This window comes from Haliotis rubra, unplaced genomic scaffold (genome assembly GCF_003918875.1).
Source record: "Haliotis rubra isolate DU_JTF1 unplaced genomic scaffold, ASM391887v1 Scf698, whole genome shotgun sequence".
In the NCBI taxonomy this organism is placed as follows: domain Eukaryota; kingdom Metazoa; phylum Mollusca; class Gastropoda; order Lepetellida; family Haliotidae; genus Haliotis; species Haliotis rubra.
Window position 1 is genome coordinate 104,057 of NW_025767410.1, and position 144,179 is coordinate 248,235.

General features: G+C 40.7%; 4 protein-coding genes across 4 annotated transcripts; 1 reads left to right on the forward strand and 3 right to left on the reverse strand.

Moving 5' to 3' along the window:
• Positions 1 to 16,092: 16,092 nt before the first annotated feature.
• Positions 16,093 to 23,368, reverse strand: LOC124258548. The gene is made up of 4 exons (XM_046692616.1): positions 23,237 to 23,368; positions 21,642 to 21,756; positions 18,805 to 18,959; positions 16,093 to 17,682 (listed from the first exon to the last, which is right to left on the reverse strand). Exons 1-4 carry the CDS (start codon positions 23,283 to 23,285, stop codon positions 17,618 to 17,620), a joined length of 384 nt encoding a protein of 127 aa, XP_046548572.1. The 5' UTR covers positions 23,286 to 23,368; the 3' UTR covers positions 16,093 to 17,617.
• A 3,018-nt stretch (positions 23,369 to 26,386) lies between these two features.
• On the forward strand, positions 26,387 to 37,256 carry LOC124258546. The gene is made up of 4 exons (XM_046692613.1): positions 26,387 to 26,473; positions 33,589 to 33,715; positions 34,290 to 34,438; positions 35,160 to 37,256. Exons 1-4 carry the CDS (start codon positions 26,422 to 26,424, stop codon positions 35,312 to 35,314), a joined length of 483 nt encoding a protein of 160 aa, XP_046548569.1. The 5' UTR covers positions 26,387 to 26,421; the 3' UTR covers positions 35,315 to 37,256.
• A 5,915-nt stretch (positions 37,257 to 43,171) lies between these two features.
• On the reverse strand, positions 43,172 to 61,786 carry LOC124258552. The gene is made up of 6 exons (XM_046692618.1): positions 61,741 to 61,786; positions 60,559 to 61,140; positions 59,935 to 60,055; positions 59,464 to 59,558; positions 51,286 to 51,345; positions 43,172 to 43,945 (listed from the first exon to the last, which is right to left on the reverse strand). The coding sequence occupies exons 1-6, from the start codon at positions 61,784 to 61,786 to the stop codon at positions 43,923 to 43,925; spliced, it is 927 nt and encodes a 308-aa protein (XP_046548574.1). The 3' UTR covers positions 43,172 to 43,922.
• Positions 61,787 to 73,230: 11,444 nt separating this feature from the next.
• LOC124258553 (protocadherin Fat 1-like) lies at positions 73,231 to 127,083 on the reverse strand. Its single transcript, XM_046692619.1, has 9 exons — positions 126,941 to 127,083; positions 115,965 to 116,074; positions 95,240 to 95,674; positions 89,954 to 90,188; positions 86,386 to 86,585; positions 85,626 to 85,868; positions 80,540 to 80,790; positions 77,834 to 78,020; positions 73,231 to 73,769 (listed from the first exon to the last, which is right to left on the reverse strand). The coding sequence occupies exons 2-9, from the start codon at positions 116,023 to 116,025 to the stop codon at positions 73,231 to 73,233; spliced, it is 2,151 nt and encodes a 716-aa protein (XP_046548575.1). The 5' UTR covers positions 116,026 to 116,074; positions 126,941 to 127,083.
• Between the last annotated feature and the right edge of the window lie 17,096 nt (positions 127,084 to 144,179).

Here is a 144,179-nt window from a genome sequence, read left to right on the forward strand (position 1 = left end):
GTATTTCTCGTAAGTTATTATCATTAAGTTTTGTATCCAAATTTCTTAGATGCCTAGCGGTTAGAACAATCGAAAAAAAAATACATTATCAGACAATAAAGGTATAGTTTTTTGATGACGTAACAATTGAATGACGTTATCCCGTCACTGCGCCATTCTAGTGTGCCCCCTCGTAATCGAACCATTTTACATTACGTCACAATGTAAGCGACGTCACGATGCATGTCAGTTGTCATCGCCTCGTACGGCCTCCTACAGTAAACTACACCATTGCATCCCGTTTCTTGGTTTGCTGTTGCTTCACGCAGCTGACATCACTGGTGGAAACATTACGTTTATGTTTTACGACGGTTAAAATGTGTCATTTCGACTAACAAGTTTTCAGCGACACGGTAACGTTCGCAATGTTTACATTCCCGCAATGCAATCGTGGAATGTCGCTTGACTACTCAACTTCCTCTGGATGTACTGATCTAAACTTACGTTGGTAGTAGAAATGCAACGTTCATATTGCCCCATATGGTTTACGTTAATGGCAGATGTAATTAAAATAATTCAGAGAAGATATTTAATCCGAACGTAAACCGTCATCAAACTGTTATCATTTGTTTTTTTCTGGTAACGTTCGTCTTAACGTAGGGGGGCAGACACATCAATAGAACAGCGCGCCAGTTAGCCCTGTGCGAGGATTCTTAATGTAGGTCACAGACACCGTCGTTTGTTTTCTGCCTTAAATTAATCGTAATTATCCTTAGAAAGTATTAAATTTGGCATCTTAGAAAAGAAATACAGTTCGCTCTACCACCATGTATAGTGTAATAAAACACACTTTCGCCCTGAACTATTATAACGTTAAAGCACTCGGACGCAAGCGTCCTCGTGCTTTAACTATAATAGTTCAGGGCAAAAGTGTGTTTTATTACACTATACATGGTGGTAGAGCGAAGTGTATTTCTTAAATATTACCGCACAGAAAGGTGCACTGTTTTTGTTCTCTGTCGTCATTGCAGCAAATTACATCATAAATGCATTTGACTGATTTAACCATAGGAGAAATCGAACCAGGTCCTCGGTATGAGGAGCAACTCGTCACCCACAAGGCTAACTCACCTTCCTAGCTTACAATAGAATATGGCGTACCAAGAACACATTATCCACACTGATATAACATAATAGTGGGCGTTATGAACACGCTTGTAACAATATGTCTGACATACTAATCACGCATATACCGAACATAGGGATATAACGAACTGAAATCCTTACCAAAATTTCGTTGGCTGCAAACGAGAGGATCTTGCAAATCGTTACACTTCCTCATTTCGGATTCAGCGTTTTCAGTTTTGTATTCTCACGTATTTTTTCCATGTCGTTCCAAAATGTTTCTGCATTGGGATCTTTTGATACGGGTTTCTTCTTCTTTATAGCTAGCTCCGCAATTACAAAACCATCATTTTCTATGGTTTCCGTTTTCTTAGCTTTGAAGATTTTCCTGCGAACTATTGCTGTATGTGACGAATTGATCGGCACGCCTATGTTAAGAGTGAGGTCAGTTTTAGCGTTACACCGCTTTTAGCAATATTCCAGCAATATCACAACGGGTGATACCAGAAATAGGCTTAACAGATGTTGGGAATCGAACCCGGGTCTTCGACGTGACGAGCGAACGTTACCCAGCCTCTGAGCTACCCAACAGTCCATATGTGAGACATAAAGTACTTAAAAAGCATACAGGGGTGGAACTAGAGACCAATAGATGTACCGACTTAATAACGCTTTCTTCTTTGGTGGACAACAAACTAACTTTCCACTAAGTGTTATTAATGCATTGTGTGTACATATGTGAATGTACGTTCCCCCGTAGGTGACGTCTCTAATCAGCTGCAGTGATCCTAAGGGCGACACACTGACATACACCATCACCTCGGGCAACCCTCCTGGCGTCTTCCTCATCAACTCGGCCACTGGCGTATTGTCTGTCACCAAAGGTACCAAACTTTCCAGACATACCTACCGAAAACACTGAACAACGTCTACATATAAAATATGTTGTAATCTGTAGAATGTGCGCACGAAAACAATATCCTTTTGCTGTGTCCGTTATGAGAAATAATCCAGAAGCATTCCTTTGTAAAAAAAGTAATGCGAAATAATATTATGGGTTTGGTCCTTTGGTGTCAGTCACAACCCATATTGCAAGAAACATGTCATATTCGCCACTTACAACGTTAAATCCACGTAGCCAGCAAATGCAACAACATTGCAATTTACACATATACTCACCGTCACAGTTGGCCCATATACTCGTTTTCACAGCGCCATAAGCAACCACTTTGTGATTGGATATAGGGCGCTATACAAATGGACTTATTATTATTATTATTATTATTCACAGACGGTTACACATATGCTCTTCGTCACAGACGTTGACGCGTCTATTCACCGTCATAGACGTTTACGCGTCTACATACAGAGTCGTGCAAAAAGTATTCGGACACTTGACGTAATTGCCATAGACTTACATGTTAATTTAGTGTAGCATAAATAATTTTCATGAATTTAATTTTCGTAAGAACCAAGTCAAATTTTGCACATGTGTGAGGAATCATCTTACCTACAATCACATCGTTTCTGTTTAATTTTCATTTGCTTATTTACCGAATGGCCACAACTTAATCAACATGTGTACAGTGCCTTTAACACGGCGGCCTATGAGATTGTGCATTGTGGAACCATAGGTATGTTGACAAATGTGATGTCATTAGTTAAATAGTGATCGGAAAATTGAACTGAAATTATGTGCGCAGAGCAGAGATGATTTCAAATTTGCCAGCCAAATTTTACAAAGATCCATCCTAAACTCACTTCATGAAACTTACTTATGCTACACCGACATGATATGTAAGTCTATGGAAATTACGTCAAATGTCCGAATACTTTTTGCACGGGTCTGTACCTCACTGACGATTACAATATAGCACCCTGAAGCAGAACAAAACTACTATCCCTTTATATCAACATTCCAGTGTTTGACTACGAGACGACGACCGGGTACGTCCTGACGGTGACCGTGACCGACAACGGAACCCCCCAACTGTCAGTAAACGTCACTGTGAGAATCCTGGTCACTCCTGTCAACGAAGCCCCGCCCATCTTCAGCGAGGCTACCTACACAGTGGCCACAAAAGAGAGTTCGCCAATCGGGTACACGGTCGTGCAAGTGACGGCGAAAGACGCCGACGTTGGGGCGTTAGATGGCACATTACGATTCACCATTACTGCCGGGAACAGTCAAGGAAAGTTCACAATACACGAATCAACAGGAAGAATCACTCTAGCCAAGCAGCTGGACAGAGAGACTTTGGATACCTATAACCTCACTGTCATAGCGGTAGATGATGCGCCGGGGTCAGTGACGGAACGCACCGCCACTGCTTTTGTGTTTGTAACTGTTACCGATGCTAATGACAACTACCCAGTGTTTACCCCATCATTCTACGATGGACTTGTGTCGGAAGACGCTAATCCTCTTGCCGTTATCCTCACTGTAACAGCCAATGATGATGATCTTGCGGGGATGTCAACTCAAGAATAGAATACAGTGTGATTTCTGGAGACGCTGGAAATTTATTCGAATTTTCAAATGCCAATTTACGCTTAGCATTAGGCAAGAGTCTCAGTTACGCAAGTTCACCTTCCTATGACCTTGTGATTCAAGCCGCTGACAAAGGAACCCCCGTTCTGACCACAACAGCATTGGTCACTGTCAACGTCCAGCCAGCGAACCAGAACATCCCAATATTCACAGATCCGAATCAAAGCATCTCTGTAGATGAATCCGTAGCCGTTGGTACAAAGGTCCTAACCGCTACCGCTACAGATGCAGATTCGGCGATTTTCGGGAAAGTGACCTACGCGATCATCAGCGGTAATGTGCCGGCGAATAGTTTTGTCATTGATGATGTGACAGGAGATATTCTGGTCTGGTCGAAGCTTGATGCTGATGTCGCTCCCGGATTCTATAACCTCACACTTGAGGCTACAGACGGAGGAAACAAGTCTTCCACAACATGGCTGCACATCGTCCTCAACGACGTAAACGACAACTACCCACAGTTTACCAGAAACATATACAACATCCCCGTCGACGAGAATCTGCCAAATGGCTCTTCCGTAGCAGACATTGTCGCCTCTGACGCCGACTCGGGAACAAATGGACAAATCACATATTCAATCACTTCCGGTGATGGGCAGACGACATTTGATATTGACACGACCACGGGTGAAATAACAACGATATCTGCACTAAATTATGAGAACAAAAGGATCTTTAGTCTGGTTGTCATGGCGACGGACAGTGGCACCCCGACAGCCAAAAGTGCCACAACAATGGTTGTGATTTCTCTCAACGACCTGAACGACAACAGTCCAGTCTTCACACCATCAACCCTCACGGTGCAGTTAACGGAAAATGTTGGCATTGGAACACCTGTAGTTACCATGGCTGCGTCGGACGCTGATTCGGATGCCAACAGCAACAACAAGTTTGTCTACATCTTGATAAACTCTTTGTTTTCTATCGACCCAAGCACGGGAACCATAACTACACAAGGTCTCATCGACAGAGAGAAAACAGAACAGTAAGTAAGCTTTGTATAATCTTTCAATTGCATCAGATATAAATATGACAGATTGGTCCTTCCAGGCACCACCATAGCATGTGGACAGTTACCTCTGCTTGCACGCTACCCATGGAGATCTGGATTACAATTGCACTTCAGAAACCCATGCTTGTCGTAGAGACGACTAACGGGGTTTGGGTGTCAGGCTCGCTGACTTGGTGAACACATATCAGTATATCCCTTTTTCGTAGATCGATGCTCGTAATGTTGATTGTCTGGTCCAGACTCGATTATTTACAGACCGCCGCCATACAGCTTGAATACTGCTGAGTGCGGGCTTAAACAAAAAACAAACAAAACTGTATGACCAAACATACCTTGTGGAATCCGAGAGTCAGGAAGACTCATGGTAGACATGCCTGGGCACAGACTGACTTCCCCCTAACATGGAAAGAACAGCTGACATTCCTACTTGAGTGTCAAAAAGGTTGTTCCTGTTCATTTGTAAGTGAACGCACTGAAGGCCCAGTTACTTCACCCGCAAACGCGTTTTCTTTAGACACCTAAAATCGTGGGTTCGAATCCCTGTTTCTAGGTTACCATTGTATACTTGTCGGCTTCAGCGAAGTGGCGACCTGCCAAGACATGCACCATTTCCGCCAACATGAAACTCGAACTTCGTGATATAACCTTAAATACTCCCCATCCCGAACTATAATTGAAAGAAATCCGTTACCTGTTCAAGGAGACAACATTAGAGGCAACACCTTATTTCCTTGTGCTGTTCTTTCAGTTTCACAGTTTCAAAGGAGCGGTGGAGTAGCCTAGTGGTTAATCGTACGCTCGTCACGCCGACAACCCTGGTTCGATTCCCTCCAGGGGGCAATGTGTGAAACTCATTACTAGTGCCGTGATATTGATTAAAATAACACTTTATAGATACAAGTGATGATAATCCACCATACGTTTACTCTTCAGGCACGTCCTGACTGTGACAGCTCGGGACCAGAATGGGGTGGGGCGGATAGGTACTGCAACGTTAACTGTCAACATCGTCGACGAGAACGACAATTTCCCCATTGTCACCGGCACCTACTCAAAGACTGTTCCTGAAGACACCAAAGTGGGCACAATCATCGACACTGTAACAGCAACCGACGCCGACAGCGGCCGTAACGGTGAAATGACTTTTACCATTACCGACGGTGATCCTAATAGCGACTTTTCTATCGGTTTAACGTCCGGTATTTTGCAACTTAGCAAAGCCTTGAACAGAGAGGTAACTCCAAGCTACACTCTGAAAATCACCGTAACTGACAACGGAGACATACCCAAAGACGACGTCGTCATTGTTTCCATCACAGTCGGAGACGTCAACGATAATCAACCAGTTTTCCAGAACCTGCCATATAATTTCAGTATTGCAGAAAACGTCCCCCTCGGCTCCACCGTGGACTACGTGACAGCGTTGGATGCTGACGCCGGCGTTAACGGGGACGTACAATATGAATTTCTAATATATTGGCAGGGCAAAACATCAGATTTCGCCGTAGACAGTGTAACAGGGCAGATAACCACTGCCGGTGGTCTAGACCGGGAGACGATGGACACGTACCAAATATGGCTGAGAGCGTCAGACAAGGGAACTCCAAGCCTGTACAAAAACACCAACGTCACCATCATCGTCACTGACCTCAACGACAACGACCCTCAGTTTGACGCCCTTTCGTACACAGCCACAATCAGAGATGACCTTGCAGTTGGTACAGCCATTCTTCCAGTAACAGTCACAGACAACGACATCGGCGTCAACAGAGCAACAACGCTTTCCATCGATACATCGACGTTATCGACAACACTGAAGTGGCATCGATCACATGTGACCGACAGATACAGACGGTGAATCGATACAAAGTTTTACATTGTCGTATATCCCAATCATCATCATACTTTAATAAATGGGCCATTTAGATACATCGATGTTTTACTTTGAATATTGCCGCCGAAATCGAATCGATATCTGTCAAGAAAGACTTCGACTTTTTGCCAAATCGCGATTCTGATGATTAAAATATATGCATACTTATTTTCCCTTCATAAGTTTCTCGGAAATTCTTGCTTCAGGAACTGTGTCAAACATAGCGCTTGCATTTTATTAACATTCACAAAGTCCGTGTATAAACTTAATAATCTCATTTCCGAATGAACATTGAAAAACGCTGGCGGAATTTGACGAAATACTTTAAAATGGTTTTGTTTTGATCTTTAGGTGTTTTATAGTTGGTGTTAGAATTAAAGATTTTAGTATCGTGATACGTATCGTATCGCCACCCTTGTATCAGGATTCGTATCGTATCGCAGCTTCAGTGCACAATACTTTGGCAATATATCGTCGTGACTAATATTTTAGTATCGTGGTGTATCGTATCGCAGGTTGTATGCCAATACCAGCACTATAACCCCTACCACCTTCATTACATGTAATATTACTGACCCGAACCTATATTCAATCATATATTTTGTCACCTAAATATATTGTTTTGTTCTTGGGACGTTGAAATTAGCTTCGTTGCATTTGACAGGAGTAGCCTCCCTTGCATCTCAAGCTTCCTACAACTTCCGTTACGTCATAGAAGCTTTGGCACAAGACTCCAGGCAATCCCGTCCGCAACGCGACGATCCCCGCCACGATCCGCATCGACACATTTGATCCCAACGTCGTCGCGGTTACTTTCACGCTTTACATAGACAGTTCAACATTCCAAGCCGAGAAGGCCACCTTCATCTCTGAAGTCCAGAACTTGATCCGGGTCATTTACCCGTTCGCCATGTTCCGGGTGTGGTGTGTGGAGTCCACGGGTACCACACAAGTAACAGGAAGGAGGAAGTTGCTCCAGACGTTGAGGTAAAAGTATAGAGGGAGACACTATTTCTAGTATTATTTACGGTTCCATATAATTTTGGAAAGCAGAAGAGGCATGTTGCCCTTCGTCATTTAAAATGTCACATATTCATGCTGGTATCTTATCAGAGTAAAAGATCTTAGTTTTGAGTTTATCTTGAGTCTGTTGGAATTTGGCGCTGACTTGTCAATATATATACATATGTATGTGAGTGAGTATGTTTTTACCCCGCTTTTAGCAATATTCCAGCAATATCACGGTGGGGGGCGCCTGAAATGGGCATATTGACCTCCACCTTGGTCCAGGTGCTCAGTAGAATGCCAGGTCTAATCAATCAATCAATCTTTATTTCATACTGAAAGGCCACAGGCCTGTAGTACATGCCAGGTCATGTTGAGTGACAAGTTGTATTAAAATTTACAACCAGAATAGAGCTGTATCGTGGTAGCTTGTAAAATATCGAGCCTGGAAAGATGAACGAGTGGTTGACAACAGGAGCAGGACCATGACGACAGTCCATCAGAAACGTTAACGACATGCATGGACTTCGTGGAAAAAGAGCCTTACGATCTTTGTTGTTACTACAAGTCGTATGCTACAAGTTGTTACTACAAGTCGCACCGTGAGAACGCACCTTTAGGGACACACATGCCTGTGGATATTTAACGTCTACTGGCATCACCCCACCACGACGTCCTAGGTTAAACCAAGTCTGTTATCTTCCTCTCCCCAGCCCTCTGACCGTGCATGGGTACACAGTAGCGGACAGCTCTACCGACTCCGTCAGTAACATCACGCTGGACAAGACGTTGTTGACGTCGTCAGAGACACTGAAGTTCCTCTCCACCGACCCCCGAGGGACGCCGACTTCAGCCCTTAATGGTGAGGTGATCAGGTTTCCATGATATTCAGTTAGTGAGCTTGGTTAACTATTATTTGGATCCATAATGGTCCCATGTCGTATGCATATTATATACCTATGGGACAACCCGATCATGGTGCATCAGTGCATAATCGAGCTGCTTAGGGGATTCGAACCCAAGACCAATATATCCTAGCACGGAAAGGGACGCAACTCTTCGTTCGGTATCTCTAGTACACTGTGAAAGGCCTTACCAGGGCTTCTGTTGACAATGGAATTGATCCTACGCAATACATATCTGTGTTCGTGCGTGTTGTTTGAATAATTACATCAAATGTAACCCTTTCAATCAATATAATTGTAGTGAACATACGGATTTTGTCCTTACAGAAATCATTAAAGCACACAGTTTACATACATTCACCCATCTCTTATGCCCAGTCCATGTGTGTTTTTTTAACAAGGTGACCAGGACGAAACCCAGTGCAAATGCAACACATACTAAATGTGTGGACGTCACAGCAAAGAAATCGAAACGTTTACGTTAGTTTTCGAACATGTGTGTACTTTCTTTTTGTACGTCAGTATATCTAGTCAATACCAGCCCTGGTTACAGGACCGCCTCCGTGGTGTAGTGGTTAGAGCGTCCGCCCGGAGAGCGGAAGGTCGCGGGTTCGGTCCCCGGCCGCGTCATACCATAAGACGTTAAAATATGGTACTTGTTGAGCCCTGCCTGGCGTTCGGCATTAATGGGTACAACAAGGACTGGTCGGCTCGGAGTCAGTATAATGTGTCTGAGTGAGGTATTCATGCTTCACTGCGGCACGGTATCTCAGTGGGCTAGCACTATAAACCAGCATAAGTCTGGGCTAGTACAAGCAGCCGCACATACACATACACACGCATGCACGTCGTCATATGAGCGAAATATTCTCAAGCACGACGTTAAACCCAATTTCACCTCACCTCACCTGGTTACAGCTTCCCTGTCTTGTTCAACAGAGGGCGCCCTAGCGGGGTTGAGCATCCAGTCAGTGAGGCGCTACTATGACCCTGTAACCCCCTGGGCAGAGACGTGGGAGGGTATCCTCATCCTCACCGTCATCGCCCTGGTCACCCTAATCCTCATCTGCACTGTCATCGTCTCCAGCATCTACGGTTGCAGGAAAAAGAAAAGGTAAAGCTCGGTTTACACAGGTGCATATTTTCAGTCTGTTGTGAGTGTATATATTTCATTTGTTTACGAACGTCGTAATGTCATTTTAATTTGAGTGAGTGAGTGAGTCGGGCCTGACGTCGCTTTTAGCAATATTCCAGCAATATCACGGCGGACAGAGGCAGAAATGGGGTTTACACATTGTAGTCGTTACGGTAATCGAACCCGGGAATTCAGTAAGCGTTCTGCCCTCTTGAGTACACTCAAGGCTTCCTTTTGAACAATGCGTTTAAACAAATCTCATAATAATAATAATAATAATTATTATTAAATCTCATAATATTTTTACTTCACAACTCTATATTAAAGCGCGATAGATATCTTGCATGTTGATTAATCAACTTCTACGATACCGTCTTCCACAGAAAACGTCTTGATATTTTAATATTGGTGTTCACAAGCGCGGGCACAAACAAACACACACGCACGCACGCACTCTCAATAGACTTGTTTTAAATTGTCAACATAGGCTTGTTATTTTTCTTTTCTGTAGACCCGTCAGCCCCCAGCCAAGGAGAGTCGGTACGCCGCAGTCAATAACAGTAGTCACACCACAAAGTAGGTCACCCAGTTATCGCCTCCCTGTATCATCTGTCGTTGTAGTTGTGTCATCGTAGCGTCGTCGTTGACGACGTTATCAATGACTACTTCGTCTGAACAAGACTCATTTATTTACTATCCGTGAATATCCGGGTTAGAATTGGTCTTCAGCAACCATGATTGTCGTAAGAGACGGGATCGGGTGGTCAGACCCGATTTCGTTGACACATGTTATCGTATCAATATTACGTATTGCTCATGCATGGGTAATGTTCCTCTAACGCTGATAATAATCAGGGTTGCCGTTATACGGATGCATCTTAGCGCTAACATGATCATAACCCCCATGCATCAGCCTAGGTTTTCACTCCCTAACGTTGTTTTTTACAGCAGTGCCCCAACTTATAGCTTGGTACATGTATTTGTTACAGGTAATGTACCGGATATACTGTATATGGACCCCCCTCCGGTGAGTTGACTTAATGTTAATCTTTCATCAGGATACAGTAAATTTAAAAATGTAATTTTTCAAGTAAAATTGATATTTTTATACTTATCCTGACTCATGACGAGAATCCCTCCCAACCTCCCCGCTGGAGACACTTTGGATTTCACAGCAGATCCAAGTGCATGGGTAGAAAATCAGGAGAGAGTGACAAGTAAGGCTGGTCACATGACTGTTTGCGCGGGAAAAGGGCAAAAGGGAGGTAACTCGTGGGTGAGTGTATTGTTACGTCCGCTTCGGGAACTTCAAGGGATTCAAGTGTTCCACTACCATTCGAAAAGGAAAGAGAGATAAGCAAAAGATCATGAGTCAGGATAAGAAAAAATAATACATTTACAGTTATCTATCATTAACACCATGTTTGAATAGTATATTCAGTAGATTGTTAAAACATACCTTCGAAATGCGAGTCGACAGCTACCAGTTTCCCAGTACTGTGTTCCCAACAGTTGGCTAATGAGGGCCTGGTGGTTGTGTGATCGTAGTGACGGTGGGTCACCGTGATCTAGCAGCGTGGATATTGTTTGTTAATGCAGTTGATCATCTGGTTTGTCAATTAAAGACTTCGTGAAATAGATTGTGTAATTCTTTTTGTAATAGAGCTGGAACATTGCTGAATACCAGGAAACATTTACATACTGACTCATGCTATCATAATTAATCATTTACATGTGAAAGATATCTACCACTTCGCCTGTTCACACTTGATTGCTTTTAGCGCCTCGTGACTATGGCTACAAATAGTGCAGTAGTGCTGGCTTTGCTGTCAATATGTATGTAAATGGTATTTGAGTAAGGCTGTTCCCTGGGTCAAGAGCAAGAAAAATTACAAAGACAAACTTGTGAATAGATGCGTGATTTGAGTAAAACTGTCTCTAATCTGCTGCCCCCCTGACAGGTATACACTGAAGACCCTACACCTGGCAAGCCTTCCCGCAATCTGTTCCAGAACAGAAAGTTCCGTTCTCTCGACATTTTGAACAGAGAGTTTGAAGGAAGAGCGGTTGACCCAGGTAAGAGACCAGTATGTCCTCTGCCGAGGTTGTCCTTGATGGAACATGATGACGTATTGTTATTGATAGATTTCATAATAGTTTTTGTAAATATGTTAAAGGTGTAGGTAAACATGTATCTACTAACGCAGCTTTAGCTGAATGTGGTAGACATGGAATTTATGTAGATTATTACTTGAAATGTGTGAAATATTGGTGTAAATTGTTAAGAATGCCTGACACTCGCTACCCCAAACAATGTTATCTTTACATTAAGAATTTAGATTCTATTGGAAGGAACACGTGGGCTTCTTGTGTTAAGTTATTGTTGAATATGTATGGTTTTGGATATGCGTGGGTTAGTCAAGATATTGGAGATATCTCATATTTTTGTCGTTATTTCAGCAGAGATTAGAAGATTGTGGACAACAATTTTTTTTAGCAATATTAATGTTTCATCGAGACTTGTACATTATAAGTTTATTAAATTATTGTATACAGTTGAATATTATGTATCAAATATTAATAGTAGGGAAGTAAGAAATACTTATGTTTGTTAAGATTAAATGAGCTTCCTTTACGTTGTAATGTTAGACAAAAAGAACCTTTTACTATAAATAGAATATGTAGAATGTGTAATAATAATAGTATTGAAAATGAGTTTCACTTCATGTTTGAATGTGATGCATGTTTCTTTAAGAGAGCAGCATATACCAAATTGGGATTCTTTACCAAATATTTGTAAATTCCATAAATTATTGACCTCACATGATGTGAGTATTCTGATTAAATGTGCAAAGTTTATTACGGAAGCTCTGAAATGTAAATCTGCTCTAGTGGAATAGTAATACACGTATACCTGCCAATTGCCATACATATGTATATATGAATTGTATATACTTTTGTACATGGGCCGATGGTCTACAAACGGAAATAAACTCACCATTTGGGTCTTGTACTAAGATGACGTATTGTATGTGGGACGAACTTGTGGATGCATCGATCTCACCTATGATGACCTATGACGGGGTTTGATTCCGCACACGACAACAATGTGTGATGTGCTCACCTTAATGCAATGTGCAGAACTCCATTTCCAATTCAAATTGCACTATGTTAACTATCAAAGACAAATCTTGATTAATGACAAAGAAGTATTTGAGAATAGGAACTTCAAGAATAACGCATTAGAACGACCTTTTGTCAATGTATACCTATAGACACTTGCATAAAGGCGGGTACGGTTTTTACGCCGCGTTTAGCAGTATTCCAGAGTGAGTGAGTGAGTATGGTTTTACGCCGCTTTTAGCAATATTCCAGCAATATCACGGCGGGGGACACCACAAATGGACTTCACACATTGTGCCCATGTGGAGAATCGAACCCGGGTTTTCAGCGTGACGAGCGAACGCTTTAACCATTAGGCTACCCCACCGCCCCCCAGTATTCCAGAAATATCACGACAGGGATACCAGAAATTGGTTTCACACATTGTACCAAGTGTGAGGAACGAACGCTTTAACCACTAGGCTTCCCCTTAACTGTCAATCGTCGGACTCAGTTATTTACTCGGTAACTAAGAACGTGAGTCATCAGTGTAGTACTGTTCATATGTTATCCTGCACTATTCCGCTGGAAAGCTGGTCCCATTATATCGTTACTTTAAATGGTGCGGCGTTAAACAACATTCATTTTCAATCCTCTCTACCCTTCAGCTTCCGGGAGGGTGTACGCCTACAATACCAGAACCAACGAGAGGACGTGGCTGACCACAGGCGAGGGCGGCAGTGTCAAGGTCACTCACCACTGACCTACTGGGATCACCGTCACAGCACTGCTGCAGAGGACAGGCGTCATCTGTAGTGATTATTGTCATCTGATGCTCCCACATGGTGTACTGACATATCGATCAAAGTTGACTAGAACTTGATTCACCGACACAAATCGGAACATGGACATGATAAACTATCTGACAGTGATGCATCACACATATGTATGTTATGATGGCTGTTCTGCTGCTTAATTTGATTATTTAGGATTGGTAAATAAACGAGGGGGAGCATCCTCCCCGACGAGAGTAAAGTTTAGTTCTTCTTCCTCGCGAACTCCCGAACATCCTTCTGAAACTGCCTACCTATCACGTTTAATGTATTCAACCTCAAGACACGACTTTTTTTCATTAACGAAAATACCGACTTCATTGCTCAGTTATCTTTTAAAAAGTCATAAGGAAAAAAAACATGTTTAAATAGCCCAAGCAGGCTAGCCTTGTTTTTAAAACATTCTATCCCACACACGACCCGTTAAGGTCCGGGTTAGAATATTGATCTTCAGTAACCCATGCTTGTCGTAAGAGGCGACTAACGGGATCGGGTGGTAAGGCTCGCTGACTTGGTTGACACATGTCATCAGTCCCCCATTGCGCAGATCGATGCTCATGCTGTTGATCACTGGATTGTCTGGTTCAGACTCGATTATTTACAGACCGCCGCCATATAGCTGGAATATTGCTGAGTGCAGCGTAAAACTAAATTCACCCACAATCCCACACACATGGCGTTAGACCTTACTCGCACACTCCCTGATTGGAATAGCCAAGGACCTAGAAGCAGTTTCCCGTTCTGCGCAATGGTGAAGCGCGTTCATGGATCTAAATCAGTAATCGAGCATGTATCAATTATGAGAGCTGTCGACATTTCAATCACTGTTAAATCTCGTAAATTGTCGAAGGAGTGTAAGGGATTAATGCTGTTTGAAACAACATTTAAGTTACACAACGAGGACTACCGTGGATCCCCATGAAGAGTTCGAGAAAGCCAGTGTAAGAATGTACTGTGACACTATAAGATAAATACATTATAGACGGCATGCTACTATCACCCTGACGGTTCGTTTATTGAAGAGATGGGGCGGCCTCATGAACTGATGATGGTTTTAGACTGAAGCCTCGTTTTGGTTTGTTCGTTTGTAGTTTAAAAAGTACTCGCCATTATTTCAGGCATATGACAGCGGTCTATAGATCATTGATTCTGGGCCAGACAATACAATGATTGACATTATGACCATCGATATACGCAACTGGGATACGATGACATGCGTTAACCAAGCCAAGTCTGACCACCCCATCCCGTTAGTCGCCTGTCACAAGTATGGGTTGAAGACCAATCCTAACCCAGGTCTTTAAGGGTCCTAAAGCAAAAAAGCAGTGAGTGAGTGAGTGAGTTAATATTTATCGTCACATCGGCAATATCTCAGTCATATCGTGACGAAACCAATTTATACAATTAAGAATGAAAACATTTTGAAGAGTAAAACCTGTCGACGATGGACAGTAGAAATACTAGAATATCACATATATGAACATAAAACTAGCATGTCAAACTAAAAGATGTTAATTAAAGAAGACAATACAATATAAAACACGGGCTGTAGATCGCCAACAACTGAGGTAGATCACCATACTAGGAACCATGGGGACTTTTGCTACCTGCATGGACCCTAGCTGGATTTACACTAGGAACCATGGGGACTTTTGCTACCTGCATGTACCCTAGCTGGATTTACACCATCCCTTCAGCCGCTGGCTAGAGCAACGAAGCAGCGACCATGGGTACGGATCACTATCACTGAGTGAGTGAGTTTTGTTTCACATCGCATTAGCAATATTCTAGCAATCTCACGGCGAGGGACACCAGAAATGGGCTTCACACATTGTACCCATGTGGGGAATCGAACGGATCACTATCAGGCGGAGAGGGGAGGTGGTGAAGCATCCCACACTAATTATAGATATGTAGTGCTGGCCTTGAGATACCATGCCGCTGATTTTAACATGAAACACCTCATTAACACAGTGCAGAGAATCTGGGAAAACCGGTCAGTGTTTCACACCCACAATGCACATCAACAGGAATTGCAACCAGTATCCCCTAACTGGTGTTTCGGAGCCGGGCATCGACATCGACGACCTTCCGCTCTCCAGGCAGGCCCGTCTGCTGGGCCATGGGAGTCGTTCGGACGCAAATCGACAACGACGTGCAACGTCCTTGATGTTTTGTTTGTTTGTTAGTTTGTTTGTTTGTTGAACGCCTCACTCAGCAATAATCCTGCTATATGGCGGCGGTTTGTAAATAATCAAGTCTGGACCAGACAATCAAGTGATCAACAGCATGAGCACTGATCTACACAATTGGGATACGATGACATGTATCAACCAAGTCAGCGAGAATGACTATCCTCCTCGTTAGTCGCCCCTTGCGACAAACATGGGTTGCTGAAGACCAATTCTAACCCGGATCTTCACGTATAGAACACTTAATGCAAAAGTTTTCCCGGTGTATCTGTTAAACACGCCTTCCGCGGCAACGCAATTAACTGTTTACATTTTTACACTTCTGGAACATCATGCCAAGTTTCCAGACTGTGCAAATAGTACCAAGAACACTATACATATTTACGAAAAGGTACAAATGTTTTATTACAATCTATATACAATGACAAGGACATTGATCGCAAAACAGGTGTATAATTGTCAAAATATTTCCCACATCCGAATTATCTGTATAATTATCAGTCAACACTGATTAAAACCTGCACTGTTCAGTCTCTGGGAATCATTTAAAGCCTGTATACACGTATTTACAAAGACAATAGGCGACTCGTCTCGCCAGCATATAGTGACTCAACTAACTAAGCCTCTAATTGGTCATGACAATTAACTAGTGTAAATTACAGGTTGCTATGGAAATGGATAATATGATCATACAGAACTGAAATGACATTTTATGGAAGCGAGAAATCCTATTCCTCAACTCCCTGATAAAATTATGAGCGTATTTTAGCTTAAAGGATATGTGCATGGTTTACTGTTGATGACAAGTTCAACAGCTGATGGTCATGACAGATTTGCAATCAACATAAACTGATCAAACATCACAATGGTGGGTATGCGACGTTATCAACTGCACCGATGAGTGAGCGAGTGGATTGGTCTTATCACCGCTCTGAACAGTATTCCAGTTACATCACGGTGTCACCTTCATATCGGAGGAACGCACGAAGTGATGCAAGAAAGAGAAATGGTGCTGACAAACCTGGAAACAAACTCGTTTTGGGATTCGAACATAGGTTTCTTATGAGCCAACGAGAAGCAGCTCTGCACTGCGAATTGCGGTATCTAATACCACTGGGCCTGCCGTGGCCACATCTGAACCAAAGATGTCGCACTGGAAACGTTCTGGGTATGTGGTAATAGTAAAAGTAGTAACTTAAGCATCCACTAACTCACTCTGTGGATAAGCTGTAACAGTATGGGGCGACGTCAGCTGTGTTTATTTTATCTCAAAATAACAATGGAAGTACGGAACTTGTATGGACTGAGTTTAAAAGAATAATAAATACGATAAAACTGGAACAAAATGATATTTCCAATAAAAAGAAATTACCATGATAAGGCCACGTAAATGCTGTTTTGTTTAACATTTCCACCAGACCCAGAATTCCATACAATATAGACTGGCTACACATTGATTATTTCCATCCAATCTTTTTGCATTGATACAGGGATAACAAATTGGAAGTTTTATCAGAAAGGTTGGTTCTTTTAGGCCATTCTTTCGGGACTAAAGTACGCCCGAATGTTCCAATATATTTAACAGTTAATGAAAATGAAGTGTATGATTGGTTGTCTTCATAAAAAAATTGATTTTTAAAAAATTATAAAACAATTGTCACTACATTTCGGAGACTACGATATGAATTGTATGAAGCAGTGTTGGTACCATGCGTAGTCATTTCATTACATATCCATTTGTATTGAATAAAACATCATCAGATTGGTGCCACTGTTTTCAGCACCTCCGTACACAGGGAAGAACCAGCTCTCACTGCTTTAGAAGTCCGCCGAGATGCCAAATAATTGTCCTCATGGTCATATCCTTTACCGAATTTCCATGTGTCATTCTCAGATAGCTTTATTTTATATCAAGTCTTTTTGTAAGGAAGATTTCCTAATATTTCCTGTCACGACCTGGGGTTGATAGCCTGAAACAGAACAGAGGTCATTCAGAATTGGAAACATCATTGTCTTACTCTATTACAAGAAGCAGTAACTGTTTCAGACGTTCCATTGATTTTTTGTCGTGGAACTGTATCTTTGAAACGCGTTTAGAAGTCAAACGTTAATTAAGGTGAACTAATTAATAGGAATTCTTTTGAAAATCATAGTAGTGAATCTGTAGATACACATGGTGAATAGCGTTCCAATCACAGCTTAGATCTTTGCATAGGAGGATCCAGGCGGGGGTACAAGGTTGCGCAACTCCCCTCCCCCTTTTTTGTCCTGAGAGTTTATTAAATGACCATTGAAACTCTCGTGTGCACCCTCCCTTTCTCAAAAGAGTGCACCCCTCCTTTCTCAAAAAGCTGTATCCGCCCCTGCTTTGGTGGAACTCCAAACTCTTTGGTTTTCACGGATTATATTTACCCCACCCATGCGTTGGTGTTGAAACTGTTATGCACGTAAATATCTGTAATTTTCATTTCGCTATGAAACTACATAAATGCACAGTTTTCTGTGGTACAAAACAAAGCTCTTGTGCTCAGAGTAATCTGTATCCACACAGTTGGTCATTCGAAACCATTGTTCTCAACTTATGTTGTTGTAAGTGAGTGAGTGAGTAAATTTGAGTGAGTGAGTAATTAGAAACAGTCCAACATTAAACAATTATGATGGCCTCGTGGTACTGCCGTCTACAGGATATTGATCCAGGGAAACACAACTCGTTCTGAACAGATATTTAATCAAGTAACACTTACACAATTATGTCATAATGCAAATTTCTATTGAAATTATATCTGAACCAATAGATGGTCTATTACATGGTCTCTGGTCTAAGTGAGTCGAATCTGTTGACTCAGTCAGTAAGTTGGGCCTTTATAGTAGATTCTATTTAGGCAATCGACAGAGTTTGAGGGACACTATAGATTTCACAAAATGAAACCATCAAGGAAATCAAACTGGGGTTTTGTCGAGCCTGGCCCACGCATTGTCGACTAGACTACCTCTAATATATAAGCCACTGTTAAGCGAGAGTGTAAGAATGCGAAATTTTAAACTTTTCAAAGCGATCAGTGATCCTACTAAAGGGAGATAATCCGACTGACCTGGCTGTGTGATGTTCATCCCAGCTGCTGGATACCTGGCTCTCATGTAGTTTGCTTCACGTATCCTCCTCTTCTTCATCAAACAGCAGGCGATGATGACGGAAACGATGATGATGAACACTGCTGCGAGACAGCAGCCGATGATCAAACCAGCCCTGCAGACACAAATTAAGATCAGTTCAATCCGACCTGCCTTGCTGTCACATGTGGGCTATCCACAGCATGGGGTGAGGTGAAATGGGGTTTAACGTCGTGCTTGAGAATATTTCGCTTATATGACGACGTGCATGCGTGTGTATGTGTATGTGCGGCTGCTTGTACTAGCCCAGACTGAAGCTGGTTTTATAGTGCTAGCCCACTGAGATACCATGCAGCAGTGAAGCATGAATACCCCACTCAGACACAGTATACTGACTCCGAGCCGACCAGTCCTTGATGTACCCATTGATGCCGAGCGCCAGGCAGGGACCAAAAGTACCATATTTTAACGTATTTTGGTATGACGCGCTCGCGGATCAAACCCGCGACCTTCCGCTCTCCGGGCGGACGCTCTAACCACTACACCACGGGGTGACCTCCCAAATGTTAGACGTCCCAAAAGTTAGACTCGTTAAAACAACAAAGGTTATGGTTGGTCGCACTGAGGTTCACTACACTGTTACCTTCGTTAATTAATGGACTACTCCAAACATACTAATCCAAACACAAAGAGATGAGATTATGGATAATGACAATGACTTTATCTGACATACAAAACAATTTGATTGTATTTTTGTTAATATGTTGCTTAACAACCAACCTATGTTTAAAAACATAATTATTAAGTGAATAATGATGAACATAATAAAAGGTTAGAAATGAGTTGAAGTTAAAAGAACATATATACATATTTATAAAAAAATTAAAATGGTAAAAAGTGGAATTATTGTATTATTGTTTTTGTTTCTAGATTGTTTGATATAATTGTATATGAATAAGATGTCTAGTGATTGTTTTAATTACTTTGGGGTTTGTTAGAATGTTGAGATCAGAAGAGTTGAGGTACTGTTTTAAACCATTGGTAAAACATATTTGGAAAGCCCAGTCAACATTCGTATTCTGATCAAAGTATTTCTGTATAAACGTGAAAACCATCTCGTTAGTGAATGCGGCAGGTTCATTATATGAGTGGGTAAGACTAGGTTGTAATCACAGTCACGCCTGATTGATTTGTCTGACTTTTGGGACGTCTAACTTTTGGGAGTAAACCCACCACGGAGGCGGTCCTACTACAGCATGGGTACCTGGGACAGACACTCAGGTGGTCTTGTGTTTTCTGTTTTTGTTTGGTATTAGTTTAAGGTCGTTGTCATCACTATTCTCGCAAAACTCCAGCAGCCTGGACAAGGCGAGTCTGGACCAGACCATCCTGTGACCTGAATCTCGAGATGACCATTTTAGGGGGTGTTCTGTTTTGCCTGCAGATATTGTTAAGTTATTAAAATCAGTGGACCGTACTAATCCTTAAAACAGTAGGGATTAAGGCAATAGTCTGTATTAGAAATGCAAGTATGCTAGCAAATAGGGAGAAACGGCAGAGTTGATGACATTTTGTTGATTACATATACATGTAACACCCGCAAATACATTAAATACACGAATATGAGTCAGGGTGGGTTGGTTGGTTGGCTTGATGTTTTAAGCCGCACTCAGCAATATTCCATCTACATGGCGGCGGTCTGTAAATAATCGAGTCTGGACCAAACAATCCACTGATCAACAGCATGTGCATCGATCTACACAATCTATGAAGCAGGGAGAGTATTGTTTCAGCATCAGGGCAGAGGGTGGAGGTGTATATAATTGCAAGATCCATTTTGGCCCAAACTTACTATCATAGCGTAGGAAAAATGAAATAAAACTTCAAATGGTAAATTAATTTTTAAAATTACTACTTTGATATGTTTTGAAGTTTTTAAGATTATGAAACTTAAAATTATTTATTGATTCATTATATGATTTTTTTTATGAAACAATTATGCTGATCCTTTTCGCGATCACCTATTGTTCTAACTTATTTTCAGTGATACATGCATACAATTTTCACGGCTATTTGCCCCTTTACACAAAACAGAATTTGTTTCTGATGATAGTTAAGACTGGGTAATCTTTAGCACTGACGCTCTATGTATAAAACAATTTCTGTACTTCTGGTCGGCAAAGAAAACATGAAAGCTGATTTTTAACTTGGGGGAGTTAAGGAGCTGGGGCAGGGAAGAAAGTTAAAATTGTTTTTCAAATGTATCAAAGAAAATATCATGGATAGGTCGTATATTAAACGATAATGTAAAGTTGACTTTATGCCTGTGTTACTGGCCCGTGTCTTGACAATGAGACACATAGCTAGTTAAACAATGGTCGGGATCAGTGAAGGTAAGACTTGTGTGTATTGGGACTTGAAAAGTGAAATACGGTGTTCCTTTGAAATGGGGATCAGAATTATGAGAATGCAGAATGCATGATAATAATTCCACGATCTCTCTAGGACGGGTGTGTGAATGGATGCTTTTATCGCCAGTCTATATAACGGAGTGAGTGGGTGAGTGAGTGAGTTTAGTTTTAAGCCGCACTCAGCAATATTCCAGCTATAGGGCGGCGGTCTGTAAATAATCGAGTCTGGACCAGAGAATCCAGTGATCAACAGCATGAGCATCGATCTGCGCAATTGGGAACCGATGACATGTGTCAACCAAGTCAGCGAGCCTAACCACCCGATCCCGTTAGTCGCCTCTTACGACAAGCATAGTCGCCTTTTGTGGCAAGCATGGGTTGCTGAAGACATATTGTCTGTGACTTACTCGCTACAGCAGTGTCGGTTCCAGGAGTCTCCACAGCATCCCACCAGACAGTCCAGGTACTCCGGCTGCTGGTCAAACAGGTTCCGGTAGTAGGCACAACGCCAGCACAACGACTCTAAAACACGCAATAATATAAACGTCATCATCGACATATTGGGAATAATATTACTATTAATATTATCCAGGATTGGTGGGGTGAGGTGAAATTGGGTTTAACGTCGTACTTACGAACATTTCGCTCATATGACGACGTGCATGCGTGTGTATGTGTATGTGCGGCTGCTTGTACTAGCCCAGACTTAAGCTGGTTTTATAGTGCTAGCTCACTGACCAGTCCGCAGTTAAGCGTGAATACCCCACTCAGACATTATATGACTCGAGCGACCAGTCCTTGCCCATTAATGCCGAACCCAACAAGTGCCATATTTCAACGTCTTTTGGTAGATCCGGGATAAAATTGCTCTTCAGCAACCCATGCTTGTTGGAAGAGCCGGGATCGGGTGGTCAGGCTCGCTGACTTGGTTGACACATGTCATTGTATCCCAAATGCATAGATTGATGATCATGCTGTTGATCACTGGATTATCTGGTCTGAACACGATTTTATTACAGACCGCAGCGATATAGCTGGAATATTGAGGTGTTGAATAAATAAAAATATATCATCCCCAACTGTGTCATAATCTTTATCATCTTTCACACCACCAAACACATAATCCACATCATCATCATCATCATCATCATCATCATCATCATCATCATCATCGTCATCATCATCAAACTGATAACAGATGTCTTAGTTTAATCAACCCATCATATCGTAACACAGAAATTATCATCAAATAGTAATTATTGGAATAATCGTTGTCATCGTCTACATTTCTCATACTTTACAGTGAAATTCGTTCGTTATTCCTGAAGTTGTAGACAGTCATATGCTATACAGTGAGAATTAACTCATTGTTTTGTACACGGTCACGTGTCACTCACTGCACTGATCATCAACACTGTCTACACCTGGCATTCCTCCGTGCTATAAATAGATAGCTGACGTCACTACAAATAATTCAAAAATATCCAAGGAATCCACCTCTCTATTCGACATTATATCTACCGTTGTATCTATATGTGTACATAAACATCGATTTTTACACTAGCCAGCTCATGTACAGAGCTGTATTTCAGAGCGCTGGGTTTTAATATCAGCATTCCTCCATTTGTATCACAATCAAATCGGGGACGAATTTGGGTCACATCGTTCTCAGGTGTGTCGTTTTGTGAAGCCAGTATCACGGGTTGCCTGCTTATAAACCCTAGGTTACCGTCGCTTCATATATTGCCTACACGTATTATGAGCAATTAATTAAATAATGAGATCAATTACAACAGATTAATAGTTCTGAGAAATCATACCCCCACATCCTGCAGAGCAAAACAGCACGGAATACCTGTCTCGTTTGCACTTCCGCCTGTTCACAGTTTCCGACTTTGAAACTCAAACTAATAAGTTTTCTTTTTCCTAGATATGACATTTTAGACTTCGGTAACAATAATTCGTCTCGTGTAACGTCGTAAAGGTGTGTAAAGAGACTTACCTGCAATCACCGACAGGAAGATCAACAGCGAGAGAGTAAACGACGCCATTTTCTTCGGTCACACTAGGGTTGATACGAGACACAGGTGTGGCGTTATATAGAGGTACAGGTAACGAGTGTCTCCTCGTTATACAGCTTCGCCGTGTCGCGCTGTCAGTTTTGAATAATGTTATCACATGTGACCTTCAGAGGTTCGCTTAGTTTATTTATGATGGATTTCAGTGTCTTGACATTTCATAAGACTCTGGATGAAAGTCACCATTTCAACGAAATGAACAGGAAATGTGACTCACCCGCTTCGTACATTCTATTGTTGCATTACTCACAAAGTGATCACGTAACTTCTCGATACGGGTACAGTTATTGTCCTTCGTCAATATGTGATTAGTCAATATTTTTCATCCAGTCCCACTATATTTTTATTTTTCTTCACTTATACAGCACAATATTCGTTTATTCTCTATTTTATGGTTCACAGATGCGATAGCGTGGAGTAAAAAATTCAATTAAACTCATGTTAAATTTAGTTGAAGTTATTTAACCGACTTAGTCGTATATGCTAGATCAGTAAAAGGACACAGCTAAAACATTCACCCAAAGATAAAGCAACTTACTTATTCATTTATCGGATGATCATTGAAGTATCGTACCTGGTCTCTGTGCAGCCTGTTATAAAGTGGACAGCTCATTAACGGAGTGAGTATGAGTGAATGTGCTTTTACTCCGCTTATGGTTATATTCCAGCAATATCACGGGAAGGGGGGAGTGGACACCAGAAATGGTCTCACATTCACACATTGTACCCATGTGTGAATCGAACCCCGGTGTCTACGGCGTGACGAGCGAACACTTTAACCACTAAGCTAAACCCTAAGCGGAGGCGGAATTCGTGTTTAACAGTGGCACGTCGCGGTTTTATAGAACATTCAAAGTCATTGTCTTTTAGAAATCCTTTACTTATTGCTTTAACGCCACAGCCCAATTTGTAGCGGTTGTCCTTTCAGTAACGTAGCTTCAAGTGACAAGCCAGAGCATGTGGAATCCCGAGGTTACCAGTCGTACATCTTATGACCCCATGACACCATCACATAGCGACATCCACTACCTCATGTGTCACCGCATTACCAACCTTCAACTAAATATAGAAGACTAGCTGCAGGAAACACACCAGCTGTCAGCTGATATGAAATATACATAACTAATTACAATGATATCCATGTGTGTAAGCCTTAAACCGACCTGGGAGTGTCAACTCTTAGATTATTGCCCGCCGCTCATAGTTCAGCGGAGTTACTGATAAAACATATCTTTCCATTGGCCAAACAAGATAACATTACAGAAACACATTTTTGATGAAGTCTCTTGAACAATTTCATTGCATTGAATATATACATTTTGACAACTTCACATTACTAGATTTATGATTAGAAGACACCAAGCGAACAAATGTTTTCCCCAATGTCTTAAATCGCTTTTATTTCTTAAATCAAAAAAGGCAAAACATACAGGCATAACAGGATATCCATTTTCAGCTCGACCGATCTTGTACCGAAGACTTTATCTGCAGAAGTGACACTCTGGATCAATATCTATGTCTCATCTCGACCATCAACCGATGCAGTCACATCTAAATCTTGAGTGCACTTCGGACTGTTAAACGGGTTTGTAAGATGAATGCGCCGTTAACTGTCTTTGATGATAATGGCTGCCATCTTTGGCTGTTTTACTGTTATCTATTTCAAACTGATTCCTTCAATACTGATGCAGTTTCACATAAGAAAAAACGACTTCCCTGTACATAGAGTTTCGTCACACTATCCTTTACTATACGATAATTATATCAATATCGACTTTTTAATTCTTTTTCGAAACACTCCTCTTTTCTTGCAATCTGGTGAAGCCCATTTCTGGTGTTCCCCGCCGTGATATTGCTGGAATATTGCTACAAGCGGCGTAAAACTGAACTCACTCACTCACTCACTCATGCAATCTGTGTGAGTGTCGAATGCTGCTTTTAGCTAGGACAAACACATCCTTTTTGCGATACCTGGTGCGCTTGCTGATTTTTAGTGTTACGTTCATCTATTTCTCCCGTCTGTTATGCTAGATGTAGAAAATAAAGACTAGTACTTTAATTAATCTCTGGCTTTGGTGAGTTATATCTAGTATAGTTTTCATTATGGTTGAATGACTAAATATCTCATAGTTAATATATCTGACAAAGTTAATGTCTCCGAATCATGATCAACCAGTACTGGAAATGTTTCAGCAATTAATCTTTATTTTTATGTTACTGTTCAGAGAACAATAAGAAAGTACAATCAAATATAACTACCTTTTTGCATAAAGCATTTCATGGAAATAGGGTTTGTTTTTGGAGTTTATTTGTTTAACGCCTACTCAGCAATATTTCAGCGACATGTATATGGATGTGGCCTGTAAATAATGGAGTCTGAACTAGACAATCCAGTGATCAACAGCATGAGCATCGATCTACGCAATTGGGATACAATGATATGTGTCAACCAAGTCAGTGAACCTGACCACCCGATCCCGTTAGTCGCGTCTTACGACAAGCATGGGTTACTGAAGATCAATATTCTAACCCGGATCTTCACGGGTTCATGGAAAAATATGGACCAAAAACGTTTGTTTTGTTTTTTAATAAGTGTTTTACCATTGTGAATAAAAGGGACGATTTTGTCATTATCATATTATTCAGCATAGACCATTATGTTCTTTACAAGGGGACCTTACAATGTGTGGGCCGTGATATTGCCTGAATAAGTGCTAAAAGCGGCGTAAAAAATACTCACTCATTTTCTACAAGGGGACTATAGGCATTTTGAATGTGTCATTCTTGAAGTTCGATTCTCAAAACAAACTTTCTTTTTTACAGTTTAAGATTTGTTTTTGATATATATTAAAAACAAACCAAAATTGCTATCGACTGACGGAAATTCTTGCGACCCGAATCACCACACTCCTAAACCAGTTTGGAAATCACTGCTATGATTGGCGGTAAATGTGTTCTCTTCTCCGCGGCTAATCGTAACCGGTTGTTTACGAACCGGTTTGAAAACTGTTGACCCCGCGCTCTGGCCTCAGGTCCTGTGAAGTGCATGTACATAAACGTCACGGTTGGGACTCGCTGGGACAGACAGTTTCAACTGAGGAGCAACAACATGGATTACCTACCTCTATTACTGCTAACTATAAGTAGTCTCCTGGAGTTTGGTAAGTTCCTAGCACAATTCACTTTTAATTAACCCAAGTAAAAGTCCAATAATATTTTATTGAACAAGGATATGAAATATGTTTTCTTAAATAGGTATGAAAAGTTTCCCATGATCTCTGAAGTTCAGTAAGTACGGCATATAATTCATCATAAGTGTTGGAACGTAAGTGTTGGGTATATTTTCATTTTTACGAAGATGGAATATGAATTTATTTATGTATATGGTATCTGGAAGTTTCATGTGAAGTTTACTCCTTAATCTGAGATGATGTACACACCTGTAGAATTGTGACATGGTACAGAACATTATGTGTTTACGAATTTGACAGTGAGACCGACGCATTACGGTACAAGAATAAACTGCATGTAAAAAATCACCCAGACAGGTAACTTTAAACTGTTGAGAAAGTGTCCTTTTAGCGTCTATCAAGCGCTACAGTTACGTAATTTATATACGTAAAAGTTTAAACAACAACGAAATAGCATGATACGTAGGAACCTTGCTTTCTCATGTCTGTTTCAGCTAAAACTGTTCGTTTCTCTGACTTGCATAAGACCCCACAATGTATGTATACGAGATAAGATGGTCGATGCTATCGTTATCGGGTTAATGGATGCCTAAGCATGATACAAGGTAGATATAAATAGGTTGGTTGTCACACTAGGATCGGGCCAGGTAGGGCGAACAGCCTCGGGCCGGAGTTTATGCGAGCTGATTTACAACCCTCTCGCCGCCATGCCTCCCCAGACTGTTGTTGAGGCGTCTGTACATGGTGTTGTGATTATCTGTACATGGGTACCAATCAGTCTCAGTTTGTGGTGTACACGTCTTGCCCAGTGGTTAAGGAGTTAACGTTCAGTTTTATCTTCTGTCTATCAAACAGTCCATAGAGTGATATATTTATTGATTCCTGTTAATTTACTCACTCATCCGCTCACTCACTCACTCACCCTCCCAGACCACCCACCCACTCTCTCACTCACCCACCCAGACCACCCACCCACTCACTCACTCACTTATTTATTTATTCCTTTACTCATAGTTATTCAATATGATTGTCCACTCGTACAAAATCATCAAACGAACGGTCCACATGTCACAATTATGATTTCCTCAGTAACAACAAGGCCAGTGGGTCACCCAAAGCGATTACTTAATTCGACCACTGTCCAGTAGAACCACCTGGGTCATTAGACGTCATTATGTCGGAGACTGTAGGGCTTCAGTGACCAGCTCAATGTGGTCACATTATGTCAGCCTAGAACACGCTCTGCCCTTTGGTGGTCACTCAGGCTTGTACGTGTAACAATACTTCATCTCCGATCACTGACCAGCGGAATGTGTGTTAGGTCATCGTGTACAAACGACCTTCTGAACCGTTATTAACTTCTAGGGCCCGCTAAACTACAGTGCCAGTATAACAGTAACGGCTACTAATAATATGGTGACCGGCCTAAGAGTGAGTGAGTGAATTTAGTTTTACGCCGCTTTAAGCCATATTACAACAATATCACGGTGGGGACACCAGAAACGGGATTCACACATTGTACCCATGTGGGGAATCGAACACGGGTCTTCGGAGTGACGGGCGAACGCTTTAATCACTAGGCTACCCCACCGCCCCCGACCAAACAGGGTAACTTTGGGGAGAGATTTGTTCATAAGAGCTGACGAAGACAATTATATAAAGAATAACTACATCTGTTAAAGAATAATAACAGAAAAAAGAGTTGGTTAGACTAATGGTAAAAGTGTCAGCTCGTCACGCTAAACCCTAGTTCGATTCCCCACATCTAGTACAATGGCCCATTTCTGGTGTCCCCCGACGTGATACTGCTGGAATATTGCTAAAAGCTGCGTAAATCCATACTCACTTACTAATCAGAGAAGGGTACTATTCATAAGGACTTTTGAATGGCTCAAGATAGAAAAAAGTATCATTAATCAGATATACAGGAAAAATGCAATATTATAGCACCTTATTTCGCCAACTGACTGACTGACTGACTGAGTTTGGTTTTACGCCGCTTTTAGCAATATTCCAGCAACATCACGGCCGGGGACACCAGAAATGGGCTTCACACAATGTACCCATGTGGGGATTCGAACCCGGGTCTTCGGCGTGACGAGCCAACGCTTTAACCACTAGGCTACCCCACCGCCCATTCGCCCACTGAGATGTGCTGAATAGGCTAGAGTGTCGTTTATACGACCTATCCAGCAAACACAAGTACGATCTCAGAGAATGTGGGGATTAAGAACAACAGGTATACAAATAGTCGAAACGGTGACTTGAACGTAGACAGCTATTTCTGGTGAGTTGGCCCGTGGGTCGCCTTTGATAGTGACATTTAGATTGAAGTCAGGGAGTACCAGCCAAGTCTGGTGTGCACGGGGCACAAACAACAGGAATACCTCACATAATGGAACCCACCTTTCTGGCTCATTCATTCACGGTAATGGCGAACATAGTTGAAATGACGAAAAGTTTTAAAAAGTCAAATCAAAACGGAAAAAGGTAAACAGGTGTTTTTCAGAGAGAGAGAGAGAGAGAGAGAGAGAGAGAGAGAGAGAGAGAGAGAGAGAGAGAGAGGAGAGAGAGAGAGAGGAGAGAGAGAGAGAGAGAGAGAGAGAGGATGGGGGAGGGCTGATTGAGATGACAGGAGGGAGCGAGAGTCAGCAATCCGTCAGTATTCCTGAGACAAAGTACAACTCAACGACAACAGAGAATTTATTATTTACACGTCCACAGGATTTTTCGAAATTTGATTTTACACCGGGGATGAATAACAAAGTTGCATGATGAATGCAAGGTTAAAAATGTTCAATGGGATCCGCGTGTGTCATGACGTATTAAGGAAATTTCTGTTTTTTCTTATTTTTAAATCCTGGAAGACATTTGTCAGAAATGAAAACCCCAGATAATTAAACGCACAGGTAGACACAGGTGATATTCGGTGATGCATAACGGATTGTCTCCCGGCAATACGATGTAGTAACGTGACATATGTGTGACGCACCCCTTCTGTACTTCCTCCATGTGATGTCACGTGACGTGTCTGCTCATACACACACATACTGAAACCTGCCCGAATATTATTCATAAATATGCTGCATAATAATTGGAACACTACGTTGTCTGTTAACATTAGACTAACCCAGGCTATGAAATTATGAACAGTTACAGTGTCTAAACATATAAGTTACGGGAGTTGGTCGTAGGATGTTTTAACCAAAATGTCAGGTATATCACATCGTGTTATCCCAGCACACTGGGAGCAAAACCCGAAGTTACCTAGACAGTAGAATTTGACCACTTTGAAAAATTGAAATAAACTCGCGGACACGGACAGTGTGCTGGTCATCACAAGAGATTATTATTAGAGCAAACACGTATTCAAACCTGTGCTAGGCGGATCCTGCTTAAGGAAATGGCTGAAATTCTTCACGTACACAGACACACGCACATTTTATACTGACATAAACACATGCACACACAGGCACGGGCATAATGTTGCGACCATGACCACCTTAAATGAAAATGGACTGTTCCGTGTTTCTGAGTACTTTAAATTTACGCGGATGTATCGTTCATGTGAATAATTTTGTGATCAAACACAAACCATGTTTGATCCCTGGTCAGATGCATATACGATCTCTGTGGTCTAGGGGGGACTCCACCCCTCTAGCCCCGTCCCTCTAGCTCCCCTGTTGTTACAGGCCACAAATTAGTACCTCTAGCCTCTCGCCTGGCTGTTCTGTTAGCTGTACTCACTCCCCTGTAGCTGGATTAACTGCTACTATTAATTAACTCGTAAGCTCGTTAGGTTAACTTCTTGTAGAGATTATGGTTTTGATTGCCAGTTACCTCGTTAGGTAAGGTGTTGGTAGTGAGTAGGTGACTACTCGACTGACTGACTGAGTTTGGTTTTACGCCGCTTTTAGCAATATTCCAGCAACATCACGGCGGGGAACACCAGAAATGGGCTTCACACATTGTGCCCATGTAGGGATTCGAACCCGGGTCTTCACAGCGTGACGAGCCAACGCTTTAACCATTAGGCTACCCCACCGCTCTGAGTAGGTGACTACCGATACTTAGGGAGATAATAGAGAATCACGGCTCAGTGATCATTATTGATCAGTAGATGGTCACTGTAGCTAATAATTGACAAAACAAATATGAAGATTCTATATTTATTTACATTCACAAATGTATTAATTCAGATCTTGACTCATGGTCTGACGGTAGAGTCAGATCGGTTGTTTTTATGCGACGTACATATTGTCCATCATGTCCAATGGCAAACAGGTATGAGTCAAGATTTCTCAAGGCATATAATCTTGTGGTCTCTATCTACATATTGCTTCCTACTTTTGGGAGCAGACTGTCCACACTTGAGTTGCAAAAGCTGTACTTGGCTGGATGCTTCCTCGTGGATAAATAACCTCAAATATGTTGGGATGCGCCTTACTGGCCTTCTTCTTCAGACGTGTGTGGTACCCTTCCACATGGTTGTTGGTTCTGGGACCGTCATATTTAAAAAAGTTTCACATGTCCAGTGGGTATTTTCCGTTCATCCAGGTTGACTCGAAGTACTTGTGGAACTCCTCAACACAGATGGAGCCTTTTCCAGAAGGTTCATGGCCGGGAAGGCTAAAATCGCGACGCTTCTCGGTTCAATGAGCGTAGCCTTCGCGGTACTTGCAATGCAATGTTATGGCTGAATGAACACGGTCCTCCTCACTCGGAGGCTCTGACAAATTACAAAGAAAACAGGATTACCGTGGACGCTCTTTCATTTGGGCACACATACAAATATAAATACAGTTATTTACTCATTTTCATGCCTATTCTTCATTATGCATTGTCTTTAATTCGACATTAAATAATCAGTTTCCATGGAAAAACACATTTCTATCAATCTACTTAACTGCAACTTAAATATACCATTACAACAATGTTATGCAGCAACTCATCCGGGCTCAAATGATACCATGTCATCAGCATACATCAGTACAAAAATCTGAACAAATCCAAATATGTCATCACTTTCTACATCATCACAGGCATATCGCTAGATATGATTCAACGCCAGTAATAAACAGTGAAAAAAGGAGAGGTGATAAATTTTCTCCCTGGCGTACGCCTTTACAACAGTCAAAATAGGTAGAGTCATGTTGAAACACTTGGCGTTATCATACATATTATAAATAACCTTTTAAACTTACCAAGTGATTCCGTGTTTAATTTTTTTTGGCCAAAGTCTCACACGCCAGACATTATCAAAGGCTTTTTGAAAGTCTATAAAAACACTATATAACTTTTTCTTCTTAGATTTAAGTATATCAATTAAAAACAAAAATATTATATAAAGTAGAGTACCCCTTTCGGAAACCCGAACCGTAAACAAGCGAAGTATTATAACAATGATTTGAAAAGAAATCTATCTACTCATGGATTATGCCTAGTGACTATTATTCTAATGTTTTTTTATAATTAAATACATCTTAAATACAATCGCCACTTATATAAAGTTCTAACGTTTCAGAAATATATCGCGATATTGGCTTAGCCAGAAGCCAACGTTAAACCCCCCAAATCTACTCCCGACATGGATTATGCTTCCCAGCACCGTATCTTTAGCTTTGGTGGTACTCCCCTACTCTCTTGGAAATGAGCTCTCCCGGGAAATCCGAAACATACATTTTAGCCTTCCCGGGACATTTGAAAAATAAATTTTAGCCTTCCCGGCACCGTACCTTCGAGAATGTGTGACAACGCGTGTCTGACCTGGGAAACTGGGGTAAAGGAAGAGCTAACATCATCATGAACCACTGCCTGACTGTAGAATTTGCTTCATAGTCTGTAGTTAAGTTTCCATTTTGTAACTTTCTATACAAGCACTGTGAATAATGAAAATAACACCCCTTAATCACAACATCTGTCCCTACACCCCTATATACAGAAACACACGCTTTCATCAAACTAAGTTCAAAGTCCTGAATCACACGGGATGGACTCAGATGGTAGCTTAGAGTTGAAGCCTTGTCCAACAGCATGTTATAGAATCTTGTGTAGGTTTCAGCAGTTTTGTTCGGGAGGAAACCAAATACAATCACTCCAAGAACAAACGCGTGAATGGTGACGAGCTAGTAGAACAGAGCAGGTGATGTCTCGAATGTTCCATCTACTTGCCAAGTGTCAGAGTTCTGCAGCTCCTCAACATTAGAGGCGAATACGATGATCTTATCCTCCCCAGCTCCATCCTCTCCAAGAAGGAACCGGTCACCCTGTTCAGTAGACGTCCACTCGTCCTCTAGGCTGATGCCGGCTCTTGTTGATGGCATCCTGGGTGAACCGCTCCCTCCGCTCACGGTATAGTACTGACCTCACATTGATGGACTGCGGCAGATTAGTAGCAGTCTCTTGTGAGGTGGCATCAGAATGGTTAGTCAAAAGACGAACCTTCTCCTCCTCGTAGATGGCCTGCATAGGAACTGCTTCCTCTCTCGCCATCTTCCTCATGTTGCCCTTCAATTTCCTCGCTGCTACTTCTCCCATGTTGGGTGGGTGAGTGTGATCGTGCTTGCTATCAACAACTTGTCGATCCTTGGAAATAACAAGGGATGCCTTGCACTGAGCATATGCTTCCTCATACTGCACGTCCACTTGAGGCCACTAATTAGTGGCTTGTAACAACAGGGGGCTGGGGTGACGGGAGCTAGGGGGACGGGGGCTAGGGGAATGATACCGTCTAGTGGACACAGCGTTTGCCCGGGGAACGGAAGTTAAATCCCAGACTGCGTTACACCAGACACATTAAAATATAGTACATGTTGTTACTCTTTCAAAGCATATAAGTAACATCAGTACCTGCTTGTCCTACTGTGGTAGTACTGCAACGTTTCGGGGTGTACTCACTCGTGTACTCTGATGTCAATGGTCAGAGTATATGGTGGGGTAGCCTAGTGGTTAAAGCATTCGTTCCCCACATGAGTACAATGTGTGCAGCCCATTTCTGGTGTCCCTCCGACTCCCCAGCCGTGATATTGCTGGAATATTGCTAAAGAGCGTCGTAAAACCATACCCACTCACTAATATCGTTCCAGCAGTTTCTGCCGATCTGTGTCCATTCCACTCCTTTGACGACATATTCGGGAGCAACATCAAGTTCAAGTATTGTCGTCACGGATGCTGCGGGGATGTCATCAAGAACGTTTGTTGTCCCTCTCTCCCGTGAGTATTTCAAATCTCGGAAAAACATAGACATAATTCTATTGTAACCAGAATGAAAATGCCATCAAAATAGTTAAGAGTAATCTTCTTAGAAAATCTCATTTAAACAAATAAAGCGAAGTTCAGCAACTATATGTGTAACAACTATATTCTAAAAAGTCTTAACTGTGGCATGAGCCTGGCTAAACGCAACTGACCGACATGTACTTTAACTATAATAGTTCATAGAAAAAGTAATACTTTTTACTTAAACATTGGGATTAAAAGAGCAAATTTGTTAAATAATCAGTGTCTAAATGTTAAATGTACACATAGACAGCCTTAGTGGCCGAGCTAATCATCTAATCCTTGTATTGTGCTGTCATAGTAACGGATGATGTCATAATGCTTTACCAGGCATACTTTGCCAGTGTCGTTTGATCCCACCCAAACGCATTTTCTGAGAAGACCAATTTTGATATTTCTCGTCAGCAATATCGGGTTTCAGACTAATGGGGGCCTTACTAAAGGGAATTTACTATTTAACATGCATTTCTTGTGAACATCTGATGTATATGCAGTTACATGTGTTTAGACTGGAGCTGGTGATTGGTTGCGTTGCTGGGGCCGTCGTCATCATTGTTGTCATCGTGGTGTTGACGTGCTGCTTCTGCGCCAGATCGCAGGCCAGGTCCCGACACATCATTCGCACCGCAGTCTTAACGCCGACAGTATTTCATACTGGTAAGATTCTACAACCCTGTGTAATATACTTACATCAAAACCACGTCTATCCAACATATTTGGAATCTAACCTTCTCATTTAAGTACCAAAAAAGTACTAGAATATGTACTGTACAGAGATAGTATAATCCCAAATGAAATATGGGCTACATTTGATCACTTTCTAAATGGCGTTGTGTCTTCACCGCGTTAATCCAGACTGACAGTCCCAAGGTAAATCGTCCGAGTTAATGAATCCTGCCAAGTAATTGGAGACTACCAAGTTATGAGAAATTACGAATGATCATTACCGAATGATAGTTATCCTGACACTATGGCAAGGTACTTCAGTCACGTGTGACATAAAATCCAAAAGTCTGACTTTCGGTCATTGAAAATTATTCAGTATTACTCACTGATATTTTAGGAGTTTAGGAGAGTAAATGGAGAAAGAAAGTTTGCCATTCATTCATTCATTCTTTCATTCATTCATTCATTCATTCATTCATTTATTTATTTATGGCAATGTTTTATATCTGTTTTGGCAGTATTTTGTAATTATGATATTATCATTATCATCATTATTGATATTACATATTACATAATATATGATTTTATCTATTAGGACTTAACAAATATATATTCACCTGCAACAAATTACCTTTACACTTCGTTACTAAAAAATAGAAGTCTTTACCCCAACGAAATTCACAAACAGTGACAACATATTTCTCTCTTCCAGATACCGCAAATCCTGGCCTTTCTGCGGACATGCCCGATGTTTGCCGACCTCCTCCATATGACGTAGTCACGTCGGAGCTTGACAAACCGCCATCGTACGAGGAAATCATGCGCAGTTCCCCCGAATATGAGGAAAACTCCGCGCACGGGAAGTAGAACCGGAAGTTGTACCAATATATCTGTCTATCTTATGACCGGCCTATACAATCAGAACATTCTCATCCCTCAAGTGGCAGGGACGTACACAAGACGCTGATTGCCGGGAATAATCTATATACACACAAGACAAACCTTATGTACATACAACATGTGCAATACCTATGACTGGGTTACTACAAGAAGATGGTGTCAGTAAGTTTTATTTACCACGTTTTGTCATCGTCAACGTCCGTGCTAGTCATTCTCCAACACTACTGGAATATTATTAAGATATATTGATGGTTGGACAGAATAACATCGACACCAGACTATCAATCTTTGATTGCTGTTTTCAGATCTAGAGAGAAACGCGTTGTTCCCTAATCTATGCATCTCGCTCAATATCTTATATCCTTGGCTCTATATCTTATAACGAAGATAATGTTTGGTTTGTAGATTATTTCCCCTGTGGACTTCAGAGGCCTTTGCATTTATTAGTGACGATCTTCCGCAAACACTCGAAATTCGCCCGGGGATTGATCTAATCTTCGATCTGATTGATCTAAACCTGTCCAGACACATTTCCTTCACCAAAAGACCTGTAAATGTTAACATTATTTGTCCGTTGCATAGAGATATTGGTAGTTGTGCTGTACATTAACGGACCTTTGGAACTACCATATAGCAGAGAAGTGATCTCAGGTTCCAGGATACCATAACAGTAGCCTCAAAACTGAGATTACTAAATGCAACTAGACGAGTTAGAAATTGATATGCGATAAAGGAAACGATTCATGGTCCAAGGTCGTACCATCATTGTTGAGCACCTTCTGTTGAAGCTCAAATCGGATCCATAAAACCACTGCCCCTTGCTCGTGTAGATGCCGGAGACGTTGTTGCTGTGGCGTACCTAGTGTTGTCACGCACGTCATAAGATTGTTTCCGCAGTGTTCATCTCAACGAACAGAGACACGCTGAACAGGAGATGGAGTGCTATTGAAGTCATGCCATAGCAAGTCACATGTGGTTTTGGGCCTCTAAGTCTCGCGAGACGCTACTCCCGGTTCTAAGCTGGTTCCCGGCTCCCACTGCGCGCGCCAACTGGCGATATGCGAGACGGGGCCCAGCTTACTTCCGGTACCATATTTCCGGTGACAAGCGTAATTCAAAACCAGTTCTGGTTCCAGATTGCGCGACCGCCAAATATGATTTGTGTACGTTGTTTGTCACCGGGAGTACTAAGGTCGCAAACGTCAAAGACCAACATCACTTTGGGTCGTGCTCCTATATTAAACTAACCGTGCTATAACTGGAATTTAATCCAAACTCGCTCACTTAACGAAGGGATTGCTATACGGCTGAGGATTAACACTGCAATCGTGTTGATCCGTTTAGTAACCGCGAATCGGGTTGCCAAAATCAGTTTAGTACACACATTTCGTTGATAAAAAAATGTTTCAGAATTGGCAGTTTTAAAGATATTGGTCTTGGGGTGATATCAGCTGTTTTGCAGCAACGTCAGCAACGCACCAAACCCGACGCCACGGCTTTTATTGTATCAAAGTTTCTGATCTGTATCATGGGTCCTTATCCACTCGCATTCCGTCTATACGTTCCATGTCATCTTCCAAAATATAGAACTATGGGAGTATATTTTAAGGAAGAATACAAGAGCACTTCAAAATATATTTCGCTGTTTCAAACACACTTTTTGTGATCAGGTCCGAACGAGCGATAATCACTGGGAACATTGGATCAATGCCTATAGATTCTATTTGTGTTTTCAATGTTTTGTTTTCCGACGGAAAATGTCTGTTACAGCAATACTGCCTTCAGACAAATGTGAACTGTAATCTGTCTCAGATGTAGTGTGATCCTTGTTAAGAAAATGTACATTACTATGTATTATATCTGCATATTCGATGATATTGTTATGTACATAAAAGTATATATTTTATCACTCTGGGATTGTCCTTAATTTCATTGTATTCAATGTCTACAATCGCTGAAAGACAAGGGAGTTCCATATGGAGTTTCAGTTCTGTAGAGTTACATCCTATAGCTGCGCCAGGATCCGCTGCTTATTGATTCCAATCTTGGGCTTGACACAAGGGAGTTACCTTTAGCTGATAGATCAGCTGTTGTCATCGCGCCCCATGCGTCGTATGATAGTGAGTGAGTGAGTTAACATTTAACGCATCACATCGGCAATATTTCAGCCATATCGTGACGACAAAATGTTATGTACTAAGAATAAATATATTTATACTTATTAGAAACATGTGAGCGAAGGACAGTATAACGACTAGATTATTACAAATTGATTAAAACTAGTTTGAGATCAGAGTAAAATCTTAAATCATTTCAAAACAATACACTGTAAAATCGGGCCATAGATCGCCAGCAACTTATGTCGTATGGTAGGAACTGTTCCTTTGTATTTCTTTGTAATCAGATATGCCCAGAAATGTCCATCCCGTAGATCTGTGACGTAATGTATGCACCGGAGATGTTCAACATACAGATCTGTGACGTAATATATGCAAGAGAGGTGTTCAACATACAGATCTGTGACGTAATATATGCAATCAAAATGTTCAACCTACAGTTCTGTGACGTAAATGGGCACTTATGAGCATTTACCAATGAGCAATATATGCACCAGAGATCTTCAACTCATATTTGCAGGAGCTACATGCATGGATGCACATGTAGCCAACTGAGCCTGCGGACTCTTGACATGAGGAAGCGTCCGTCACGATGTGGCAATGTCTCCAGGTTACAACTTGTCAGCGATTACAGACACGTGTAGTTATGCAAATGATTTTTCTAAAAACGTATCCATTCCTGAAGAAATGATCCTGTCTACACCATAAGTTAAATCCTGAAAGACCGATGTCTAATATATGCAAGTTGATCAACTGTACAGCTGCAAATCTCAAGTTGACCACGATCTTGATATAACCATCAGGCGATAATGTAGTGTACCATCGGATGTTCATAACAGCTCCACATTTTAAATAACGGCACCTCAATAGTTTTTGGGTGTTTTTTTAAGAAATAGAATGATTAACCATCGAAGTATTTAAGGTACATGTGTATTTGGAATACAATCTTTTTAAGTACAATCATTGGCTGCAAACCGTCGATCTTATGGTGACTCTTTTATTGCTATGCAAATCAAATAAGAGCTGAGAAAAATGAAGGTAAAGAATATTACATTGGCAATTCACAGGTCTCTCAATGTTATTATTAGATTAGAAAGGATAGTGATCATATAAACTGCCACTCTATTCACATGTTAAGTACCATCACCAATTTGAATCATGAATTTGTTTGAAAAATTTGAAATAATTATATAATATCGCTAACAATTCTTAACAAACAGTCCCTTGCATTTGCTATGACGTTGTGTGAGTGCCTGTAAGCTGCCGGATGGGAAGACACGTTTACCCTTCCCGTGAACACCCGGTGTCATGACCGATCCTTCTGTCAACATCGAGGTGTCAACTTTCATTATGTTCTTGTGTCCAGTCATAATGTAGTCACCCGTGAAGGTCCGGGTTAGAATGAAACTTCAGTAAACCATGCTTGTCGTAAGAGGCGACTAACGGGATTGGGTGGTCAGGCTCGCTGGCTGGGTTGACACATGTCATTGGTTCCCAATTGCGCAGATCGATGCTCATAATGTTGATCACTGGATTGTCTAGTCCAGACTCGATTATTTACATACCGCCGCCATATAGCCGGAATATTTCTGAGTGCGGCGTAAAACTAAACTCATTCACTCACTCACTCTTGACTTGACCATACCTGCAGGTCTGATCTCTGTTTACAGACACATGGTATTCCAGTGGAGGCAAATGCATCACATTGCAGAATGCAGAACGCATTACGAAAAACCAATTTCTGACGTCGTCCGCCGTGATGTTGCTGGAATACTGCAGTGTAAAATTTCTCGCGCCCTCACCCCCGAACACAAAGACCAGAAAGATCTTTATCGTGTTGGACTGAATTTATATTTAAAATACAATAAACGACAACAATGTCTTTGTATAAAACAAGATGATACCTACATTTACACCATAAACACAACTTCTCATACCGTCATGTAGATACAAAACTCCATCATTGTACCACAATAATCTGCATTAATGGTCCGCGAATGAGTGAAAGTCTGTGAGTTAAAAGTGATTTCTTGTTTTAGAAGTTCGGACTATATTATATACTGCGGCTCGCCCTGTTTAAGGCACGCCTCCACCCCGCTAATATTGACTACTTTCTAATAAATAATCAAATTTATTGAATTTATTATTTAAATAGAACGGTGTCATTTTATCACTCCTCCCGTAATTTAAACGCACACAGCGATGGTTCCAGCGATGAAGAAAAGTGACAGCCGGTGCAAGCACACACAATTACAGAAGTGTTTGACAAGACTGCCATTGTCTGATAGCCATCTTCTTTAAATTGCATTATATTTACACCAACAGTCACAGTTACACTTCCTGATCCATATCACAACACATACATACTATCAATTCCAACTTAATCACATTCATTAAAGTGTTTTTATTCATGATAGAGTTCATAAAAAATGGAACGAATATCTTCTAACAATGACGTTGCCCAGTGGCTTCTAACCAGAGTAGCACGCCCAACGTGTGGGCATTTGAGACCAACTAAAGTAAGGCATAAAATCAGTTCACATGTCAACAATGGTTGACCTGAGTTGTCCGGGAATTTCAAATGGAATGCAACAGCAATGTCCATACACTGCCGTGGAAGAAATTATGCCAGAACACAGCTAACCATGTCCAAATGTTTAACACTGTCAAGGTCAAACATATCCAATTATCCACATTCACAAATTCATAATTACAACCTAATACATGTAACATCTACATGTTTACAGTTACATGTTACACATGTCCAAATGTCTACAGTTACCGATCAGTCATCTCCATGCAGGTCCGCAGCTCCAGTTCAAACATATTCAAACATTCACAGTTGCATATCAAACATGTCCACAAATTCAGATACACAGGTCAGTCATCTCGAACTATTCAGTTAAAGACAAGAAAAAGAAAAATGGAAAATTACATATAGTTGCTGTTTATAGACATTTTTATTACATTTGTATATCGATGTGTACTAAATTCCTTTGGGCATCAGCGACTTGTAACTGTGCTTCAATGAGCATCTCTTCACACTGAATGTCACCAGTTATTTACGTCCACATATGCACAGTTACAGATTGTACAAAGTGAAAGATCACACTTGTTATTGGTTTCGGAGGAATAGGCACACTAGGTTCATATTTCACAGGTGAATTTCACGACGGTGTTTTCACAATTACTGATCATCAGCATTCTTAGATACAGGGTTGAGGAAACACATAAAAAGATTCAGTGTTAAGGGAAGATGCTCACAGATTCAGTGTTAGGGAATATGTCCACAGATTCAATGTTAAGGGAAGATGCTTAGAGATTCAATGTTAAGGGAAGATCCTCACAGATTCAGTGTTAGGGAATATGTCCACAGATTCAATGTTAAGGGAAGATGCTTAGAGATTCAATGTTAAGGGAAGATGCTTAGAGATCCAATGTTAAGGGAAGATGCTTAGAGATCCAATGTTAAGGCAAGATGTCCATAGATTCAGTGTTAGGAATGATGTCCACAGATTCAGTGTTAGGGAATATGTCCACAGATTCAGTGTTAGGAAAGATGTCCACAGATAGAGTGTTGAGGGAAGATGCTCAGAGATTCAATGTTAAGGCAAGATGTCCACAGACTGAGTGTTGAGGGAAGATGCTCAGAGATTCAATGTTAAAGCAAGATGGCCATAGATTCAGTGTTAGGAAGATGTCCACAGATTGAGTGTTGAGGGAAGATGCTAAGAGATTCAATGTTAAGGCAAGATGTCCACAGATTGAGTGTTAAGGGTAGATGCTCAGAGATTCAATGTTAAGGGAAGATGTCCACAGATTGAGTGTTAAGGGAAGATGCTCAGAGATTCAATGTTAAAGCAAGATGGCCATATATTGAGTGATAAGGGAAGATGTCCATAGATTGAGTGTTAAGGGAAGATGCTCAGAGATTCAATTTTAAGGGAAGATGGCCATAGATTGAGTGATAAGGGAAGATGTCCATAGATTCAGTGTTAGGGAAGATGTCCATAGATTCAGTGTTAAGGGAAGATGTCCATGGATTCAGTGTTAGGGAAGACGTCTATAGATTCAGTGTTAAGGGAAGATGTCCATGGATTCAGTGTTAAGGAAGATGTCCATAGATTCAGTGTTAAGGGAAGATGTCCATAGATTCAGTGTTAAGGAAGATGTCCATGGATTCAGTGTTAGGGAAGACGTCTATAGATTCAGTGTTAAGGGAAGATGTCCATAGATTCAGTGTTAGGGAAGATGACCATAGATTCAGAGTTAAGGGAAGATGTCCATGGATTCAGTGTTAGGGAAGACGTCTATAGATTCAGTATTAAGGGAATATGTCCATAGATTCAGTGTTAGGGAAGATGACCATAGATTCAGAGTTAAGGGAAGATGTCAATGGATTCAGTGTTAGGGAAGACGTCTCTAGATTCAGGGCTGAGGGAAGATGTCCATAGATTCAGAGTTAAGGGAAGATGTCCATAGAAGATGCTCAGAGATTCAGCTGTTACAAGTGACCCATGCTCCAAGTAATCTCGTATCACAATCAGTATCTATATAGAAATTATTACACGAGCAAGTGTGTCATACGACTTATACGAAACGAGTGTGAAATTTTGTATTGTACGAGCGAGAGCGAGGGTAATACACAATTTTACACGAGTTTCGTATAAGTCGTGTGGGCACACTTGCGATTGTAATAATTTCTTTATCATCCATTTTATTCATGTACATTTGTGCAGTAAAACATGGTAAGCAAGTGTGACTTTCCTGTTCATTGACGTCACGTTAAATTGTTTAATGACGTCACAGAAACAATGGTTGCTAGGCAAAAGTGATATGTGCACATATGATATATATGGCACTGGGTATGTTTCACCATATAGATAAACAATCAGTTTATTTTATTTTCTAATTTGTTTTCAGTCTTTCTGTTTGGTATATATTTTCTGTACTTACATCATTGTCCTATGACGTCTCTCGCAGTGACATCAACAAATGTAGCGAAATAAGACTGCTGTTTATCGACCAACCGTCTGCAGCAAATGTGAAGTCTGTACATTCGTATTTCTCCTTAAAGCAGCTCGACAGGGCAATACGACAATGAACGACATAAATAAACAAATAGCTATGGTTTCACTTTAATAAAATATCATGATCGTGAAATTTGATCATCATCTGGACGTTCTTTAAACAACATAACTAATATGATATAACATTATAAAAACAGTATTCTTTATTTAAAAACAACGAATATAGCCAAACGAATACCAACTTCAACTATGCTGTGATAACAATGAATACTTGTACGGTGAATACACAGATGTCTGTACACAAGTTCATATATGAGTACACGTGTGTTCCTATGTCATTAGCCGTATGTCATATGTGTGTACACGTGTGTTCGTATGCCATTAGTCGTATGTAATATACCAGTGTGCGTGCGTTCATACATATCAATGCACGCGTGTTCAAGTTTGTTCTCGTATGTTCATATATCCTCGCACGTGGATTTACATATCAATACACCCGTGAAGATCCGGGTTAGATCTGGTCTTCAGTAACCCGTGCTTGTCGTAAGAGGCGACTAACGGGATCGGGTGGTCAGGCTCGCTGGCTTGGTTGACACATGTCATCCTATCCCAACTAAATAGATCGATGCTCATGCTGTCGATCACTATATTGTCTGGTCGAGACTCGATTATTTACAGACCACCGCCATATAGCTGGAATATTGCTGAGTGCGGCGTTAAACAACAAACCAACCAACCAATATATCAATACACGTGTCTGTTCTCATTGATATTATTGAACATTGGTTTGTATTAGTATGCGATTGCATTTAAATATCCACATCTGTTCGTTAACACAAAATATTGATATAAACTCACTCCCTGCGTTAAGCGGACACGACATTAATTTAGCCTGAAAGAAACACCTGCGTAAGAAAATATACATATTTCAATGCTCATTTGTTGTGCTATAACCAGAAATGTTTTAAGACAGCTGCTCATGTACTTGTAGAAGTAGATGCAGCAGTAACAGTAGAATCAGTAGTAGCTGTAGTAGTAGCCGACAGCTGCAATCCTGTATTCACAGCAGAGAAATTCAGAATACTTGGGAATATCCAAGGGAAACAACTCTGTTAGTCTCCCGTGCTTGCGTCCCTAACAGATGTCTCGGATCCTGCTCTTGCAGATGCGGATCCGGCTTTTGAAAAACGATGGATGGACACAATTACCATATCGGGGAGAGACTTGGCAGGGTGAGAGGGTGCAGTTGACAAAGGTGTCTGCAAAAGGAGGTCCACACCACTGCACTCCCAGAGATCCGACAGTGGGGTTCACAGTTAATGCCCCACCCGACACATCTCACACTCTTGAGTTCATTGAACACCACCTGAACTTCAAACATATTCTGCTTCTACAACGTCCGGCGTCTCTAGCATCAGCCGCGGCACTTCACTCATTCATGTAGGATATATCTGCAACACACCAAGCACATCTATATACTATATTGTCAGCGTCTAATCTCATACTACTGCTTGACATTCACTAGTTCATAACTCAATCGTACCTTGTCAAACTACCTATACGTTCTATACAACTTTTTGAGAAAAGTCAATTGAGAGAAAATTGTGTCACCGAGCTCCCCAAGGCTCGCTAAATACAATGTTTATTCCTAATGCAGGATATTAACCATGCCAAAACACACTCGCGTGATAAGCTATGTATGTATGTATGTATGTATGTATGTATGTATGTATGTATGTATGTATGTATGTATGTGTGTGTATGTATGTATGTATGTATGTATGTGTGTATGTATGTATGTATGTATGTATGTATGTATGTATGTATGTATGTATGTATGTATGTATGTATGTATGTATGTATGTATGTATGTATGTATGTATGTATGTATGTATGTATGTATGTATGTATACATGTATGTATGTATGTATGTATGTATGTATGTATGTATGTATGTATGTATGTATGTATGTATACGTGTATGGATGGATGTATGTATGTATGTATGTATGTATGTATGTATGTATGTATGTATGTATGTATGTATGTATGTATGTATGTATGTATACATGTATGTATGTATGGATGGATGTATGTATGGATGTATGGATGTATGTATGTATGTATGTATGTATACATGTATGGATGTATGGATGGATGGATGTATGGATGTATGGATGTATGGATGTATGGATGGATGGATGGATGTATGTATGGATGTATGTATGTATGTATGTATGTATGTATGTATGTATGTATGTATGTATGTATGTATGTATGTATGTATACATGTGTGTGAGCGTGCGTGTTCGTGCATGTGTGTGCGGGTGCTTATGCCCCTGTATGTGTTTGCGTGCATGTGTGCTTGTGTTCGTGCGTGCGTGTGGATGCGTGTGTACACGAGCGTGCGTGCGTGTGTGTATGATCCTTTTCGACCCTACCACTCAATGGCCGAAGCCACGAAATGTTATCTATCAATAATAACCCTTTATCCTTAGTATTTCTTGTCTTGGAAGGTGTAAAGGACACGACATTTTCTCGGCATCAGCTATAACCGGTCATTACTGTGCGATTCAGTGCAATCCAAAATGTCAGGAAAACATTCAAGCGCAAAGAAGAAACTGTGTATATATATTGTATTTAGGTTATATGATAATCGTCATGTTTCAACATGTTTGTTTTTGTCTTCAAATATTAAGAACTCGATTAGAAATTACGACAGATTTTTCAGAGAAAATATAATAACGTTACATTCAAACAATAACAAACACAAACTGTTTCAAACGTTGCGTATTTCCAAATCCACCATATATGGACGATTGAAATGGAGATATATACCACACACTTAACTTGAAAACACTTGATTCTTCATATTACTATACTTAATGTGTAACAGTATGACATATCTTTACGACGTAAATATCTTATAAAACCCATCTATATGGTCCATTTCTTCAATTTGGTTTAATGTACAATATATATTGGGGCGGTCGAGTAGCCTAATAGTAAGCGTCCGTTCGTCACGCTGAAGACTCGGGTTCGATTCCCCACATGGGTACAATGTGTGAAGCTCATTTCTGGTGTGCCCCTCCGTGATATTGCTGGAATATGGCTACCGGCGTTAATCCATACTCACTCACTATAATATATACAAATGGAATCAAATAGCTGTGTATTATTTGATGTTATGTAATTTTAATTGCAAAAGATAATAACATGATTTGTGGTGTTTTCCTTAATCACTGTTTAACTGTTGACTAGATAATATCGAAATATGTATGATTTGACACTAGGCATCGTGACACGCCCTTGAAGGTGTCAACAAATCATAGGTTACCAATAGAAACAGGGCGCTGGCTAAATATTTTGAGAGAAAACCGACTTTGTAATGTTTGTAATCAAGCTACATGTGACGAATTCCATTGTTTACTCATATGTCCATCGCTTGTTGAACAACGAAACACCTTTTTACCAAAATATTTCTGTGTGAATCCCTCAATCTGTAAATTTATTTTTCTCATGAAATGTGACTATCAACCACTCATCCTCAAATTATCCAAATATATAAAACACTGTTTGTGCCTCTTCAAATGATATCATGTGAATATTATATTTATATGTATATATACCTGTATGTACCCTATATCATTTTTGTGATTTTTGAGAATAACATTCTGTTCTGTTCTGTTCTGTCAAAAGTCAGTTCACAAATTCAGTATCGCGTGTGTTTACCATTGGCGTTGACGCAGGCTTGACAACGACGCATAGACGACACTAAGCGATTTGAGAAAGCTTGGGGAATGTTGTGAAGCGTGAAGTTTCGTTTCTGTCCTTGAATGAACGGCTGCACATGAGGCCCAGTGATCTCAACCCTGTACCGCAGACCTGTCAGATTGCCATTGACAATAACAAGTTGTGTTCCACCATGAGATGTGATGTCTTCCCATACCATAACGCACCAGCCACCAAACTGTCGACGTTGAACAACGCACGCATCTGCATACGGTTCACCTTACCGTATGTACACCCTTGCCTTCCCATTATAATTTTTTAATAACTTATGCAATCTTATGTCATGCACAGTTACTTTTTTTCCGTTAGTATAAAACTGGGGGACTTACGATGAATATATTGAAGTTTCATCCATTGTTTTTCGTTAGTATATATTTTTTTTATAATGGGATTGATCAACAACAGGCCTAACACCCTGTTTCAAGACACATCAAGCCAGCTAAATACATCAATACAGCCATCCAGGAGATAAGGAACATTTATAACATAAATAGATAAGGAGGGTTGCAACATAATGCATTACAATGATTGTAACAAAATATATAAACCTGCCAGGAATGTTAAGGGAAGTATAGTTATGTACAAATTCAATAATGTCTTTTGGGATATCAAATTCATCTTGTGGACTAGTATTTCCAGACAAATTCAAATTCAATGTTTATTCAGTATAAAGGCCATAGGCCCAAGTACAAAACTCAACAAAATAATAATGACTGAGAATATGGTTAGGTACACCTTTCAAACACTTTGAACTCTGAACTATTTCCAGAAATGACGGCTTTGATAATTATTAATGCCCTCGAAATAAAACTGACATACTGATCTTATATCAAACGCCTCAAACATTAGTTCAGGTAATGAAGACTGTAATTTGACTGTAATATGATGGCCACAACTCCAAGTAGGATCAAACCGCCTCCGTGGTGTAGTGGTTAGAGCGTCCGCCCAGAGTGAGGAAGGTCGCGGGTTCGATCCCCGACTGCATCATACCAAAAGATGTTAAAATATGATACTTGTTGGTCCCTGCCTGTCGCTCGGCATTAATGGGTACATCAAGGACTGGTCGGCTCGGAGTCAGTATAATGTGTCTGAGTGGGGTATTCATGCTTCACTGCGGCATGGTATCTCAGTGGGCTAGCACTATAAAACCAGCTTACGTCTGGGCTGTATGTATTTATTAAGCCGCAACTATACATACACAAGCATGCACGTCGTCATATGAGCGAAATATTCTCAAGCACGACGTTAAACCCAATTCCACCACCACCACCACCAAGTAGGTTCATCATGACTACATCCATTACAATTATGTTGTCTAAACCACAATAGCTTTGTCTAAATTCACAGTGAATAATTTGATTTAAATATACCACCAGCCTTTCATATAACCTATATACACAACATTAAGCAGCATATTGTGATGTTCTACAGTCCGTGCAAGAGTTCGTGCAAAGATATTGATTACACAACATATCCAAGTTCAAAACAGCAGAAGGAGAAAATGACTTGTATAATTCAATGCGACAAAGACAAGTCCTTATCATGTTGAACGATTAATTATAATGTATATTCAGTTTCTGCATATCATATGCAATGGCTGACGCTTCTAACATATTCGTATAGGGACCGAAGTTGATCTAGGTAAATGTTCAACAGCAACAGAAGTCCCTTAGCCAAGTTCAGAGGCGGAATAGCCCCAATACATACAGAGACTGGACGATACACTAATACACATATTAAGGAGAGAATGTGTATTTAGTGAAAGGATGAAGTTGAGGATGAAGCCCATGTCTTACAACACTGTCCCCTTTATAATGATATCCGTGTTACTCTGTTAAGCGAGTGTTCGGATTATTGTTATACTTATAATGATTCTATAGATATACAGAAGGTTAGTTTCATCTTAGCCAATCCGGATATTGTATTTTGTTCTGCCAAATCCTGCAAGCTTTTATTGCAGAAGCGGAAACAAGTTCTATATGGTAATAGGTAATGGTACTTTTTATCTTGTGTATGCATATGCATATTTAATGATATTTTAATAGTATATTTTAATCTTCTTAGGTGTTTAGTAATATTCTTCATATATCTTGTATTTAGTTAATAGTTTTTAGCATATTGTATATATTTTAGTTAAAAGTCTCTCATAACCTTTAATGGGTGGCTCACGTTTAATTGTATTTGTATATTGCATTGTTATTATGTACTTGTGAGGTGAAACTTAAATAAATTATTTGTCTGTATAAAGGGTAGATGGATGGATATAATCACAACAAGAGAACTGCGTGAACACTACCTCCCGTCACATTAGAAATATACTGAGAAAAACAAATAAGGGAACATGGGAAAATTCAAGCGTTTCTTAAATATTTTCCACTTTTCATCACCAGCTTTGAATAGCGCTGTGGGAGGAAATCTGAGAATAAATAGAGGAACACTGCAATGAAGTGGTGTTCCCTTATTTGTTTTCCGCAGTAATAAATAACATGGGAGCTATTAAAGAGCCATATAGAGCCTTAACGGAGAGTACGAGTGAATTGCACTAATTTGCTAGGTGAAAGATTAAGTCATCAGAAACATATTCCCAAATTTTCAATTAAAAATTATGTATAAATATGTTTTAATCTTTTACTGCTTCAGAATCCACGGACACTGTTAAGTTGTGAGGTAAAATCAAAGAGGAAGCCATCAGCAGCAGGCACAAATGCCGTCATGTCACGTGATACCCCCTCTGCCCATTAACTGTCGGGTGTTTCCGTAATAGGCGGAAATATTTTACAAACTTTTTGTTCAATTTTAATCACGGAATGTGACTTTTTGAATATCCTTTACAATATATCAAAAGTTTTGTTTTCGTTCGTATTCTCCTTCAAGGAGTAAGAGGCAACATGGTCGCTTTAGGTCCAGAGAAACATGATAAAATGGAAGAATGCACACAGAGGAACCTTTCTTTGACAAACATTAACTGCACAAATTGCCACACCTTGAGTACTTTACGTAACACTACAGGGTGTTCAGCTTGACCTGAGCTACTCTACATATGCATGACCCGGGAGGTCAAATGGCACAAACGGCAGGTCTAGTTAACTTCATAAAATGGGGAGCAGAGAATGTTAATAATGCCTAAAATCCCGAATCGGAAACATTAAAACATCTGTAGCTTCTTTTTTAAAGAAAGTTAGGACATTGCAGACGATTTCTCGACACTGAGATGTCAAGCGGCGACCTTGTCTCGGCTGTTTGGGCATGTTGACAATCAACTGACAAAGGTGCACCCCTTCACAATAATAGACCCAACCAGGTGTAACACGGTCACGCAATACATTAGTATTCACTTGATCAGGTCAAGCTGAACACGCTGTAGCAGTGGAGAAAACGTTTAGTCATTCGAACACTGTGTACCGGGTACAATACCATAACTCCAGGGACATTACTGTATATGCTCAGGATAAAGATATTTTAAGATAGTATAGTTTATGTCACCGAACTCAGTATCGCTACATTTGCCGAACTTGCTTGCATCCTAGTGGTTTCCAAGAAAGATATTCTTCATTGCAAGCATTACGCACAACATTACGTTGAGACACATGTTTTCGTACTATTTTGAAATCGTTATTAGTTAATTAAATGTTACACATTTAATTAAATTAGTTTATAAAAGAATTTGCTCCTCATTCACACTGACACCACTAATCTCAAAAACAACATGGATCTAGGGTCATATTATCTCAGTCGAAAATCCATTTAAAATACCAATTTTTCGAACTCATTTTAGGTCGCCACGACTAGTTAATCCAGTGAGTAAAATTTCAGTTATTAAATTGCAGTCATTGATTGCAGTAAACTGATTTCTGTTGCTAAAGTAGGGCGGTGGGGTAGCCTAATGGATAATGCGATCCCTCATCACGCTGAGGACCCGGGTTCGATTCCTTCCATGGGTACAATGTTTGAAGCCCATTTCTGGTGTCCCCCGCCGTGGTATTGCTTGAATATTACTAAAAGCGGCGTAAAACCATACTCACTCACTCACTCATTACTTAAGGAGCTTCCCAACCATGATCAAACGGTGTTGGTTATTTTCACATACATTTGAAAAAGTTTACTGATATTACAGACGATGTTTGCCATTTTCAACTTCTATTGCTCTAAAAAATATACAGTAAGTTCATATGTGGTTGTATCACATTATTTTCCACACACCAATGGCTGAATTTGATACGGATACATCACATGAATAACAAAACGGTTCCGTTAGCTAATCTGCTAATAATTTAAAAATACTAATGTTTCATATTATCTTTTTAAAATGTTTTAGAATATCGGGTTACAAAAAGATATCTCATATTTCATATTTTGCAAGCTGATGCAATAGTTATTGATCATAAATTTTTAAAAAGTCACATACATATTTATCAGTATGATATGAAACTGGTGCCATTACAACCAATAAGTCATTTAATATGCAAGCTGTATATCAATAATATATTAACTGTACTCCTTTGCCTTCAGTCACTGATATAAGCGTTCATATTACCATGTTAACTGATATGCTGATTGGTTGGCTGGTTTGTTCTTTAAAGCCGCGACCGTCTCCGTGGTGTAGTGGTTAGAGCGTCCGCCCGGAGAGCGGAAGGTCGCGAGTTCGAGCCCCGACCGCGTCATTCCAAAGACGTTAAAATATGGTATTTGTTGGTCCCTGCCTGGCGCTCGGCATTAATGGGTAAACAAGGACTGGTCGGCTCGGAGTCAGTATAATGTGTCTGAGTGGGGTATTCATGCTTCACTGCGCCATGGTATCTCAGTGGGCTAGCACTATAAAACCAGCTTCAGTCTGGGCTAGTACAAGCAGCCGCACATACACATACACACGCATGCACGTCGTCATATGAGCGAAATATTCTCAAGCACGACGTAAAACCTCACCTCACCTCACCTCTTTAAAGCCGCTCTCAGCAATATTCTAACTATATGGCGGCGGTCTGTAAACAATGGAGCTTACCTGGAGCTTGCTTTGAACGTGGCTTTTCATCAGGCTTCGGGCCCACAAATATGACATTTGCTGTGAACATAAATAGATACATGATACACGGTGACAAAATACTTGTATGTGATATAATAATATGAATATAGATAGGCCTAAATTGACCAAATCTGTGAGACGATCGGAATGCTGTTTACACTGAGTGAGTGAAACGGATTGGTTGAACGCTGCTTTGGACTTCCTGTCGCGTCAAGTCGTCTCAGGGAGACAGAGAGAAAACAGACACACAAACACACACACAGACAGACAATTCATGCTATCACGAGTTCATGACCTATGGGGAGAATTGAGGTCAAGATCAATACCTTCTCAAAATACATGTTACGTAGTTGTCCATTTATATATATTGGGTGTTTATAGCAACATACAGTCTGTTTAAAGTGATCACGTGCATCGTCTTCGCCTTGGAGTAAGAACCATCTCCGAGCTTGGTCCAACAGGACAGCATGCCCGGCACCAGGTGACACTGTAGCAGTGTGTGGTGACTGCACTGGTCAATCAGTGATGACGTTCTGTCCGGCATGGTGATCCTGCTCCAGTACCGAACCACGACCTGCCTTGGAGTCTCTCATTAGCAAAGTTGTTATGTCAAAAGCAAGTAGGTCGAAGGTGCATCTCGACTTCTACGAAGCCATCATGGCCTGACACGCTACGTGGAGTCGTTTCGAAAGGTGTTCCCAGAAAATCCATTCGCTGTGTATGGGTGGCTGGTGATTTATTTCAATCAATCTTTATCAATCTTATTTCAGTACTGAGGAGGCCACAGGCCTATTGTACATTTCATATATACAAATTTCTTATCGACATGGCTTGATAAATGAAAACTGCAACATTTTTAATTACACTTTCATTTGAAAAATTCATAGGGACGAAGAATTATCAATTGATGGATGGACAAAATAGAGTTCTTTAATATATTTTTTACGTATAGTATTATATGCTGGGCATTGTAGAAGAAAATGATATTCGTCTTCTATAAGATTATTATTACAGCATCTACATATTTTATCCTCTCTTTTGATATTCATAAACCTACCTCTTTCAATTAATAAATCATGAGACAAACAATGGAAACGAGCTAAAGCTATTCTATATTTCTTAACATTAACACATAATAAATAACGTTCAGTATAAATGTGTAGTTTAAAGATTGAATAATAGTTCCATTTTGAAGCTAATGAAATTGTTTCCAACCATTTCTGCTGGTAAATATCGTTTAATCTTTGCGTGAATGCTTTTAGAATTAATGACGAACATTCAACGTTTTGTTCAAATCTCTTTATTCCATTACTGAAGAGGCCACAGGCCTATAGTACAAAATATAAAAACAATAATGGCATACAATCAGAATGTTTGCAAACGTTATTTTCTTTGTTCAAAAGCATGGTGGATATACATACCAAGTTTACGAATATAAGTTGTATTATTAGAGTTCATTATCAAATTAAATTTAAACATGATAGGATGTGAATAGTAATATTGTGGTAGATATTTTGTCCTTAAATCAGCATAGTAAGGACATACCAGCAAAAAGTGGAATTCATCTTCAATAAAATTTAGTGCACAAAATTTGCACAATCTGTTATCTCTTGGAATATTATAATATCTGCCCTTCTCGATCATAAGGTCAAGTGAAGAGCATCTAAATCTGGATAATGAAACGTGGAATTTTCTAAGATTGATATCGTGTAGGTATTGCTCTGTATGGAAAAAAGATTTAAAAGTACTGTAAAAAGTGGATTTGGGCGACTGTATTAAAGATGAGTTCCAGGTCTGAATGTACATATCTTTTAATCTTTGCGATAAAGCATTATAAAATGACTTTGGGCAGGTAATCTTTTGTGACAAAAATACATCACTAAAACCACAATGATTTAGTAAATTTCTAACATTCGTTACCCAATTTGATTTTCCGTTGGTGTCAAACAAATACATCATGTTATAACATTTCTTAGGAAATCTTGATGCAGGCATATTCAAGAGCTTTACCCAGTATTTGATAACTTTTATCTGTGCTTCTAGATAAAGTGGGAAGCGACCGCATTCACCATAGATCATCACATTTGGGGTATTTAATTTAACTCCTAAGACTTTTTACACGCGTACAAGTGAACCTTTGCCAATGCTTCCAACCGAGAAAACCCCAAACCTCTGCCCCATATAGCAAAATTGGTTTAATTTTTTGTATCAAATATTTTGAAATATGTTTTGAAATTTACATTGCCCAATTTCTTTAAATTACTGTAAATGCCCATAAAACCTTCCGTCCCTGTAAAGCAGCACTATTACCATGATGATACCATGATAACGTATTGGCAAAATGGACCCCTAGATATTTATATCCTTTAACAACTTCTAAGTAGTCTCCGTTATAAAGCCATTTTTCTGATTTGGACAATTTAACGTCTTTCTTAAAGACAACAACCTTTGTTTTATTTGCATTTACATTAAGCTTAAATTCAAGGTAATGGCTTTCCAGCAAGGTAATTTGTTCATACCATAAATGATTAAATCCTGTAGAAAATAGTAGGTGTTTAACATGTGTTGTCCAATTCTTTTTACCTTCTTTGTCATATAGTAACATCATATTGTAGCATTTTTTCGGTAAACGGTAGGATGGCATACTTAATAACCTTATCCAATATTTAATCGATATGATGAACGGGTATCTGCCACATTCCCCATATACCGTAACATTTGATGTAATCATCTTTACCCCGAGAAACTTCTTGCAAGCAAATAAATGTACCTTTTCTATGGAATCAAAGTATTTAAATCCCCATATTTCCGCACCATACAGTAGAATTGGTTTGATTTTAACATCAAATATTCTAAAAAAGGATGTTAAATTTAAATCCCCAAGTATTTTTATATTTCTCAATATACCTATCAATACCTTTCGTGCTTAAATAGATGCATATTTTGCATGTACCAGCCATGAAAGATGATTAGTGAAATGTACACCAAGGTACTTATATGAAGTGGTAGTCTCTATAGTACTGCTTTTATAAAACCATTTTTCCCTTCTTGATAATTCCCCCCCTTGTTTAAAAACAACTGCTTTCGTTTTATCCATATTTACATTTAGGCATGATTTCTTACAGTAGTTTTATAGTTCGTTATTTGCTTCTGTAGGCCAATGATAGTACTTGAGATGAGAACAATATCATCTGCAAATAATAAAAGGAAAAGATGAAACATATCGGGATGCAACTGTATACCATGTCAGCAATTATTTTCAATCTGTACTGCTAGTTCATTTCTGAAGAAGGAAAACAAAAATTCTGGAATTAAATCATCTATTCCGGGGGATTTGTTGAGTTTAAAGTTGTTTATGCTATCTAAGATCTCTTCTCTGGATATTGGAGAGTCAAGAATTTCTTTTGCAAGGTCACTGTTTGGGTCATCATTTAACAAAAAATCATGGTCATCGCTTTCAGTATTTCTCTCAATATCTACATTTGCACCAGTAAAACAATTTGTTAAAGTGGTGAAACCACTCTTGTGTTTGGATATTGCTTTTTGGAACTCTCTTTCTATTTAAATATTTCAATTTGTACCAAAATCTTTTGGAGTCATTAATGTTATTTTCTATTTATTTGTCAAATGTTTGTCATCGTGAGTCGGATGCAAAACCTGACCAACCTAGGCGATAATTGGTTTGAAGATGAGTTTAACGTCATACTTAATTATCTACTGAATCCAGACCAAACTTTCAGATCTGATTGTTGAATAAGATATTTTATTGATGAATACTGTATCTTATCCGTGGGACCTCTGTTTGCTCTGTTAAACAGGGACAGAACTATTAATGCTAAAACATTTTACTAGCTATTAAAGATTGGACACCGGGTCTGTTACCACTAGAATATATACTAAAAACCATTAAAAACGCAATTTGAGATTCATACTTTCTTTACTCACACAAATGTCAACATATATAAATGCAACTGGCAGATATATTTTAAGCGAACATCTGCTGATAATTTCATCTGAAAATATCCAATCAACAACAACATCAGTGACGCAACGACATCAAACAAAGGAGGGGTCATTTGCAGTCAATATCGTGTGTGTCCACCGTGTGCTGCAAGACAAGCTCCGGGGCATTGAAAGACACAAATTTCTCAGGAACAGCTGTGGGGTGGTCTGCCAGTGATGTTGAAGGGCCTGTGTTAATTCAGCAACTCTCCGTGGTGATTTCGAACTCGCCATCCATGTTCATCCCACAGATGCTCGATTGGGTTCATGTCTGGGGACAATGAAGGGCAGTCCATCACATGAACATTCTCATTATTCAAAAAGCCCCTTGTTGTCCTGGCTGCATGGGGACGTGCATTATCATGCTGAAACACAAAATGGTGACGACCGCCAGGTTGATCCATCATTGTGAGTACAGCCGGACGAAGGGTATTATCCATATAACGTTGAGTATTCAGATAGCCGTTAGCCACTACCATCTGGGATGGGAAGTTGACATTGATAGCACACCAGATCATGACACCACCTCCTCCAAAACGATCATGTTCAAGGACACAGTATGGCGCAATTCTGTCTCGACGTCGATAAATCCGTTGACATTTATCTGCAAAGGATACGTTAAACCTGGATTAAACTGAAAAATTGACATCTCGGCATTTCTTGTTGCCAAGATTGGCCCCATTAACTACCCATCGCTGCCTGGCAAGTCTTTGGCGATGCAATAATGTTGGGCCAATGTACGGACGACGACACCGGATGTTGAAGTCAGCAAGGCGTCTTTGCACGGTTTTGGCGCTGATATGACGTTGTCTTGTCCCAATTGTTATCCTTGCCGTATTAGCAGCTCTTTGGAACCGATTTCGCAAGTGTGAAACTCGGATATTGCCGTCCTGTTGAGTTGTCATCACAGCTGGTGCACCAGGCCGCGGACGCTCAGCAACACTTCCGGTTGCCCGAAAACATTTTCCGAGTTGACCAACAGGGGATGGATGCACATTAAATCGCCTGGCAATCATCACATCTGAAGCACCTTGACTGACCATAACCTGATTCCTTTCGTCTTGTATCAAGCATGGCATTTTTTCAAAATGATTCAGTTCAGTTTTAAGCATGGAAGTTCAGTTTTAAGCATGGAAGTTCATGTGAGAGGATTGTTCGGGGACTCGAACTCGAAATGGGCCAGAATAACAGCTTTTATCCTTACATCCTCTGTAGCCCAGGAGAGACAATCGTCAATAGAACTTTTGTAAGTTCCAGCACAACAAATACCAATTGCAGTTTTAATGGCTTTCAGTTTGGTTTCAGCACGAACATCGTCAAGAAAAAATAACGATCAGCTGCTTGCAAGCTTGCAAATAATACCTACTGAAACATCAAATTGTAAGATTGAAAAAACTCTGAAATTGATAAGTCAATCCGGTCATTGATACTACAGCTGCAAATGTCACGACGTGAGGCAACTGACTCCAGGCGCGGGTTTTTGAAACCTGGGGAAATCTTCTCTCATTATGAACTGTACTGTCTTTCTCGTGTGATAGGATGAAACGTAATATTCCAAAGATATAGATAAAAAATGGCAAAGCTCGTGTCATTGATCAGATGGTTAGAAGTAAGTGGTTCTGTGATCTGATTGTTCGACATTCCAACAAGATATGTTGCTAATTGAAGATCATGGAATATATTGTAGGTTACACCTGAACCAGGAAAACATGTCACAGAGCAATGGCATCATAACTCAGGAAAGTATGGTAATGTTGGTCGTGTTCAAAGTATGCCCTTTCTACAATGGCTCGTATATATTATCACGTAGCTTTACAATGATGCCACGCTACGAGCATCTCCCTTCTCGCATCTTGCAATGATATTTAACTTTGTAGTTCAAGTGTGGCAATGTTTTATCTATCTATCTATCATCCATCCAACCGTCCTTCCTTACGTACGTCCGTCCATCCATCCATCTATCCACCTATCTATCATCCAATCCGTCCGTCCGTCCGTCCATCCATCCATCCATCCATCCATCCATCTATCCACCTATCTATCATCCAACCGTCCGTCCATCCATCCATCCATCCATCCATCCATCCATCCATCCATCCATCTATTTACTCACCCACCATCCACCTGTGAGGAGCAAGAATTACCTCTGAAACGTCGGATAATTATTTTTTCAAAGTTGTTATCCATAAAACGTGACATGTACTGATGTTCGTCAACTTCTAAATGCCTTTCAATAATGTCACGTATCAATTCCCTATATTTCTACTACCACATGTAGAGTTCTCGTCGTTGTTCACCCGTCGATTACAGCGCAATACATCCGGTTAGAATTGGTCTTCAGCAAAGGTCACTAACGGGATCAAGTGGTCTGCCTCGCTGACTTACAAGTCATCGTATCTCAATTGCGAAGATCGATGATCATTATGTTGATCACTGGATTGTCTGATCCAGACTCGATTATTGACAAACTGCCGCCATATAGCTGGAATATTGCTGAGTACGTTAACAAATACACAAACAATGCTCGATGCGGCGAAAACAACTCTCTTTCGTTTCCTGTCGGGCGTTTCAAAGGAATTTTTTATCAATATATAGACATCACCATTTTGTTACAAAAACATTTCAGAGTGGGCGAAATGAGTACTCTTGTCCAGATGTGGATGACTCGCGGATCCCACGTGCACGCTGTGACGAATCGCTTTCGTCCATGGAGACCAGATCTTCTGGTCGTGTCAAGAATCGCAATGCCGTATTAGCTGATCCGTTTCATCATCTTATCAATAGTAAGCTGATACAACGTGATGTAGAGAAACGTAGCTTTAACTAAATACCCAGTCAATGATGTGGGTGGGATCTTTTTACGGGTTAGTGATAAGATAAAGGGTATGACTGGGAAAATCGTGAAGAGCTTAATTCTTAGAAATACCATCAGACTTATCTCGACAGGCAAATGATTTCAAGCAATTAACTCCAACACATGTGCGTTAATCAAGATCAGACTGAATCCAAGACATTTAGGGCAATGTTAGTCCAAGCAAATAGTCCAAACAGGCGATTATACCCTAGCATACTTGAATGCACATGTAAAGCACGTGCTTTACAGAATATCATACAATATAGGGGTCGAGTGTTCATGTGCTGCGACGGCGCCAAGTACAATGGATATATATTTCGTAGTTGCAGTATTTGCAGTACAGTTTTCTGATTTAAAAAACGACTGTACAAAAAATGAACTTTTCAGGACGAAGACTTTCAGAAAATACGCTATGGCAAATTTTGGCATGCACGAAGCAGGAATGTCTTGTTGCAACAACGGTGCTGACATTAACCACATTTGTTATTTGTCGACTTGTGAGGAAGCACGTGGCCATCTTCCAAGACCTGAAAAACTGAGGAAGACTAATGGCCTTGATGACGGAACCCTACTCCGCCTGGCAGAGGGTCATGCCCATGCCGAAGAACTCCACCGGCAATGGAGAGTCTGACTCTCCACCAGTACCATCAGAAGGAGGCTGTGGGCAGCTGGTCTGAGGGGAATGTCGACCGATGAGACGTCCATTCCTTACAGATATGCACAAGCAGGAACACCTGGCGTGGTGCAGGCTTCGAGAAAACCTCAGCTTGCAGACATGGCGTAGGGTTCATTGGTCTGATGGAAATCGCCATATTCGTCACGTTACCGATGGCCGTTGTCTTGTATGGAGACGTCGTAACAGGGCACATCACCAGGAGATGATCCATGCAGCTGATCCCTTAGGTGGTGGCTCGGTGATGGTGAGGTTGCGTTTCGTATGGCTGCAAGTCGAATCACATTACGGTACGTGGGACACCCAATTGTCAAAGTTATCAACAGGAAGTACTGACAACCCCCTTGTCAGTCGTCAGATTTTCATGGGTGACAACGCTGGACCTCCTCGAGTTGCCATCCCTTATTTGTAGCACAACGCCATCGAAACATTACTCACTCGTGATTCATACAATCACATCATTATTTGGGAACTGTGTGATAATCAGATTGGCAGTCATGGTGACCATACCTTTCCGCGTTAAAGAGGGTCCTGCTTGATTGTTCATGTGTATATTACTGCTCAATTGGTCGGACATTTTGGGTTGGCTTTGTAAACCTGGATTTGATATTGTTGAGTGTATACTTACGTTGATCATCAATATCGTGCTCTTTCTTCTCTTTAACTTCTTCTTCTGGCTCATCCTGGACTTCCTCCAAAGGATTCACCGAGGGTGATGATTTACTGGAAGATGAATATGAATTGCATGTGCTATTTCAACGTGTCATCTACACCAAACAATAGGACAGAGGAACTTTATAAATCAGTACTAACATTCTTGACAATGTGGATAACATTTCTGAATAACATAGCTGTGTTACAGGAATGTATATTTCCGTCATGAAGAGTTGAAATATAATATTTCTGAACTTTAAATACAACGGCTAAACGTGAGTAGATTGTTACTGGAAGACATTTGAAAAACATTCCACTTCCATATAAAATTCTTTACGCTCCAGCTTTAACATTATTTGACCTTTAGACATTTACAAAACTTGCAAATTAAATAGATATAATTTCAGATTTGTTACGTAAGCTTAGGAAAGGGTAAGGAACGTACAAAACAGTTTTCTTCGAGAGGTAGAACGCTGCAATGCAAACGAGAATGAGGCCAAGGATTCCACTCGTGGCTTTAAAGATGTAGTCCTCGACTGTTTGGTCCTTGACATACTCGTTGACCTCTGGAAGCAGATTAGGTATAACGGTGTCATATAATCAGCATTACTTAATGGATCTACAGGGGCGGTGGGTTAGCCTAGTGGTTAAAGCGTTCGCTCGTCACGCCGACGACCCAGGTTCGATTACCCACATGGGTACAATGTGTGAAGCACATTTCTGGGTTCTATTCTCCGTGAGATTATTGGAATATTGCAAAGAGCGGCGTAAAGCTAAACCCACTCACTGGTGGTGGTTGGTTTGTTGTTTAACGCCTTAGTTAGGGAAACAGGCATCATTCCGGGCTTTCGTCCCATATTAAGCAGAGCTACCGTAGTATAACCTTATTACAGTCGGAAGTGCTCATTGCTCTGGCAATCTCTGTCTACCTTTAGGGGCGGTGGGGTATCTTTGTGGTTAAAGCGTTGTGATATATTGTTAAAAGCGATGTAAAACGTCACTCACTCACCCACCCTATACGCACTCACTCACTCACTCACGCACTCACTCACTCACGCCCTCTACCTACCACAAACTGGTGGCGGTTTCGGAATCCTCATCCTGCCCTTCTTCCTCATCCCCCGCCGTTGTGAACTTGTGGAACAGTCGTTGTAGTAGACCATGACGTAAGCTGACGTGTTAAGATTTGGATTTCTGACGTCATAGGCTGTCACCTTCATCACCTCAAAGGTCACCTGGAGGTCAGTTGTGCCGTTCGGCAAACGTTTGAACACCAACGCCCTCCTCGCTTTGTCTAGTCTGGTATAATTGCTGTTATCAGGTGTCATTGTAAACGTCAAAACAGACGTGACGTCATAATCAGTGACGTTAAAAGTTAATAGCACCTGTTCCTCGTCCTTCGTGGGACAACCAGTATTGATTCTGTAGAATCCCTCGGAAAACACCGGGGCATTGTCATCTGCGTCAGTGAGGAACAGTTTTAGTGTGCGCACAGAATACTTGTTCGGGGCGTGTCTATTCGTGGCCTTGACATTGATTATATAGAAATTTACACCTCCAGTTTGTTTGTCACAGTCAAGGACGGTGAGCGCCTTTAAGTACCCTTGCCTCTCATCTATTGTGAACTTGCCGTATGCAACCTTTCTCATATCTGCAAATAACACGGATTAATGTTCATGTTTATTTCACTGAAAAGATAAAAATGTTCTTTCATTTTCTATGCGTTATCATTATCCTCTGAAGACAACTAACGATAGTACATTTTATGAATTATTAACTGTTGATATTTCAGAAGCAAATATCATGAATTAGCAATGATGATTTGAGAGAAGGGTGCTCTGTGTTCACCGTTGCCATGATGAAGACGATCCTGTACATAGTCATAGTTCGCTGGGCGCACCTCCCATCACTAGTTAGCGCTAATACTTCGTCTATAGTGAACGCATAGGGCTGTCAATCGGTGTAATTGTGCCACAAGTCTACCATACGATGACATATGTCAACCAAATCTAACAACCCGATCCCGTTAATCGCCTCTTACAACACGTATGGTTTGCTGAAGACCCAATTTTAACCCGGATCTTCACGGATCCAGAGTGAGTGAGTGATTACGAAACTGAGTGAGGGAATACGTTTTAAGGCTGCTTTAGCAATATTCCAACAATATCATAGAGAAACAAAAGGAACGAGGTACAAAATCTGGAATCGAACCCTGGCCCTCTGTGCTACCAGTGAACCTTAACCAGGTTACCATCCCGGGCCTGGAAGTGAATGAACTCAGAGAACTTGGAACCCATTGCCGGGTATTGCACGAATACTCACGTTAGGTGGCTACAAGAGAAATATTACCGTTCATACAATGCAATCCAAGCATTCACTCAGGACTGGCAGATTTTTGAAAAAAGAATTCCATGATTTTCCAAGACAAATATTGCTTTTTCCACACACAACAATATATGTCCTATGGTATTTTGATACCTTTACACATATATTACTGTGTCTGAAATAAAACAATATCTTAAATAAGACCTCCCATCGCCCCTTACAACTGTCCATCAAACACTGAATACATCTTAATTTTAGTACCACATGCATTTAAGCAATTATTCACATACAGTCAAATCCAAATGAGTCGAATCTCTGGGGACCAAGTAATAAATTCGACTTATCGATGTATTCGAGACATAGGTATGTCTATGAGGGTAGAAAAAAGATGATCCAGTCCTAATTCCTCCGCCTAAGCATTTGTTTATCTAATGTATATGCAAACTGATCTAGATACACATGTTGATTTCTGCCATAGCCCTTGTAGTATTGAAATCGTGTGGTTACTGGTCTTAATACACGACTTCGTCTAGTTGATAATTTTGTGAGGCCTCCTCCTTGTTGAGAAGTAGAGACCTCACTTTAAGATGGGGAATTGTGTTGTTGGGGAACCTTGAAGAGAGAAGGAAACCGTGAGCACAGAATTGTGACGTGATCCGTTTATTTCTGGAGTGCAAGTGATGTTACAGAACAATCCACAAGATTGTATAATAACATAATATTTATAAGAATTCATATACCGTGCAATATATAAAATAAATGAAACGGAAGTTTGATAATTCGAAGATATTCATAAACAGTAAGTAATATTAAACATTCCATATTTTAGAATTATTGCGGTAATGGCTTAACAACCTTTTTACAGTAAGTATGGTGTCACATGTTTTCTTATTCACAATAAACTCATACAATGAAACACATGTGACCTAAAGACAATTATACATGAGTACAGGTTAATGATACACAATGTAGACAAAAGGGGCTCCTGGTGGATAGAGAGTACGAGTGTGGCCGGAGGCTACTAAAGCAATGATCCACGAAATATCTCAATTAACTCCAGGTTCACATATGTAAAAGGTAGTTTGCGTGATACGCTGCACCTAGCCTATAGTTTAACATTGTCCATTAATGACTTGATAATTAAATCAAACAACACATTACACAATATACATTACAATATGAACTCTACAAATCTGACACATTACATTTATCGTGAAGGGTGGTAATCATTTAGATGCGTCGCTTGTAATGAAGGGAGACAACGTCATGTCTTAACATACAAGTCGCAAAGGGCGATACAATGATTACTTTTATGAAATACTATTTGTCATAGAAATTCTATATTGCAGTTTGCAATATAGTTTAACGTAATTGACCTAAGCATTGCATACAAGTCTGGGAATACACCTTGTACACATAGGTCAAAGTAACGCTTATGTAACATTATAATAAAATCACTAATTACAATAATACACCAGTATTGCATATAACAAAACAACATGTATACATCAATAAGAATTACTGAGCTGCTTACCTTGAAGAGAGAAGGAAACCGTGAGCACAGAATTGTGACGTGATCCGTTTATTTCTGGAGTGCAAGTGATGGTTAGGACCTACACCTGCCCTCCATATATACCCCTTAACCCGGGAACACAGTGATTTGTCATCTCGTGCCACGCACACAGTTTCCATTCAAGATGACCAGCTCGCATGTCAAACATAAACCATCTTTGTTTTAACTGCCTATGTCCATCGTATTGACAGCTATGACCGGAGGGAAGAGTTACCTGTGCACAATAGTCCCATTGACTTTTTACATTTTATTGCACCGCAGTGCAGGCATAGATTTTCTGTGCAGTGACATGTTTATAATTAGTTAGTGATCACTGCTTATAATAAACCAAATGTATTGAGAGAGCATATGTTTGTACCCAAAAGAATTTAATATTATATCTATACGATCGCAAACCAAATATTTACAATAAAGCTAAATTAATCAATTATATTTTATATATATTTGTCTTTGAAGTCTGGACAGGTTCGTTGACGCTGGTTGATTCCTTCAGAGCCTGAGATGTGATCTTCTGGGGCCAGTGCCGATATCAGTGGATCTTTTTCCGAATACCCAAATGTGACACACAGAAGTTCCTTGTCCCCCTCCGCATGGTTAGAGACTTGTAGTTCAGCTACACTTACCTCTTGGGTTATTGGTGCTGGTATCTCATCCGAGTCTGGGAGGACGTCAGGTTGAGGATATGGTCTACGAGACAAGGCATCAGCGTTTTGATTTGACTTACCTGTCTTGTACTTGATATCATAATCATACTCTTGGAGACGTAGTGCCCATCTAGCAAGTCTTCCAGTTCCAGATTCTTTTACAGATTTTAGCCATGTGAGTGCTTTATGGTCTGTGTAAATGGTAAATTTTCTATTTGCCAAATACACACGATAGGCTTGAATACCATCAAGAATTGCTAATCCTTCTTTTTCAGAAACAGACCATTTTCTTTCATAAGGATGTAACGACCTACCACCATAAGCAATTACATGTTCGTTACCTTCATCATTGATCTGTGAGAGTATGTAACCTATTGCTTCCCCTGATGCATCTGTGGTTAGGATAAAATCTTTCTCTAAGTCAGGATAAGCAAGTACCGGAGCGGATGTTAGAGCTAGCTTGAGGTTATCAAAGGCATTTTGGCAAGCATCATTCCAATCAAATTTAACTTCTTTTTGAAGCAATTGGTTCAATGGTAAGGTTATTTTTGAGTAACCTTTTACAAATTTGCGGTAGTAGTTGGCAAGACCTAAAAACTGTCGAACATTTTGTTGAGATTTAGGTTGAGGAAATGAACTTACAGCTTCAGTTTTCTCTGTATCAACTTTTATTCCATCTTTACTGAAAATGTGGCCTAAATACTTCACTTGTTTAGCTGCAAATTGACATTTGGATGGTTTAAGTGTTAAACCTGCTTCCTTCAACTTGGAAAATACACATTTTAAATGCTTTAAGTGTTCTTGAAATGTTCTTGAGTGGATGATTACATCATCAACATAAATTAGGACATACCGCCAATTCATTTCTCTCAATGCTTTTGACATAGTTGCCTGAAATGCCATTGGTGCATTTTTAAGACCAAAAGGTAATCTATTGAATTCAAATATCCCTTCTTGGGTTATGAAAGCACTTTTATGTTTTGTTTCCGGGATCCAATTGCACTTGCCAAAAGCCATTAGCACAGTCCAAAACGGAAAAATATTTTGCTTGAGTTTGCCCAACTGAATCAATAACATCATCTAGCCTTGGCATTGGAAAAATATAGGTCTGGTAAGATCATTCAATTTTCTATAATCTACTGCAAATCTAAGACTACCGTCCCTCTTTTTCACCATGACTACTGGTGAGCGCCATTCTGATTCACTGGGTTCAATAATGCCTGCTGCTAACATTTCATCAATTTGCCTTGCACATTCTGCTCTTACTTTTGAAGATTGCCGATAGAAAGGCATATGTACTGGTGCTGCTGAACCTGTTTCTATTTTGTGCAAATGAAGATCTGTTTTGCCCAATTCCTGAAGACTTGATGCAAATACTGACCTTTGTGAAGCAAGGAAGCACTCTAGTTGCGTCTTCTCATCCGGAGTTAAGTCAGAGTTACTGAGATCAAATTTTAAAGGTTCTGTACTTACCTCTGATAATGTAGCACTGATATTTGGCCCTGATGAAACTTCGTTGTCTTCTAGCAGACATGTAAAATCCGGGTCCACGTAAGATGCTGTTGCCAAGATTGTATTTGCCTTCAGATGGACAGTTGAACTTGTGGGATTCATGATGCGAATCCTTGACTTTCTGGAGTTTGGCTGTACCAAACATCGAGCAGCTACTAGGTTTGTATAGAAGAGTGATGAAGCTGGCTCTAGAAGAAGTGTTTGTGATGTATCTGTGTTTATAAGTTTAACTGGAAGATCACACTGGGTGTGTGGAGGAATAGTGCATTGTTTTTGAGCCCTAACTGTGCCTGTGTTTTTGTGAACTAGTGGTACACTGAACAAATTTTCACAGAAGTGCACTGTTGAATGGAAGAGATCTATTTGAACTCTATGTTTACGGAGAAAATCTATTCCTAATATTAGTGTGTTGTGCAGTTTAGAGAAAACATGAAATTGGTGTTCAAATTGAAGATGGTTAATAGAAATGGAAAGTGTTATGCTACCTAGCACTGGATGGGTCTCACCACCTACACCTGTTATCCTATTGTAACAAGAGGGTAGCAAATCTTTTTCTGAGTAACCTGCTTTTGTGAGATAGCTGAGTGTAACACAAGAAATGGCTGCACCTGTGTCTACTAAGGCATTGGTTTTGACATTGTTTAAGGAGACCCTAATGGTATTGATATCCAAAGGCTCAATTAGTGAAATAGAAGGTTCAGGGGTTTCTTTGGGAACTTTGATCATCTTGGGAACTTTGATAAAATTTCTTTCTGAAGTTTGAGTTAACAAACATCTACTTGAGGATTTTGGAACGTTATCTGAAGGTTTCGTCCTTGGGTGCCTGGTTCCCTGTTTGGAGCCAGGCGCCTTATCCTAGTGTTTATTCCTGCAAACTACTTCAGTATGGCCTGGTATTCTACAGATAGTGCATGTAAGTTTTTTATATTTACAGACATGAATACTTGGACACCACCCACCACAACGTGTACAGTTTGGTTTGGGAACCAAATTCTGTTGCTGCTGCTGTTGCTGCCTCCATCCATCATACTGCCGTCGTCTATGTGTCTTTTGAGGTGGCTGTTGGGGATTAGCTGTGTCCTGGGAACTGTGTCGGGTTGTCTGCAGACAGATTAATTGCTTGATTGCTTCAGAGAGCTTGGCAATCTCATTATCCTCAGGCCTCAGGGCATGGACTGCTGTGCTCTGGTTTGCCTTTTCTGCAATATCTGCTGCATGCCTTACTTCTTCCAGTGTCTTGGGTTCTTTGTTCTCAACCCAAACACGTATGGCAGAGTTAAGTCCCTTTATAGCAACAGCCACAAGGATGTTTTCAGGTAGATCTTTGCATCCGGCCATTTCTATTCTGGATACAAAGTCCCTTGCTGATTCATGTGGATTTTGTGCCATTGTCAGCACCCTCATATCATTCTTGCTGGGCATAAATCTCTTAGTAATGGCTGCTAACGTGGTGTTAATGTCCCTTGTTGTCTCCTCTGAAAGATTGTCATACCATCTACTGGCGTCCTTTTCCAGATAAAAAGGCAGAACAAGTTTTTGTCCTTCACTGTCAAGTTTTTTCAACTGGACAAAGTTCCTGAACTTCTTTACCCATGAAGTGACATTATGGTCTGGAGAGCCTGAGAACTTTTCCAGGGGAACGTCAGTCATTATTGCAGACTCCTGTTGGACAGGTCTTGATGCTGATTGGTTCACCTGCGCAGATGTTCCCTGTGCCACTTGGTGAGTCTGAATCTCCTCTTGTCGGACGTCAGGTGTGCCTGTAGAGCTTGTACCTTGTCTGGCTGGTGTAGTCTCCACAGTACGGTTTCTCAATTCGTAGTTGATGGGGATACTCATTGGTGAGAGGCCGGTGATCTTGATAATTTCTCCTCCAATTGAAATTTAGAGGATCTAAACCAAACAGACACCAAGTCATCACTCAGTTGGCAGTCCCAAAGGAAGACAGACAAGCACTACTGGAAGCATATCATGACGCTAAAGCAGGAGGATGCCATTTTGGTCGGGATGCCACACGTCAGTGTTTAATGAGGAAATACTTCTGGCCAGGTATGTACCAAGATGTTGAAAATTATGTCAAGTCCTGTGTACATTGTCAACTGTCTAAGAGGAATTGCAACACCAAGAAAGCACCAATGGTTCCGATGCCAACAGAAGATAACTTCTCTAGACTGCATGTTGATATCCTTGGACCATTACCAGAAACTAGCAATAAGAACAAGTACGTCCTACTTGCCGTCGATTCCTATTCAAGATGGACAGAAGCTTTTCCCATGAAGACACAAGAAGCAACTGAAGTGGCACATCTCTTATACAATGAAGTCTTTACAAGGTATGGTGCACCTAAAACTTTACTTACAGACCGTGGTAGACAATTCACATCAAAGTTGGTAAATGCTCTCTGTGAATTGCTTGATATCAAGCACCACAAAACTTCTGCATACCATCCACAAACCAATGGAGTCTGTGAACGTCGAAATAGTACCATTGAGCAAGTCATGAGAACATACGCCAACCAGCAGCAAAACAACTGGGACACCCTAATTCCAAGCATCATGATGGCACTAAGAAGCACACCATGTGAGTCAACAGGCTTCAGTCCGCATTACATGCTGTTTGGAAGAGAAATGACAATGCCAATTGATACCTCGTTAATCCCAAAGGACAATCTAGGAGTTGATGCCAAGATCCACATCAAGACACTCCTAGAGAAGCTGAAGGTAGCGAAGGACATTGCCAAAGAGAACATTGGAATTTCACAGGAACTCGCCAAGGAAAGACATGACAGGGGATCAAAGAAACCTTCCTTTGCCGTGCAGGACGAAGTGCTCCTGTACAACCCAAGTGTTAAGAAAGGCAAGTCTTCGAAGTTAACGAAGAAATGGCATGGCCCTTACTACATCACAGAGGTATGCGATAATTTCACTTACCAACTCAGAAGTTGTGAAACGCATGAACAACTCAAATCCAGAGTGCATGCAAATCGCTTAAAACCTTTCAAGTCAAGAAGACAGCAACAAAGAGTCTGTGATCAACCAAGGCAAGCAGCTGAAGATCAGGAAACAGTCACTCAACAGGTTCAAGAAGAAGACCTAGTACCAGACCAATCCACACCTGGAAATCTGTCTGAAGGTGATTCTAAAGAACCAAATTCTGATAGACCCTCAACGCCAATAACAGACGATGATACTTTCTACTCTGTTGAGCGAATTCTGAAGGTCAAACAGGCGAATGGCAAAAGGTACTACCTAATCAAGTGGGCAGCGGATGTTCCAAACTCATGGCAACCAAAAGAAAATATAGCCCCACAACTACTGCAGGAGTACCATGTCACTCACACTACTAAAGGAAGAAGGCGAAGAAGACGACCCAGATACTTTCAGCCCAATAGCAATTAAGCAGGTTTAGGCCTCTCGGCCTATGAGGAAAACTCTTCTGTCTACACGTGCAAACACAACATACTACACAAAACATACAACATTAACACTTTAGATTTGGTTTAGTCTCTTTTCTATAGGTTTAATTACCTATATATTAGTGCTAGAAGTTGTGGCCACAACTCACCGAAGACTAAACTATATCTGAAATTACCAAAACTAACAAGACAATGCTTTCCTTCATTCACAAACATTGCAATCATTCTCATACTTTACTCTTCCTCAGGTACATTTCTACCCCTGCGCCTACTCTTGCAAATCTGGCTACTGCTGCTATGCAGTTCTGAAGTATCTGGAAAGTCTCAACCTCTCCAAAGACTCAACTATGGTATCATCTTCAAACCTGAGTCACAAATTACTTTCGGGTCAGAAGAATGGATCCACACGTACCAAATACCATTACCACAGAACATGGAAATAATCCAGTCAGCAAGGTGTTCAAGAGAAAAAACCAACATGCGACAGGATCTCCAAGGTACAGGACCATCTCAATGCCCTTAAAATGCAGTGCCAAGCACAGCTAAATGAGACACTGCAACAAATACAAACTTTAATACCTATCACAAACCCACTCAAAACAGGTAGAAGCAAAAGAGCTCTGTTTGGATTTATAGGTAGTTTTTCCAAAACACTTTTTTGGAACAGCAACAGTTGACGATGTGAACACATTGGCAAAGCATATAAATGCACTGACCAAAGCTCATACTAAGCTAGCCAATGTTGTGACTAAAGAATCACAACATCTATCTTCATACATGTCAGCTGTTGATAACAGGTTTAACAATGCTATAAAAGCCATTGAAAATAACCATAACATTATAGAAGACACATTGTCTAAAATTACTAACAACTTTAATTTAGTTGAAGGTAAACTATTGACCATGTCTCAATTAATTGCAGAGCAGGTAGCCATGGCAACAACTATTGAACACAAATTGGAAGAATTTAAGTTAGGTGTTCAAGAATTAGTGAAAGGAAAGCTGTCACCATTGCTTATATCACCAACGGTTCTTAAGCAATCAATTCAGCATATTCAAAGACTGGTAAAACAGCAATCTAAACAATTTAATTTGCTTCATAGGTCACCAGCATTCTATTACAATCATGGTACATTTATCTATGCTTTAACGGAAACTAACAAGCTGTATGTATCTGTAAAGTTCCCTCTGTCAGCATTATCTGCACCTTTGAACCTCTTCAAACTAATCTCTTTTCCAGTTCCTCTGAATGATACTTCATTGCATGCAACAAAGCTAATGGATTATTCACCATTCATAGCATTCACACAAGATAAGACTCACTTTACTCATGTTCATCATGATCAAATGTCAAAGTGTAATGGGGTGAAAACACTACACTGCCCATTTAATCTGGCACTTGTTTCAGCTACAGCACTAACATGTGAAGCTGCACTATTCATGAATAGCAAAAGTGATGTAAAAACTTTGTGTGACTTTCGTATGCTCTTTAATCACCATCATCAACAATTAATCCACATTGCTTCAACTACTATTATTGTTAATCAGATTCCATTACTTACACTCAAATGTCCATATGGTCAAAAGATGATCAAAGGATGTTCCTTCTGCATTATGTCTATTCCATGCCTTTGTAGCCTTTCCACTGAAACACTTTTCTATCAAGCACAGCTTGGTTCCTGTCACAACGATACTAACACGGTCTCAAAGTTGCACCCAATCAATCTGGCACTTCTCCAGCACTTCTTTGAGGAAAGTAGTTACGCAACCATTTCTGGAGATTCGGTTTTCCCATCACCAATCAATGTAACTATTCCGAAAATGCAAGTGTATTCCCATACATATTCAAAATTCTTAGCGCAAGATAGAAAAGATCATCTAAGTCTCAAAAGGGTAGCAAATAGTGTTAAAAATCAACAAAAGATCTTTCAGTCATTGACTGAACCCCTTTTGGATGGCCAAATTGCCATAAATTCATCATGGTTTAGCAATAGCAATACCATTGCCATTATTTCTTGTATATTAACATTGGTCTCAATCATGTTTTCTCTTTGGATATTCATCAAATTTAGAGCACTCTCGGCAGCTGTTTTACTTGTAACAAAGGCATCGCCAGCAACAGCTGCAGCTCTTCCTTCTTTTGAATATCATTTTAGTTCAACAGTCCCAACTATTGATATCCAATCATCTGTAGTTGATTTTTATGAAAATATACCTATAGGCATAGCTGCTATGCTAATAATTCTGTTAGTAATAGCACTATACATGCTATGTAAAGGGAAGTCTCAGCCTACCGTTTTAGCTCTAGAGATAACCACAGGTTCTCTTTGTACCATTGTTCCAATATTATCCTTATCATTATGTCCATCTCACTGGAACATTAGGGCCCCAACTTTAATAAGCAATGTCAGAGTCAAAGGTGTACTAAGACCAAAACTTTACCTCCAGTGGAAAGATTTCAAGGTCTCAAATAATAGAAACACTTGTACTCTTAGAATTCCAGAGGAATTATCATTATCCTTATCTAAGGCCCACTTAATTAGAAAAATCCTGAGACAACCTTATGAGGCACACATTTTGTGTATTCACCATGGCTTTTACCAGGTTATAGAATAACTCTGGACCTGTTGTGGTCACCTTGTATCCCAAGTATATGTTTGAACCACACCTTTGTTTTATAGAACCATTATGTGTCATTATGTATATGTCAGGTCTATTTTTCATTTTGTGTTATTTGTCATCATCATGTAATTAAATTTCTTTTGGGGACAAAAGTTTTTAAGGTCCCGGGGGAATTGTTATCGTGCTAAAATTAAGCAAATATATATAAAATATAATTGATTAATTTAGCTTTATTGTAAATATTTGGTTTGCGATCGTATAGATATAATATTAAATTCTTTTGGGTACAAACATATGCTCTCTCAATACATTTGGTTTATTATAAGCAGTGATCGCTTTAGGCAAACATGTCACTGCACAGAAAATCTATGCCTGCACTGCGGTGCAATAAAATGTAAAAAGTCAATGGGACTATTGTGCACAGGTAACTCTTCCCTCCGGTCATAGCTGTCAATACGATGGACATAGGCAGTTAAAACAAAGATGGTTTATGTTTGACATGCGAGCTGGTCATCTTGAATGGAAACTGTGTGCGTGGCACGAGATGACAAATCACTGTGTTCCGGGTTAAGGGGTATATATGGAGGGCAGGTGTAGGTCCTAACCATCACTTGCACTCCAGAAATAAACGGATCACGTCACAATTCTGTGCTCACGGTTTCCTTCTCTCTTCAAGGTAAGCAGCTCAGTAATTCTTATTGATGTATACATGTTGTTTTGTTATATGCAATACTGGTGTATTATTGTAATTAGTGATTTTATTATAATGTTACATAAGCGTTACTTTGACCTATGTGTACAAGGTGTATTCCCAGACTTGTATGCAATGCTTAGGTCAATTACGTTGTTAAACTATATTGCAAACTGCAATATAGAATTTCTATGACAAATAGTATTTCATAAAAGTAATCATTGTATCGCCCTTTGCGACTTGTATGTTAAGACATGACGTTGTCTCCCTTCATTACAAGCGACGCATCTAAATGATTACCACCCTTCACGATAAATGTAATGTGTCAGATTTGTAGAGTTCATATTGTAATGTATATTGTGTAATGTGTTGTTTGATTTAATTATCAAGTCATTAATGGACCATGTTAAACTATAGGCTAGGTGCAGCGTATCACGCAAACTACCTTTTACATATGTGAACCTGGAGTTAATTGAGATATTTCGTGGATCATTGCTTTAGTAGCCTCCGGCCACACTCGTACTCTCTATCCACCAGGAGCCCCTTTTTGTCTACATTGTGTATCATTAACCTGTACTCATGTATAATTGTCTTTAGGTCACATGTGTTTCATTGTATGAGTTTATTGTGAATAAGAAAACATGTGACACCATACTTACTGTAAAAAAAGGTTGTTAAGCCATTACCGCAATAATTCTAAAATATGGAATGTTTAATATTACTTACTGTTTATGAATATCTTCGAATTATCAAACTTCCGTTTCATTTATTTTATATATTGCACGGTATATGAATTCTTATAAATATTATGTTATTATACAATCTTGTGGATTGTTCTGTAACATCACTTGCACTCCAGAAATAAACGGATCACGTCACAATTCTGTGCTCACGGTTTCCTTCTCTCTTCAAGGTTCCCCAACAACACAATTCCCCATCTTAAGTGAGGTCTCTACTTCTCAACAAGGAGGAACTTGTGAACTTGTGGAACAGTCGTTGTAGTAGACCATGACGTAAGCTGACGTGTTAAGATTTGGATTTCTGACGTCATAGGCTGTCACCTTCATCACCTCAAAGGTCACCTGGAGGTCAGTTGTGCCGTTCGGCAAACGTTTGAACACCAACGCCCTCCTCGCTTTGTCTAGTCTGGTATAATTGCTGTTATCAGGTGTCATTGTAAACGTCAAAACAGACGTGACGTCATAATCAGTGACGTTAAAAGTTAATAGCACCTGTTCCTCGTCCTTCGTGGGACAACCAGTATTGATTCTGTAGAATCCCTCGGAAAACACCGGGGCATTGTCATCTGCGTCAGTGAGGAACAGTTTTAGTGTGCGCACAGAATACTTGTTCGGGGCGTGTCTATTCGTGGCCTTGACATTGATTATATAGAAATTTACACCTCCAGTTTGTTTGTCACAGTCAAGGACGGTGAGCGCCTTTAAGTACCCTTGCCTCTCATCTATTGTGAACTTGCCGTATGCAACCTTTCTCATATCTGCAAATAACACGGATTAATGTTCATGTTTATTTCACTGAAAAGATAAAATGTTCTTTTCATTTTCTATGCGTTATCATTATCCTCTGAAGACAACTAACGATAGTACATTTTATGAATTATTAACTGTTGATATTTCAGAAGCAAATATCATGAATTAGCAATGATGATTTGAGAGAAGGGTGCTCTGTGTTCACCGTTGCCATGATGAAGACGATCCTGTACATAGTCATAGTTCGCTGGGCGCACCTCCATCACTAGTTAGCGCTAATACTTCGTCTATAGTGAACGCATAGGGCTGTCAATCGGTGTAATTGTGCCACAAGTCTACCATACGATGACATATGTCAACCAAATCTAACAACCCGATCCCGTTAATCGCCTCTTACAACACGTATGGTTTGCTGAAGACCCAATTTTAACCCGGATCTTCACGGATCCAGAGTGAGTGAGTGATTACGAAACTGAGTGAGGGAATACGTTTTAAGGCTGCTTTAGCAATATTCCAACAATATCATAGAGAAACAAAAGGAACGAGGTACAAAATCTGGAATCGAACCCTGGCCCTCTGTGCTACCAGTGAACCTTAACCAGGTTACCATCCCGGGCCTGGAAGTGAATGAACTCAGAGAACTTGGAACCCATTGCCGGGTATTGCACGAATACTCACGTTAGGTGGCTACAAGAGAAATATTACCGTTCATACAATGCAATCCAAGCATTCACTCAGGACTGGCAGATTTTTGTGAAAAAGAATTCCATGATTTTCCAAGACAAATATTGCTTTTTCCACACACAACAATATATGTCCTATGGTATTTTGATACCTTTACACATATATTACTGTGTCTGAAATAAAACAATATCTTAAATAAGACCTCCCATCGCCCCTTACAACTGTCCATCAAACACTGAATACATCTTAATTTTAGTACCACATGCATTTAAGCAATTATTCACATACAGTCAAATCCAAATGAGTCGAATCTCTGGGGACCAAGTAATAAATTCGACTTATCGATGTATTCGAGACATAAGGTATGTCTATGAGGGTAGAAAAAAGATGATCCAGTCCTAATTCCTCCGCCTAAGCATTTGTTTATCTAATGTATATGCAAACTGATCTAGATACACATGTTGATTTCTGCCATAGCCCTTGTAGTATTGAAATCGTGTGGTTACTGGTCTTAATACACGACTTCGTCTAGTTGATAATTTTGTGAGGCCTCCTCCTTGTTGAGAAGTAGAGACCTCACTTTAAGATGGGGAATTGTGTTGTTGGGGAACCTTGAAGAGAGAAGGAAACCGTGAGCACAGAATTGTGACGTGATCCGTTTATTTCTGGAGTGCAAGTGATGTTACAGAACAATCCACAAGATTGTATAATAACATAATATTTATAAGAATTCATATACCGTGCAATATATAAAATAAATGAAACGGAAGTTTGATAATTCGAAGATATTCATAAACAGTAAGTAATATTAAACATTCCATATTTAGAATTATTGCGGTAATGGCTTAACAACCTTTTTACAGTAAGTATGGTGTCACATGTTTTCTTATTCACAATAAACTCATACAATGAAACACATGTGACCTAAAGACAATTATACATGAGTACAGGTTAATGATACACAATGTAGACAAAAGGGGCTCCTGGTGGATAGAGAGTACGAGTGTGGCCGGAGGCTACTAAAGCAATGATCCACGAAATATCTCAATTAACTCCAGGTTCACATATGTAAAAGGTAGTTTGCGTGATACGCTGCACCTAGCCTATAGTTTAACATTGTCCATTAATGACTTGATAATTAAATCAAACAACACATTACACAATATACATTACAATATGAACTCTACAAATCTGACACATTACATTTATCGTGAAGGGTGGTAATCATTTAGATGCGTCGCTTGTAATGAAGGGAGACAACGTCATGTCTTAACATACAAGTCGCAAAGGGCGATACAATGATTACTTTTATGAAATACTATTTGTCATAGAAATTCTATATTGCAGTTTGCAATATAGTTTAACGTAATTGACCTAAGCATTGCATACAAGTCTGGGAATACACCTTGTACACATAGGTCAAAGTAACGCTTATGTAACATTATAATAAAATCACTAATTACAATAATACACCAGTATTGCATATAACAAAACAACATGTATACATCAATAAGAATTACTGAGCTGCTTACCTTGAAGAGAGAAGGAAACCGTGAGCACAGAATTGTGACGTGATCCGTTTATTTCTGGAGTGCAAGTGATGGTTAGGACCTACACCTGCCCTCCATATATACCCCTTAACCCGGAACACAGTGATTTGTCATCTCGTGCCACGCACACAGTTTCCATTCAAGATGACCAGCTCGCATGTCAAACATAAACCATCTTTGTTTTAACTGCCTATGTCCATCGTATTGACAGCTATGACCGGAGGGAAGAGTTACCTGTGCACAATAGTCCCATTGACTTTTTACATTTTATTGCACCGCAGTGCAGGCATAGATTTTCTGTGCAGTGACATGTTTATAATTAGTTAGTGATCACTGCTTATAATAAACCAAATGTATTGAGAGAGCATATGTTTGTACCCAAAAGAATTTAATATTATATCTATACGATCGCAAACCAAATATTTACAATAAAGCTAAATTAATCAATTATATTTTATATATATTTGCTTAATTTTAGCACGATAACAGTATTGTCAAGACACACATTTTTGTTAGCTAAAATACCCAAGATTATTCCATGATGTTTCCATGGTTTCATCCGTTTTTTTGCAAATTCCACGATTTTTCAAAGACTGGAAAATGGGGTCTGAAATGTCCAGGTTTTCCAGGTCTTGTGGGAACCCTGTCACTGGCCGAAGGTTTTACTGATTTTTTTAAAAGCGACATCACTGTAAAGTGGCTGTATGTATTTATTTAGGATGCATTTATTAAGGTTATTAAGGCAATGTTAAATTCAAACGTTGGACGGATTCCGGTTCTGGACAATAATACATCAGTTAAAACCAATATTTCAGGGGATTTACGATGTAAATCAACACGTAACAGGTCTATGGCTGTTCGCCATACGTAACCACAATTTTCAAACAACCGAAAGCAAGAACAGCAAAATTGAAGTCCTCCAAAGCTCTGGTTCACCATGTAGTTCATAAATCTGATTGGTGATGGTCAGCATTACCAACGCCACATTTTCTGTGAATTTTGACACGATTGACAAGGTTCAGGAAATCTTTATGAATATGCGGACCTCACTTGCGTTGGTTGGTTGATTTGTTGCTTAACGCCACACTCAGCAATATTCCACAATATTCCACAATATTCCACATGGGTACAATACGTGAAGCCCATTTTCGGATTTTGCTGGAACTTTGCTAAAAGCGGGGTAAAACTAAACCCACTCACCCGCTCATCATGTTTTAAAACCGGTCATTGATTCAGCGTGCATTCGAATTTTCAAGTTCAGTTCCCTATATATCTAAAGCTGACACCTTTGTTGGGTCGATACGGTGAAGATTCATTTATCTGACTAGTTCATCCTTAGTGAGTGATTATCAGTAGCTGTCATGTCTTACTGAATGACACCACATACACATTTAATGTAAGAAAGATTCACAAACCTTCTCCAAGGAGAATGTGTCGTCTCGATGTATTCATCTGATACTTCACCCGACTCACCTGCCTGTTTCATCACTAACCTACCCGTGAAGAGTGAGTGAGTGAGTGAGTTAAAATTTAACGTCACATCGGCAATATTTCAGCCATATCGTGACGACTACCCGTGAAGATCCGGGTTAGAATTTTGATCTTCAGTAACCCATGCATGTCGCCAGAGGCAACTAACGGGATCGGGTGATCAGGCTCGCTGACTTGGTTGACACATGTCATTGGTTCCCAGTTGCGAAGATCGATGTTCGTGTTGTTGATCACTGGATTGTCTGGTCCAGACTCGATTATTTGCAGACGGCCGCCATATAGCTGGAATATTGCTGAGTGCGGCGTAAAATTAAACTCACTCACTCACTCACTCACTCGTCACTAACCTGACATGACCGACGCTATGCTGTACACGATGTCGCCAGGGCTGCTGCCGGCGCCCAAGGTAGCGTTGAACGTCGTGATCGTCGTGAGAGGGGGGTAACTTTCAGGGATCTTGAGCTGGGGGATTCCTGGGACGTTTCCTCCCGCTGGCCACACCCACTGTGGCGTGTTGTCGTTCGCTCCGGACACCTGGGAGGGGGAGAAACTGGTCATAACCCTTGCAGTCCGATCGGGGATTTCGAATTGTTATGTTCAACATAAAAACATAAAATACGCAAGAAATGGGTTTCACACATTGTACCCATGTGGGGAATCGATCCCGGGTCTTTGGTGTGACGAGCTAACGCCTTAACCACTAGGCTACCCCACCACTCTGAGGTTGGTTGGTTGTTGTTTAACGCCGCACTCAGTAATATTCCAGCTATATGGCCGTGGTTTGCAAGTCATCGAGTCTAGCCCCTAGGAGCTTCCAAAAGACCACTGGAACAACATGCTATAGTATTTCTATCGATATAGTTTAACAATGAGGTCATTTCGTAACATTTCACATATCTGTATAAACTTAACTCTTAACACTCTAGGGGCGATGGGGTAGTCCAGTGGTTAAAGCGTTCGCTCGTCACGCCAAAGAACTGAGTTCGATTCCCTATGGCACAGTGTGAAGTACATTTCTGGTGTCTGCCGTCGTGATATTGCTGGAATACTGCTAAAAGCGGCGTAAAAACATGCTCATTCACAACACTCTAAACGCAGTACCATCTTCAATGTATTATACTTACTTCTCATGCATATCAGATTTGTACGTTGAGTTTGCTTACTTCTAACAGGTTTGTAGAAACAGGGGGGGGGGAGGCTTGGGCTTAGCACACACACACACACACACACACACTATTTTCAAGTCGAAAGCATATCTACCTTACCATAACTACAATTTCATTTTGATTTTCAATACTTTTCATAAATTAAATGACCGAATGTCTCGATAAAGCGAAAAGCCTGGTGATCCGTTAAGTTTTGCTTATCTGGATTATTTGTCATAATGGTAGTATCTTTTTTAAAGATACTGGAATCTCACCACTATCTTATTCAAATAAATAAATAAATAAAAAACCGTAACTTAATAACGTGGAGTCGTTATACATTTGCATCGGGAAATGGTTATTCGACATTATTGACAATTTACACCAGAAGTTAACACATTTTACAACAATAATTTACATAAAAAACGATGCCCACCGCATTCTGTTAAAATTACAGTAACTGATACCCATCATCCGACACCGAAAACATATTTGCGAAACTTGGTGTGAAATTTGTCTGAATTTCAACATCAAGTCTGGGGTGGTGGGGTAGCCTAGTGGTTAAAGAGTTTGTTAGTCACGCCGAAGATCCGGGTTCGATTCCCACATGGGTACAATGTGTGAAGCCCATTTCTGGTGTCCCCCGCCGCGATATTGCTGGAATATTGCAAAACTGGCGAAAAACCAAACTCACTCACTCACTCAACATCCAGTCTCAGCTCCACGCGTTATAATTCGCTAAACCTTACCGTCAAACAATTTAAGTACATTTGTTGGCATAAAATTGTTGTATTTCGTTTAATTACCAAAATGACCTGTCTTGTATCTTACAAAGAACAAAACTACATTTACTCAATGACACAATGTTTGAAAAAATAAATGTTGCACTATGTAGATGGTTTAATTGGATGAACAACCATATATCATTTTTCATAGAATCAAAGAATACCGTCATTTAGAAATACCAATATATTCGTCTTATGTACATTAAATACCAACGAGGAGAGTTCTATGTACATACAACTACTTCACTATTAGTATGAGCGGTGTAGCTGCTAACACTGTTATCAAGCAAGTGATGTACAATACTAAAGGCAAGGTTATATATACAAAGTAAAGTTTGAACAGTAAGTGATTGGTGTTTGCACAATTAATGATGTTAATGTACAAGGTTGGAGGATGTTTAGAGGATGTTTACACAAGAAGGCAATTGTTACAAACAGACTAAGCTACGAGGTGGATTATTGGGAGGAAGCCAGTGATAGATAGATATGTATTTCCTCCACAATTGAAGATTACAAGGGTACAGTTTAAATGGTTACGACAGGTTTATTACGTCACTTATATCATGGTGTATACACGTTACGACGATGTATATCCACAGACCTCTCCCCGTTGTTCACCACACCAACTTCTAAATGCCACTCAAAGAAGTAATGCTAAATACGTCTTGCAATATCAAAGATTTGCGAAACAAATCTAATTGACAAATAATTAACAATCAAACAATAAACAGTTATTTGCAATAACATAACAGTATAAGCATAATCCATGGCATGACACTAAATGACATTACACGATACTAAGTAACACCATACGATATGTTTTGTTTGCTTGCTGGCTGTTAAACGCCTCACTCAGCCACATTCCAGCTATATGACGGCGGTCTGTGATTAGTCGAGTCTGGGCCAGACAATTCAGTGATCAACAACATGAGAATTGATCTACGCAATTGTGATACATTGGCATGTGTCAACCAAGTCAGCGAGCCTGACCATCCGATCCCGTTAGTCACCTGTTACGACAAGCATGGGTTGCCGAAGACCAAATCTAACCCGGAACTTTACGGGTGACACTAAATATCTTACATGAAAGTGGTTAGCGACACTACACACTTTGAGAAGGTACCTCTATCTCCACTAACGCTGTCGCTGTGTTTGACAGGGACGTGTCGGACTCTGTCGCCTCCAGCATCACAGTAAACCCCTCCCCAAGCTGGTCGATGCCCTTCTCCTTGTCCTTAATGTCCAGCTCAAACACCGCGTCAGTCCTTCTGATGACCAACTTGTCGGAGAACTCTGTTGGTTTCATAATCACCGTCAGGTTGACGTTGTCCTCCAGGTCCCGGTCCTCGCATCGGATCCTGGCTAATGGTTTCCCTGGAGACGATACATAGCAATCTCATCCGACTGTCTTTTCATGTCAAATACACATCAACACCCGCCAAGTCTCTCCTGTCAACTAATTTCACAACGTTATGATGCTTTCCCCTATTTGCACTGTCCACACTTTGCCTGTCACTATAACACTATGTATACGTGCCTTATGTACAATAAACCATCTTGATCTTGATCTTGAAGTCGATGTTCCCAGTGTTGATATATTTCATATCAAAAGGCGCAATGGTGGTATTCTATTTGTCACCCAAAACCTTTCTCACAACTTGGGATGGGGAAGCCTAGTGGTTAAAGCGTTCGCTAGTCACGCCGAAGACCGGCGTTCGATTTCCCACATGGGTACAACGTGTGAAGCCACTCTTTGGTGTCCTCCGCCGTAATATGGCTGGAATATTGCTTAAAGCAGCGTAAAAGGACCTCACTCACTCAGAATGCAGGATTGAATGCACACATATCTATTGACCGGACAATAACATCAGGAATTCAGACCATAGAATCGTAATTATTGAGTACACAGTTAAATTAAAATTAATGTTTTTACTGATGCACTATCAGTTTCCATATTAGTTACTGTCAGTGAACCGTCTTACAGATCACTTCATTTTAATGTTACCAACTGATGAAATGTTGATCATGTTACTTGCTGATTAAACTTTTAACGGTACTTACTGATGAAATTGAATGTTTGAAAACCGACCTCGAAACAATCCAAAGCTGTGCCGATCTACTTTAAGACAGCCTAATTGGCTTTTATATGTCGTATTGATACAAATATAACTCTGGACTTTGCTGTTAAATAACATGCTATAACTGGGTATTTGGTTTCCTTGTGTTATTCCATGATTCTAACTCTGGGATCTTTATATATATGATGTTGTTATATTTGTCTACGAGTTCTTTGACCTTTTCCATATAGAACTAAAGACAAATATGCTCATCGTCTTAAAATGGCAAAAGACGGGGATACGGTAATATCAGTTTTATGGGGTAAGAAATGCTTTACAGAAAAGGCTTTAAGGACCGTTCATAATTTATCCCCCCGGGGTGGGGGATGGGGGTGTTGTTGATGATTTTAAGGGGGGGTCACCCATTTTGTTCTGGGGAGGTAGGGGGGTCATCAATTTTGTACACATGTTTGTAGGGGGAGTCAGCAAAAATATTTATAAAATATGCTTTAGAGATCACATATACTCTAGGGGGGTACAGTACATAAATCACTAATTGGCATCGTTATAAATGAAACCCTAGGCCTGTCATTAAAACTACTCATTTCGATCTTTAATTAACTTAAATCGACCTTTTTGACAACAGTGCACAATTCTCACCCGCGAACGAAATTTCATCCAATCAGAGCGGCGCGTCTCCGTGACGTCATATGAGGAATAGCTATGAGGCCCGATGCAGAATTCATGTACATTTCAGGGGGTAAATTATCTTGTTTACAAGTTTGTATAAACCTGAAATCGTGACAATCTCACAATCTACTATCATTTAATTTTGTATCCTGCTTTGCCTAGTTTCCGAGTTACAACTTGTTTTCATAGACGATTCTGTCAAAATCGCTTGGTGTCGCTAAGCCATATTTTGTTCGAGCCAGACGCTAGTGATAGTGAAAACGATGATCAGCCTCGCTCATCACGGTTACAGTTAATTTCTTCAACCTAAACAGTACGACATTAAGACGGGTGGATGCCCATCAGATGCAGTTATTTGAAAATATCCCCGGTAGTTCTTGTCTGATTGTAATACAGTATCAATGCAGTGGGCTTTTTCAGGTTTTCTAATGCCTGGATGGTATAATGACTGATCCAAATTGATCCCATTTCTGTGTTCTTGTTACCTCGATATTTAATCATGTCATGTAAAAATATGACGTCTATTACGTGTGATATTAAAAATTGACATTTGATTTATTTGAATCCGTAAACTAAACAACCCTACTTTGCCAGTGCTAGAAGAATCTGAAAATTTACTTAGGTAAATAGGTACATACAGTTTTAGCACACTGCAAATGCTTATATGTATTTCTTATGCAACAATGAAGTTATGTTCGTATTCTCAAAACAGTGTCGGCCCATAAGTTTCACATGCAATTAAAATTGCATGCAATACAGCAATTAATACTCCCTTGTTGTAACCCGTGTTAGGTGGTATAAACCTACACATGTTATTTCTCATCATTCACTTGATGGTCAGTTAATGAAATTATAACAGGTATAATTAGTGGTAAGAATGGCGGACATTATGCAATTAGTTGCCAGGTGTGCTATCTTGGGTGACCAATGAGACTATACACCAATGTGCAATACCTGAAACGATATATCACTTTTTCGTATATTAGACTGTTAAAAGACACATCACTTGGAACAGCTGCAGATGAATGTCATATCACTCGTTTTTGTGGATATTGACGGATACATTCCTCGAACAAGGTAATAGCCTGACATTGTTCCTAAAACTTTAATCTGTTTTAATTTTAATATTTGCATTTTGTTTTTATTCATTTGTCGTAGCATTCAACAGAATCATTGTTTTCGCCGTGAAGTGTAATGATACAGACAACATACACTAGGGCGTGTGTGCGAATTATGATTCACATTGGCAAACTATAAAATGTCTAGATATTAGAGTCCTGTTATAAATTCACTATACGTATCAGCATATCGTCTGCTTTTTATTTAGTTTCAAAATGCATACAAGTATGATAATAAACTAATTAGGATTATCAGACCAAATATAAAGACGTACATTGACTAGTATCTACATACTGGTGAGTGGACGTTAACCACGTGAATGTAGCAAGAAAGTTATCGCGCAGTATTGTCACTTCGACCTCCACCTCGCTTCCGTGGAAGAAATCGTTATGTTACAAGTTGTGTCATGGAAAATCCTTTTGGCCATGATTCAAATACATATGTAACTACGAGTAGAAAGTAGTTTTGATTTTCTAATTTGATGAAAACAAACCATAATCTCATTAATTCTAACAGACTTTAGCCCGTGACTTGACGATTTTGAAAAATGGCGGCGCCCTGTCGCGAACATCCGCCAGTCTGAAGATAAATGCTATTTAGGTTTGTTTTCACCGAGTTACAAAATCAAAACTACTTTCTACTGGTAGTAAAATATGTATTTGATTGATGGCCAATAGGATTTTGCATGACATATCTTAAAACATAACAATTTCTCTCGTGGAAACGAGGTGGGTGTACTTACAATATTATTGTTACTTCGACCACAACCTCGCTTCCGAGGAAGAAATCGTTATGTTACAAGTTCTGTCATGGAAAATCTTTATGGTCATCAATCGTATACATATTTTACTACAACTAGTAAGTAGTTTTGATTCTTTAACTTCCGTGAAGCGATCTGAACACAAGTAAGATATCGTTTCAGGCTTCCACAACGCTCGCTTCGCACTCACAAACATAACCCATTTAGCACGAACTGCGGGGTCTTGTGGAAATCTGTGCATGGTGACACCATCGCCCGACCCCTAGGAACAATTGACGACAACGCAACGATTCGGCATGTCTTCGTTGATGTCGAGAAATCATCAAAATGACGAGCTTGCTACACACTTTATATACAACTAACTTAAATTCCTTCCTCATATTACGTCACTGGAGTGCTCTGGCGACAGAGTTACGTAACCTCTTTGTGGTTTCGTTGGCGAGCGAGAGTGAAGCAGACGACTTTTTGGCAACTTTTAATCGCTCGGTATTAATTAACCACAAGTTTTTTAAGAATGAATTTGGAATTCCGCATAAGACTAACCACCAATCTCTCATATGTAATGGTTAAAAGAGTACCAAAAAACAAAGTTTATTTGTTCTTTAAAAATATGGAAAAGGGAGGGGGGTCATTGACTTTGTACATGACATGCAGGGGGGTCACGTACTTGTACATAAATTTTAGGGGGGTGGTCATTCACATTGTACATGCTACTCCATAAATATCATCATCACCCCCCTAGCCATAAATTATGAACGGTCCCTAAAGATACTACTACTACTACAAATCTTTAGGGTGCCTTTGTACCAGTGTTTTAGTCACCCAATCACTCATTCACGCTTATTAACTGTGCCATACTCAAACATATTTCGCTCCTTTCCAGAACAATGTCTATTCACTCTCATTACCAGTACAATGCTCATTCACACACTCACTCACTTTCAATGCCAGTACAATGCTCGTCCACTCACTCATTCATTCTCATTAACAATTCCACGCTCATCCGCTCACTCGCTCATGTCATTACCACTCTTTCATTCAATCTCTTATTCAAAGTACTATGCTCATTCACTCCCATTAACAATGCCATGCCCATTCACTCACTCATTCACTCTCATTCAAGGTACTATGCTCCTTTACTGAATCATTCACTCTCATTCAAAGTACTATGCTCTTTCACTAACTCATTCACTCTCATTTAAAGTACTATGCTCATTCACTCAGTCATTCACTCTCAAACGCAATGCCATGCTCAGTTACTCATTCATTCACTCTCATTTAAAGTAGTATGCTTAGTTACTCACTCATTCATTCTCATTAATAATACCAAGCTCATTCACTCACTCATTCACTCACTTTCAATGCCAATATAATGCTCATCCACTCACTCACTCACTCACTCATTTTATTACCACTCACTCATTCACTCTCATTTAAAGTACTAAGTTCAGTTACTCACTCATTCCCTCTCAGTACTAATGGCCAGCTCACCCACTCATTCATTCACTCACATTACTAACACCATGCTCAGCGCTCTCACCTACTCTCATGAAGTGCCATGGTCCCCCTCACTCTCTCCTCACCTGTATCATGCGGCTCCTGGAGTTTCACCTTGTATACGACCTCATCGAAACGAGGAGCATTGTCGTCGAGGTTAACCAGTCTCAAGGACAGATTTGCACGTGCTTTACGACCCGCTTCGTCCTCGACCTGAAGTGTTAAACTGTCAAGTACACGAGGTGAAGTGGAGTTTTCATAGTCCAACCTGTTCACCATCGTGAGTTCTCCAGACAAATCGTTGATGGCAAAATACTTGGAGTGCTCTCCTGAAACAAAATAGCTCTACAGTTGGTGCTGGAACAGATAATTAAGAAATACATTTCCCCCAAAACAAAGGGTATTTACTTCTAAAAGCCATTCCTTGAACATGCGGATGTGCTGTAAAATATGAACAAAGGAAAAATTACTGGTTCCCTATTAGCATATGTCTTGAATCTTCTTGTATGCTTCTTGTCAGTGTCTCTTGAGTGAATCTTAAAATTACACTCGGGATCTACAGTGACAAGGAAAGGATCGATGGGAGATGAAGGTCCATTTGGACAGGACTAATTTCCGCTAAGTAATTTGCAATGAGGGACGATCAACGTACCTCTCACATTTCAACAAAGACTATATTGAAGTAGCGCTAATATTGTTTGATGAAGCGGACCCAGAGACAAACAATCTTTCCACAGGAAAGACCGGAGCGTTTTCTTACAGTACTCCTCCACAGCAAGAGTTCTAAGATCCACATTATTCTAAGGTTTTGGGGGTTTAAACTACCTGTCGTGTAACCTCACTCACCTTCTAGATTGTACTTAAGACCTTTGCCTTTGTCCATGTCTCTCTGTGTGACGGTATACAGCCCTGGGATCGCTTCCCCTAAGGGGAGTTCTTCTGGGATGGTTTGTGTTGCAGACAGCTGAATCAAAGGGGGTTCATCCTGAACGTTCGTGACGCTGACCAGGATGGAGGCGTTGGTGTCCAGTTTGCCCCCTGTTGCTCTGTTAAAAAGAAACACGGTTGTTCAAATACCGTAATAGTTGCGCAGGACATGACCTGAAATAGATCCCGTCATCGTTGTTTTAGTAGCACGACGAAACGAAATTGGGTGGTTTTGAGGGATGGCACGTCATGGTGTGCATAGGTTTTCATGTTCGTCTGTCACATACTCAATTATTTAGAGTAAATATGAACATTGACATTGGAGCTCGACTATTTCTGTGTGAAATACGCATCAGGACCCACTTTGGCAAGTTATCTTAGCGCCAAGATGACCGTATTTCAATAACCCTAAAATACATGTACATGATACCACAGACGGTCGTAGCGTTGAGGCCGCTTTGTGGGTCCTGAATTATATATTATACAGATACTAGTCCAGCTCCAATGCCCAGAGGGGCGGTGGGGTAGCCTAGTGGTTAAAGCGTTGGCTCGTCACGCCGAAGACCCGGGTTCGAATCCCCATGGGTACAATGTATGAAGACCATTTCTGGTGTCCCCCGCCGTGATATTCCTAGAATATTGCTAAATGCGGCGTAAAACCAAACTCACGTACACACTCGACCATTCTCCTTCCGAAGAATATTTTCTGTTTCATTGTCCCTGAGACCCTATCAGATGCTGGGAACATTGTGTCGGGAATGTTCCCTGACTTTTGTCGCCTTTGAATTTGACGAAGTACGAGTAATGTATTCGTTTTGTGAGATTGTAATAATTTTCATGTGGTCTCACCATAGGCAACTGAGTTTGTTCAAAAACTGCCTCTGTACACCCAGCTGTGAATGGGTACCCGGTGGTAACCTTCTAGCGTCTCACAGGCAGCAGGGGTTATCCGGTATCAATGTGATAGCGTCTTGAGCATGCACAAGTGCGTGGAAACAGGTGTTTTGTAAATATCCGTTATTATTATATTCTTCTTGGGTTACGATCGACCTAGATAGTAACATGATATCCACATCAACAAAAAGCGTTCCGACAGATGTGGATAAAAATTGCAAACAATAACCAGCTAAATTGAGGAGGAAAAGCAACTTTACCTCTCAGTTGAACATATCATATAGCTCCCACAGCTGGGTTTGATCTCACAATAGATTATCTTTGGAATAAACATATTGAACAAATTATAAAGAAAGTGTACTCTATGGTATATTGCTTCCAAATTTAAATACCGTCTATCTCGGAAATCTCTAGAGGCTATGTACAAATAATTTATCTTACCGGTCTTTGATTATTGCAGTCATATAAGGGATAAGTGTAAGGTAGATCAGGGCCTGTTATTAGAAAAACGTCCCTTCGATGTTTTAAGAACAATTTGTGGGATTTCCCGAGGCGCTAGTCGTGGAAAAAATATGTATAAAGAATCTAAATTTCAATCTCTCGGTCAAATTCGAAATAACTCCAAAATGTTGCTCTATTACAAAATGGTTAATAGATAACTGATAGTTTCTGAGATAAATATCTTTCTGATCTCGTTCATTCGCGTGTTTCCACTTTAAGTAATTACTCGTTAAGGAATAGTTCCAACTTAAAAGGTATTTAATGCAAAACAGAAAACTATGCAAAATCAATATTCCATCTGCCACGAGCTTATGGAACACCTTACCATCAGACCTGACCATAGCGGGTTCCATGGGATCTGAAAACGACTTATCAGTAAGAACTATGACTATATACTACATCTTGATCTGGACTATCGATCGAGAATGTGTCAAATCTTTCACTCCCAACTCAGACTAGGATGTAGTGACTTGAACGCCCATAAGTGTGATAGACACACTCTGAAAATGCTTCTTGTTCCTGCGGTTCTATACGCGAGCATACCGCTCATTACTTTTTCATATGTCCAGATTATAGCACCCTGAGATCAAATACTTTTATACCATGGACTTTAACCTCATTTCTGTACAATATGGAAATCCTTAGAAACCGTAGACGTTAATAAGAACATTTGTGTGGGCATTAAGCAGACAAATATCTTTAATTAATATTAATATCACTAGAATGAATATGAATAGGTAGTTTATTCCTCATAACCGACATACCTCCATTACATTCGCTGGCATTATCTACTAAGTATCTATTATCTACTATCTATTTCTACCTTGATATATAGTATTGTTTTCATTTGTGCTTTGTGTATTACTGGAGCCGGATTAATGTTTACCGATCCGGTCCGAATACAAGTTTCGGAAATACATAATTGTGATTAAACCAATATACCATATGACAATCTATGGACAATATCTCCCGCGATCAAAATATAGACTGTACGGGGTCCGATCCACAAAGCGTTCGTAATGTTGCGACTTATCGTAACTGTATAGTTTGTGATTGGCTTACAAATGACGTAGAGCTACAAATGCTTTGTGTATCGGGTCCCTGGAGTTTAGACAGCTCTCAAACATTACGTCTACATGTTTTTTTACTTTTAAAATATGTTTTGCTCTAAAACTTTTAAAACTTAAAGTGAAAATTATACATAATACAGAAATGTGAAAGGTTATATTGGACTTCTTGCATGGGAAAATCAATATATGTTCCTTATCAAGACCCTTATCGTCTTGTGGCGGCAAATTTATTTCATTATACTCGAATCTCTAGTCAGCATATCTATTTGAAAACACAATTACCAAGCTGCAAATTGTTTTCTTTAATGCAAAAATTAACGTGGTTTTAAACACATATTAAGCAAAAGTTAATTCCATTTTTATTTGCACAAAAAACTAGGTATACTAAGTACGTTGTTTATTATGCTCATATTGCCGACGGGAATGCCGAAAGAATCTGAATTAAGACCTACTGATGGATCTAAGATTCGTACCACCGGGATGGGTAGGACATGGGTATTCTGGATCATACACGCACAAACGCACAAACGCACGCACGCACAAACGCACAAACGCATTAAACGTGTGGTATGTCTATCTGGTGGTGCACCTTCCCTTGTAGCAATTATAACTTAATCTGTATCTTAGTATTCGAATATTAGTAATAAGACAATTCCAATGCCAAATGTTGCTGTCTCAACCGTTTACTTTTAGGACACCGTGTAGAGTTTTGACATTTTTTTTCTGTAACGGTATCTTTAATTTAGATCAAATGACTGAACCAGTTTTAAGTACTAACACACACTTTTTATTTGAATTTGATAAAACTAAAGCTAAACCAGAAGAACCTCCAGGGATTTGTTTTCGCCGTTCCACTTTCATCAAAAGATATCAATCTATATAAATATACATAAAATAAAACCATTTTTTTGCAGGCACGTCGCGGATATTGGTTTAAGCATGTTTTCACATACTTTCTATAAACCTAGCAAGCTAAATCCGTAACGGTTACAACATCGAGGACGTTAAACTCGATAGCTCACCTTATCAACACTCCATGAAGTCTTTGGGTCTCGTAATCCAGCTCTTTAAGTAAAGACAGGTCTGACCCGTTCATGCTGAATATATCTTTACTGTCACCGACGACGTCATACGTGACGTTGTCATCCGGGTCTTTAGCTTCAACCGAGAAGATGACCTTGCCAAGCGCGGCGTCTTCTGGGACATCAATCTGGGTGACGACACCAGGCCAGGGGGTGAGGAACACTGGAGGTTCATCTGCGGAAAACGAATCACTATGTTATATACATCCATCCATCCGACCTTCCGTACATCTACATATCTATCCTCATCTATCCATCCACCCATCCAGATATCTGTCTGCATTTTATATATCTGTTCATCATCCATCCAGACAGATGTGTATTTTTTTTTATTTATCTATAAATCAATCCATCCATCATCTGTCTAACCCAGTCAAAAAAACTCTTTGTCTGTCCTTTTTACATCATCCATCCATCCATCTATCCATCTATCCAACCATCCATCCAACCATCCATCCATCCATCATGCCATCTATGCTGCCATCCATCCTACCAGCCGGCCAACAATCCGTCCAACCGTCCATTCATCCAAAGATCCAACCATCCATCCATCCATCCATCCATCCAAAGATCCAGCTAGACTAGGCCCGATTCTGGGAAAAGGCTCAAATAAAAGATGTTGAGGCATTTTTAGTAGGATTTGGTATTCAGGCTATTTTACCTATTTAAAGGGTGCTGATCACGAAAAAATAGGATACCAAGCTGAAAAAAGTGTTTTTGACCCTCAAAATTGAAAAACAAAATGGCCGCCCAAATCGTCTAAAATAGGTGGGCACTGTATTTTCGCCTATGACTGTATCTCTATTTTTTAGATTTTGGAAACTTGACTTTTTAAGACATTTAAAGAGTGCTGATGACGAATAAATAGGATTCCAAGCTGAAAAATGTTTTTGGACCCTCAAAATTGAAAAACAAAATGGCCACCATAGTCACCTCAAGAAGTGGTAGGTGTGCATGGCATATTATCACCTGTGACTGTATATCTATTTTCAATTTTTTTTTAAACATGACTCTTTTTGACATTTAAAGGGTGTTGATCACGAAAAACTAGGATACCAACTGAAAAATAATTTTATGACCCTCAAAATTGAAAAACAAAATGGCCGCCAAATCACCTTTTTGGTGGAAAAATACTGAATGCTTACATTGGTATATTATGAAATATAAATGACCACTGTACTAAAATGTTAATATTGTTGTCACACAAAGTATTGAACTGCCTTTCATTAAAAAGAATAAATAAATTGGATTTTGGTTAAAAAAAATTTATTTCACCCAAAAATTAGTTTTTAAATGTATTTTATCAAAATTGTCTTAGATTATTAGGAATAACAAAACGTTTTAGTTGTTACATAGTTCAGATGGTTAGCAACACATTCTGAAACATTACTGGGCACAGTTGTAAATGTTTTGAAGGTTTTTTTAAAAAAAGGTGCTAATTTGACAATTAATAAAAATGAACGATCCCTATACTTGTGATGGCTGCCTTGCTAAGACATGTCAAGTTGCTGGTGCAATTAGTGTAAGTATTCATCCTTTTCCATTGATATGTTTTGTAAATTCTTAATGGAAAAATGAATCTACTTTCAAAAAGGGCAAATATAACAATATAATGAATAATATACTGCATTTTCAGTTACAAAAAGTAAGTGAAACCCTCATGTTCAAACCCTATTCACTGGAAGAAATGTATGTTTTGTCAAGAAGTTAATTTGAAACAACATCTCTATTCCATGATGACATTAAACACCAGCTCTGATATTCTTGAAGCTTCTTGATTTGATCAGGAGTTAAACTTGCCTGTGTATGTGACCTAATTGCTGCCGAGGATAAATAGCATTTACCTCGTCTCAGTTCCTGTAAAAGAACTACCTAAAATAAATATTTTTAAAAGAATGCTCATGACAGTAACACAGGCCCGCCAATGGCATGGATGACCTCTGAGTTGCGTTATGCAGCAGGTAAGGGTCATGTTCTCGGGTTCAGCGGTGTCTGGAAACGGTACGAACAACCAGCAGTGAAATCTCAACACTTCCACTGCTAAGTCGTTAGTTAGTCGCCAGGCAACATTCAGGGAGAAGTTTCAAGTTTACGTTTCAGACTTTAGTACATTTGTGTAGACATATGGATCCCTTACTGATTGCGAAACCTTACTTTTACCTCCTAGGTACAATGGAGTCGCCATCTCTCAAATAGCAGAGGCTGATGAAAATCTGACAATGCCAACTTACAACCGTCATGAAGACATCTTCCTTGAATTAGTTCATGTTCCTTTGAAACTTCGGGGTGACTTGATAGATACAACATGTTATACTGGTGTTGGGGTTGATGAACAAAGTGTTATCAATTGCATACCGGACAGTGTCTACATGTTCCTTAAACATGTGTATGTACACTTCATCCGAGATCCAAAGGTCTTGTTCAGTTGTTTCATAAAGCAGGACATACTTTAAGTTACAGGCAGGTCATGCAACTTGTCACATCCTTCGCAGAATCAACGTTGAAAACAATGAATCACTCCACTGGCTCTGTGATACCACCAAACATCATACCAAACAGATTTGTTTTCTTCACAGCAGACAACATTGATATCCTGGATTATACCTTGGTTGGAAAAAACACATTTCTTGGTCCCGATGTGATGTTTGACACAACTATATATCTTCAAACCAGCTTCCAATTAGGCCAGGTTCTGTACAGGAGGATCCCTTTGTTGCACAAGACGACCAACCATGTCCCAGATGTGCTCCAAAGGGTTAAGATCGGGGCTCATCCAATCGTGAGATACGTCCAAATATCAACCAAAACTTTAGATATTCCAGATGCCATGTCAACTGCCAGCATATTCTGTTGTATCGTTGTTGCCATTTCATGCACTTACAGCCTATGATTCCACATCCTACTTCCATCACCATCATCTCCTAAAGTATTTGGGCGCTGGCAACCAAGACAAGACCAGATCCACTGAAGAATTTGTAAGACAGGGATACGGTGTTCATAGTGTTCAGACTGTGAACACACTGCGTAGGGTTTTGTTTGAGAAATATAATCTTGCAAAACAAGTGCCACCACATCCAGCGTGTCCATTACCAAATCATGATCTAGAGGAAAGCATATGAAACTACTCCTTCACCTCCCGAATTCACAGAGATGGGTTGGAGAAGAGCAAACAAGGGTCTACAAAGGTCAAGAATCAAAGTCAAGTAACAAGGATGCTTATTTAAAGAATCTTTGAATATTATGAGATGTTGAATTCAAACCTGTTTATGGTTGCGTTGACCAAATTTTTAAGCATAACATGAGAAATTACAAGTGTTTGCCACTGATATGGCAATGACCCCCGTCGCTAAAGAATGGAATATCTATATTTACTACTTTTATATTTTTTGGTCACATACAAGATGCCTGAAATGACTGGTGTCTGCATAATCACCAAATGTAGGCTGTCAACATAATTGAAAACATTAGGTGCAATGTTTTATGAGATATCGCGTTTAAATAAGTTTGAAAAGCTGTCAAAGTGTCGTGTTGACCTTGAAGATAAGGTCAAAGTCACCCAAATCAACTGGTGTCTGCGTAATCCCCCAATGTAGGTTGTCATCAAATTTGAAGACATTAGGTACAACAGTCCATGAGATGTCGCGCTTACAAGAGTTTGAAAAGTGTTCAAAGTGTCATGGTGACCTTGAAGATAAGGTCAAGGTCACTCAAATCGACAGGTGTCTGCATAATCCCCCAAAGTAGGCTGTCCCCAAATGTGAAGACATTGAGTACAACAGTTCATGAGATATCGCGTTAACAAAAGTTTGAAAAGTTGTCAAAGTGTCGTGGTGACCTTGAAAATAAGGTCAAGGTCACCCCAATCGACTGGTGTTTGTGTAATCCCTTGAAAATAAGGTCAAGGTCACCCCAATCGACTGATGTTTGTGTAATCCCCAAATGTAGGCTGTCCCCAAATTTGAAGAAATTGGCTACAACAGTGCGTGAGATATCACTTTAACAAGAGTTTGAAAAGTGGTCAAAGTGTCGTGGTGACCTTGAAAATAAGGTCAAGGTCACCAGAGTCGACTGGTGTCTGGGTAATACCCCATTGTAGGCTGTCACCAAACTTGAAGACATTGGGTACAACAGGTCATGAGATATCGCGTTAACAAGAGTTTGAAAAGTGTTCAAAGTGTCGTGGTGACCTTGACGATAAGGCCAAGGTCACCCAAATCGACTGGTGTCTGCGTAATCCCCCAATGTAGGCTGTCACCAAATTTGAAGACATTGGGTACAACAGTTCATGAGATATCGCGTTAACAAGAATCGGGAGGTACGGACGGACGCCGCTGAATACATAGTCCCCCGTTCCGCGTTGCAGCGGGGGACAATAATTCTTATGTATATGAGAATCAAGTGTGAACAGATTTAGCATTATTGTTATGAAGTTTGTATGTTTCAGCTGATATATCGTGTTGAGAATTGTTTGCTAACGTTTCATTGGTTATCTGTATTCTTTTCATCCGAAATGATTAAAAATGTTCATTGAAAATATGTAGTTGTGTATTGGTATAACTCTGAATACTATCTGTTTCCCCACGTAATCAGCACAAAATCAGCTATTTTTGCGGCTATTTTGTTTTTCAATTTTGAGGTTCATAAACACTTTTTTCAGTTGGTATCCTATTTTTTCGTGATTAGCACCCTTTAAAAAGTCAGGTTTTAAAAATGTAGGGAATAGATATGCAGTCACAGGTGATGACATAGAGTGCACACCTACCACCTACCAATGGCGGACATTTTGTTTTTCAATTTTGAGGGTCCATAAACACTTTTTTTCAGCTGGGAATCCTATTTATTTATCATCAGCACTCTTTAAATGTCTTAAAAAGTCAAGTTTCCAAAATCTAAAAAATAGAGATACAGTCACAGGCGAAAATACAGTGCACACCTACCACTATTTTAGACGATTTGGGCGGCCATTTTGTTTTTCAATTTTGAGGGTCAAAAACACTTTTTTCAGCTTGGTATCCTATTTTTTCGTGATCAGCACCCTTTAAATAGATATACTAGCCTGGATACCAAATCCTACTGAAAAATGCCTCTTGCATTACTTTTATCCACAATCGGTCCTAGTCTAAACCATCCAACCATCCAACTGACGCTCTCAGACAAACAGGTTGTCGCCAAAAGGATGACCTCTATTTCTACAGGAATATACAAATAAAGCAACAACAGCCATACCTTTTGAAAGTTTCCAATATCCTTTTTTCTTCATCCCTGTAAAGAGTGAAACAGCAACTAATGGATCTTTTATGTTGTGTGCGGTCCGTAGTATTTCGTTCTGTCCAACATGATTACCAATTCCTGCTGAAACGACACCGGACATCGCCCAGTTTATCCAGAATGTCTTGTACGCCTTGCAATCGAGGAGTTTCTTGGCGTACATGGACGTTTTCATTCCTCCCCTAGCGGAGCGTGTTGTCAAAACGGAATTTGGTTGTCCTTTCTTGTCAATTATGTAAAAAACAGCTTCTTTGGCCTTCTTTGTCTTTATCATCACTCCAGCTTCTTTGCATGCCTTCACCTCGAAGACTAACTTTTGGCTACACGCATCCAGATTCTTCACAGGTACACTTTTGGTCATGGCGCCAATTGTGCGGTATTCCTGTACATCACCTTGTAACAGACATATATAACGTGATATGGTTAATGGTTCACTCTGAACATCACCTTGTAACAGACATAGATAACGTGATGTAGTGAACGGTTCACTCTGAACATCACCTTGAAACAGACATAGATAACGTGATGTAGTGAACGGTTCACTCTGAACATCACCTTGTAACAGACACAGAAAACGTGATGTAGTGAACGGTTCACTCTGAACATCACCTTGTAACAGACATAGATAACGTGATATAGTGAACGGTTCACTCTGAACATCACCTTGAAACAGACATGGATAACGTGATGTAGTGAACGGTTCACTCTGAACATCACCTTGTAACAGACATAGATAACGTGATGTAGTGAACGGTTCACTCTGAACATCACCTTGTAACAGACATGGAGAAAAATGGTTCGAGATGTAGTGAACGGTTCACTCTGAACATCACCTTGTAACAGACACAGAAAACGTGATGTAGTGAACGGTTCACTCTGAACATCACCTTGTAACAGACATAGAAAACGTGATGTAGTGAACGGTTCACTCTGAACATCACCTTGTAACAGACACAGAAAACGTGATGTAGTGAACGGTTCACTCTGAACATCACCTTGTAACAGACACAGATAACGTGATGTAGTGAACGGTTCACTCTGAACATCACCTTGTAACAGACATAGATAACGTGATGTAGTGAACGGTTCACTCTGAACATCACCTTGTAACAGACATGGATAACGTGATGTGTAGTGAACGGTTCACTCTGAACATCACCTTGTAACAGACACAGAAAACGTGATGTAGTGAACGGTTCACTCTGAACATCACCTTGTAACAGACATAGATAACGTGATGTAGTGAACGGTTCACTCTGAACATCACCTTGTAACAGACACAGAAAACGTGATGTAGTCACCTTGAACGGTTCACTCTGAACATCACCTTGTAACAGACATACAGAAAACGGTTCACTCTGATCACCTTGTAGTGAACGGTTCACTCTGAACATCACCTTGTAACAGACATAGAAAACGTGATGTAGTGAACGGTTCACTCTGAACATCACCTTGTAACAGACACAGAAAACGTGATGTAGTGAACGGTTCACTCTGTAACATCACCTTGTAACAGACACAGAAAACGTGATGTAGTGAACGGTTCACTCTGAACATCACCTTGTAACAGACATAGAAAACGTGATGTAGTGAACGGTTCACTCTGAACATCACCTTGTAACAGACATAGAAAACGTGATGTAGTGAACGGTTCACTCTGAACATCACCTTGTAACAGACACAGATAACGTGATGTAGTGAACGGTTCACTCTGAACATCACCTTGTAACAGACATAGATAACGTGAGTGTTCAGTGAACATCACCTTGGTGATGTAGTGAACACTCTGAACATCACCTTGTAACAGACATAGATAAACGTGATGTAGTGAACGGTTCACTCTGAACATCACCTTGTTGAACAGACATAGAAAACGTGATGTAGTGAACGGTTCACTTCAACATCACCTTGTATCACCGTGATGTGTAACGGTTCAGACATCACCTTGATAACGATAACGTGATGTAGTAAACGGTTCACTCTGAACATCACCTTTTAACAGACACAGAAAACGTGATGTAGTGAACGGTTCACTCTGAACATCACCTTGTAACAGACATAGATAACGTGATGTAGTGAAACGGTTCACTCTGAACATCACCTTGTAACAGACACAGAAAACGTGATGTAGTGAACTGGTTCACTCTGAACATCACCTTGAACAGACACAGAAAACATGTAGTGAATGGTTATACTCTGAACATCACCTTGATACAGACATCTACCACGTGATATAGTCAACAAAACATTCTGAACATCACATCGTTACCGACATAGATAAGGTGTTATAGTCAACAAAATATTCGTGGCATCACCTTGTAACAAGCATATATAACGTGATATCGTCAACAGAAAATTCAGGGCGTCACTCTGTAACAAGCATAGGTAACGTGATAATTATACTAAAAGCAAGACAAAGTGATATAGTCAACAAAACATTCTAAGCATCACCTTGTAAAAATCATAGATAACGTGATGTAGCAAATGGTTCACTCTGAGCATCACCTTGTAAAAATCATAGATAACGTGATGTAGCAAATGGATCACTCTGAGCATCACCTTGTAAAAATCATAGATAACGTGATGTAGCAAATGGATCACTCTGAGCATCTTCTTGTAACAAACATGGATACTGTTATGTACTTTATCACTGAACACAATGGGCATCACTTTGTAATAAAAACTATTTTCTTGTCAACAAGACATATTTGCTAACAGCAGAGTCGATGTGTACTACTCCGTCTGTATCATGAGTAGTTGTTTACAAGCAACATCCAACATACAAGAGTTTGCGAAAAGGTATCCTTTCCCCTGGTGGCAATCGTCACAAAAACATGCAACGACAAGTCAATTGTTCACATGAAACAATACATAAACCCAATGCTCATAATACGAATCCGAAATTCATGAGACCCGTTTTAATTGAAAAGATCTGACTTTTACACAGAATTAATGACGTGCTGTTTGATTCCTGGACAGCTGCACCTTCATGATCATACAACAGGCTGCCTATTTTCAAGTGAGTGAGTTTAGTTTTACGCCGCACTCAGCAATATTCCAGCTATATGACGTCGGTCTGTAAATAATCGAGTCTGGACCAGACAATCCAGTGATCAACAGCATGAACATCGATCTACGCAATTGGAATACGATGACATGTTTCGACCAAGTCAGCGAGTCTGACCACCCGATCCCGTTAGTCGCCTATTAAGACAAGCATGGGTTACTGAAGATCAATTCTAACCCGGATCTTCATTATATTTTCAAGCTTTATGTTCATTTAGAGAATCGCATACGAACAGTCGGAATGGCGCTTTAAGGGGAAGTAAGCAAGGCACGTTTCTGGGCTTATAGAAGCAGTATGAAGGTGGGAATACCTACATTGGTACCAAGTACGGAATCGAACGCGAAATTCGGAGTGATGATCGGCAGTTTTCACTTTAACGACACCTGTTTGAAAATCGTTACGTGAATATTTATTAGGGTCGTGAAAGTTACCTGTTCAAAAATGTTTTCTTATAGCGTTGATCACCAAGGGCTTTATGCAGTGTCAGCGAATGTTCAAATGCCAACAAACTAAGACATTAGTCGATGACTATATTCAGTCAATGTTTTATTTATGGCAGTATGCTATTTACGATAGCTTTACACTGTGTTAATCCTTGAGTAGCACTGCCACGAATAATTTCAGCTGTTGATAAATCTCACCAATTCGTAAAGCAATTCAAACATTAAAACTTTATCAAATAAGTTAATCACTTATAAAATCGAAGAATTCACATTGCCATAACTGAAAGAGATATAAAGAAAATATGAAATCCGGGTAGATAATTTATTTGTTTCAGTGGAATATCTCTTTGTTCCAATTATTTTGTTATTTTTTCCGTTTTTTCTCTCTATTTTAAAATATTTTCTCGTTATATTAAGTTTCTTTAAAACAACTAATAATTTCGAAATTATGAGCAATAACCGAAAGTTCATGAAAATAACTGAAATGAGAAGAATTAAACCGATGCAACGAGGCAGCAATCGAAATGTCGAGTTCTTAAAAGAAACTTCAATTACCGAAGAAGTAATAGAAATTACGAAAATATATTCGAAGCTTGAACATTCGACATACATAGACAAATGATTACAATAACGAGAAATTTCGGTCTAAAAAGAGATTTATGCAGCAAAAGTGGCACTCTTAGATCCATGTAGAAATATAATGGGTATCCCTCTTGAAACATACACAGTAAATAAAACGTGCTATACTGTGATTCGCTTACACAGAATGGAGGATAGTTACATTTCAATACATATTCATGAGCTAAGGTTCCGTGTCCCATGAGGGCATATTTTAAAGACGATCGATCTAAATGTAGAGATGAGTAGACGCCAGAATGTCACAATTTGCACATGAAGCGTGACAGCTTCATAACACTGTGTGCACTGGCTTCCCGTAAATACATTGACCTTCTGAATCTGATCTACACAGATTGCAAAAGTTCGGTCGATGGAATGAAGTGAAATGTGAAGCATGGCTACAAAGAGGGCAGGAAATGTGATGATTTTGAAGAGGTCAGTATTGAGCATATTGGGATATCATAATTTTGTAATTTTATAAAACTCAGCTCGGCCATTGTACAGCTGTATGGAACCAGATTGTTATCCTTTAGTTGCATGGAACCAGACTGTTATTGTACAGATGAATGGAACCAGACTGTGATTCTACAGCTGCATGGAACCAGACGGTTATTGTACAGCTGCATGGAACCAGACAGTTATTGTACAGCTGAATTGAACCAGGCGGTTATTGTACAGCTAAATGGAAACAGATGGTTATTGTACAGCTGAATTGAACCAGGCGGTTATTGTACAGCTGCATGGAAACAGGAGGTTATTGTACAGCTGAATGGAACCAGAAGTTATTGTACAGCTGAATGGAACCGGACGGTTATTGTACAGCTGTTTGGAAGCAGAATGATGTTGAACTGCTGTATGGCACCAGACTCTATTGTACAGCTGCATGGCCATATTTACAGACCGCCATGTAGCTGCACTATTGCTGAGTGCAGCGTTAACCTAAACTCACTTACTCACTACAGCTTTACACAACATGGCGCCCGTGTTAGTGTAGTACACCACGTCCAGACACTCTTACAGCTGTACACAATATGACGGCCGTGTTAGAGTAGTACACCACGTCCCGACAGTGATACAGCTGTACACAACATGGTGGCCGTGTTAGAGTAGTACACAATGTCCCGACAGTGGTACAGCTGTACAGAACATGGCGGCCGCGTTAGTGTAGTATAACACGTCCTGACAGTGGTACAGCTGTACACAACATGGTGGCAGTGTTAGAGTAGTACACCACGTCCTGACAGTGGTACAGCTGTACACAACATGGCGGCCGTGTTAGAGTAGTACACCACGTCCTGACAGTGGTGCAGCTGTACAGAACATGGCAACTGTGTTAGAGTAGTAGACAACGCCTGGACAGTGGTACAGCTGTAAACAACATGGCGGCAGTGTTAGAGTAGTACACCACGTCCAGACATTCTTACAGCTGTACACAATATGACGGCAGTGTTAGAGTAGTACACCACGTCCCGACAGTGATACAGCTGTACACAACATGGCGACTGTGTTAGAGTAGTACACAACGTCTGGACAGTGGTACAGCTGTACAGAACATGGCGGCAGTGTTAGAGTAGTACACCACGTCCCGACAGTGGTACAGCTGTACACAACATGGCGGCCGTGTTAGAGTAGTACACCACGTCCTGACAGTGGTGCAGCTGTACACAACATGGCGACGGTGTTAGAGTAGTACACAACACTTGAACAGTGGTACAGCTGTACAGAACATGGCGGCAGTGTTAGAGTAGTACACCACGTCCCGACAGTGGTACAGCTGTACACAACATGGCGGCCGTGTTAGAGTAGTACACCACGTCCTGACAGTGGTGCAGCTGTACACAACATGGCGACCGTGTTAGAGTAGTACACAACGTCTGGACAGTGGTACAGCTGTACACAACATGGCTTCCGTGTTAGAGTAGTACACAACGTCTGGACAGTGGTACAGCTGTACACAACATGGCTTCCGTGTTAGAGTAGTACACAACGCCTCGACAGTGATACAGCTGTACACAACATGGCGCCCGTGTTAGAGTAGTACACAACGTCCCGACAGTGGTACAGGTGTACAGAACATGGCGGCCGTGTTAGAGTAGTACACCACGTCTCGACAGTGGTACAGCTGTACGGAACATGGCGGCCGAGTTAGAGTAGTACACCACGTCTCGACAGTGGTACAGCTGTACAGAACATGGCGCCGTGTTAGAGTAGTACACCACGTCCCGACAGTGGTACAGCTGTACACAACATGGCGGACGTGTTAGCGTAGTACACAACGTCCTGACAGTGATACAGCTGTACAGAACATGGCGGCCGCGTTAGAGTAGTACACCACGTCCTGACAGTGGTACAGCTGTACACAACATGGCGGCCGTGTTAGAGTAGTACACCACGTCCTGACAGTGGTACAGCTGTACACAACATGGCGGCCGTGTTAGAGTAGTACACCACGTCCCGACAGTGGTACAGCTGTACACAACATGGCGGCCGTGTTAGAGTAGTACACAACGTCATGACAGTGGTACAGCTGTACACAACATGGCGACCGTGTTAGAGTAGTACACCACGCCTCGACAGTGATACAGCTGTACACAACATGGCGCCCGTGTTAGAGTAGTACACAACGTCCCGACAGTGGTACAGCTGTACAGAACATGGCGGCCGTGTTAGAGTAGTACACCACGTCCCGACAGTGGTACAGCTGTACACAACATGGCGGCCGTGTTAGAGTAGTACACCACGTCCTGACAGTGGTGCAGCTGTACAGAACATGGCGGCCGTGTTAGAGTAGTACACAACGCCTGGACAGTGGTACAGCTGTACACAACATGGCGGCAGTGTTAGAGTAGTACACCACGTCCAGACATTCTTACAGCTGTACACAATATGACGGCAGTGTTAGAGTAGTACACCACGTCCCGACAGTGATACAGCTGTACACAACATGGCGACTGTGTTAGAGTAGTACACCACGTCCCGACAGTGGTACAGCTGTACACAACATGGCGGCAGTGTTAGAGTAGTACACCACGTCCCGACAGTGGTACAGCTGTACACAACATGGCGGCCGTGTTAGAGTAGTACACCACGTCCTGACAGTGGTGCAGCTGTACACAACATGGCGACGGTGTTAGAGTAGTACACAACACTTGAACAGTGGTACAGCTGTACAGAACATGGCGGCAGTGTTAGAGTAGTACACCACGTCCCGACAGTGGTACAGCTGTACACAACATGGCGGCCGTGTTAGAGTAGTACACCACGTCCTGACAGTGGTGCAGCTGTACACAACATGGCGACCGTGTTAGAGTAGTACACCACGTCCTGACAGTGGTACAGCTGTACACAACATGGCGGCCGTGTTAGAGTAGTACACAACGCCTGGACAGTGGTACAGCTGTACACAACATGGCGGCCGTGTTACAGTGTACAACATGGCAGTACACAACATGGCCGTGTTAGAGTAGTACACAACGCCTCGACAGTGGTACAGCTGTACACAACATGGCGCCCGTGTTAGAGTAGTACACAACGTCCCGACAGTGGTACAGGTGTACAGAACATGGCGGCCGTGTTAGAGTAGTACACCACGTCTCGACAGTGGTACAGCTGTACAGAACATGGCGGCCGAGTTAGAGTAGTACACCACGTCTCGACAGTGGTACAGCTGTACAGAACATGGCGGCCGTGTTAGAGTAGTACACCACGTCCCGACAGTGGTACAGCTGTACACAACATGGCGGCCGTGTTAGAGTAGTACACCACGTCCCGACAGTGGTACAGCTGTACAGAACATGGCGGCCGCGTTAGAGTAGTACACCACGTCCCGACAGTGGTACAGCTGTACAAAACATGGCGGCCGTGTTAGAGTAGTACACCACGTCCTGACAGAGGTACAGCTGTACACCACGCTGACAGTGGTACAGCTGTACACAACATGGCGGCAGTGTTAGAGTAGTACACCACGTCCCGACAGAGGTACAGCTGTACACAACATGGCGGCCGTGTTAGAGTAGTACACCACGTCCCGACAGTGGTACAGCTGTACACAACATGGCGGCCGTGTTTGAGTAGTACACCACGTCCTGACAGTGGTACAGCTGTACACAACATGGCGCCGTGTTAGAGTAGTACACCACGTCCTGACAGTGGTACAGCTGTACACAATATGGCTTCCGTGTTAGAGTAGTACACCACGTCCTGACATTGGTACAACTGTACACAACATGGCGCCGTGTTAGAGTAGTACACCACGTCCTGACAGTGGTACAACTGTACACAACATGGCGCCGCGTTAGAGTATTACACAATGTCCCAAGAGTGATACAGCTGTACACAACATGGCGGCCGTGTTAGAGTAGTACACCACGTCCCGACAGTGGTACAGTTGTACACAACATGGCGGCCGTGTTAGCGTATTACACAATGTCCCAAGAGAGGTACAACTGTACAGAAAATGGCGGCCGTGTTAGATTAGCACACCACGTCCAGACAGTGGTAAAGCTGTTCAGAATTTGACAACATAACACATGTAGATTAAAAGTACTATCTTTATCTGCTACTTTACATATCAATACCAATTTATCGAGATAACATGTGAAAACGAGCTTAGCATTTATATTAAAGGTTAACAATACAACTTTACATGTAATATTGATAACAGTCAAGTTAGGAAGAGGACCATGTACTCGTATCTATCAGGATGAAACAACGAGATCTCTAAAAATATACACTGGAATTGATTTTACGGAAACTTTCAAGAAATTTTTAAAATGATGCATAAATGTCTCGATGATGACGAATGCATTGGCGCAGCATCTGAACGATACGTGAGATAAGACGGTTAAACGCCGATATGGACAGTATTCCATGGGGTCTCTCTTGAATGGGGGTAGTGGGCAAGAAGGGGTGTCAATTTATGTGAGACCATCAAACAGCGCCTCAAACAGTGCTGCAATTACATATAACTGCAAAAATAAGTGAGTGAGTGAGTGAGTGAGTGAGTGAGTGAGTGAGTGAGTGAGTGAGTGAGTGAGTGAGTGAGTGAGCTGGGTTTCACTTCGCTTCGTCACAGCGTGTCGTAATATGGGAGATAACCCTGATTCGATGAACCCGCATATGATATCATAATGTATTTTGAAAAGGGGCAATTTTGAGTCCCACCTCACGAACACTGGATCATGGCACGGATAAGGGAGGCAACTCTGAACATCGCTGCCTAAGACTACAGGGCCACAAATGACCATTATCACAAACGATGCTACGTTGTAATCGATATTTCCAGTCATTAGTCTATTGTCACGGCTCCCATAACAGTTTTTCATATGCATAAACGAGCGCTTGGGGTAATCTTTACATTCCAACACGTCACTATATTACAACGACTTACATATATTGCATTTAGACCGCACATATGAATACCAAAGGTGACTCCTCAAATTTATATAGATACTCATTGGCCAATATACAACGAGCCACAGAACGTACGAGATTCTAAAACAACAGCACCTTAACGGAACGATCTAATTATCCTAGAATTAACTAGCAATAATCCTATCTTGCTGTCGTCTTTCTTGTCAATTATTAAACAGTGGTATTTTCGGTGGGTAATAAACCGATTTTATTACTCATACTTTCAAGATGTCACTGTTTATTGACATTTATTACACCACGTGCGAATGGGACCGACGTTTGCCCATACCAGCATCATCACGAATTGTTAACAAAGCACCTGGGAAGCTTCCCATTGTTAAACACGTAATGAACAAGGTGTCGTTTAATAATTTATGTGCAAAAGGGAAAAATATGCGACTTAAGTATACTGTTTTGTGGACTATGAGGCTTCAACACAAAACAGAACAGAACTTTATAGCTTTACAGGCCGTAAGACAAGGGTATATGAAGATCACAATGGTTATATGCATATATATGTCAGGGTAGACATTGCGATCTGGTAGAATCGGAGATTGCGATCGGAGTCACTACCAGTAGAGATTGCGATCGGAGTCACTACCAGTAGAGATTGCGATCGGAGATTCTACCAGTAGAGATTGCGATCGGAGTCTCTACCAGTAGAGATTGCGATCGGAGTCACTACCAGTAGAGATTGCGATCGGAGATTCTACAGTAGAGATTGCGATCGGAGTCACTATCAGTAGAGATTGCGATCGGAGTCTCTACCAGTAGAGATTGCGATCGGAGATTCTACCAGTAGGGATTGCGATCGGAGTCACTACCAGTAAAGATTGCGATTGGAGTCTCTACTGGTAGAATCTCCGATCCTATTCGTAGAGATTGCAATCGGAGTCTCTACAATTTCCAAGTCAACTGGTAGAAATTCCGACTGATCTGTTGGCAAAAAGTAAAGACACTTTATTTGCTGAACAAAAAATATACATCTTATTCAGGTATAACACTAGACTGTTTCCAGAGGAAAGCAGTGTTTTTCTAACGATTATTGATCATTAGTTGAGAAATTCCATCTGCATGAACTTTTAACTGAGACTTTGAGATGTTGGAATGAGGGAATTAAAGATAACACGCATTTAAAATCTATATGTAAACAATATGAAAATAAAAATGTGTTGTAACACTGCGCTTACGTCAGTGAGATGTTTTCATTACACATGTGTTATATATACTATGAAGGTTTAAGGCTGCTATTACACAGAGATGGAGATTATCAAGAACCATGGTGATTTGAAGCTCTGTCATAATGGACACGTGTACACAAAATTCTACACCAAGAAGACTGACTGACTGACTGAGTTTAGTTTTACGCCGCTTTTAGCAATATTCCAGCAATATCACGGCGGGGGACACCAAAATGGGCTTAACACATTGTGCCCATGTGGGGAATCGAACCCGGGTCTTCGGCGTGACGAGCCAACGCTTTAACCACTAGGCTACCCCACCGCCCCGACACCAAGAAGAACTTTGTCAGATGGGACCTGAATATTAAAGAATATGATGTATTTTACACTACTTCTTGTTCATTCATTCTTATATGTGAGAGAAAGAACAACCAAACAACAGGAAGCTGGGGAAATGACCGGCCAGATATACTCATGCCAATAATGGTTGTCATTTATCATCATGAAAACATTTATCGTCTCAGATAGATTAATTCTCTTAAAATACTCAACAACTTTAGTCAGTCATGGATTCGGAAAAGGGAAATTACAAGACACTGGCTTATTCATATAAAATGACATTAAAGGCAAGAAATTATTGATGTCAACTTCTTTATTTTGAGAAACACGACATTTCGGAGTTCATTCTTATTCCTTCATCAAGTGAAAGCAAAACTAGGAAACAGATAGCTACTTAAGTACATGTGAAACAACTACGATGGGATAGCATGTAAGTACTTAACTGGCGCTGATTGGCAATGGCACTGGACAAATAGAAGCTAGGGATTAATCCAGGCATGCATGATGAAATAAGTAAATGCAGTTTAAGTTTTTAAAATGACATTATTTCTGTAACCACACACATACAGTAAGTATTAGAATGGTATATGTGGCTGATGTGAGTTACTCGTGAGGCAATGCACACCTTAACATATTTTGACTCAGAGCATTACGTCAATAACACGTCTCTACTTCACACTGTTTCTGCATCCACTCGAATGCACTAAAAATTAGAATTGTAGAGTGAGTGAGTGTGGTTTTACACCGCTTTTAGCAATATTCCATTCCCCAGGGGTGCACAGTTCAGAAAGGGGGGTGCGGGTTGTTTTTGTTTTGTGTTTTTTGGTGTGTGTTTTTGTTTGTTTGTTTTTGGGTTTTAAAAAAAAATATTGTCTTTGGGGTTTTGGGGGTTTTTTGGGGGTTGCACAGTTTGTTTTCACGAGAGTTTCAATGGTCGTTTAATAAACTTTCAGGACAAAAGGCGTGCGCACCCCTGCACCCCCTCTGGACCCTTCTATGCTCGTAAGGTAATGCAGACCATAGCAGATTTTGACTCAGAGGGTTACATCATTAACAAAGTGTCTACATCACGGCTACCACCCCCAGGACACTATGACGAGGTATAGGGAAGTATGTACCAGCAGACTGCAAAGGTGCACCGTGCTGTTCCCAGAACATCAGCTGACACGGTGATCCCAGAGGACCCGAGGCGGACCTTACAAGGAGATAAGTTCCTTCTATTCAACAATGGAACAAAAGCAGATCAATGGATCCTGATTTTCTGTACTAAAGGGAACCTGAGACCACTCGAGGGACCTTCCTCCTGGCTGACGGGAAGTTTCAGTTGCTCTTGAACTAGAAGATCATTTGTATACAATTCATGCTTTTCGCAGGATAATGTACTCGCCTGTGTATTTTTCTTTCCACCTAACAAGCAGCAATCAGTCTATGAACATTTCTTTACCGACCTCTACAAATCACAACTTAAATCCATTAATCTAGACTTTGAGCAATTCCCCAGCTATGCAACCCAATCAGTTTTTTAAATCGTTCGAAAGAAAGACTGTTTTGACATGTGTCACAGAACATATGCGCAGGACTTTATTTGCGGGTTTGTGTAGCAGTGATCACTGGAGCGAGAGTGAGTCAGTGAGTGAGTATGGTTTTACGCCGCTTTTAGCAATATTCCAGCTATATCGCGGCGGGGGACACCAGTAAAGGGCTTTACACATTGTACTCATATGGGAAATGGAACCCTGGTTTTCGGCGTGACGAAGGAACGCTTTAACCACTAAGCTACCCTGCCGCCCCTTTGGAGCAAGAAATTCCCTTGCAACTACAGTCTGTGGCTGCTTTGAGGACACTTATATTGTCGACCACGCCAATGACGACCTTTGAGGCCCTGATTTGATGTTCTGGGCAAGTTGACCGGACGGTTGGGGAAAAAAACTAGCGGGAGGGCAATTAGCTGGAGGAAATAGGCCAAAGGGGATGTGAGAGGGGGAAGAGGGTTACGTATAGACCTTACATGTCTGTTTACGGCTACTCTTAGCGAGACATCGAGTGTAGTTAACAGAGGCTAGACTGCAAAATGGATATACATCTTTAAAGAAATTGGCTGATTAATTTACGGGATGCGGAAGACTGGTCTGGTCATCAAACAGATGTCACACATGAAACTCAAATAGAGGATGTCTACCTCTTAGCTCTCGCTGACCAATTGGAAGGTGTTCCAATTCCGTATATCGCTGACGTTTAACGTCAGTTCATATTACCTAACACATTGTCTTTGATATGAGTAAAGGGAATGTTGATACCCGGAAGCTGACCAAACAGAACATATTCAGGACCAACTGACCAGTTACCAGCAGAACCGTGATCATATCAGTGAATTCTAACCAAGGATGACACCTTGGATCATCGTTTTGGTCGAAACGTCAGAGCAGCAGAAACATTTCACCTCGTCAAGCCTTACAAGATGACATCCGTCGTCAAGGCCTATGTCTGGTTTCTATGACAAGAAGACAGTCACGAATACTATCTGCTTTGAGGTACAACGATGAATGGGCAATACAGTGACAGGGAACTGCGTCAGTTGAAAGAAAATATTAATCTGTTAGATGATAGACAGATAGTTCCTTTCCGGTGTGCTTCTGATTTAATCTGTACACACGTTACATGAGGCGGCGGCTGCAGCTGCATTCATGGCCTTGGATTACCTCCCCTTGCCCCTTACCTCCTCAGCTGACACCGTGCACTGTGTTTAGTCCTTAATCTCAAATCACAAAGGTGAGTAGGAGAATTGTTTGTAATGTAACGTGGTGCTGTGTGACTGATTGTACACCGCTTTTGCAATCTTCCAGCAGTATCGCGGCGGGTGCCACCAGAAATGGGCTTCATCCATTATGGGGAATCGAACCAGGCTTTTTGTGTGACGAGGGAACACTTTAGCCACTAGGCTACCCCACCGCCCTATAAGACGAAGCGATTGCCGCTATCAGGGTCTTTTTCGGAGACGAAGAGTGAGTGAGTTTGGTTTTACGCCGCTTTTAGCAATATTCCAGCAATATCACTACGGGGAACACCAGAAATGGCCTTCACACATTGTACTCATGTGGGGAGTCGAACCCGGGTCTTCGGCGTGACGAGCGAACGCTTAAACCACTAGGCTACCCCACCGCCCCTAAGGGACGAAGATGAGATTACTTCATGAATAATAACAATATATAGGATTATCACCTTCCGATAGGCTCTTCTAACTTTCACGAGTGAGTGAGTGAGTTTAGTTTTACGCCTTTTTTAGCAATCTTCCAGCAGTATCATACATTGTACCCATGTGGGGAATGGAACCCGGGTCTTCGGCGTGACGAGCGAACGCTTTAACAATTAGGCTACCCCACCGCCCCTCAAATTTCCACGAAGCGCAAGGGACGTATTGTGATATATATGAATCTCTAAAATCGATAAATCTAGTGCCATAATAGACATTGTACAAAGTTTACCTGAGTAAAAAATTAACTGCTTTCCTCGCCCCCTTGAGATAGTGGGTTTTTACTTCACGACGTGCATTTCAAAACTTTCAGAGATATTCCACTTGCAGGCAGAGACTTGGTAATCAATATGTGTACTTGGAGAAAGCGCCTTAGTTTACTGTTCATAACAGTAAGCTTGAGAAGCAAAATATAGTACCTTTCTCAGTTGAATTTACACAAGTTTGACTTTGAAAACATCGTTAGCTGGCGATATTGTATTCTACAATGAACCCAGCTCTGAAAGTATACAGCTCCGGTTGGAACATTTCGCTTAAAAAAGATTTTAACATAAAAGAGCTGGGTGCGGTGGGGTAGCCTAGTGGTTAAAGTGTTCGCTTGTCACACCTAAAACCTGGTGTTCGCAGCCGTGATATTGATGGAATATTGCTAAAAGCAGCTAACTCACTCACAAAAAGAACTTGGACTGGTCGTCTCAGAGTCAGTATTCGGTGTCTGTGTCTGTGTCTGTCTGTCTGTCTGTCTGTCTGTCTGTCTGTCTGTCTGTCTGTCTGTCTGTGTGTCTGGGGGTGTGGGGGTGGTTGTGTTACTTGTCAGAGTGATTGAGTGAGTGAGTATGGTTTTACGCCGAGACTCCGAGACGACCAGTCCTACCTCTTTCAGTGAGTGAGTGAGTTAGCCGCTTTTAGCAATATTCCAGCAATATCACGGCAGGGGACACCAGAAATGGGCCTCACACATTGTACCCATGTGGAAATCGAACCCGTGTCTTCGGGGTGACGACCGGACACTCTAACCATTGTCCCACCGCCCGTTTTCCTGGGGAACTACTTCATGATTCCAGACCTGTACAAGCGGCCACACGAACACATGCATGCACGTCGTTGGCGGAGTGCAATCGTGTTGAACTCGACGTCGACTGAGTGAATGAGTATAGTTTTACGCCGCTTTTAGCAACATTCCAGCAAATGGCAGGAGACACCAGATATGGGCTTCACATATTGTACCCATGTAGAGAACTGAACCCGGGTCTTCATCGTGACGAGCGAACGCTTTAACCACTAGGCTATCCCACAGCCCCGAACTCGACGTCGAACGAAATATTTTGCTCAGTCTGTGCAGTTAACAGATCTTATTTGATTGGGTACTGGTCAATTACTTATGAATATTTGTAAAACATAAAATCACAATTATGAAAAGTGAAACGTATGACTTGCACTTAGGTTAGCTGCAGCCTCTAAAACATTGAGTTATTTCAGTCTGGGAAATTACAAAAACGCGGAACGAATTGCAGTGTTTGGTTTCAGGCAAATTTAATTATTCGCTATCTATTTTTCCTATAAAGACAGTTTTCTCTCATTTATTCATGCCTAAGCTTTAATGAATTCGGGGAAAAAATATCTACAAAGATTTAAGTGAGATCGAATGTTGTATCCATGGAAACTGTCACATCTATCTAACCCTTACTAAATGAAACTTGAAACTTTGTATTCGAATTTAAACCCAAATGAAATGTCGAAAACATTTCAAAAATCATGTGACCTATATGTGCATTTTAATTCACGTATTCATTGCTTTTAGTAGTGTTTAAGAAGTTATGTGTTTGCCATCACAAATGCTACAACCATGTAAGGTATAAATGTATTAGAAAATAATAATGCGAACGTGCTTTGGTATTTTTAAAATAGACCCATCTTGTTATGTGCGATATGAAATAATTTAAGACTTAATGTCTTATATATCGAATATAAGCTTTAGGTATCAAATATAATCACACTTGTTTTAAAATTACTTGATCCATGAACAACATACGCTGACGCATATGGCTTTGAACGCTACATCAACCGCAGTCAGGCAGAGATGGGGTGAGAGAGTGAGTTTAGGTTTACGCCGCTTTTTGCAACATTCCAGCAATATCACAGCGAGGGACAGCAGAAATGGGCTTCACACATTGTACATATGTGGGGAATCGAACCCGGGTCTTCGGCGTGAGTATCAGATGCTTTGACCACCAGGCTACCTTACCGCGCAATAGATAGGTTTAATTTACTTCACGTCCAACCATAACTGCCCTGGGCAGAGAGATATCCTGGTAGTTAGTTGAAATATTCGCACATCACCCAAAGACCCAGATTTAAACCATCACATGGGTACAATGTGTAAAGCTTTGTTTAGGTGTCCCAGTCGTGATACTTCTGAACTACTTATAAAACCAGCGTAAAACGAAACTAGCTCGCTCACAACCACACTGTTCTTCATTATCTATTTTTGATAAGTGACAAGTGAAGATCCGGATTAGAATATTGATCTTCAGTAACCCATGCTTGTCGTAAGAGGCGACTAACGGGATCGGGTGGTCAGGCTCGCTGACTTAGTTGACACATGTCATCGGATCCCAATTGCCCAGATCGATGCTCATGTTGTTGATCACTGGATTGTCTGGTCCAGATTCCATTATTTACAGACCGCCGCCAAACAGCTGGAATATTGCTGAGTGCGGCGTAAAACTAAACTCACTCACTCACTCACTTACAACAAATAGGTTAGATAACAAGTGTCATGAGTGCGGCGTTAAACAACAATCTAACAAACAAACAAACACAATTTATTTCCACTCATTCAGTTGCTTCAATTAACATATTTGGAAACTTCACCCTGTATAAATATGTAAGTATTTGTTGCATGTAACTATTCAGGTTCGTCAGTTGTTTAACTGGTATACTGTGTGAGCCATCTTTTTCAACGCGTCTCAATCTGTAATTTGCAGACTTTGAAGCAGGTTTCTGCAGACACAAAGTTTTGATGAACAGCACTGCTTTGGGCAATCAAGTTCAGCAGCTTAAGTACAAAATGGATTCATCAGAAACTCGGTTTTAAGAAACCGATAGCATGTAGCCAATGACATCGCTAGAGGTGAGGTGAGGTGAGGTGAAATTGGGTTTAACGTCGTGCTTGAGAATATTTCGCTCATATGACGACGTGCATGCGTGTGGATGTGTATGTGCGGCTGCTTGTACTAGCCCAGACTGAAGCTGGTTTTAGAGAGCTAGCCCACTGAGATACCATACCGCAGTGAAGCATGAATACCCCACTCAGACACATTATACTGACTCCGAGCCGACCAGTCCTTGTTGTACCCACTAATGCCGAGCGCCAGGCAGGGACCAACAAGTACCATATTTTAACGTCTTTTGGTATGACGCGGTCGGGGATCGAACCCGCGACCTTCCGCTCTCCGGGCGGATGCTCTAACCACTACACCACGGATGCGGTCTGACATCGCTTGAATTCAAGTTCAATGAGTTGACGATCTGAAATCGTTTGCATGAAGGTAATCTGCAGGCTCGGTGACCACGTGTTATAGCACTGGCAGAAGTGAAAGCATCATCGACAGACACAAAAGGTGCTCAGAGCGACGAAACTAGTGGAATCGCCAATTGTCTCTTGAAATAATTCGAGTCAGGATTCACTCTCCACTTTCGGAAAAAATTGGAACGTGTCCGAAGATCCTGAGGAAAGTCAGGCAACATGTCATGACAGTTTGGCCGGGAGGGTTGAGAGTCTATAACGATGCTTCGGGGTCATGCAAAACGCCACTGCATATTGTTCATGGAAGAGTCACAGGAGAGTACTTCCGAGACAACATACTGGCGCCAGATGTTCTGTCATTTGCGACATGTGTGATAAAGCTTGATAAAGTCTTAAGTATGCTAACAATCTTTCATACTGTACACGTGTCGTATCTGAACACCTGCAGCAGCAAAACATCATTAAAACGAGAGTAGGACTGGGACATTTGGAGACGTCAAAGGTTACCGCTACATTAGCCGAACACGGCCAGGTGCTGCATGAAGAGTGGAAAAGATCCCCTCAAATTGCTGATTCGAGCCATGTCATGTATGAACGAACAGTTGAGTAATCGTGATAGCTTGACCCAGTATTGAACAAGCCATGTCAAACGTTCCAATTGTGACGGCACTACCTTCCCTGTCTTCTTTCTGGGTTTACAAGACACCACCAACATGTTCTGTTGATTGTCGTGTTACACATAATTATTCCATTTTCATCCATCCATTACCATCACCATATACTTCTTTGCATTTCTATAATAATTTCCCCTTTCAAATATCCCCTTCATTTTGAAAGAATATTGTCTCTGGGTTGTGTGATCTAGATTCGATTAAGCAGAGGCATTTGTCATCTGACTTCAATATTGCTTTCACCGACGGCAATGACACAAGCAGAATCACAGCTGTGGTAAGGGCAATTGTAATCCACAAAAGTGTGTCAGCGGTAAAGTGTAGTGACTTATACAATTATTATGTCGACACCACTATACTATCTCCTTTGAGTGATCGCCAAGTCAGCATAGGCGGAATCTGATAGCCCTACGAAACACATCAGAAACGTAAGCCATTGCTAGTTCCAGGATGAAGAAAGTCTCTTCGCTCATTTATATTATATTTTAATCATGATAATCTTACTGTATTTGTTAAAACATGTGCATTTTAGAGACAGGATGTTAACGTAATATAAGCTCAAAATAACAAGAAAAAAAGAGGAAAAAACAATTCGACATTGCGTTCTGTATCAATCTCTACGTGGTTTAACCTTTGAAGCCTTTCTCAACACAAACCCTGATCCAATGACACGTGTTATCTAACCTATTTGTTGTAAGAGAGTGAGTGAGTGAGTTTAGTTTTACGCCGCACTCAGCAATATTCCAGCTGAACTGCAGATGTACTTAGAACACCCCCCTGAGGTGTAGTGATCAGTGTTATACATTGTCCAGATTATTATTATTATTATTATTATTATTATTATTATTATGACTATTGGACTGTTGATATTCGTTCAGTCCTATCAATGTATTGTTGTCAGTCCGGGCTTCCAAGCACAGATATAAATATGAAATAGAGGAGAATGCTTTTCTTGTTTCTTCCATTAAATTCAAGGTTAGCTGAGGATCACGACTTTAAAATGTAATAATCAAATTGCGTGCCTCTGTTGAAATGTTGGTTCTATGATTGTCAGAACACGAACTTCAGTGCAAACGAACAATATGTGACCAATCTTCTGTCACATCCCCTGTCAAGATGAGAGTTACTCACCAAACCTGAACCGTCAAGAAAAAATCAATCAATCGTCAAAACAACTACCCTCAGTAGCGAATGTGATCAAACTGATTCAAGCCAGACTTCCATTGTCGCCTCACCATCGTTAAACGTCACATCGCCAACATTTCAAGCATATTGTACAGATAGATGATAACAGTAGTGGCGTGTAGTTGGAAGAGAGGTTTTCATCACGTTGGCCTGTTATGCGTGTGCAACACATGTTATTGATTAATTGGAACCCGTGAAGACCCGGGTTAGAATTGGTCTTCAGCAACCCATGCTTCTCTCGCCAGAGGCGACTAACGGGATCGGGTGGTCAGGCTCGCTGGTTGACACAAGTCATCGTATCCCAATTGCGCAGATTCATGTTCATGCTGTTGATCACTGGGTTGTCTGGTCCACACTCGATTATTTACAGACCGCCGCCATATAGTTGGAATATTCTGAGACGGCGTTGAACAGCAAACCAATCAACCAATTATTTGGAAGAAAGCATAGATCTATGGGGCAGAGCCATTTTAGTGGTGATATCCTCAATCATATGAATGAATTATATTTAAATTACAAGAACGACCAGGAGTTTCAGCATGACGATAGGTCATAAACACATGACATATTACAGTTAATTCGTTGCTTAAATGTTTAGTGATACATTCTAGGTATGTTTCCTAAAACATACCTAGAATAACTACTACTTCCATCAAAAGTTTAGACTCACTTAGACTGACTGACTGAGTTTGGTTTTACGCCGCTTTTAGCGATATTCCAGCAATATCACGGCGGGGCACACCAGAAATGGGCTTCACTCATTGTACCCATGTGGGGATTCGAACCCGGGTCTTCGGCGTGACGAGCCAACGCTTTAACCACTAGACTACCCCGCCGTTCCAGACTCACCAGAACAGTTGCCTGAAGTAAGTGGCAATATTTACACTAGTGAGTCTAAACTTTTGATGGGTAGTATAGATCTAAAGACAGACAGAAAGACAGACACAGACACAAACGCAAAAGCAGACAGACAGACGTAGAATCTCACCAGCGTCGACGAAGCAAGTCAGCGTCAACACGACGATGAAGACTACGAAGACGACGGACATTCTTCTCTTCCACAAACCGACCGGAATGGTGATCAACCATCAGTTTGGTCTGCAATTCAAAATTGAAACTAAGTACAACCAACACGGACGTTACACACACTGCGGAACAAGGGCATGAAGCTTCCGACTTCTGATTGGTTAACAACGATGAGACTTACAGAACGGAAGTAATTCCACAATGGGGTAAATTATTAACTTTTCTCGGCCACAAATGCAATAACTGTTAGGATATATGGCCAAGGTAATTACACCTCGTAAAACACACAGTTTCAGTGACAACCACAAGTTAGTTGTCATAGAAACTGATTATTCTTTGATGACTCTGGATGATTCTCGGTTTCAAAAGAAACTCCAACATAATAAATAATTATCTCTGACAGCTAATATTGTCTATGTCTTTGCTGATTCTGAAAACACAGGTCTTGGCGCAAACGTGTAAACAAATACAGAAAGAAGGCTTTGTGATGTAATAATTTATACATTCTTAACTCTTTCCTGATAACCGCCGTGATATTGCTGGAATATTGCTAAAAGCGGACTAAAACCAAACTCACTCACTCACTCACTAACTCACTCACTCACTTTCCTGAAATTGAAAGTATGTACAAGTAAAAACACGGTTTAGTGTTGGTTGTGCTAAGAATCATTTCAAACAGTTGTGTGATAAATCAAGAAAAGGAAAAAAAGAAAGTACCTGAAGAGCTCGACATCGTGAACATTTCTGAGCCGTCCCTATCAATTGTCCTCGTTGTGTCCTTATAGACTGCTAAGACGTGACCATAGCACTCCTTATCTTCACTCACCGTGCTGCACACATACACTGTCAGCTGTGATTCAGCCACAAAGAACAGAGGCTATCAATAATGTACACCGATATGCGCGGTATTTGACACTCGTTTGTTTGGCCGACGTACTGCTCTTCTTTCCCTTGGCATTTTTCACCCGTCTTCTTTCAGCAAAACGTGATCAATATCCTCCTCATTCTTACGGAATACATTTACACAAAAGAAACCTGTTTCTGCTTCCTTTTTTAGTGTGCACCATTTTAGGTTTGGTTTAAATTTCAGATTAGGTCGTTGTTCTACGTATTATGCGCGTTCTGGTATATGTGATAATACGTTTCAGTATTTCTGATGCTGTATCACTGCTTTGTACATTTACCCTTGTACGGAAGTGAAACCAGAACTTCTCATGGTGAAATGTCGACTATTTAATTCATGATGGTGAAGGCGTTTGAGAATGTTTCTTAAATTCAGAACCCCTGATCATAACAAAAAAAACTGATACTCACATAAGGAATGCTAAAACTGACAGAAAATACCCACTACACAAATCATATGACATAGGCGATGAATTTCCATTTTACTAGGAAACAACGGTTTCATAAATATAATCATATTCAACACACATGTTCAAAATGATATTTGCTCATAACCGAAGGCTAGGATCATTACGGGAACTATCTAAACGTTGATTTCGTAAAATATTCATGATATGAAATTAGTATGGAATAAATATTTCATAGATGCATAAACAAAATTCCAGAATTTGTTTTTATCTGATTCAGTTGTTCAGAAAAAAATCTTCATGACATTTTAATATTGTTTCGAAGTAAATACATTTTTGTACAATCGATGCTGGAATTGTAATCAAATGTCGCCACAAGGGGCCTGAATGTAAATAAAGTTTAATTCCGATAATGCTATCATCGCCGGTCTTTCGAAAGATCAATTATGATGGATGTTTTTTGATAGACTTGGTGCAGTTATTCCGATGCATTATTATGAATAGCAATAAACCCAGAATGTGTTTCCATAGCAGCACGGCCAAACCCGTGGAGTATGCTCACATGTTAACCGAAATAGCAGACTTCTCCTGAGATTCGAATCTTATCAAAATACAGATGATTGACAGAGAGACGTTTACCAAGCAATCACTCCCTGTAAGCGATGTATTGTAACCATATAAAACCCATGGTGTCACTTTGCTACATGGGTCATATAAAAACACTTTCTGGGCGAACTAACACATTTATCGACCACAAATCAATATTTTTTCAACGTAAATATTTTGGCAAAAAGGTATCAGGAAGGTATATATAACTGAGGTTAATCTTTCGGATGTTTACGGTGTTTCATGGGCTCACAGAAAATAATTCAAGTCACGTGTTCAGGTTCCATATTAGTCGTGAGGACCGAGATCGGGTTATTCAGAAAAGTATGACCTCTTAAATAAACTGAGACTTTCGAATGAAGAACTTAATAAAAACACCGTCTTCTCAGATCTAATTTAACTTTCCAAATAATCGATAAAATGGTCCAACACGTTTTCTCTGTGGCGGCAGAATATGGATAAAATCATATATACAGATATGTGCATCATTAAACACTACACACCCTTGACGCTTGATATAAGTATTTCACATGGATAGCGCATGCACATATATAAATATATATATATATAAATAGAGAGAGAGAGAGAGAGAGAGAGAGAGAGAAAGAAGATAGATATAGATATATTTGATAGATAGACAGAAAAAGATAGGCGGACGGACAGACAGATAGATGTAGTAAGAAAATAGACATAGATATATTTGATAGATAGAAACTAGATAGACGAACAGGTAGATAGATAGATAGATAGATAAGATAGATAGATAGATAGATAGATAGATAGATAGATAGATAGATAGATAGATAGATAGATAGATAGATAGATAGATAGATAGATAGATAGATATAGAAAGAAAATATAATACATATACACATGGGGCAAGATAGCCTACACGGGTTTATTTTTTGCATTTGCAGATTGGAAAAAGTGTTGTTAAAATTCGATTATGTCCATTTAACCAGTACATTCCTGTTGGTGAAGAGTAAACGGTGGCTGGGTAATTTTGTGTAAAAATGAACTGATTGAATGAAAACGGCGGTAAAAAATACTGAATTAGAAACTGCCATGTTTCACATGTATTTTTACCGAACAAAGAACATGTATTGATTTTTCAAGGATAACATGTCTAAGATACCCACCGGCAACTGTTTATGGCGCGAATGCATTTTTTATGAATTTATATAAGATTGAAATTAAATTATACTATGAAATATTTAACCTTATAGAGTACTGACTTAAGCGCTATTAATGTTCATTATTATGTATGCAAATGTATGCAAATCACGTACATTGTGCGTGATAAAACCAATAAGAGGTATCGTTTCTTTTGCTGATCAGTTTAGATTCTAAGTTTGTGATATCGACAAACGGTGTATGATGCAAGCTGGGAATAGTTCGGCAATGTCGAGTCAAAACTGGAATTGGTAGACGGCTTGGTATGTGTTTTGGAAACGTTACATTCCTCTACACAATGCGGGGGCGTATTTGCCATTAGATAAATAACGTCAGTCAGTATACACCGGTCTCCTATTTCGTAGTCATAAGAAATGCATGGACGATCCCCCTTGTATCGTGAGCAGGTGATTAAATGATGAAGCCATTTTTACTAGAGTGAGTGAATGAGTTTAGTTTTACGCCGCACTCAGCAGTATTACGGCTATATGGTGGCGGTCTGTAAATAATGGAGTCTGGACCAGACAATCCAGTGATCAACAGCATGAGCATCGATCTGCGCTATTGGGGACCGATGACATGTGTCAACCGAACCAGCGAGCCTGACCACCCGATCTCGAGAGTCGCCTCTTACGACAAGCATTGGTTACTGAAGATCAATTATAACCCGGATCTTCTCGGGTCATTTGTACAAGAAAAAGAGAGAGTATGACACACATACAGCGCCAATACATCACAATACAGGGACATTTAATGTCTGTATCTCTGTATATCATGTCCACTAAAATGCCCAACGTAACTACTGAAGGGTAACACATATAAACTACATTGCTATGCTACATTGCTAAAGAAAGATATCACTTTGAAAATAATTATTTATAAAAAAATACAACAAAAAACGCCGGTACAAGTTTGAGCCCAAGCAGAAAACATTCGTCAAAACGCAACATGGTCCCGGTAACAACCCAGCTGTCCGAATGCGTCGTAGCAATCGTGCATTTTCAAAACGTGAAAAACGTGATTTTGGGACATTGGTTCAAATGCACGTGCATGATTGTGGCATAAATACCGGTGTTGGACACGGCAAGCATGCAGCGATCAAAAAGATCCACCACGAATATGCCAAGACTAACGCAAGTGCAACGAGACAGGGCGGCCGATATGGCCAATATGGGGACTTCACAACTTCAGCTGGAAAGAAACTTCAACTGCAGCCAGGCCACCATCAGAAATTGATAAACCTCTACGAGCAAACAGGCCAGACCCAAGACCGCCCCAAATCGGGAAGACCAAGAGTCACGACACCAGCCGAAGACCGATACATCCGATAGTTCCACCTCCGGAAAAAGATTCTTGACGGCGACGTCAACGGCGGCGACAGCACTAGGACCCGCCGTCAGCAGACGAACAGTCCTTCAACGACTTGGTATGGCTGGTATACGAGCCCACCGCCACTTCCGTGGAATGGCCTTGACCCGTCTACACTGTGAACACAAACTGCAATGGGCACGAATTATACGTCGATGGCAGTGACGTGAGAGGGCCCTTTACCGATGAAAGTCGGTTCAGTCAGTTCAGAAACAAAGGAAGAGTTGGAGTTTTTCGAGGTAGAGGTTAGCGACCGGCGCCAAACTGCGTTCAAGAAGTTCATCCGTTCGATGGAGGAGGAGTCATGGTATGGGGCGACATTTGTAGCCAGAGAACAACAAGACTGGTTATCACCCAAGGATATCTGAATGCCGAGCGATACAGGGGTGAAGTCATGAGAACTTTTGTGGTCTTCTTTAGCACAAAGAGGAGTCATTTTGGAGCACGACAACGCAAGGCCTCACACCGCCAGAATTGTTCGAGAATACCCGCACAACGTTAACGTCAACGTATTGCCTTAACCAGCACGTTCTCCAAATATTAACCTCCTGAACATTTCTAGGGATCATCTTGATCGTCAGCTGCGACAGCGTGTATCACCTTCAGTGAACCGACAAGAACTTGAACAGAACTCTCTTGGACTTATGGAACAGGATTCCTGCTGACGTCACCCTCCGACTGACGACGTCAATTAGGAGACGTGTGTTGGCGTGTATGAAAACCCGGGGTGATCACACTCGCTATTGATGACGTGTCCCCTGACTTCAGTCTCATTATGTGACTCTTTATGCACATTTGGAATGACCTCCGAACCTGATGAAGGAGCAAACATACACTCCGAAACGTCGTGTTATTCACAATAAAGAAGTTGACATCCATAAATCTTGCTTTTCTCCGATTTGTGTATTTTTAAAATTTTGACCCCTTGAATCTTTCTTAATGAATATTCAGTCAAATTATTAGAAAATAATATTTGTTTGTAAATTAATTATCATAAATCTCACATACATCTACGAAGTGAAGTCGGTCATAACTTTCATTTCCTCGAGAGTTTACATGATTACAGTGCACAAGACATCGAAGTTCATTGTCAAGATGTTCAAATCAAATGCGATGATTTTGAAACGTTGATAATGCCAGCATTAGCCATCAATCAAACTTCAAAGCAATAACGATGATCATGAACAACGTCTTTAAAAATAGGGGCGGTGGGGTAGCCTAATGGTTAAAGCGTTCGCTCGTCACGTCGAAGACCCGGGTTCGATTCCCCACATGGGTAAACTCTGTAAAGCCCATTTCTGGTGTCCCCCGCCGTGCTTTTGCTGGAATATTGTTAAAAGGGGAGTAAAACTAAACTCACTCACTCACTCACTCTTCAAAAATAACATCAGGTCTCTGTAAGCAGAATACGGATCCTTGTATGTCACTGACGATGGAGTGACACTAACGATGTAACTAAATGATGAATTTACGTCGTGCCAAATCCCCTAGTAGCGTCTGTGACATCTAGAATCCGATCAAAGGAATAGGACATTTTCATCTTGCAGAATGAAACCATTCCAGGAAATGTTCGATTAGCCAACTGACTGTGTGAATGATGGGGCTAGGCTTTAGAATTGTTTTGATCAAGTAATTAGTTCACTTTCGTCTTTAAGTAACATAAAATGCAAGACAAGAAAAACATGATCACAAATGACTACTTAGGGACGTTGTAATACATTCTCATATAGGTATCTGTAGGTCATGATTATTAGTTTATGATTTATTTGGATCTATGCCTTAAATATGTACGTTTTATCTGATAGTCTTCAGTGTTTCGTCTACCGCGACCATGCAATTTCACATCACCAGCTTGCCCATTTCAAAACCCGTATCCGTGAAATCACAGTCACTAACGATTGGAGGATATTATGTCTGAGTCGTTTTCGCTTCTTATCTCATGGTCATAAATCCATTCCATGTTCAGTTCGGTGACATACATGTACCAACAATTTCACATTTTAACATTCCCCGGTGGGGTAGCCTAGTGGTTAAAGCGCTCGCTTGTCACGCCGAAGATCCGGGTTCGATTCCCTATGGATACAATGTGTGAGGCCCATTCCTGGTGGCCCCCGCTGTGATATTGTTTGAATATTGCTAGAAGCGGCGTTAAACCAAAGTTACTCACTCACTTTTACAATTTTGAATATTCATTAGCATTCAAATGCGTTATACTCATGCTGGACTATTGCTAAATACGGCGTAAAACAAATCTCACATTCTCCTTCAAGATTGACGGGGTTGTGTGGCTGGCATAATCATGCCAACGTGTTGTTGCATGTATATTCCAAGAAGACGTTTGGTTAGGAATATTCCTCCTTTATGCACATACTGATCGGAACTGTTCCATCAAAGGTTTCATTCCACTTTATGCAAAATCATACATTTCCGATTTAGAGAGAATCTTGTATCCTTATTTTAATAGATTCTTCCCTTTCTTACTTAACACAAATCTTGCATTTCCTGTACAACATCTTCCATTCCTTATTTATACATAATCTTACTTTTCCTATTTAATTTCAATCTTACTTTTCCCACTCATACAAAATCTTGTAGTCCCTGTTATATACAATATTGCATTTTCTGTTAAACATTTTCTTGTGTCTCTGTAAGTATTTATTCCTATGTCCCATTTTCACAGAATCTAGCAAACAAAGTTTTCCATTTTATGTTAATACAGAAATTTCATTTTAATTTATATCCGAAAATTTGCATTCCAACATATATATGGAATCGTGCGTTCCGATTATATAGAAACTTGCATTCCTATTTATACATAATTTTGCATTCCTTGTCCAGAATATATGGAGAATCTTCCATTTCCTTTTCGTCCAGTCGTACAGTACTATTTATGTTATCTTGCATATTTTACTCAACGATGGCTTGTTATCCATATCTGGTCTGATATGCATGTTATCGTACCACTGATAAAGAGATGTATGAACGTATACAGTTACCCTTACAACATTTATGAATTATGGGTGTTCACCAGCCTATCGACGACGATAACCCCCTCAGTTGACAACGACGATTATTAAAATGTAATTCTGTATTATAGTAACGATTGAAAATGCCGATTTTGACTGCATATCACTTATATAAGAATATGCCACTTTGATATTGGAGGAAATGTATACAGAGCTAAGTCTTTTAGACTTTTATTTAACACATAATCGCGGAAGTGATTTTGACAAACCCCAAAGCATTATCTGGACGAATCTTGTCACAGGAATCTGGCATGACAAGGCATGCAATGACGAAATAGCGTACCCTACTCCACGGAACCAATCTGAGAGATCAATATGTTCATATACATCACCATATCCAACATCACAGCCAGACTGAACACTGTGTACCTGAACAACTGGATCAGTATATTGACATGTGAACATATGACAGTCAGACTGAACAATGTGTTCCTAAACAACTGGATCAGTATATTGACATGTGAACATATTACAGTCAGACTGAACACTGTGTTCCTGAACAACTGGATCAGTCTATTGACATGTGAACATCTCACAGAAGGACTGAACACTGTGTTCCTGAACAACTGGATCTGTCTATTGATATGTGAACATCTCGCACACAGGTCTGTTACCAGGAGGTCATTGCTGTGACAGAAGAGTCATATAATCCTACGTCACTTGACATAAGTTTGCTGCCCTGATAAAACACTGAGAAAGGTCATGTTGTCTCAAATTTGATAATGACCTACACTTGTCCATCAAACCTTTCGAAAGCTTTCAACCTTGAATGTTGCAGCCTTTAATAACCGATATAAAGACCATACTTCATTGTATTTCAAAAACACCAGTGGCAGGAACTGGAATATTGCACAGGTGCCCATGGTTCCAAGGAACACACGTGCTATGAAGTATATTTCCCCTACTAGCTTTGTACCCTCCAGTAGACTGCTCCAAACAGAGCCGGCCAAGGCCATTACATCATAAACACAGCCACACCTTATGCCTTGTGTCACACATAAATGTACATACTGTAAACGAACATATATCTATGCATGCACCTATCGCTGTAAAAGCTTGAAATCCCTTTCCATGTTCATATAGAGCAGTACGAGACAAATATTAGAATCCAACATCATGACCAAATGTCATATTTATACCTGTTGGGAGCAGTGAAACCCGTGAAAACCCGGGTTAGCATTGATCTACAGCAGCCCATGCTTGTAAGAGGCGACAAACGGGATCGGGTGGTCACGCTTGAGCAGTTGGTTGATGCATGTCATCGTATCCCAAATGCGTCGGATGTTCACGATGTCAATAACTGGATTGGCTGATAATCGATATTTACAGAGTGCCGTCATATAGCTCGAATATTGCTGTGTGAGGCGTTGAACAACACACCAACACTGCTATCTTGTAGGCTCTACGACAATATATCCATGTACCTGATGCAGACAATGTTATAACAAACAAACAATGCAGACAATCTTACAACAAACAAACACTGCTGACCTGTATCCTCTACGACAATATTCATGTACCTGATGCAGACAATCTTACAACAAACAAACACTGCTGACCTGTATCCTCTACGACAATATTCATGTACCTGATGAAGACAATCTTACAACAAACAAACACTGCTGACCTGTATCCTCTACGATAATATCCATGTACCTGATGCAGACAATCTTACAACAAACAAACACTGCTGACCTGTATCCTCTACGACAATATTCATGTACCTGATGCAGACAATCTTACAACATACAAACACTGCTGACCTGTATCCTCTACGACAATATTCATGTACCTGATGCAGACAATCTTACAACAAACAAACAACGCTGACCTGTATCCTCTACGATAATATCCATGTACCTGATGCAGACAATCTTACAACAAACAAACACTGCTGACCTGTATCCTCTACGACAATATTCATGTACCTGATGCAGACAATCTTACAACAAACAAACAAGGCTGGCCTGTATCCTCTACGATAATATTCATCTACCTGATGCAGACAATCTTACAACAAACAAACAAGGCTGACCTGTATCCTCTACGATAATATTCATCTACCTGATGCAGACAATCTTACAACAAACAAACAAGGCTGACCTGTATCCTCTACGACAATATTCATGTACCTGATGCAGACAATCTTACAACAAACAAACAATGCTGACCTGTATCCTCTACGACAATATTCATGTACCTGATGCAGACAATCTTACAACAAGCGAACACTGCTGACCTGTATCCTCTACGACAATATTCATGTACCTGATGCAGACAATCTTACAACAAGCGAACACTGCTGACCTGTATCCTCTACGACAATATCCATGTACCTGATGCAGACAATCTTACAACAAACAGTGCTGACCTATATCCTCTACGATAATATCTATGTACCTGATGCAGACAATCTTACAACAAGCAAACACTGCTGACCTGTATCCTCTACGACAATATCCATGTACCTGATGCAGACAATATTACAACAAATAAAAAATGCTGACCTGTATCCTCTACGACAATATCCATGTACCTGATGCAGACAATCTTACAACAAACACACAATGCTGACTTATATCCTTTACGATAATATTCATGTACCTGATGCAAACAATCTTACAACAAGCAAACAATACTAACTTGTAGGCTCTACGATAATATCCATGTACCTGATGCAGACAATCTTACAACAAACAAACAACGCTGACCTGTATCCTCTACGATAATATCCATGTACCTGATGCAGACAATCTTACAACAAACAAACAAGGCTGACCTGTATCCTCTACGATAATATCCATGTACCTGATGCAGACAATCTTACAACAAACAAACACTGCTGACCTGTATCCTCTACGATAATATCCATGTACTTGATGCAGACAATCTTACAACAAACAAACAAGGCTGACCTGTATCCTCTACGATAATATTCATGTACCTGATACAGACAATCTTACAACAAACAAACAAGGCTGACCTGTATCCTCTACGACAATATCCATGTACCTGATGCAGACAATCTTACAACAAACAAACACTGCTGACCTGTATCCTCTACGATAATATCCATGTACCTGATGCAGACAATCTTACAACAAACAAACACTGCTGACCTGTATCCTCTACGACAATATTCATGTACCTGATGCAGACAATCTTACAACAAACAAACACTGCTGACCTGTAACATCTACGATAATATCCATCTACCTGATGCAGACAATCTTACAACAAACAAACAATGCTGACCTGTATCCTCTACGACAATATCCATGTACCTGATGCAGACAATCTTACAACAAACAAACAATGCTATCTTAAATGTTTTACGACAATATCCATGTATCTGATGCGGACATTATTACCTTGCACGTTATATCACATGTGTATGTACGTGTTGCAAACAAATAAACCTGATTAAATTTCTCGTTACTTACACCTGCACGTACCTGTTTTTCTGCCGTCATTAACCTGTCATGAAACGTTGTTTGAGCACGGTCCGTGTTCGTTCCGTGGACATTACTGACCTAAATCCTGGTTACATTCCTAATAGCTGTCAGCTCTCTTACACTCACAATGACATGGTCTCGCAACTTTTCATTATTACATTAATGTAGAAACTGATTAGTCGGGAAGATAGGTTGAAATTTTATCTGCAATATGAGATTAACGTGAACACCATCAATATGCATGTCAAAAGCCGATAAACGCACGAAACCCGCTCAGGAATCTCAGCCTAATGACAAAATCAATACAACGTCCTACAGAGCTATAAATTAAATTAAACAAATGTTACGACTTGTAAAACATTGGTTGTATGGCAGTTGAAGGTCTGTTTGTTTATGAAACATACATGTGTCATATACTAGTATTACACTGTCATTTGGTCAAGTAAGTCGGTGTAGTGGGTTGTGTGCCTTTGTTTTGAAAGTGCGTTGCTGCTTTGTCCCGAGGGATTGGTCAATGGACTTGTTGACCATGGCCTCCTTTCACAAAGCACTAAGGTGATCGTAAGTCACTAAATAACCTTTTGTGCAATGTTAAAGAATGGAAGTTAAGGTGAACCTTAGTAAAGGTTGCTTCGTGAAAGGAGCCCCATGTGTATAGTTACATTAGAATCTTCAAAGGTTCAGGACAATTTGTTAAAAATCAAAATCAAATAAGGCAATTGCGAGAAAGTGTCATATAAAACATATGAATGTCACTTCACAAGCAAGCCGGCCGATATTTGCCATACAAGGAATGTCTTCGCCCAAATTTGTATACAGATGTTCACAATGAGAATGTCAAGGATTTCCCTTATTTGATTTTGATTTTTAACAAATTGTCCTGAACCTTTGAAGATTCTAATGTAACTATATTCGCGGCGGTCTGTAAATAATCGCGTATGGACCAGACAATCCAGTGATCAACATGATCATCGATCTAAGCTATTTGGATACAATGACATGTGTCAACCAGGTCAGCGAGCCTGACCACCCGATCCCGTTAGTCGCCTCCAAAGACAAGCATGTGTTACTGAAGATCAGTTCTAACCCGGATCTTCACGGGTTGATGTTTCTTTATGCATACGAATCGATACGTCTTCCCGAACTACATAAATCTAAATTTCAAAGGTCAACTAAAGTTTCAGGTATATCGATGATCTGATATCCTGCATCATTAACCACATGAACTGGATATACATAACCACTTCATTTGGTTCATATTTAGAATAACTTTAAAGTGACGACAACAAAAGCAAAACAAAACAGTTTACTACAAGGAGGATGACTTCAACTCTGCAATGTTCAGCTTCCCTTGCAAGTCGATCGATCAATATTCCAGCAGCGCAATCGTTTTTGCCTTCAAAAACCTATGAGAAACAGCCAAGCAAGGTTTGTCTATGCAGCTAGAAAGGTATTATATTAGATATTATTTTTGTCTCCTATAAGTTGAATTAAGGTTAACAGTCTTCAAACATGGAATTTGAGCTTCCGAAACAGCAGATCCTGACACGACTATGGGTCGCAATTCAGCAAAGTCACTGAGTGACCTACATCACTTGTGAGTGAGTGAGTGAGTTTGGTTTTACGCCGGTTTTTGCAATATTCAAGCTATACCACCACGGGGGACACCACGAATGGGCTTCACACATTTTGCCCATGTGGGAATCGAACCCGGGTCCTCGGCGTGAAGAGCGAACGCCTTAACCACTAGGATACCCCACCACCCAACATCACTTGTGCAATACAGGACAACCATGTTGCATATCTTCCTTTTGAACAAAGGTAAAGAGAATCACCATTTTCTGAATCAGTGCCTTATATTCAATAACAGCAAATATAAAACGTACTTAAATGAATCATTACCGATTGGTTGGTCCTTCTATCACGTCAATCATTAATGATGTTCGAAAGTATTGAAACTTGATTCTTCTGTTTGTGCTGTGTTACACGACAAAAAATGTGAAGATCTTTATTGGGTCACCAATGTGATTTTGTAATATGATATTCAGCACGTTATTTCGTGATAATATATTTAGTGATTATGGTCGAGTGATGTTATATATTTTCTGAAGTAGGTTACAATTCCACCAAATATACGCAGATATCTAAAGAAATTTCAATCATTCCTCAGGATTGCATACGGTGTGAATGATAAAGTTCTGTTACAAGTTTTACAATTATTTAATGTAATTATATCGAAAACGGACTTCAGCAGCAATTAAAAATTAATCATATGGTTCCAATTTAATATATTTGTTATTTCCTATACCCTAACACATACGTTTACGGGGCGGTGGGGTAGCCTAGTGGTTAAAGCGTTCGCTTGTCACGCCGAAGACCCGGGTTCGATTCCCCACATGGGTACAATGTGTGAAGCCCATTTCTGGTGTCCCCAGCTGTGATATTGTTGGAATATTGCTAGAAGCGGCGTTAAACCAAAGTTACTCACTCACTTTTACAATTTTGAATATTCATTAGCATTCAAATGCCTTATACTCATATTTCACAATTTCAGATTTCGTCAAAACGTGATTCTATTTCAAGCAGGATGAAATTACATCGTGATGACAAAGATCACACAAGCCACATGATATTCTGTTCTCTTGGCGATTTAACACGAACTCTATCTAGTTGAGACCGGGGCAATTGTTAGTTTGCTTCAATATTTAATTTTTATGTTCTCAGTACTTAGAACACGTGGAACATATTTGCGTTGCTATGGAAACAGACATTGTACAGGTTCTGTAAATCTAACGTATTAAACATTGACATGAATCCGCGAGGTGTTTAATTCTCTGTATTTTTGTGTAGAGCGGTTATTGATTAGGGAGAGAACAACTGATACAGTCTGTATAAACGAAACATGTACACGCACCTTAATACAACGAAGCATCACGAAACTACTATAACCACAAACTAAATACTTTTGTTTTCTTCTGCACATGTATCCTCATTTCCAAATCCCAAGTTGTAAATTTGAGCAAATGTTTGACGGAATTTAATAATTCTGATATACAATTATTTCATAATAGACCTGGAACTTCACTGTCTGTTGACAGCAGTAAGAATGTAGTCCGATAAACGCAGGCTTGTTAAAATAGTCGACAGATAAAACAAGGGTAAGAGCAGGCTGGTCAAAGTGATAGTCCGGTAAACGGAGGCTAGTCAAAGTGATAGCCCTGTAAACGAAGGCTAGTCAAAGTGGCAGTCCGGTAAACGAAGGCTAGTCAAAGTGGCAGTCCTGTAAACAGAGGCTACTCAAAGTGGCAGTCCTGTAAACGGAGGCTAGTCAAAGTGGTAGTCCTGTAAACGGAGGCTAGTCAAAGTGGTAGTCCTGTAAACGGAGGCTAGTCAAAGTGGCAGTCCTGTAAACGGAAGTCAAAGTGGTAGCCCTTTAGTCCGGTAAACGGAGGCTAGTCAAAGTGGCAGTCCTGTAAACGGAGGCTAGTCAAAGTGGTAGTCCGGTAAACGGAGGCTAGTCAAAGTGGTAGCCCTGTAAACGGAGGCTAGTCAAAGTGGTAGTCCGGTAAACGGAGGCTAGTCAAAGTGATAGCCCGGTAAACGGAGGCTAGTCAAAGTGGTAGTCCTGTAAACGGAGGCTAGTCCGGTAAACGGAGGCTAGTCAGTAGTCCGGTAAACGGAGGCTAGTCAAAGTGGTAGTCCGGTAAACCCGGTAAACGGAGGCTAGTCAAAGTGGCAGTCCGGTAAACGGAGGCTAGTCAAAGTGGTAGTCCGGTAAACGGAGGCCGGTAAACGGAGGCTAGTCAAAGTGGTAGTCCGGTAAACGGAGGCTAGTCAAAGTGGTAGTCCTGTAAACGGAGGCTAGTCAAAGTGGTAGTCCGGTAAACGGAGGCTAGTCAAAGTAGTCCGGTAAAAGTCAAAGTGGTAGTGCTGTAAACGGAGGCTAGTCAAAGTGGTAGTCCGGTAAACGGAGGCTAGTCAAAGTGGTAGTCCGGTAAACGGAGGCTAGTCAAAGTGGTAGTCCTGTAAAGGAGGCTAGTCAAAGTGGCAGTCCTGTAAACGAGGCTAGTCAAAGTGGTAGTCCGGTAAACGGAGGCTAGTCAAAGTGGTAGTCCTGTAAACGGAGGCTAGTCAAAGTGGTAGTCCTGTAAACGGAGGCTAGTCAAAGTGGCAGTCCTGTAAACGGAGGCTAGTCAAAGTGGTAGTCCTGTAAACGGAGGCTAGTCAAAGTGGCAGTCCTGTAAACGGAGGCTAGTCAAAGTGGTAGTCCGGTAAACGGAGGCTAGTCAAAGTGGCAGTCCGGTAAACGGAGGCTAGTCAAAGTGGTAGTCCGGTAAACGGGCTAGTCAAAGTGGCAGTCCGGTAAACGGAGGCTAGTCAAAGTGGTAGTCCGGTAAACGGAGGCTAGTCAAAGTGGTAGTCCTGTAAACGGAGGCTAGTCAAAGTGGCGGTGGTAGGAGGCTAGTCCGTGGCAGTCCGGTAAACGGAGGCTAGTCAAAGTGGTAGTCCGGTAAACGGAGGCTAGTCAAAGTGGTAGTCCGGTAAACGGAGGCTAGTCAAAGTGGAGGCTAGTCTAGTCAAAGTGGTAGTCCGGTAAACGGAGGCTAGTCAAAGTGGTAGTCCGGTAAACGGAGGCTAGTCAAAGTGGTAGTCCGGTAAACGGAGGCTAGTCAAAGTGGTAGTCCGGTAAACGGAGGCTAGTCAAAGTGGTAGTCCGGTAAACGGAGGCTAGTCAAAGTGGTAGTCCGGTAAACGGAGGCTAGTCAAAGTGGTAGTCCGGTGAACGGAGGCTAGTGAAAGTGGTAGTCCGGTAAACGGAGGCTAGTCAAAGTGCTAGTCCGGTAAACGGAAGCTAGTCAAAGTGATAGCCCTGTAAACGGAGGCTAGTCAAAGTGGTAGTCCGGTAAACGGAGGCAATTCAAAGTGATAGTCCGGTAAACGGAGGCTAGTCAAAGTGATAGCCCTGTAAACGGAAGCTAGTCAAAGTGGTAGTCCGGTAAACGGGGTCTAGTCAAAGTGGTAGTCCGGTAAACGGAGGCTAGTCAAAGTGGTAGTCCGGTAAACGGAGGCTAGTGAAAGTACTAGTCCGCTAAACCCAGGTTTGTCAAACTGAGACACCCTTGGTAGTTTAAAATTATCATTTAAACATTTATCATCCTCTGAGCTATATCGGTTAAGGCGCAGCCACGTCACGCAGTGCCATGATTGTTTCAGTCCAGACAGCGAGGGCACCTACAGTGAACTGACCGCTTTACATCCACCTTGTCACCAGTCCTTACAGAGCTCCCATCAGTCGTATTCAGCCCCAGAAGATGAAGGGAATGTCAACCTTAGCTCCTGATGTGTAAACCGTAAAGATAGAATACACGTAGGATCGCGCTCGATACGATATGGCAACCGAGTCGAAAAGCGTGTACTTTAACAAACACCCGTGACGATCTTATCGTTTTGTGAAACTTTAACCTTAACCTCGTGTGAGTAGCCATTGAAGAACAACGCAGTCTGGGAGTTAGTGTAGCCTATGGTTCTGCATAAACTATCATTATTTCGTAATGAGTGAGCGAGTATGGTTTTACGCCGCTTTTAGCAATATCCCAGCAATATCACCAGAAATGGGCTTCACACATTGTACCCATGTGGGGAATCGAACCCGTGTCTTCGGCGTGAAGAGCGAGCGTATCTCCACTAGGCTACCCCACCACCTTCTATTTCATAATGATAGTTTCTTCATTCCAAGAACCTTGTTATTTCGGAATCCTTCCTTCGGGGCAGTTTCAATTGATCGCGTGTTGGAATATAAGTGAGATTCTCTATATGTGAGATTCTATATACAAACCGGTTGTTGAATTTGGACGATTTCTCTAGAATCGGTTCCGTCTTGTCTTACGGGTTTCACTATATATAGTAGTACTATGTCGAAGGGCCATGAATACAAAATTATCCCCAGAAATCACCACCTAAGGGGGGGAGAAACCCTTGGGGGTTATAAGGCTTGTGAGTTCAAGAAATGTGCTTTCCAAACTACCGCATGTATAAGACAGAGTACAGGCTAAAGAGTCCCAACAAATCAAAACTTTTAGTCTTAAAACACTGAACTATAAGAAGCTTTGGTTCGACTGATATACTGTATACAAACAATGTTTATTCCATACGCTTGTTGAAGAACGGTTCCGCTGTATACTTTTATATCCGGCATGACGGTTATAACATTCGGTTATATATCTAAAAAAATATATATACATATATTCAAGTATAAATTCTAGAGAGTCACAAGTCTCCGTTTTCAGACAAACAAACAGATTCCATAAAAGGTAATATTTCTGCGAAAGATATATACATCTGGAAAAAGTACCACAACATCTATGATTTTCACCCTATATAGACATTTATGTATTCATATCATGATTAGCTTTACTTCGGACACTCCATTAATTGATTTTAGATATGCACGTGTTACGATAAAAGGTGAGCATCACGTGTTAATTCGTGCACCCGTTATCAAGCAAATGTGTAGTTTTAGTAAACTGCTCTTAATGCAAGTTAACTTGGAAAGTCAATTGATTTCGTCGGGGCTCCCTCAAGTGACAACCACGCAACGATATGACGTTATTGGTGTGCAGAATGCTGTCATTGGGGGCTAGTAAGGGTTAGTGGTGTTCTGATTAATTGAAATAATGGAAGATTTGTCGCAGTGACCAAACGACCAAGCAATCGATCACATTTTCTCATAATCGAACATAAACGATTTTGGAACTACTGTTTTAGTCTTTGAAATACTTGACAATGGAACATATCTTCGAAGTTGTCAGGGCGTGAAAACGTGTTTAATTCTCAGAAAACCCACTTCACTAACTGAAAAGTCATGACTGAATATTTCTTTAAGACTCCAGGAAGTTTATGTTTATTGAAATATCAGTCATCACTTTAAAGTAGGAAGTTGCATCATGTTATACATGCAATAACAACCTGGATAGGAAAATCTGAAAAATGACGCTAACCAATTTTTGGGGATGATTGTTTGTTGGTAATGAAGCAATCATCAATTGTGAGATTTCAACCAATTCCGAACACTAGTAGGGGCTATGTTGGTTGTCATCCATCACCCATCAGCTGATTGGCCAGAAAACACCAGCAAACTGATGATGCTAAGGACCGTCATCGTTCACTGACTGACTGAGTAATATTAGCAATATTCCAGCAATATCACGGCGGGGGACACCAGAAATGGGCTTCACTGCTTGTACCCATGTGGGGATTCGAACCCGGGTCTTTAGCGTGACGAGCCAACGCTTTAACCACTAGACTACCCCACCGCCCCCCGTCATCGTTCAGGTGGACTACGACTGACAACTCCTATGGAGCATACAACCCTTCTCAGAAGCACAAGACTTCATCCGTCCCTGTCAAGTGGCGAGTTATGAACAGAGTGTCTCGATATCGTCATTTGTCCAACAGAACTGTCCGAAATAGGCCGAGTATGGAGCCAGATGACCTTTAAGCGTACATACGACTAGTATAGGGTCAAGCCGTTTGAGGGAACGGCCCACTGGACGTTCTTAAGTCAATAGCCACTCTACCTTGCCTGCCACGAATCCAAACCTCAGCCAGTAGAACATGTATGGGGCATTACGGGTTGCAGAATACGCCAGAGAGATCCCCAGTAGCAAATCTTGATATTGCAGTTACACCAGATACTGTGCTTGGTTACTGATAATTATGTGATGTCTTGAGGATTTTGTGCAAGAAACCCTTTTGAAAAGACCCCACTTGTTAACGTCATACGACCATCATTATCAGCACTAAAAATTTGTCAATTTTCTTTGGTTCTATGAATAAACTACAATTTTCATTCTTATTTAGCGATTAAATTTGCCATCTAATTAATGAGGATCAATTTATCCAGATAGTAAGAGTTAAATCGAGGTTTGGATAAGTCCCTTTGCTATGGTTCATGGTACCATATTGATACTAGGAAACATATGTGGTGTTATATAGTTTCCCCATGCGTACATGAACGGATAAAATTAGTGATGACAGTAGACGTTCATGAACCCTGTTCTCATGTCCAGCTTTATAGGTAAAACCCGCAACTCAGTCTGCATAGACAAACAGGTGTTGGTTGTCTAACACCGAACTAAAGTCATGCTACAGGATGGCGCCATTGGAACTAAAGGCCAGCTCAAGTGCTGGACCAGATATCCATTCAAATGGTTTCTCAATTACCTTTTCAAATACAACCAGCATGTCAATTTTAAATTAAATCAGATGTGTAAAAGTGAATACAAAAACAGAAACACCTTAATGCTGTTTCAGAACTCACAGTGAAACTCCAAATTTAACATCAGTATTAGACGACTTACCTATTAAAGTATCGTGGTACTTGGAGTCACAAGTCCTGGTATGTCCTACTCGTGAGCGCCGTACGTGGATATATCCGTGAAGAAGTATCAAGATAGCTCGATATGTTGAAGCGTTCATGAATATAACATGTGAAAATCCAGCAGAGCTTGTAGATCTGTCGAACGTCCATGCAAGTGCTGTGTCTGTCAAGAACCTTGAAACTAAACCATCCAAATTGTATCGATGTGTTGTGTCGGAATGTACCGAGACCACGAACTGTCTTAAACCTTGTCATATTCGCTGAGCGCAAACCACTTAATAGAATTAATAATAAATGTATCTTTATCATAGATGATGAAGCGCTGTTCATTGGGTCGTTTAGAGGTTCTATCTGTGACAATACATTTCCACGTTTTCCAACACGAGATCCATGTTAAGACACGATGCTAGTAAAGACATTCTTAGTTGACAGACTCGGATTACGAACATATATTCTTAAAATAAAGCCCTTTATATCATTCTTATGTGACTGGGAGGATTACAGGATATGGTGACACTCAGGGGTTGCTACATAAGGAACACTTTTATACTCAATATAACGTCAAGGTATCTTCTACCATTAGGCACATATGCTTGTCCAGTTTAGAACTTGACCAGTGATCCTTGGGCTGGACTTAAGCAGCCGACGTTGGACGCGAGAGGCGACTTACTGAACGGTCTGTCAAACCCTGTAACGTGGTTAATAGGGAGTTATCGTACGGTAAGGATATTGCTTGGTGTATGCTGAACGGTTCGTCAGATCTAGACCAATCTTCACAGGTGGTCATCAAATTGCTGGAGTCTGGCGGACCAATGTGTTTCATTTTGCATCACTCGGACACATGTGCCCAATATTTCATTTCATGTAATAAAGTTCCAATATGTCATCACATTAAAAACTCCCTCAAACATTTCATTACAGTTTTGATTTTTTTAACACTGAATACCTGTATATCTAAAATCAGTGAGTGAGTGAGTTTAATTTTACGCCGCACTCAGCAATATCCCTGTTATATGGAGGCGGAATGTAAATATTTCAGTCTGGACCACACAATCCAGTGATCAACAGCATGAGCATCGTTCTACACATTTGGGATACGATGACGTGTCAACCAAGTCAGTGAGGTTGACCACCCGATCCCGTTAGTCGCCTCTTACGACAAGCATGAGTGACTGAAGACCAATTCTAACCCGGATCTTCACAGGTCTATCTAAAATCAATGTTCAAACAGGCCCTTATACGGACACAATATATATGTGGCATTTCTCTGGGGAGTATTATTAACACGTTAAACAGGAGAATTTAGGTTTCATCTGAAATCTTAAATGTGTGTAACTTTGGATGACATCACATCATATTACCCTACATGACTATATCACCACGGCAACTACAACACCATTGCAACATCTACTCCGACGACATCATTGACGTCTCTATTACATCCTTCCGCATATCGTTTTGTCCTATAAGTAAATTCCCACAACCATTTCTTTGCGATTCTAGATGTTTTACGTAATGATTGTATCAAATGGCACCTGCGACTCGTCATTAAATCTTCAAGAACCGTATGATGTGAATGCCAGCTATCTTGAGATGTTCTCGTAAATGATCGGGTATGACTCTTGAACTTTGTATAAAGATAAAGTTATTTCAGTGCGATATTTACAGTTCTCCTCCACATATTTGTTTTAGATCGAAAGAAAATCGGGATTTTGTTCATTTGGTCAAGCTGAAGTTAACATATGAAATGAAATGTTTTAATACTTGTCTGTTTGGATGCTAGAAGACTTGGTGAGTGAGTGAGTGAGTGAGTGTGGTTTTACGCCGCTTTTACCAACATTCCATCAATATCACGGTGGGGGAAACCAGAAATGGGCTTCACACATTGTACCCATGTGGGAAATCGAACAAGGATCTTCGGCGTGACGAGCGAACGCTTTAACTAGTAGGCTACCCCACCGCCGCCTCGACTCACTCACTCACTCACGCATGCACGCCGCATCCAACCACCCACTCACTCACAGACGATCCATTGAAACCTGTAACTTAAGAAAATGACGATGCATGGCCCTATGCACAGTTCTCAGGTCACAAATCAGGTGAACAGCAGCGTTTGTTACTGAGAGTCTTTGAATGCGTGGCTGACAGCTGAACACAACAGAGTTTCTTTGACTACGGCCCTGTCCCACAGTAAAGCATATGTAACTGTCATGTCGCCTCGGCCAAGTGCCTTTATTCATAATGGGTCTCTGGACACACAATAGTTAATGGGTTAATTGTAGAATTGTGTGAATTGTCCTCTTTCCAGGGAGGTGAGAAAGAATATCGAGGGCGCGCTATGCAACTGAAAGGGGTGATAGTGTTTACACTTTGAGCATACATCTTCCTTGTGCAATATAGGTACTCACAGCCTCCTCATGAAACATTCCTAACAAGGCGAAATAACAAGCACACGGGAAGGTTCCAGTGAGTGAGTGAGTTTAGTTTTACGCCGCTTTTAGCAATATTCCAGCAATATCACGGCGGGGGACACCAGAAATTGAGTTTCACACATTGCAACCATGTGGGGAATCGAACCTGGGTTCTCGGCGTGACGAGCGAACGGGAAGGTTGCAGGAAATACGAGGATGGTTACACGTGGTGGCACGCCGTCAGGTTCAATTACCGTTGTGGTAGTAGTGCGTGAGTGAAGTCGGTTTTACGCCGCCTGTTGCCTTTATTATATGTCATCGCTACTGCAAATATATAGCGATATTTATTTAAATAATATCATGATGTTAATATGATATTAAGTAATGACCTCTTTGACGTAAATGCGATATTACTGATGCTGATGACTTTGTGGTCAAATGATACCGAATGATAATAATGTACTATTGTCCTATGTCCTTTGTACACTGATTATCTACCATCACCATGTGGAGGAATGCATGACATATCTTAATATCTCAACAAATCGGGACGTCTCTTCTCACCGTGTATGTGTCTCAGTTGTAATTTCAAACATTAACATACCTACAGTAGTAATCATTGGCGGATACCCGTGAAGGTCCGGGTTAGAATATTGATCTTCAGTAACCCATGCTTGTCGTAGGAGGCGACTTACCGGATCGGGTGGTCAGGATCGCTGACTTGGTTGACACATGTCAAGTTGCGCAGATCGATGCTCATGTTGTTGATCCTGGATTGTCTGGTCAAGACTCGATTATTTACAGACCGCCACCATATGGCTGGAATATTGCTGAGTGCGGCAAAAACTAAACTCACTCGTTCACTCATTGGAGGAAATATAGATAACACGTGATAGAAGTCACATCGTGTTTCTCATGTCTTGGTACGGAGGGAGTATGGCATAGTACTGTGTGAACAGTAGTTCGATAACACCACGCTAGGGCAGAACCTATGAGCATTGATGTTGGGAAACAGGAGTTCATGATTATTGCTGATCGGAAAGTATAAAATCCTGGCGCGCGTAAGGGACGCGATTAAGAGAGTACGACGTATATACACAACGTATCCATGTCCTGACAACGTAACTACAGTTATTGAGATGAAGGAGGTGCCACGTCGTTTAACCGTAAATATGTCACACATATTGGCCTATATTATATATATTGGGGCATATGCACTCACTTTAGCTTCCCGTTGATGCAATAAAAGACTCATTATCCCTTACAACTTGCCAGAAATCAATAATTGAAACTTAGAGGCGAACAGCTTCCAAACAGAAAACACTTGCCATATATGGAATGTAAACACTTGATCCGTACATCGAAAACTGTCGCACACGATGTTGTCGGTGTTTGTCGAACGGGTTTCAATCACAAGTAGGATATTCGTAAAGAGCGCTCCAAGCGACATAACTCTATTGGGTTCGCTTGAAATAATGTTCGGCCGGCAGAGGGCGCGAGAGCCGATTTAATGCAACGTTGCATTAATTCATTCGAACTTTATAATTTAATATTGCAATCTAAATGTGTATAATGTTTATATAATACATTATATGGTATCGTCCCTGTGGGGTGATAGTTTGTATTATTGCGAGAAATGCATTATTTATTCTTAGAGAGGTGTGGTGTGACATAGTGAATCTAAGCGAAACAGACCGCCTCCGTGGTGAAGTGGTTAGAGCGTCCGCCCGGAGTGCGGAAGGTCGCGGGTTCGATTCCCGACCGCGTCATACCAAAAGACGTTAAAATATGGTACTTGTTGGCCCTGCCTGTCGCTCGGCATTAATGGGTACAACAAGGACTGGTCGGCTCAGAGTCAGTATGATGTGTCTGAGTGGGGTATTCATGCTTCACTGCGGCATGGTATCTCAGTGGGCTAGCACTATAAAACCAGCTTCAGTCTGGGCTAGTAGAAGCAGCCGCACAAACACATACCCACGCATGCACGTCCTCATATGAGCGAAATATTCTCAAGCACGACGTTAAACCCTTTTCCACCACCACTCTAAGCGAAACACAGTTAATCCCTAAAGTAGCGTGTTCAATGCGGAAACAGACATCAGAAAGACGGTTTTTCCGGACAAACGAGGTATTAAAGTTGACAATAACATTTCTAAAAGCATATGAGCGTATCCTGCATCACCAGTGGAACCCTTCACAAACACATTCAAAGGCAAGTCAAATGTTCACTTGACAAAACTGCTGAAATCACAAGGTACAATATCATTACACACGAAAGGCTTATTCTCACCTAACAAACACAATTTATTACTTTACGAGCAAAGACTCTTGTAAATAACTCATCTTGCTTATAGGGCCTGTAAGTCTCGCGAGGCGCTGCTTCCGGTACTAAGCTGGTTCCGGGCTCCCTTTGCGCGCGCCAACAGGGCCCAACTTGTAACTTCCGGTACCAGATTTCCGTTGACAAGCGTGAGAACCAGTTCTGGCTCCAAATTGCGCGACCGCCAAATATGACTTTACTAGACCGGACCAAGCGTACGTTAGTTATCACCGGTGTACTGAGGTCACGCGAAGTGCCGTGACCTACTTACGGGCCCTATTCCCATTTGGCTAAGTAGCGTGTGGCCTTTGACGGGGTCCGACCAAATCACCAGACGTGCCCTGTTATTGAACTGGATTCATGCCTGGTCTTTCTATTCAGGCGATGTTTTGCTGCTTTAGGTAGTCAGATTCGATACGTGCACGATGGGCAAGAACGTTATCATCGTACAAAAGAAAACGTGTACCAGCATGGCGCGGGAACGGCAAAACTATTGACGTATGTTGTTGCGTACGTTCTGTCAAGTGACCCTAAAGATCCGTTTCCTAATTCGTGAGGTTGTACACCAATCAAACACCATTGACGTTGCCCTTAAATGTGTCCATTTGTCAACGGCGGTACGACTCGTGATCGCCAAGGATGCAGATAAGCTGTATTTAAGCCTGATCAGTTACTTAAACTCGGGTGCTCCGCGATCAACGATTTGATTGGCTATTTCGGTTTGATAGTAAAGTCTGTTTTTATCCATCCTGGATTTGTGCTATTGACCTTGGGCACCTTCTTCTGGTCAGATCATTAACATTCTGTGCCTGTAGAAACATGTCTGCAAATCACACATTAAACATGAGACACAAGTTTGACATATTGGTTACCTCTCCACGTGTTTCAAACATATCCATACTCTTTTATTATCAGGTGTCCATCACGTTGTGGACAACGCATTCTCAATCTAACCAAATTACTGTACCAAACAAGAATAATCAACTTACGATTGATAATAAGAGCGTGAGAGAGTTAAGTCGTGAGCCGCTTTTAGCAATATTCCAGCAGTATCACGACGGGGAGCACAAGAAATGTCCTTCACACATTTTACCAATGTGGGGAATCAAACCCAGGCCTTCGGTGTGACGAGCGAACGCTCTTACCACTAGGCTACCCCACAGCCCGAGTGGATAATAAAATTCAACGGCTCCGAGCGATTTCGCGTCCTTTCAAAAACACGACAAACTCAAAAATGACCCATTATCCACGTCCACGAAGGTATTGCATAATCCATGAGCAGTGATTCGGGCGAGTTGGCAAGTCAGTTTGGGTTCAGAAATTGAAAGCTGATCTTTCTTCTGACGGCTGATCATCTCATCAATTTATTATTATCCTCCAGGTTTTGAGGAAGACGGTAAATGTTAAACTGGTAAATACTACTGTTTATTTTCATGCATTGGTTGACGATGATGAATTACGCATGAATGTATACATTTTGAAACAAGTATACCTTTTAACCTTTTAACCCTCAAATAACTATTTATATTCATGTCACAATTATGGTTTTTCGTATAAATATTTGACCCTTCGGGTGCTCATTACATTGGTGTGAAATATGCACGTGCTACGATAAAATATGATACCCGTCATTAAGCAAATATTACGTTTCAGCAAACGTTTCTTACTGCTTCTTAACATAGAAAATCAATTGAATTTGTAGTCGATAAGCAAATATGGGGGCTCCTCAATGTACATCTGCTCAAAGATGGCACCGGTATGCAGAATGCTGCCATGCCGCTGAGGCTTATTGCAAGAGATTTTGATTGTCATCTATCAACCGATTGGCCAGAAACGTCACCCAACTATTGACATTGAGGACCGTTTCATAAGACTTCTTCCGTTTATGTCAAGTGACGTGTTATTAACATGGCTTCCACATCATTTGTCCAACAGAACGATCTAAAGTAGCCTAAAATTGGCCTGTATTGAGCCAGGCGACCTATCGGACGTCTGGAATTATCCAAGAGCACTAAGCAGCACAACCAGCCTGGCGTCATGCTCGACGTCATTGGAGTTCAAGGTCATGGGGAAGGGTCCACTGGTCGGATGAGGGTCCTTTCATTTATTCATGACTGATGTTCAACGGAATATCTGGGTTCGTTGATTGTGTAAGTGTGCCTTTCACATGAGTGTAAACTTGACTTGTGACGGTCAGACAAAATCTGAATCGATAACGTTACGTCACTGACATCCTAGACAGGGCTGTTGTACCACATTTCGACGACCATCCTCTGAGCACAGGCCAGTCTCCATAGACGACAATGCTAACCCACATCGTGCACTTTCTACTGGTGAATTCGTAGGTATGACAGGAGTCTAGCTCTCGGTCCCATAGATCATGTGTGGAACATTATGGGTCGCAGGATTCGATGTTCCCGCACAAAAAAACATGGGATGTTGCGATACTTTTTTGTATGAGTATATGGGCGGATCACTGAACATCAGCTTCACTGCCAACGTTTAGTAGTTAAGTACGAAACTCACAACTACACACTACACAGGGACAAGGGTGCTCCAATCGTCTAGGGCCCTGCAATTATCTATGCACAGTTACTTCCCTTGAGCACACCAGAAGCCTATGACAGGCCTCCCACAATTATCTGACACGTAATGATATAATAGTTCCTGTTAAAAGCGGTGCGGCCTCAACCTTGATACCATACGGTAGTGTCATATTGTGCCTGGGACAAAACATATTTTGATGAGAACGTATCCCAATTGTGTAGATCGATGCGAATGCTGTTGATCACTGGATTGTCTGGCCCAGAGTGGATTATTAACAGAGTGCCTCTATATAGTTGGAATATTGCTGAGTGCTGCGTAAAACTAAACCCACTCACTAAAGTCCCGCGCTGTATTTATTCACTGACGAAACACGATTTCTGTCACCTGTATGCGTGTTACATCACGTTTTCTCATGTTTTGTGATTGTCCCTTAACAAAAGGAATTCAACAGTCTTTCTAAACGCTGCCTGTGTTTCTTGCGTCTTATGATCTGACCCAGTTCTTGCAACGATCCTTGCAATATACATCGCGCTTGTCACCGTGTAAGTTTCTTGTATTGTGTAACACGGCACTCCAGTACCAGGCCGTGGGCGTAAGTTGACACACATTAAACCTTGTCACCGAACAAGGCCTTACTATCTATTTAACCACCTGGTAGGACACGGAATTCTTGTCTGGATATAAAGCTTTTTACTTTTATAGGAATGGGTATATGCTCGGGCATGTTCGTGGACAAAGAATTTTAAATTTTGGCCAGAATTGATTTCATGGACATGGGCTTTACATTATGCCAAGAGCAGACAGTTATTAATGGGGTCGAAACTGCGATATGGCCCTTTTTTAGTTATTTAACCCAAGCTGCACGCCACATTGATGACCGGCCAACCCAGTGATTGACATCATGAGCATCTATCCACCTAATTCATTGTCTGCCTTTGTACAAAGCATGTACAGTGTCCGTATGGAATGGATCAGAGTGAGTGAGTTTAGTTTTACGCCGCACTCAGCAATATGCTAACTATATGACCTGGATCTGTTAATAATCGAGTCTGGACCAGACAACCCAGTGATCAACAGCATGAGCATCGATCTGCGCAATTGGGATACGATGACATGTGTCAACCACGTCAGCGAGCCTGACCACCCAATTCCGTTAGTCGCCTCTTACGACAAGTATGCGTTACTAAAGACGGTGTAGTGGTACGTGTATATCATAGTCATGTTTAGATCATTGTCACGTCCATTCTGCAGTACGTAAGAGGTATCGGCGGTAAGTACTAAACATTGAATCCAAAACAATCACGTTCATCGTTTTGATGATGTCATGCTTGAGTAAACAATATATGCCTTTCTCGAATATCGTATATGCCGACATAACCGTAATACCACATCTTTCCAAAAACATCTTTCCACATCCACGAGTAATGATTGTAGATTTCTGACCATACCATGAGCATATGTATATGAGTCATTATCAAACAGCGATGATACACGGTGTGAAAGGGCAAATTTTTAATTTCCTCCATGTGTCAACCAATAAACTATTTCAAAGCTCTACTGAGGCCTTAAATGATGTAACCT

Excerpts from the sequence above, each read along its gene's own strand:
- LOC124258552 (XM_046692618.1), bottom strand. The coding sequence starts at position 61,786 with ATGGGTTCCAAGTTCTCTGAGTTCATTCACTTCCAGGCCCGGGATG. Across the intron at positions 51,346-59,463 it reads GCACGATATTGATGATCAAC|CAAATGTCATATTTGTGGGC; the intron begins GTAAGTATACAC and ends TTATGTTCACAG. Across the intron at positions 43,946-51,285 it reads ACGTTCAAAGCAAGCTCCAG|ATATATCCTACATGAATGAG; the intron begins GTAAGCTCCATT and ends GGTGTGTTGCAG.
- LOC124258548 (XM_046692616.1), bottom strand. The coding sequence starts at position 23,285 with ATGGCGTCGTTTACTCTCTCGCTGTTGATCTTCCTGTCGGTGATTGCA. Across the intron at positions 18,960-21,641 it reads AACCGACACTGCTGTAGCGA|GGCTGGTTTGATCATCGGCT; the intron begins GTAAGTCACAGA and ends TTGTGTCTGCAG. Across the intron at positions 17,683-18,804 it reads GATGAACATCACACAGCCAG|GCTATCAACCCCAGGTCGTG; the intron begins GTCAGTCGGATT and ends GTTCTGTTTCAG.
- LOC124258546 (XM_046692613.1), top strand. The coding sequence starts at position 26,422 with ATGGATTACCTACCTCTATTACTGCTAACTATAAGTAGTCTCCTGGAG. Across the intron at positions 33,716-34,289 it reads GTTTGTTGTCCCTCTCTCCC|ACTGGAGCTGGTGATTGGTT; the intron begins GTGAGTATTTCA and ends ACATGTGTTTAG. Across the intron at positions 34,439-35,159 it reads GCCGACAGTATTTCATACTG|ATACCGCAAATCCTGGCCTT; the intron begins GTAAGATTCTAC and ends TCTCTCTTCCAG.
- LOC124258553 (XM_046692619.1), bottom strand. The coding sequence starts at position 116,025 with ATGTCCGTCGTCTTCGTAGTCTTCATCGTCGTGTTGACGCTGACTTGC. Across the intron at positions 86,586-89,953 it reads CTTCATGGAGTGTTGATAAG|AGCAACAGGGGGCAAACTGG; the intron begins GTGAGCTATCGA and ends TCTTTTTAACAG. Across the intron at positions 78,021-80,539 it reads CAGCGTTAGTGGAGATAGAG|GTGTCCGGAGCGAACGACAA; the intron begins GTACCTTCTCAA and ends TCCCCCTCCCAG.